The sequence below is a fragment of the Carettochelys insculpta genome, chromosome 31 (genome assembly GCF_033958435.1).
Source record: "Carettochelys insculpta isolate YL-2023 chromosome 31, ASM3395843v1, whole genome shotgun sequence".
Classification (NCBI taxonomy): domain Eukaryota; kingdom Metazoa; phylum Chordata; order Testudines; family Carettochelyidae; genus Carettochelys; species Carettochelys insculpta.
The window spans coordinates 8,205,052-8,347,366 of NC_134167.1; the positions used below are offsets into that span (position 1 = coordinate 8,205,052).

At 52.6% G+C, this 142,315-nt stretch overlaps 1 protein-coding gene across 2 annotated transcripts; it reads right to left on the reverse strand.

Moving 5' to 3' along the window:
- Positions 1-13,153: 13,153 nt before the first annotated feature.
- FGFR1 (fibroblast growth factor receptor 1) lies at positions 13,154-83,207 on the reverse strand. Of its 2 annotated transcripts, XM_074981697.1 has the most exons (18): positions 83,075-83,207; positions 69,428-69,642; positions 48,285-48,548; positions 44,876-44,959; positions 43,163-43,338; positions 37,647-37,770; positions 32,706-32,896; positions 30,376-30,520; positions 27,019-27,215; positions 24,444-24,589; positions 22,653-22,774; positions 21,276-21,386; positions 20,231-20,421; positions 20,015-20,137; positions 19,381-19,451; positions 17,963-18,100; positions 15,958-16,063; positions 13,154-15,622 (listed from the first exon to the last, which is right to left on the reverse strand). In XM_074981697.1, the coding sequence occupies exons 2-18, from the start codon at positions 69,516-69,518 to the stop codon at positions 15,446-15,448; spliced, it is 2,457 nt and encodes an 818-aa protein (XP_074837798.1). In that variant the 5' UTR covers positions 69,519-69,642; positions 83,075-83,207; the 3' UTR covers positions 13,154-15,445. The 2 variants fall into 2 exon arrangements, with proteins under 2 accessions (XP_074837798.1, XP_074837799.1); XM_074981698.1 differs by lacking the exon at positions 48,285-48,548.
- Between the last annotated feature and the right edge of the window lie 59,108 nt (positions 83,208-142,315).

Here is a 142,315-nt window from a genome sequence, read left to right on the forward strand (position 1 = left end):
CAGCACAACTTTCCTTTCCTGCCAGACAGGGAGAGTTCTAATGCTCCATGACCGTGTGTCAAGGCCCCACCCCAGCAGCAGAGTCCCCCTGGCCAACACAGAGCACTTCTCCCCACCTCACACAGACTCTGCATTCCCCGGCCGCACCATGCCGCCCATGGGAGCTGCGGGTCAGGGACAAAATGGGAGGGGCGTCCCTATCGCTTTGTGAAGGATATAGGAGGAAGAAGCCTGACAAGAGAGACAGTGGGAGGTGTCTGAGACAGACTCACCTAATGGTCAGAGCACAGGCCTGGGGGCAGTGTCATTCTAGGAGAGGCAGGGCCTGGGGTAACCCTCCTCAGCAGTCCAGCACAGGCTCCAAGTCAAACCATGCAGTGGATCAGGAGGGTGGCATGGCAGGGCACAGCAGGGCGGAGCAGGCTGCCGCTCCCCTGGCCTGCCCGATGAGTGGTGGTGGAGGGGAAGTGACCCCTGCTGCCTTCACAGACTGACCCTCGACCCCAGGTAACTCCCACTTCCCTCCCATCCATAGGACAGTTGGGGCAGCTGCTGCAGGACCCCCAAATGCATGGGGCCTGGGGTGGCCACTCCAGTTCATCCTATTGGTGGGATGGTTCTGCCTGGCAGCCCTGGGCTCAGTCAGTCCCGGACAGTCACTTCTGGGATGTGGACACCTGTCGCTATGGGCACGAGCCAGCCCCTGCTTGGCAGCCTGAGTGCAGAGGCTAAGGACTGCATCGACCATGGAGACAACTCCCCTCTGCCATTCCAGAGAGCCGCCAGCACTTGGACCCAGACCTCTGTGTGAGCAGCAGGGCCCTGCTTGGCATCATTTAACTTGCCAGGGCTGGGTCAGCCTTTGGCAGATACGGTCTCACCTGTGCAGGCCTCAGGACTGTGTGTGATGGAGCTGCCCACCTGCGGAGTGCCAGGCTCTGTTCGGGTCTGCCTGGGGAGCAGCCAGGCTCTGGAATTACCTGCAGCTGTCACGTGAAGGGTGACCAACCGTCCTGTATTGGGTGGGATGCCAAAAAGTGTCCAGATTTATTTTTTAAAAGGGATGAATTGTCCCATATTTAGGCATTCGGGGGCGGGGGGGTGGGGGCGGGAGCGCCCCAGGCTGCTGCTTTCCTGGGGCTCTGCACCCACAATGCCCGTGGGCTGCTGCTGCCCTGGGGCTCCAGGGCCGGAGTGCCCACAGCTGCTGCTCCACTGGGGCTGGTGGGGAGGGGAGCACCGGCTCCCTGGGGCTTGGTGTAGCCAGGAAGTGCCGCCCCTGCGCCCCATCTCCCTGTCCCGTATTTGGGACAGGGGGACATGGGCGCCCTCACCATGTTTCCGGACGAAAGCGAGCTGGCAGCTTGCAGCTGATGGGGTCTGGTGCTTGAGCGGTCAGGCTGAGTGACGTGCAGCAGGAGAGCCTCCTGAATAACAATCCCAGCCCCCTCTCTGCTGCGCTCCTGTTTGAAAGGCCTTGATTGTTCTTTGCCTTTGGTGGAGAATCAGAGTCCCACAGCTGGTCACCCAGGGCAGGGTTCTCACCGCAGCTGGGCAGGAGTCTTTGGTGCTGCTGTCCTGGCGTGGCAGCATAGCTGTGAAAAGTCCACAGCGAAGGGCAGAGACAAGGCCCTGCATGCACAGGCACCGCTTCAGCCAGAGGTACAAATGCATTGCCCACGCGCACCGCCCCCAGGCACACCCACGCTTTTCCCAGAGCCAGGTGCAGAAGGGGAAGGCCGTATGAAAGGGCTTTCACCTCTCAAGCCGACTCTAAGCTCTCCCCTGGCATTAGGCACCAGCCCGGGGTCAGTCTCACCTTGCAGGCTCTCAGCTCCTGTGGGCTGCTTGCTGCCCATTAGCACTGGGCTGGAGCCACAGGTTCACTTCTGCCACTTCCTGCATTAGCTGTATCAGCAGCAGCCCCGCGGCTCTCCAGGAGCACAACGATTTCCTCTGAGGAAGTAATTTGTGGCTGGAACGCGGCCCTGAGCTCACGCCAGACTGGAGTGCAGGAGCCCCGGAGCGTTTTCCACAGCGTTGCCAGGAGGGCTACGAGGCAGAGGTGAGGACCCAAAGCCGGGGGTTGTCACGAGGGCTCTGCAAGCAGAGCGCAGAGGAGAGAGACGGCAGTCGCACACACGTTTCACTGACACAGAACCCACGCCTGTGCTGTGGTCACAACTGGCCAAGGGCAGCAATTCCCCCCAGGGAATTCCTGAGGCCTCTAATGTGGTGCAGACGCGGCATTTGCTGTCCATTAACACTTAGTACACAGTAGCGCCCCAACTGGAGATCGGCCCTAACCCAATTTGCATCTTGTAGCATCACCTCTGACCTGGGCCAAGGCTCCCCACCCCACACCTCCACACCCTCCCACCCCACAGTGCAGATTCTTTTAGTCAAACATAGCTGCCAAATTATTTGGTTTCACCCCCCTCCAACCTGCTGTCAGAGGAGCAACCCCTTGTATTACAGTGCCTGGCCCCTTGCAGGATATCAGCCTCCCTCCATGTGTCCTCACACCCCTCCTGGCAGTTGCTGCGTACAGCTAACGGGATGGGCAGGGGGCACAGGGTAGTTGGCATGCACCACCATGGACTGAGCCAAGCCTTTGGCCACGTAGAAGCAACCACAGGCTGTTTGGAAGGGGACCTCCCCAGCTGGAGTGGCCAATGACAAGAGTAGCCATCTTGGAATAGCAACCCTAGGCTACAACTCAGATGGCAAATGCTCCACTGGAAAAAAACTGAAGTGTTTTACCCCAACCCCTGCCCATCACTTCTCCGAGGCCCTGCCCACACTCACAACATACGCTACTCCCATCGTTGGCTCTCATTCACTCACTCATTTTCAACAGGCCAGTGCAGGGGGCCATGGTACAGAAGGGGTGAGGGCTCTGGCTGGGGGTGCATGCTCCGGGGTGAGGTCAGGGCTGAGGGGTTTGGGGTGCAGGAGGGGGCTCTGAGCTAGGAGTGCATAACAGGGTGGACTAATGGCTGCAGCACCTCCTGCAGGTCACACTGGGAATTTGCTCTGTTCCTCAGCAAGTCGTTCCCTCCTGGCTGGTGTCTTGTTCATCCTGACTCTCCCACGTCCTGGCCGTCTCAACCCACGCCTCTCCCTCGCCTGCAGCCCTCCGGCAGTGCCCACCACTCCATTCTCCCCGCTTCTGGGGGTCTCAGCAAGCCTCAGTCTTGGCACCTGCCTGAGCAGCCCCCTGTCATGCCAAAGCCTAGCCCCTTGCCTCAGGGCCCATCACAGCCTGTAAAGACCAGCCTCTACCGTGGCCAGGTGCAGGGCTGGGGGGACCCAAGCCCACCCACTTCCCTGGGGCACCATCTTGGCCCTTGTAATGAGGCCACAGCCTGGGAGGGATCAACCCAGAGCCTCTCAGCACTGCTCCCCCTAAGGCACGCCTCCCAGGCAACCAGTCCGGCACCTCTCTGCTCAGCACCCAGGGCTCTGCTGAGCTGCTCCTTATGAACAGGGCTGCCCCAGCCAGCTGCCCGCCAGTTGGCTACCTGATTGCTGCCCCACTACAGACAAAGACAAGGTGTTGGCCTATGGGAGGGGGCTCTGGGCTGGGGCAGGGGTTGGGTGTGGAGGTGAAATACTCAGAGCCCTCTCTGTGCACAGGGGCAGCAGGAACAGGCCGCTCCTGCATTGCCAAGGATAGGAGCTGTGGGTACCCACCGACTGTGTGCCCAGGTGGTGAGGGAGTGGGAGGCTGTGTCCAGGGGCTACTCCAGCCCCTCTCTCTAAACCCTGGTGTAGGCCCCTTGGTTTCAATGGCAGTGCATGCACAGACCTGGTCTTAATCCAGCATAGGGCCTTTGCGAGGTAACAGTTACCGAACAATTTCTGGTGAATTACACGCTCCCAGCAGCGAGCCATTCTCCCGCCTCCCTGCTCTGCCACCAGAACAGCTGCTAGGTACCAGTGCTATATTTGTTTGGGTTACTGCAAACCCTCCAGTTAACTAAACATACCGGAGTGTGGGTGGCCTGGGTCCAATGGAGATGGATAGCTGTCTGGGCCAGCTCCCTCGCTCTGATCTCGTTAGGCTGACCTAGCTCAGATGGCTGAGACGGGAAGCTTAAATGACTTAGCCGGCTTTAACAGCATCACACAGAAGGCAGAGCGACAAGACTTCAGCTCTCTATTGGGCCGAGGGGGCTCAGAGGGATGAAAAGGCCCAAGGGATGAATAGCCTGGACTTTGTTCCTGTCTTGCCAGTTAAATTGTTCTTGTAGAATTAGATTTTGGATCCTGAGTGTCAAGGTAAAATTACAAGTAAGTGTTGCTAACATAATTGGCAGCGAGACAATGTGCAATTCAGGGCTGAGAAAATCAGCCAGACCCTGGGCTAGGGCCAAGAGTTTGTCTGGGCTCAGTGCAGATAGAGGGCTTTAAAAAGAGAGAGAATTGGTGTGAGAATGAAATGCTAGATGCTAGGAGGAAAGAAGAACGTACAGTCGTGGGCAAAGTAACCTCTCCCCCCAGACCCGCAGTGACAAGCCTGTCCTGCCACCTACTTGCGTTAATCCACCCAGACAGCCACTCCATCTTCTGCTGCAGTCATTTTTCAAGGCAATTATGTATGCGCAGTCAGACTCCTAAATTAATTTGCAACGATAAAGGCAAGTCAGCCACACTGGCTTCCCATTACAGCACTGAGGGGAGAGGATGGGCTGCTGTTACCCCACCTGAAACTCAGGGGAGGCAGAAGTTAAGTATCCCAGTCTCTCTTGATGGTCACTCAATAACTAGTAGGACGTCTTCATGTTACCTTCCTGTTTGTGAGTCTGTTGATGGCTGACCAGCCCAGTTCTGGAGCTGCCAGAAGGGGTAGGTGTTGGTAGCTGTTGGAAGGGCGTGGGGCAGTTTTTGTCGCTTTTTTCTCTTTCTCCGCCTCTCCTGGTCTGCACTGTGGCGGGACCTCTCAAAATTGTGCCACCCCCTCAAGGATTACTGCTCTCCACTGGGAACGGTCCTGGGCAAGGTCCTCCCAAGCGTCAACACCGATGCTGCAACTTTTCGTGTGTGCCTTCAGCATGTCCTGATATTGCTTCCTTTGGCCCCCAGCGCTCCTCCGTCCTTCCTCCAACTCGGAAAACAGAAGCTCGTTTGGTTGGTGCTGATCAAACATCCAGACTATATGACCAGTCCAATGAAGTTGTTGGTGAATGATAATGGCTTCAGTGCTGGTCATGTTCGACCCCTCCAGGATGCTAGTGTTCATGCGCCTGCCCTCCCAAGAGATACTTACGATTGTTCTGAGAGTGTGGATGATATTGTTTAAGTGCCTTCACGGACTGTGAACAATGTTGGGCTCTTCTGCCCCATGGGGGAAGACTCCGCTTACTTTGGTAGCATCTTGGGCTGTCATGGTGACAGGCCGGTGAGGCACCTGAGTTCTGCTTCCTCACGCCCCACTTGTGCCCTTGCCTCGAAAAAACTAGCCGGCAAGCACTGGGTTGGTCATGGGGCAGCTAGGGAGAGCTGGTTATTATAAAAGTAGAATACATGTAAAAATTACATTGAGTTGGTTGCGTTCATCTTCCCCCAACTTGTCACATATCTCCTCTCATTCACAATGCAGAGCAGACAAGGGATTTTTTAACAGGGAGGGTAATGAACTATTTCAACAACTTACCAACAGAGCAAAGCAGAGTCTTCATCATTCTGGAGCCTTTAAATTAAGACCGGATGTCTTTCAACAAATCCTTCTCTCGATCAACCACCAGCAATGGGTTGAATGCAGAAGGAATGTGGTGATGTTCTCTGCCCTGCGTGCTCCAGAAGCCCACCCAAGATGGCTGTCGTGTTCTTCTTCTGGCCTTAAAATCCCTGATTCTTGGGTACGGAACAGGAGCTGGAGCTGTGAATTCCAGCTGGAGAAGACCTCCTGGCACTGATCTGATTGAGCTAGTGCACTAAAAATACTGCAGCCAAGGCAGTGTGAGTAGTGGGAGCAGTGTGCCATCCCCAGTACGTTCCTTGTATCTCTGAAGGGACTGGATTCAGATAGCTATCCTAGCTCACAGCACTGTGGCTATCCACTGCTTTTAACATGTTAGCGTCATCTGAGCTAGCATGGGTATGTCTCCTATTGCTCCAGCTCCATACACTACAAAAATACACCCCTAAAAACCAAACTACAGGTGCCAAGGGCCTGCCAGACAAAGGGCAAGATCTGGGCCACTGTCCCTTTGTATTTGCACGTCTTAAGGCTCAGTTAATAGTGAAAACAGCATTTTTCAGTCTTGAGAAATAGCCAGCCCTCTCAGATTGATGGGGCAGGGATCAAAGCAGCTATTCAGTGCCTGCAAATCAGGTAGATATTCCCCCAGTGAGCTGTTAGCGCAAGCGAGTGGCGCTGCTGAAGTTGGGCCTGTATTAACATATTTAATCACCCTCATGGTAACCTCTGGTGGCTGGTGTGGTGATAGTGATAGCAGCAGGTTCTGATGATGTAAACACGATTCACATCTCCAAATGGCCCTGCCGAGCAACTCCCATGGAGAATGATGATTTACGCACATTTCCTGCCCCTCCGTTCCTGTCCCCCTGCCGCTCGGAGAGCGGTCAGGTTTCATCTAGCCCCGGGAGCCAGACATAAATCACTTGATTAAAAGCTCTACCTAATGTAAAGAGGAGGGGAGCAGAGCTTATCAATTTAATTTATGCAAGGAAATAGCAACAAACTGATGCTTTTAAAGGGGCGAGCGACTCCCCCAGAAAACAGAATGGGTTTAAAAAGCAGGCGAGAGAGAGAGAACATGGAGCAGATGCCACCAGGCAGGCCAGGAGACATTCAATGAGAGCAGCTCAGATGCCCTGTGGGGTGGGCACCTGACAAAGGGGATCACCCCCAGAATTGACGACTCAAGCTGATAAGTGGAGTCCTTGGCTAGAAGGTGAAACCATCAGCTGGGAGCAGCACCAGAGTTCAGGATTTGTTTTCAATGTACACATCCCAAGATGTGCAAGGCACGCAGACCTTGCGCCAGTGCAGTTAGAGTATGCACAGCCTTCAGCTTGGGCATGGTTTCTTAGGGTACGTCTAGACTCCACAGAAGATCAGCCTGGTCATAGCTGATCTTCCGGGCTTCAGTTTCATGCACATGGTAGAGATGTGAGAAATCGAACTACCTGGGGTTGGCAGTCGACCCCTATACTCCTCAGTACCACGAGAAATAAGGGAGATCAATGGGAGAGTTCCTACTGTCAATCTCCCTCTGTGAAAACAGCCAAGTACGTTGATTCTAGCTACACAATTGTCAAAGCTAGAATTGCATATCTACGATCAACTTACCTGCCTAGTGTAGAGCTGCCTTCTGCCTAGAGCTGTGGCACACAACCAGTTCTGAAGCAGTAGCCACCATGAACTAGCTGCGTTATGCTGCAAATATATTTATTGTTCAAGCCAACAACCCACACTCAACTGGCCAAATAGCCCCATGGGGCTAGTGTCTAGCATGTTGGACACAAGCGGTCTAGAGCCAGGGCTGGATCCCATGTTTGAAGGTTCTGCAGAAATGTTTGCTAGACCAGGCAGCCAGCTCCATCAGTCTCTTCCAGGAGCCTGAAGCTGTGACAGCCTCCATCTTGGGCAACACGTCGGGGATTGAACCAGAACCCTTCAGCATAAACACAAGGTGCTCCTGCTAGAATGAAACAACCAAGTCTCTACAATGGTGCTGTTAACAGCTTCTATCGTCTGTGGACAGCTGGGCCAGGGAGTCTATAACACGCTCACAACAGGGAGTGAATGCATGTGCCGAAAACTCCTGTGGCAGCCCCACCTTGGGCATATGCTATTGAAGGGGTCTCTCCATGCTCAGCAGGCCATAGTGGGGCACTCACTGGGAGAGACTCTTAACATCTGCACCAAGGCAGCTAGCTGGACAAGGACAGGGGAGCCTCCATCAGCTCCTGTTTGCTGGGGGAGGAGTTGGGGCTGAATTTGATAGCCAACAATTTTAAAAATCAAACTGTGATTTATGCAACAGTTTGAGGCTGAAGTTGCTAAACACACACTTCGTGCTCTCCTGAGTCCCTGTGTCCTGCACATTGTTAGGCAAGACGGAGACACCTTGTTTGCACAGCAGCACTGGTTTGCTAGGTGATTAATGCGCAAGTAGTGGCAAGACGGTCCCCACCAGGGTTCCCTGGAAGCTGAGAGCTTGGACAGCAGCCCAGGGGAGAGTCAAGTGCCACCCAGCTGATTAGCAGAGCTTCCGCAGCCGGCAGCCTGTGTTTCTAGTGGTGGTGCACATCCACATATGCCTCGGTGCACATAAAATTTACTCTGCCCATAGATGGCAAAAATTAGAGGGAACTCTGTCCCCACCCAAGGTGCTTACAGTGGTGGCCACGTGGGGAGCTCAGCCTCTGCTGAGCCAGGGTCTTGCCACCCAGAATGCCAGGCCTGCCTTTTCTAATGGTGTTGGGCTCACCCCGTCGCCAGCTCTTGGCCCACACCCACACGGGGGTTACTGAGCAGCGCTTGCCCCAAAGCGCATTCTTCCGCGGAGCCCAGCTGTCTTATTCTTTCCCCCGCGCCCCTGTGCCCTGTCCTGGGCTCTGTGTGCAAGTGGCTTATCGCCTTTCAAAGCCAAAGACAGAGGAGGGTGAGCTCAGCTTTTGAGCTGGAGAAAGGGCTCTGCATTTTCCAGCTCTGCACTTTCACCCGCCTGCTTCCAGCTGATGCACAGAGTGACTCATGACTCAGCAATGCTGCACTGAGCCTGATGACACCAGTTTCGCAGGCAGCAGCCAGATGTGAACGGCAGGCGCTCAGGCCCTGCAGGGACAGGCCCATCTGAAGCGCAGGCCCCGTTTTCAGGCAGTTTGGTAGGTTTTATCACCTCAAGGCTCTCAACAGCTGACATGCATTTCTCCGGCGTCAAACGATTTCTCAAGGCAGCGGGGTCAACTTTAAATCCAAGCCGGCTGTGGTAATGCTGAGCAAAGCAGGGTTGGTGCAGTATTCAGCGTCTCAAGAGAAGGGAAATCATGAGCGAAATGAAAGCTCGAGAACAGTATCAACCTGATGATTGAAACAGCTGCAATTAAACCAGCATCACTGGAGAGCTTCAGGCCCCCTCAGACTGGAATCTGGGTTTGGGGTGTCTGCCAGCAGCTCTGCAGGCTGGGGACACACCCTAGCCCCAGTTCCTCCATCCTGTCCCTGTGGCTTCAGGAACGGCAGCTACGGAGCTCGACGGCAGGGAGCCTGGAACACAATCTCCAGTCAAAGGACAGCCTCGCGTGGCAGAAGGCCACTGTGGATTTCTGCAGCTCACCGTGTACCCCCAAACCTGCCAAAGCACCTTCTGCTCCGAGAGAACTCAGTGGGTGACTGTGCTGGTTCACCCCACAAATACTGTGGCTGTGTCACACTCACCGCAGTTTGCAGCCCAGCAGACAAGGCTAGGAACAGCTACAGCAGCAATGCAACAGCTGTTTCCCACGGCTGGGACAAAATGGAAGAGGGTGACAAGAGCTCCCTTGGGCGAGCAAAATGGGGGTCAGACCCTCTCAGTGGGGACTGAAATTTCCTAAGGGGGGTGCAGCATGATCAGCTGTGGGGTCTCAGGCTTATCCATCTCATTTAAAATGTTGAAATCTGTGTCTGGTTTTACATACGTGCATTCACATTTATCTACCGATTCATAAAGTTTTTACATTCTCCAGACTTATTTTCTTACACAAGCGTTTTTTTGTTTTTCCATATGAATATCACTGAAATTTCCAGCGGTTTGGGTTACTTTAGATGGCTGGGGAGACCGTGCTAATGGCTGGGACAAAAATTAGGGTTTGAAGTAAAAAGTTTGCTCACCCCTAGCCTAGTTAACTCTGGTCTGCTGTAATCCCAACACCCCAGAACCTCTCTCTACCATGCTGCCCTTTCCTTGTTGTCCTTGGGTGAGCTCCTCCCTCCCTTTGCCTCCATCACTGAGGATCACTTGGCTCATTTTGCTCCTCTTCCAACTTGGTGCACCAGCCTCCTTAACAATCATTTTCTTGTTGGCTGGCTCATGGGGCAGGGTTGTTGTTTGGAGGTGGGAGAGAATGAGGCCATTGGGATAGGAATAGGAGGAGGTGAGATCCTTCAACCCAGCCAGGATTTACATTTACCCAAGATGACACAAAAAGATTCCTTCTTGCTGAACGTCGCTGCCAAGCTGTGGTTTACTTGGGGGATTTGAGCATGCAGCACCATTAATGGATGTTATCGCCCCAACAGATCCCATGACTCCTTGTTCCTAGGGGAGCAAGAATGGTCTGGGGCCACGCCAGCAGGCTAGGATTTGAGAACATGGAGGTTGGTTGCTGGCTTGAAGAGACAACATCTTCCAATCAGCTGTAGTCCTCTCCACCATTCATGGCCACGAGACGGTCAGCTCTTAGTGCTGGGGCCATGGGAGAAGCAAGGTAGAAGGCAGGCTGGGTTAGAACAAGACCTGATTTCCTGGTCTAGAGACGCGCAGAACAGGAAGGTCAGAGCAGATCACCCTATGCAAAAGTTAGCAAGGCTTTGAAGGGGGTGGTGGAGGTTGGCAAACGCATGCTGGCATTCATGCCGCCGTGTGGGGCTGGGAAGTTGGTGAAATAGCATTGTTTGGGCAGGAATCTCACAGAGCAAACTGGGGGGCAAAGGGGTCATTCTACATTGTTGTGTGTTAATCTTCTGCTTTTAGAGTCCACACAATAGAAAAACCGGGCAGGTAAAAAGGAGCTGATTTGAGCCACTAGCTAAGGCTGCTCGGAGCCCAGGAGATCAGAGTTCAGAGCAGTCAGAAGCTTATGCCCAAGGTTCCGGCAGGGATGTAGTTAACATTCCACGCTCAATTGGTCACATTTTAGTATTTAAACTTAAGCCCAGCTGTTCTGGGGATGAAGTTATTTCATGAGAAGAAGGCAGCACACATGGCTGTTGCCAAAACATCTGGTTACAGCCCATGGCTAATTCCTCCATTTGCTGCAGCAAGCCTAGCATCACACTCTCTGATGGAGGGAAAACAAAAGGAAATAAAAATAATCCTGTATGCAGAGCTTGGAGGGCCTCGGATGAAAGGCCTGGGATGAGTGAGAACGTGGACAAAACCTCCCACAGCTCTTGGGTAGAAAGGCTGTGGTAGTCCTGTTTTACAAAGGGTACACTGAGGAAGAGAAAATAAGGAGGCCTGACAACCAAGAAATGGAACCCAGGTGCTCTCAGGTCAAAAAGGCAAGTCCTACCCAAATTCCCATCCTCAGTCAACGTGACCCATGCCCCTTCCAAGTTCTCTTTGGTGTAGGTTTGCCACTTCACAGAGATTTTGCTCTGCGCTGGTGAGGTGGGAGGCGGGGCTTTATAGCTAGACCATGTTTGTTAATAATGCAGGTCCCCTCCCTGCCTGGTCCGATCCCATCAGGAACTCAAAGGCAGGGAGAGGTTCACCAGAAAAACGGGGAATTCTGTCTCCTCTCTGGTGCGCCAGATGAGCACTGATTTCATCTCCTCGTAAAACCAGCTCCCTTTCGCCTGCATGTTTTCTGCGTTACATGGACATTGGAAGCAGGAAATAAGACAATCATCTTGGACGACCTCCCACAGCACTACCCGCTCACGTTGATGCTCATGCAGTGCTCAATCCAGGGCACAGGCTGTGAGAGGCCAGGGCAGATGGCAATGGAATTGGGCCTTTTCTGCTGTCCCAGGGAACGCCAATCCAGGAGGAACTGGCATAGCGATGAACAATGTGTTTCCATCAAACCACGTTGTTTGATTAAGTGCATTTGTCCGATCATGAGAAACAAGGGCCAACGTTTTATGGCCTTTTTTGACTAAAGAGTGGAAAAGATTCTGGGGAAATTCTGACAAACCGTATTTTATATTCTAATAACTGGGGTAATTTTTGACCCCGCGCAAGAATTTTTCCTACTAAAACCAGCACACAATATATAAACCAGAGCATAAAATCACAAGACTGTTTCCAATGACTTGGGGACTGGTTAAGGGTGAAGACACCATCAGCCAGTGCCTACCAAGTCATCTGCATGCAGGCTGGAAGAACCAGGGTCACCATCCTCCGCCCTGGATTTTCTGAGTTTGTTCAAAAGTAGATTAAAACTTTCTGCACCTTGGCCCAACGGAATATTGCCTTCTGCAGAGCTGGCCCGTGACCCCATAGCACAGGCACTGCCGGTCAGGAACACAGAGAAGAAAGCATGCTGAAATTCCAAATGCACCATGAAGAGCCAAGCTACGGGATTCACCGATGATCCAGCAAGGGGAAATGCTAGCGAGACATTTGTATAGATAATCCCCGTGCGAACTCAGCCCCAGGCTGGGCTGGAGTATCTTGGGGTGTTGCCTCACCTTGTCTCCTGCTCTGTGGTCCGTGCCTCCTGGGAGTAACCTGGATATCTCCAGACAGAGGTTTTGTGTACAGCACTGAGTGACGTGTGCATGTTACCAGGAACGTGTTGATGCCACTCTCATGGCAGAGCAAGGGGCCGTTCCCAGCCTGCTGTAGAAATCCGTTAGCATCAATTAGTTATGCTCCAGCCCATGGGCCCGGTCAGGCTCATACACTCCTTGCCCCAAAACACTAATTTTAAAGCATTCCTTTGAGCTTGAATGCTGTTCACTAATGTCAGAGCAGCCTCTCTGTTGACCCCCAGCCAAACCTGAAGTAGGGGGCAGCAGCTACCACGTCCTTGGCTGAGCTCTTATGTCACCCAGCAGCAGAACCCAGGTGTCCCGCAGTCTAGCCATAAAGCACACTCCATTAAGGCCTTCTGGAGCCCGGAAGTCTTTGTCCCCCTCTCTCCTGGCTGTCCAAGAACCAAGGAATGCTAGGAAGGCCCCATACCAGGCTGAAGTGCTCACGGATCCCCCTCCTCCATCCCTCTCCCAATGTAATTCATTCCAAATACAGGGAAAGGAGGTGGCCACAGGTACTCAAGAGTAATCAAAATCCAAAAGGAGCTGCCACCCCTTCATTTGATAGCAGCTTGTGCAGCGCTCACTGCAAATGTGTCTGTACCCATCCCCTCCGTTCTGCCCCATCCTCCCTATCTGCAAGGAGTTCGAGGTGCCCAAGAGACACCCCCACCGGAGCTGGTATCAAAATTGCAAGGAGGTACCCCAAACTCTTGGTTAAAGTTTTTAATAATTACAAGAATTCCAGATTCATTACAGAAGAGCTTAGAACAATCATATTTCTCCATACAAAGGCAAAATAAACTTTTCAAGTAACAGCGTCCTGGCTCTGGGGTTTGACACGCCGGGGTCTGGGAGGGAAGGGCTCTTGCCATAGCACAAAGGTACCTTCCCTCCCAGAGGAATGGCTCCAAGCACGAGGGTGGGGACCTGGACTGTGCCTTCAGTGCCCGCCACTAAGGTGGAGTTCAATGTGCAGGGTCTGGCACAAGGAGAAGCCGAATGAGGAGGTGGCTTCCTTAAAAACAAATGCTTTATCCCCTTCTGCAGCCCGAGCTAAGCAGCTCAGGTTGACCTCCCTGTTTACCACGGCTGGTGTTTCCAATTAAAGGGAAGGCTGGGGTTTCTAAGAACTGAAAGTGCCACTGGCTGGACTGTCCTCGCCGAGCCCCTACAAGAGGCTTCCCTTGGAACAAAGGCACCTCTTGTTCTGCTTGGGATGGAAGCTTCCTTTGGCCTTCCCACTGGGAGGTGAGAATCTACAGACCACCAGCCTGCCGGGCCCCGTCGCGGCTGTACCAGGTGCAGTTAAGGCACTCAGGGAGTTCATTCAAGGATGCGCAGCACCTTGCCAAGGCGGAGGAGAGACTGGGGCCCAGCAGGCCATCCTCTAGAGCAAGGGCTGCAATCGGAGTGCACGGCAGACGCCAAGGAGCAGAGCCGATGCGGAGACAAGGATGCAAAGAGATTGAAGCAGGCTTGGCGTGTGGATGGAATGTACATTGCAAAGCAGGAGCCAAGGTGGCTTACAGACCATTAATGCTGGCTCAGGATTCCCTGCTCTCTCCAGGGTGCCCTGCACAAGGCACCAGCAGGGAACCCCTCAGCTCTGGCAAAGGCCTCCCCGACTCAGCAATGGGCTATTCACAATTCCTATGAAGAGCAAACGCCTATGTCTATTGGTGGGAAAGGCGCTTCCCACGGGGCAGAGTCCCAGCTCTGTCTGTCCTAAATCCTTTGTTTAAAAATCAAAGCACAGCAGTTCTCTGGCATGTCCCTACCACACGCTCACGCACCAGTATGGTGATCCGAGTGCTCCAAAAGCTGTGCCCAAGTCCAAAGACTGCAGAAGGGCCCCTCCGATCCAGAACCCAGCACCAGATGCCAACAGAGCGGGGCTGGGGAGCAAGAAGGGAGAAAAGGCCATTTGTACAATGACAACGTAGTCCCAAAAGGTAGCAACGTTGTCATTGGCATGTACTCTATTACAATACAGCCCCGTATAAAACTGAAGCGGCAGCAGCGATTTTTATTGAGGGACCGAAACTGAAATAGGTTTAAAACATAATTTAAAAAAATAAAAACAGCAAAAGTAGCAAAATATATGAACTTTTTTTTTTGTATAGCAACTGATCTCTACCAGCCTCTAGTAACTTACTACCAAACTGGTATATCTCTGGTAACAACCCTTTTAAAAAGACATGTAAATATATATTCATATTTATACATATTTTTAGCTATGTACACAAGATTTCTTTTTAGCACTGGTATATTCATCCGCTCCCTCCACTACCAGTGCTGAGCCGGTGTATATGTTGTGTCTGGCCATTTCCAAAGTACCTTGTGTTTGGTCAGCAAAGCAAATTGGTATTGGAATTAATAAGCCATTGGCCAGTCTTAAAACCATCTCTCCTAGCAAATAGCCACTCAGGTAGGGTTCTTACGCCATCCAAGACAGAGATGCTTTGGATGCGTTACGATTTCCCAGCCTGCACCTCTTCACTGGAAGTTGAGCTGCACTCGGCGCTGGCATTAGCTTATCAAGCTGTCGAAGTTTAGATCACATGAGCTGGCGAGTAGAAAGGAACACAGGGATAGCCCAGGTTTCCATGTCCGCCATGGGAATGTCAGTCTGTCAATCCCTTGCAGAGACGGGAATGCACATTATCGCCTGGTTCCAGGGGGCAGACTGCAGCTGGGTCTCTGATTGGGCACTGGCCAAAGAGTGAGGCTCAGGTTTAGGCCACTGGGATTCTTCAAGCATAGATTTCATGGAAGGGAATTAAAAAAAATACCCAAACCGTAGAGATGCAGGCAGCTCACAGCTCAGGTGATTGGTGAAGCTGACATGGGACACCAGTGGGGCTGGTTATGGGAGATGCTCTGGTTGCAATAGCTAATGGTGACGGATGGCTGCACAGACAGTTTCCTGGCAGCAGAGACGCATGCAAACTCACACGCACACACACAGAGTTGCCAGCCTGTTGCACGGTTGTACTGGCCTCAGCGTCGTTTGAGTCCACCGTTGGCGTGCGGGGGAGGGTACTTGGGAAGACAAGGTTCGTCTGGAAGAGGGTCATGGGAAAAAACGGAGTCCTCCCCCGAGGAGCACGTGGAGCTGCGAGTGTCTGGGAAACTGGGAGAATACTGATCCAGCGGCATGGAAAGATCCAGGTATTCCTGGAGGGGACAAAATCCCAGGGACATGGTTCAGCTGAAGAATCCAGAAGCCAGGTTAGAACAGGCCAGGCAGGGAGCAGTACGCTGAAGAAACAAGCCAAACCGCAAGAAGAAGCTCGCTTCCCCCACAGGCTAGGGAACCTTCACTCGTGTGGACGGGGGTGAGCGTGGACAGAGATCACAGCACTCTCAGCGAGCATGCTGCAAAAAGCCAATGAGGCCAGCTTGCTCACTCCCGGACCGAGGCTGCCAAGGGGTCGCGAGCGATGCAGTGATTCGGAGAGACCCACAGAGAGGGTCAGGGAGAGTTTGCTTGTGGAACAGGCACGTCTTACCTGGTTGGATGTCATGGCTACAGTCCTATCCAAGTCTTCTACCAGCTGCTTAAAGGTGGGTCTCTGGGATGGGACAGCATGCCAGCAATCTCGCATCATCATGTACCTGGAAACAGAGCAGGAGGAGGAGGAGGCTGAACGAGTGTCTTGGAGTCAACTTCTAGCTTGCTAGAGCCCAGGGCACAGCACCAGGCCAGAAATAGCCCCAATCCTGAGTGAAATGGAGCCGGGTGCAACCGGCCCACCACAAAGCGGCAGCCCTCAGGGCTTCTGGGTCCTTACACAGGTCATAATGGAGGGGAGCTGCTGTCTCCCTGGGGTGCAACGTGGTGGGAAGGACTCCATAGGCCACCCAGGATGCAGTGGGTCAGCAGGCTGCACCTCGGGCCAGGACAGAATCACTCAGAGAAAATGTTATTTCTCTAGGTTAACATAAAGCTTTTGCATTAAAAGATGATGACTTCACCCTGCTCCTCCCCCCACACACCCCGGACACCCCAGGCAGGACGCTGGGTTGTCCTAAGAGGAGGATATAACTAAAGGCTAAAAAGTTAGTCCCTGCTCTGGGGTCAAGCTGGGATTCTCCCTTGCTGAGAAAACAAAGGAAGAGGATGATTATTGCAAACAGATCTGGCTGAGCTTTCTGAGGGGCTGAGAACTGCTGAGAAAATAACTCCGAACATCTGCCATTCCTCACAATGTGCACCTGCCACTAAGCTCTCGGCAACAAGACTGACTTTTCGTATGGTTTCTGGCGATTTCTTGCCATAAAATGTTTTGCTGAGCTCTGGCTTTGCTGCAGCCCCCAGATCCTTGGGTTGGAGGAGGGGACAGAAAACAAACAGGGGAAGGTCCAGCAAGCAGCAGTATGGAGAGGATGCTGGTCAGGACAAGGAGCTGGAACCAGCCGGGCAGAGGCAGGGCCGAGGAGCGCCCGGTCTCCAGATCCACCCACACACACCACACAGTGGCCAGCACCTGCCTCTCTCCTGCATCTGGAGCAGGATGGAAAAAGTAGAAGTTTAAATTGTACAGGAGGAAGAAATGCAATAAGCCATCTGCAAACAGGCCAGGAATGGGCACAGGCTGGCAGAAGAGAGGAAGGAAGGGCCATCACTAGTGATACTCAAAGCAGAAATGAGAAGTCAGGGAGGGGACTTCTGCCATCAGCACAGTCCTGGGGGTGAATCTTCCGACTTCTGCAAAAGATCCCTCTCCTCTCCTCCTTGTTCTCCCAAGGATGTTTATTTTAAGGACGTGTCCAGCTGACTAACCAAGTGCCAGTATGAATAAGGATGCTGGGTGAAAGCTGCTTCCACACTGGGGCAGCCAGGGGAACAAAGTTCATCTAACTCAAAGCCCTGCAGTAGCCATGAGCATTTCCTTCCTCACACTCAGCAGCTCAGGGTGCTGGTCTGAATCTAGAACCCAAGACTCGGCTCTAATGGCTTGTGTACACAAGGGGGAGTTAGTCCCAATTAACTCCATGCAGAAAGACCCTGGTCTGGAATAAGAGGGTTTTATTCTGAATTATCTTCATTCACTTGCCCAGTGGATTGTGCTAATTCCTAATGAGGCCTTCTAATTCCTGAACAAGTATGTCTACATAGGGAGTGAATCTGGGAACAACTCATCTGCTTTAAATTCACATGCCTACTATATTCTGGATTAACTGTCATGTACTGACCAGCAGGGTTCCCTGTAAGATCTGTGCACTTGTGCAGCCACCCAGCAGACATTTCAATGCCTCCCCACTGATCAGCAGGGCACCCACAGCCAGGCTTTTCCTCCCCTCCTGGTGGTGCACATTCACACATGCCTTGGTGCACATAAAACTTATTCTGCACTCAGATGGGAAAAGATTAGTGGGAACATTGCTGAGAAGCCCTAAATCAAGTGCCCCTTTAACACTCATCTGCTAGTGAGGGTCCTGGCCCAAAGGGAGGGAGGGGAGGAGCCAGGGCTCTGCCCCTCCTTCACCTTCTGGGCAGAGCGCTGCACTTACAGCTCATTGGTGCAGTTGCTGGGCTTGTCCATTCGGTGGCCTTCCTTCAACAACTTGAAGAGCTCCTCAACTGGCACCCCGGGGTAGGGTGAGCCACCCAGTGTGAAGATCTCCCACAGCAGCACGCCGAAGGACCACCTGCTCCAGACACAAACACAGCATCGAACCAGCACAGCTCCCGCCACAACCCCGCCTTGCAGTGCACTGCGGCAGACGTGCAGGAGGGAGGCTGCCCTGCCACCCGGGCACATCATTAGCTGCTGACGGGGGTGGGCAAAGGAGGCACTTTCCCCAAGGTCTGGCCATATAACACGGCCTGGAGCTCCCAGCTACCGCTACCGTAGCCTTGGTAGGAGCCCAGAGCCCTTTAACTCACTGCTGGAGTGCCACGCAGGAGGCAGCACTGAGTGAGGCACAGCAGCCTGTTGGTGATGCTAAGGGCTGCCTGCCACCAGCCCCACCTCTTCTGGGGGCATGGAGCGTGAAGCCAACGGGGCCCTCTGTCGCAGTGCAAGTCACTGCCCTAGTGCCCCACGCCTTGCCTCATGCTTGCACACCAAGCCAAGGGTTGCATTAGTGACTGTGTGCGTCCCCCACCTGCCTTCCCTTAAAAGGGGCCTGTTCTTTGGAGGGGGCCTGCTGTGAAAATCAGGCCCCCTTAAGGTGTCTCAGGCTGGGCAGCTAAAAATCACAGGGCATGTGGAAAAAGCCTTAGCCAAGTGCGAAAGTCAGCTTCCAGTTACATGAGCACAGGTGTGCCGGCTTCAACCGCCCCACCGTGGCGCTGCGTGAGAAGGGGCATGTAACCTCCAAATGCTCAGCATCAGAAGACGCGTAGGACAGAGGCGAAAAGCTTTACAGGACTTAAAGGATCTTAGCAGGAAAGCGAGGGCTTGGGCTTGGCCACTCCAACTCAGTGGCATTCGGAAGACAAACAACCCCGGCTGCCAGATACCTTCAACTCAGAATACTATGTCTGCTCACGACCATTATTGTTCAATAGATTAAGATGAATCACATCTGGAGCTTCCACCTTTGGGAATGTACCCAGCACCCGAGAGGCTTACTACGGAGCAGCTGCCTGCTCACACTCTGGCAGGACAATGGCCAGAGAGGAAGGAGACACATGCAGAGTCCCACCAAGACGGGATGCTGCAGCTACGTTGGGGGAACAGTGCAGAGGGTCAATGACAAGCCCAGCTGCACATCTGCGTTCGCAGTGGAGAATGCAGCGCATGGGAGAGAGGCGGGTGTTACCGTGAGAGACGGGAGAGGGAGAATGTTCCCTTGGAACAGGGATTTCGGCACGGCTCCTCCCACAGCCCAGCTGGGGCCTAACTGAGCCTGTCATTTGAGCTGTGCCTAGGCACGCACAGCCGTGCAAGGACCATGCTGAGACACAGGGACCCATTACTCACACGTCACTCTGGTGGGTGTATATTCGGTCGAACAAGGCCTCCGGCGCCATCCACTTCACTGGCAAGCGACCCTGGAATGCAGAAAAGCCACCCCCCGCAACTGATTTCAGCCTCCAGGAGAGATGCACGCCTGATGTGTTGCCGGGGGAGGCTAATGTACTGTACGGACACCCAGCCTCGGTGCATGGTGCCCTGCCAACACCGGAGCCACAACACCGGGTTTCTTTGGCAAAGTGGGACTGTGGTTCTGGGGAGACACAATGCGTCGCGCTCCATCCCCACGGGCTTCACAGACAATCACCCTCCACCAAAAAGCCGCCTCCCCGGGGGCAAAGTGGCAGGTGTCTAACCCTTTTTCCTACTAGCTAGTGCTGCCACTCTTGTGAGAAAGGCCGGGGAGTGCTCACCCCAACACTTCACCAGCCTGCATCCTGTTCACTGCACAGCAGGCAGAGGGCAGGCTGCCCACTGGGCAGGCAACACCTTGCCTTTACAGGAATAAGGAGACTGTCTGTACATGGCAGCCTGCGCTCAGAGAGCTCGGGAGGCCGCTCCGGACAGCGCCCTAGAAAGGCTCCAGCCGAGCTAGGAACACGGGCAGAGGCCTAAGGAACAACCCTGCCACACCACTCACATTAGTCGTCTTCTTGTAGTAATCTATGTGGTGGATGTCCCGGGCCAGGCCGAAGTCTGCGATCTTCATCACGTTGTCTTCCGTCACGAGGACGTTCCTGGCTGCCAGGTCTCTGTGGATGCACTGAGGAGAAAGGAGAGCCGTGAGGGCGGGGGGCACTGCTGCTGCACTGGCAGGCGCGTTAGGAGATATACTGCCTTGCCACAGTCCGCTCACCTTTTTGGATGCCAGGTATTCCATCCCCCTGGCCACCTGGTAGGCACAGGACACCAGGTCCTTGAAGGAGAGCTGCTCCTCAGGGATGCGGGCAGGGTTGTAGCAGTACTCCATGCCAGGGGGCCGCCGGGCCTGCAGGTACTCCCGCAGGTTGCCTTTGGACGCGTACTCCACGATCACGTAGAGAGGACCTGGAGCAGGGGAGGAAGCGGAGCACCTCAGGCCTGGGGGTTGGAGGCACGGACACGTGTGGCTGCAGGGCAGCTGCGCACTGTGCAAGCGCATAAGCCCTCACAGAGCCCCATGACTGCTGAGTGTGTGTCTGAGGGCTCCTGTGCATCGGGAGAGGGGTTTCGTCCAGGGGAGCCGACCCTCAGCAAGGAATCGAGGTCTCTGCTGAGAACAAAGCTCAGGCCTCCTGCCTGCATGCATCCACCCCCCCAGGCACGCTCCCACAAACGGACACATCCCACTTGGCAAGCCAGCAGCTGCTCGTCTGAAGTGTGAGGGGGAAGAACTGGCCCTGCTTCTGCTCTGCCATGAGCCAGCCTCACTCCAAGCCAGAAACAAACCCAGGCCCACATGCGGGCTCAGAGTGACGTGACTCATCTACCCCCAGGGCTCTGTGACCACCTCCAGCTGGGTGGAAACAGGCTCTTTCCACTCTTCCCCGCCATGGGCAGAAAGTCAGCTGTGCACGTATGTGCCTGCACAAACCCCTCACGGAGGCTTTCAGGCATCCGTTCCGCCAGGCTCAGACACAGGGACACTCTACGACTGGCCAGACAACACTGAGCTCATTAGCATCTGCAGGAGAACCACCTCCTCACCAGTCACACGCTCCTCTGGTCTTGGCTGGGCACTGGCCCTTTCAGGCAGCTCACAGATGGCCAACCTTCTTCCAGACTCTTCTGGATGGAAGTCTCTGTATCTTCCCACCTCTACAACCTCAGCCCTGCAGCCCCAGGCTGCCCTGAGCATTCTGGCTGTCCTAGCAGAGAAGCCAGAGACTAGAGGCTCAGCTGCGCGCAGAGAGAGAACTTACCGTCCTGAGTGCAGGCTCCCAGGAGGTTGATGATGTTTTTGTGCTTGCCAATCATTTTCATCATCTCCATCTCAGATATCAGGTCCGACAGATCCTTCTCCGTTGCATCAGCTTTGCCAACACAGAAAGGCGCAGGCCACATTAGTTCAAGCTGGATTAAACTCGAGCGAGGTCTGCAGCAGCCTCTGTTCAGTAGCTTTAGAGTTATAGGCCTGGCTTTCCCTGTCCCGCTCCTCCCCAGAGATGGGAGCACTATAGGCCAACAGGCATCTTGTGCTGTAGCTCCATCAGAACCATCTGGCCCCAGGAAGTGCTGGAGTATTCACAGGCAGACCATGGTTCTCCGGTCACCTCCCTACCCAGGGCTGGGATGCTTTGGGCAGCTGGGTACTCCTCCCCAGCCTCCTAGCAGCTGGCATGGGGGAGACCAAGCTCAAGCGAGACAGGCACTCCGATAACAGTGAGAAATAGATCAGCAACAGGCAACCTGGGCTAGGGAGTGGGCTGCGAGTGGCCTTCCTTCATCGCAATGGCCTGCAAGATTTCTGTAACCAAGACAGTCTCCTGGGGCAGGGACGTTTTGCTGACAGCGCTGGCGTACCTAGAATTTGTGAGATGCCGCAACGGAACCATAGCAGCGCTTTGATTGGCTGCAGAGGGAGCACATGGCTTTCACAGTGCTGTATGCAGTCAGTATATACCTCACTTCCCACGCTCTTGCTTTATGTGCATGTTGCTTTAGTAACAACAAGAGATCATCCTTTCCATACAGGCCTTTCCTGCGTGAGGGGACAACCCCACAGCACCCCCCAAATACAGTGTGTAACTCTTAACCCTCTTGACTAGCAGGCCCGCTCCTCAAAACAACAGTTTTTAGGGCTTGTTTTGGCACTCATTGCTCTTAGATTGTGCAGGACGACTCCATTAGCACAGCTGGTGGGAAGTGCCCAGCCATCTCTGGGCAGCAGTTACTGCTGCTCACCTGAGCAAGTGAATGCTAGCTCAAGGGAGGAGCCAGCGACGCATGGAAGGCTGTTTCCTGGCTGTACACGGAAGGGGCTTTGCAGCCTTTGGCCATGGTTATATCCTGGGCTGCAAGCTACTGCTCTGCTGCCGGATTCCAGCATTGACAAGCAGCGGACAGTCAGCAGGAGCATCCCAGCCAACTCTGCTGAGGACAAGCTTGCTCGATTAGGGCCTGATCCAGTAGCTCCCATGGGTTTCAGTGGGAGAGGAAGGCTCGGCTGCACAGGGCAAGGCCTCTCCTGCTGCCCCTCCCCAAGGTGCATTTCCCACAGCCCTCAGGAGCTGGGACCGATTCAGAGAGGCAGCTGCAAAGCTGGGACATGCCCAGCAAGGCCTCTGGCCACTACTTACACTTCAGCATCTTGACGGCCACTTTAGTCACTCGGTTTGGCTTGTCCTTGTCCAGGCCAATGGCTTCAGCAAGAACCACCTGCCCGAAGCAGCCCTCGCCCAGAGGCTTGCCCAGGATGAGCCTAGAAGGAGGTAAAACGGAGGAGGAAGGCTGCAAGGCTGTCGGGCAGCTCTGAAGCATCGTGCTCTGCTAACAGGACCCTGGTGAACTCCAGCCATTGGGCCAACTTGGCTCCCTAAGCTAACGTTGACCTGGCAAAGCTCAAAGCCCCAGTCTGCCACCCCAGAGCAGACATTAGACAGCCCTGGCCAAATGTTCTCTTTCTGTTCAAAGTGCCAAAAATCCAGAGACAATCCTGCTCCCAACCGGGGTTCCTGCTATTTTTTAATCATCTACAGGCGGAATAAATGTTGTGCACCAAAGCATGGCAGATGTGCACCACCATAGAAACACAGGCTGCTGGCTGTGGGCGCTCTGCTAATCAGCCAGGCGGTACATGACTCTCGTGTGGGTGGCCGCCCATGTGCTCAGCTTACAAGGAACACTCTCTTAACTGTAGATTTCCTGCCCAAGACATCATCTCAGGAGGGCCAGCAATGAGTGACTGTCAGCTTCCAATGGGAAGTGGTTAGACAACAAACTCCAGATCCACTCCACAGCCCCCAGCAACCTCCCCGTACCCCTGGCTGAACTGCAGGAACAAGACAGGGATTGTCTTTGGAAAACCACGGCTGCACTGGGCCAAAGAAGATAGGAGGCAGGTTCCTACTGGGAATGTGTGCTCCGCTGGGACATGCGGGGCAAAGCCCACAGTGTGCATGGGAACTGGAGAGGCTGTTGAGCGGGTGATGCTGCCCTAGTGACTTTAGAACAGGCTGCAAGCAGCAATGCACCTCATGCCTGGTGCAGGCGGGGGAGTCTATCTGCAGGCTGAAGCCCCCGCCTGGCCCAGGGTGCATGGATTGTTTTGTGCCCATTGGGATGCAGCCTAATGGAGAGTTATACAATCAGAGAACAGCCACTTCAGAAGCTTGTAATGAATGCAGCAAAGCTGCAGCTGGGCCTGAGCTAGCTCAAGGTGCCAGAGACAGATTGATTCCTGCTCCACGAACGTCTCGCCTTCTATAGATTTTCATGTGGGTCTGAGCTCTGCAGGGCTGGGAATATTCCAAGCAGCTGCAGCGGCCTGGGAAGCAAGTATCATAGAACACTAGAACAGGAAGGGGCCCAGAGTCCAGACTCTGCCCTCACAGCAGGGCCAAGCACCATCGAGATCACCATGTTAGACATTTACCCAACCTGTTCTACAACTGCCCTACACAAGTTATCCCAGTGCTTAACCATCCTGAGCGTTAGGAACTAGAGGCCGCAGTGGCACGGAGGGGGCTATCGCACAGGAAGGTGCAAATCCAGCAGTCATTTCTCTTGGCTGTTTGAAAACCGATTGAGAGGTGACACAGACGTGCAATGCTCCCTGCTGCTGGCCTGGAAGCCGCAAGGGTTGGAGGGAGACGCACGTAGGTCCCTGAGAACAAGTGCTCCTCCCAAGCTGGCAGAAGCGGCACGTACTGAGGGGAATGCTTCCAAACGGCTGCTCCTGGGGGAACCCGTCAGCCAGGAGTCCTCCTCCCCATCAGCATAAGGAAGGGACATGAAGCACTAAGGGCTGCACCCTAGCAGGAGTCTTTCCCTTGACTGCAGTTGCACTGGGATCAGGCTGTGGAGGCACAGTGACCAAGTGCTGGAGACCACTAGCTCCAGGCTGACTCGGGGTGGCGAAAGGGCCTCACCTGTCCCTGGGGAGCTCCCACCGAGGGTCTTCGGGAAGCTCATATTCCGAGACACCTGCTAGCATTGGGGTCCCGCTGGAGGAGAGCCGCGAGGGCCTGACGAGCATCACCCCGGAATTCATGGAGGAGCTGGAGTCTGCGGACACCTGCCATGGAGAGAGCCAAGGCACAGTGGGTTACCTTCAGGAAGCACCTGGGGCGGGGCCAGTCTCGGTTCCTCTGAGGAGAGGCACCACCAACAGAGGTGCTTTCGTCACCTGATGGAGGCCCAGGGAGCCCTCTGTGAGGGCACCCTCTGCTGCAGCAGGCAGCAGCCTGGCCCTGCTCTAGCCCCTTCCTGGGCACTTCAGAGGGCTTTCAAGACACCAGTAACGTCTCACAACTACCCGGGAGGTGGCTGGAGTCATTATCCCCAAGTTACAGGGGCGGTGGCTTGTCTCAGGAGGCAGAGCCAGGAGTCCTGGCTCCCACCTCCCTGCTCTGTGCAACTGCAGACCCAGACACCGACCCTAACCCCAGAAGGGGTGAGAACGTCAGCTCCCAGACCAACACAGTCGCATTGTACCTTGTGCCCTGTACTGCACCATCCGACCTGGCCTAAAGGCTGGCTCATTCCCTGGTGCTGGTGAAGCAGCTGTGGGGGAAGGGTGACGGGTGGGAAGCAAACAGGCTCTCCTTGCTCTGGAGCAAACCCTTCCAGCTGATCTAGGAGCAGTGCTGTGAGGGCTCAGCAGGGAGCTTCAGATGGGATTAGAAGTCGTTTGCCTGACACTCATACTTGCGAAAAGCTGCCCCAGATTGGAACACCCACAGATGGCACAAGAGAGGCAGAACAAGGCGTTACCCTTACTGACCTGCAGTAAAAGTCAGGAGAGGGAAAGGCTCACAGAAGCAAGAGGCCTTTTAAAGGGCAGCTGCCCACACCTCTGCGGTTGGGAGAGCAGAAGGCCCCAGGTGGGAAGCCTCACGTCACTGTTTCTAACAGGACAGGGATTATTCTTACGTGGAGCTGTGCTAAGGGGCCAGGCCTGTTAACACTAGCTAGAGAGGCAAGGGCTGGTTCCAGGATTAAGCCCCACAGGTTAGCCAGCTCCAGAGGCACGTTACGCATGCTGTAGTGAACAGGAAACAGTTCTGACGCAGCATGTCTAGACAGCCGGCCCACAACAAGAGGGCTGCAGCCTTTCCAGCCACAGATCTTCATGTGCATTTTGACACAGAAGAAGCCTCGTGAGCCTCATTTTGCAGGTGGGAAAACTGCAGGAGGGGGCAGGGACTTTCCCAAGGTCACAGAGCAGGTTAATGGCCAGCCCAGAATAAAACCCCTGGCCCTTCCTATGCCTTTTCTACTAGACCACGCTGTGATGTCATACAAAGGAAGAACTGAAATGTTTGGGCCAGGGGACCCTTTCTTAAAACCCCGATTACCATCTCTCTGCTTGCCCCCACTCCTGCGCCCAGTTCATCCCTCCCATGCCCACACTAGCTGTGCTGACTCATTCTTTTTCTCTCTCTGGCCTAAGACCGCCATGCTGCTGCTTCAGCTCACTTCCCCAGGGACCACCCGCTGCCAGACCTGTGAGCATGATCAGGTGCAGCACTGGGAACTGCAGCTCTTTGGCTCGCAGGAGTTTAGCTGACCAAGGGGAAGATATGTCACCTGGCCACACCAGGAAGAGAGAACTGGGCCCCACCCCAGGCATGGCTGGGAGATTATGACATGGGGCATGAAAAGAAATTACATGGCCTCCTGATCGAGAGGCATGGGATATACAAGCGTCTCTTTCATTCACCAAAGCGGGGCCAATAAAAGATACAGGTTGAATCTCTCATCTGGCACCCTCAGGACCTAACTGGTGCTGAACAAGAGAATGTGCTGGACCACAGGAGGTCAATATTGTCTAGTACATTACCAACAATTCCACCACTCACTGGGCTCTTGGAAGACATTTAGGGGTAAATTACAGCTAACTAACATCACAGAACACTGAGAGCCAGGACTCGTGGCTGCAAACAAACTTTATGGTATTGCAGAAAACTTGGCTGCACCTGATAAGTGGGCATTCGGCTACCTAAATCATGCCAGACCACAGATGTTGCTGGACCAGAAAGCGTTGGACTAGACAGGTACAACCTGTGTCACCTTGCTCTCCTTGTCTCTCTAGTGAGAGCTGGAAGGTACGCGTGTGAATGCATACACAGGGCATTGTTTGCTGACTCAGAGAACTGAGGGGGCTAAAGAGCTTTTGTATAGCACCCGATGGGCACGAAATAAAGAGCTTAGAAACCTGGAAAGAGATGAGCTTGGTGTTTTGCCCAGTCCACCTGCACCTCTCTGAACAAGCCTCCCCACCCTGCTCTGCTTTGCAATCTGAACTGCCCTTCAGTCCCTGCCCAGCTCAAATGACACGTTCTGATCTCTTCCTCCCCATGGCCCTTTGGAGAATGGGGACCTCCCCTTTGCCTGTGCTGGCTCAGGCAGGCCAGGTGGACAGGGCAGCCTTGCTGCGCAGGCAGCAGGGGCTCTGCAGAAAGGCAGTAGGTACAAACAAACCCCCTATCTACTTTCTGTTACCTGTCTGCGCAGTGGGATGCTCTTGGCCAGCTTGTGCACTGCCAGCTGGCTGTTGAAGTCTGTCTTCTTGGTGGTGCTCTTCATCTTGTAGATGATGACAGATACCACCATGCAGGAGATGAGGAAGGCTCCCGTGCAGTAAATGATGATCTCCAGGTACAGAGGCGAAGTCATCATGGCCGGCCTGTCTTCAATGGCTGGGTCGGCGTGAACAAGGCGTTAGTACCGCAAATCCTTCACAAGGCAGCGTGTTAGGATGGGGGGAGTGACACCTGCTCTCAGAGGTTGGGACAGGGCACATGAACACGCCCTCCTCACTGGCCCTTTGGCTCAGGGACACTACCAGCACAACCGAGACCAAGTCAGGCAGAGCTCCAGCTACCGCCTGGTCTCAGCCCTGTCTAAACAAAACAGCGAGAAGTCCTGTGGCACCTCATAGACTAACATATATTGGAGCATAGGCTTTCATGGGCAAAGACCCGCTTCGTCAGATGCCACGTGGGTCTTTGCCCACTTAAGCTTATGCTGCAATGTCCCTGTTAGTCTATAAGGTGCCATAGGACTTCTCGCTGTTTTTGCAGATCCAGACTAACACGGCAACCCCTCTGATACTTGTAAACAGCACAGGACACTCAACCCACTTCTCTTCTGCCTCAGCATCCCTGTGACCACATGGTGTTCTCAACCCCCCTTGCCATGCTGCTCCACAGCCAGCCACAGCTGGGAGAGACACAAAGAACTAGACACAAAGCTTTAGGTATCCACACAACCCCACCCACCGGCAGCAGATGCTGGCTGGAGAGTGGGTGGGGAGAAGCAACTGAAGGAACCTGAGGCCAAATTGCACCCAGAGAGGATGCAAACCTGTGTCTAGGAGCAGAGTAGGGAGAGGGGTTGGATCCCCTTTGATGAGCAGGGCTTAAACGAGAACGGCAAACACACAGAGAACTGAGTAGATAGTCGGCTGAAAACTTCTGGAACTTCCCAGAGCTCCTTGGCTGGTGTCAGGAGACTGGATCGGGGCAGACAGCCCAGAAGTCAGCCTGTGAATGCCAGAGCCAGGGGTGGAGGCAGTGTCAGGAATCAGAGCCCATGCTCCAGCTCAGCTTCTCTGGGATGAGGGAAGGCGGGGGCAGGGCTGGCTCCAAGGCCAGTGCGAGGATGGGATAGGGCTGGAACTCACTGGCACGGCACTATCCAAGCTGAAGCTGAGCAAGCACAGGGTGGCAAGAATCTAGCTGCGTGTGCTCTGAGTGGCCAGCCAGCTGCTGGGCTCAGAAACAGGCCTGCTAGCTCCCTCAGGCAGTCTGTCAGGCCATCGCAAGACTGAGCAGGCGCAGCTGCCGCTGGGAGAGCAGAGAAGGCTGCGCTGGGCTCCAGTGGAGCCTTCCGGGAGGGCGGTGATGGTGTTTGAACCCACATCGATGGAGAGGGACAGCCCCTCCCTGTTGCATGGCCTAGGCCTGGCTTGGAGACACTCCCTGCCTGTTCCTGGCAGGGAAGAGCGGGAATATGCACCTTGGAGGAGATGTGTCCCAGTCTGAACCGGAGCTGTAGCTTTCTAGGGGAAAGCTGCCAGGCACTAAGGGGCCAGGCCCAAATAAAACAGCTTCTTTGTGAGGCTGGGAATGGCTTGATGGAGATGGCCTGCGTCAGCATTACATTACCACCGGGGCTTGGGGCTTTCCCCCCGCCCTCAATACAGTCACTCGCAGCACGTTAAAGGGAGTTTCATTTCATCAGGAGGCAAAACCTCTTCCCCACTCCCCCCATCTGAAGTGCAGTAGGAACCCCTTGTGACGGGCACACCTGCCCTGATCTGCAGGGAGGGCTGTGGCAGTGCAGGAACTACTGCAGAGCAATGGTAGCCAGGTGGCACGATGCACTACACGTGGCACCGCAGACAGGGTGGTGAGGACGCTGGAGTTGCAGTTTATTAAGATACAAGTCCCCCCAGCCCAGCCCAGCCCTCCCATCCCAGAAAAGCAGAGCACATCAGAGAAGGCATTAGAAGGAGTCCAAGTCGTTCGTGTGAAAGAAGCAGCCACCTGCTACCATTCTGGTCCCACAGCGCAGAACGGGGCAGGTCTGACAAGGCAGGAGAGGCTGATAACAGAGAAAGTTTCTGTATGAAAAGCACCACCAGGCACACCCAAAACTTTCTACAGCGGCTGGTTATCAGGCCTTGTCAGGGAAAAGGAGGCAGCATGGACGAGCATGGCTGAGCCTGACTCAGGCCAGAGCAGGAGAACGACCTGCTCGCAGAGGGCACATGCAGAGGAAAGAACTATCACTGCAACCCCAGCACCCAGGGGCCCGGTTCCATTCCACCTCAGGGCCAGGCCAGAGCCAGGAGTGCTCAAAACCCCATAGGAAGGGGCCTGGGGGAGGGGAGACAGCAGTGTGCAGAACAGAGGCTGGAATGACCCATCATTTTCCTGAACTGATATTCCAACTTAGCTCTATTCTGGGGAGATGCTGGGGGCGAAAAGGAACAGCAACTCCTCCCTGAGCCTCTTCTTCTCACCCCTTATCAACAGCCCAGCGACAGCCTGAACGGCCTTTCCACGCACAACGGCTTCAGGAGCAGTCTGTGCTGCTTCTGGGCTGGCGAGACGGGCCTGAGAGCCCTTCTGCCTCCCTGGGCTGCACTCGCTGCCTCCCTGCCAGCCCTGGTCCATGGCTCAGTGACAACATCACCCAGAATGTCCTCTGGGTTCCCTCTCCCGCACCCCTCCCCCGAACAAAGGGGCAGCCCAAGGCCTTACACTGAGATTTCCAGGGGAGCCAGAGGTCTGGGGGAGTCCCTAGAGCTGCACCTAAAATTATGGCCCTCGCATGGGGCTAATGCGTCGGTGCTTTGCTCAGCTGGCCTGGGGCACTGGCATTGCCTGAGAGGATGGAACCGGCCTGTCTAGTCGGACACGTAAGTCACAGTGATGCATCGCCTCGGCCAGGGAGAGAGCGGGTGGGCACAGCCTCCAATTCTGAGCTGTCCGCAAAGGCGGGAGAGAGGAATGACCTGGCACCAAGTGAGGAGGGCACCTGCTCCTGCCTGCTCTAGCATGGCAGACAGGTCCCCATGCAGCAATGAACTAGCCCCCTGCCTTGGAATCTCACTGGCAGGAGCTGTGCAGCATGAGACACCCTGCAAATGGCTCCTAACTTCTCATCCACACAGAGAGCTGAGAGCCTGGCCCTTGCTGGAGAAGCTGGAGGGGATGAATTGGCCAGCGGGCTCTGTGCTTTCCCAGGGTGGAGGAAAGGGATCAGAAAAAAAGCCCAGGCTCTCTCCCAGGCTGCAATGCATCCTTCATCAGGAGGTGGGGAAAGGACAGCAGAAAGAGGAGTATGTACCTTCAAGAACTGTCAACCATGCAGAGTGATGGGAGATCCCAATAGAATTACCCGCCAAACATGTATACTCCCCAGCATCCTCAAATGAGACATTTCTTAAGTGAAGAACTTCCATTTCTTTGTCTGTTGTGTTAACTCCAGCCGTCTAGAAGAAAACAAATGGAAGCAAAAAACGGACAAGCAAACGACATAAGATCTTCTAGGAGCCAAGGAAGAGAAGGGGGGAGGAATGTGCCTTGGTGTCTCATTTGCCAGACCCCCGGGTAGCAGAGAGAGACCACTGTAGACCTGTTAAAGAGACCCTTAGGACGACCTTTGATCCAGGCTGACCTAAGGAGATGTTTGTTAAAACCCTTCACCAAATGGAATTTCCTGCCCATCTGAACATGCTGGTGATGGGCTGCATGGAAAAATGCACCTCCGGAAGAAGGGGCCGGCTTAGTTTCATGCAACATGAATGCACAAGGGGAGGCAATGGGATTGGTTGTGGGGAAACACAATGGAAGACGACACAGCTACAGGAGTGGGGCTCAGGTTGGGAGATGACAGACCGTGAGACAGAGGGGAGGACACAGCACTGTATTGTCACCGCCAGATCTGGTGCATGGACTGTGGTTTGCGAGACTGGAGCAAAATGAAGCTGACTCGCTGCTTTGTTTTGGGGGGATCTAACTCAGCAAAGACCCCACCAGCCCAGATGCGCTTAAAAAGACACAGCTGGGGCGCCATGTGACAACTTGTGCTTTATTGGTAAGACGACGGTTTAAATGCACCTATGCAATGTGCCTGGCTAATACAGTGAGAGAGCGCAGGGGAGGAACATCCAGGACGGGGAAGGCGGGTGAACGACACAGAGCACAAAACTAAAGTGGCCACTGCGTGTATTTTTCCATGGCTGGTGGCACCAGAAATACAGCAGAAACAAGAGAGCCCAGAGCTTTGTTGTCTACCGCTAGGGACTGACTGTCCAAGTAAGAGCCCAGTCAGGGTTCTTCTGTTTACCTTTTGCCATGGGTCTGGTGACAGTGAGCCACGCAGACTGGTTAGCCTCGCCAATATAATTGGAAACCTTACAAATATACTCCCCGCTCTCGGCCTCTGTCACATTATACAGGGTCAGCACCTCCGCATCAGAGCTATTAATCCCCGAGTGCTAGAACAAACCAACAACACAGGAGTCATATTGACACAGTCGGGCATCGCAGTCCCGAGATCAACAACAATCATATCACCAGTGCCTGGCCTGGATGCTGAATCAAGGGGCAACCAGTCCTCAAGGACAGACCTAGGCCTATCCCAGACCTCTCCCACCCCTCATATCAAGCAGGGCATTGTCTGTTTGCAGGAGCGCAAGGGTCTGAGAATGAGCCAGACACACATCTCCAAAGGCCCTACAGCTCTGGTGGAGGAAGGCTTGTGCACTGAAGTCGGCAGCTGACCCACGCAGTGGGGCCATGATGTTGCGGTGACCAGCCAGCAACAGCGCTACCTCTCTCATGTGCTTGCGAGTTAATACTTGGGAACCTCCAGAGCTCCCCAGGTGAACACAGCTGCCCTCGTCAGCAAGGAACAGATTCAGTGCGAGGTACTGGGTTGAAACCACTGGCTAAGGGGCACGGTGGGCTACTTTTAGTGGCCCATATTGGTGTTAACCACAACATAGTACCAGAGAGGCATATGCAAGCCAGCGGCTGCACCGACTGCTTCCACTCCCTGCTGTGCAGTAGCTTTGTTCACTCCAAGCGGGATTCCAGCCTGGGACAGGGAGGGTGGAAGGGGAGAGAGACTAACGGAGCCAGGCTCACCTGAGCTATTTTTACTTTCCTTTCTACAGGAGCTATATTTAAAAAAAAAATTCGTGGCGTAGGTGTGGCCCTCATCCAGCCTGCCACATCTCTGTGCATGCAGATCCATTGAATGCTGCACTGCTGGTGTGTTCCTGGCCAGGTAACAGCCCCACTCCCTGCTCTCCGCTTCGCTCTACACCAGCATGTTTAGTCCGGTGCTTCGGGGAGAGCGTCTCAGATCGACATTTGTCTGAGAAGACCAGCTCTTTCCCTGTCCTAAACACCCCCTAATTCTTGCTTCATGCAAGGCAGAGAGGAGATGACCGGAGAAGTCTCTGCCTGTCCCATTGTCTTGGCTCTGCTGGTCAGAGACTGGTACCTGAACCAGTCTGAATGGTACCAAACATCATCCCCCTGCTCTGCTCCAGATATGCCAGTTCCTTCTCGAATGGGTTCCCTCCAACTCATTCCCACCTCAAGAGCTCCATTCCCGGTTCATCCTGCAGAGGAAACCAAACCAGCCCACCCAGCAGGGGATGTTACCTTCAGGATCTGGACGTAGGGTAAGTTATCAGGTCCGATCTTGCTGCCGTTGACCTCAATGTGCTTCAGCCACTGGATATGTGGCTGTGGGTCACTGTAAACTTTGCACACAAACTCCACGTTGCTGCCCAGGGCCACGGTCTTGTTAGCGGGGAGCCCAGCTTGGAGGATGGGCCGGTGAGGTGATCTCTCTGCAAGGCACACCAAGGGGGGGTTGGGCTCACACAACAGCTGAGGGAGGCCAGGCACAGCTCTCAAGCTAACGCACACTGGCTCACCAACAGGGGAGATAAAGGTGGCAGTAGCTCCGGCTACTTGGCTACTGAATTTACACAGAAGGTGCTCAGGTGATGGGTGGCAGTATAAACCCTCAAGACAGACAGAGCGACCAACCACAGCAGCAGGACAAGAGGCCAGCCCAGAGTGCTGGGAATGACACGACCTTACTCTATAGGCCAACAATACATGTGAGGCAACATGAAGCTGCTGCAAACACACACCTGTTTCTAGCCTCAAGATCAAACCCCATACGCTTGGCCAGAGCACAAGTTAGGCCCTGGCCCAAGTCCAGGTGCGCACGGGGACGCAGCCCCAGTCCCTGGCTCTGTCTCATGCTGCTCAAGGTCGTTCTGAGCAAGCACACATGACCAAGGCAGATGTGGATTAGATCTTCCTGGACACAAAGAGAGCCAGACCCATGGCAGCAGCAGGGACAGGCACTGCAGCCAACTCCTCCCTTCACTCCCTCAGGTGGGAGCGACCCAGCAGGGATTCAGGGGTTACTTTCTCACAGTGACTGGCCAGAGTCAACATCTTTTTCATCCCAGTCAGTCGCTTACTAAAACAATGAGGGAAAGCTTCCCTGCCAGCCCTTCCTCTAATCCCGCTCACCAAGGCCCCTGCATCCATTTCCCAAAACCAGTCTCAGCAGGCCCAGCCAAGGTCTCCCCTCTGCCTGTGTTCACATTACACAGCATCCTTTCTGCACTGCCTCACCACACCCCATCTCTGATGCTGACTGGGGGCCTCAGCGCACCTCCTGTCCCCAGAGCCGCTAGAGGCCTAGCTAGAGGGCTGCAGCCAAGCGGCTCACCGAAGAGAATCAGGAGGAGGCCAAAGGACGGCTGGCTTCTCTGACAAGAGGGGAAGGAAAGGACAAAGCTGAAAACTGGGAGCCCTGACAGGAGCTGCCAAGGACAAGCTTGTGCCCCCAACCAATGTGGCAGCTGCCCCAGAAGGTGCCTAGGGATGCGGCAGGTAGCACGAAGATGCCTGGAAGCCAGCAGGGTCCCCTGTGGCTCCTGTCACACTTGAATTTCCACCTGGAGGAGGGTGGCAGGGGGTGTGGATTTTAATTCATAGGTGCCTCATCCTGCCCTCTGATTCTCGGGCAGTTGCCACACTGCCTGAGGCCAGACAGCAAGGCAGGCAGGCCTGGCTTCCCAAGAGCCAGAGAGCTGGGCTGGCGGGGAATACAGGCGCATCTCAGAAGGAGATACCAGCCATGGCTGGATACTGTACCATGCAGTGAAGCTTCTTGGAGGAAAGGGGAGGAAGAAGCCTCCGGGCTAGGGAAGTAAAATGCCGTTTAATTAGTTACCCAGCTAAAGGCTAGGTCTAACCGATTAACTGATTAACGGGTGGGGGTGGCAGCTGGGGAGGGGCTGCTCCCGCTGGGCTGGAATGCCCCTGCTTGCAGCATACCGGGGACCAGGGCTCCCTGCCCACAGTGCTGCCACGGGGGTGGGCACTCTGACGGAGCCGTAGCAACATCTGTCCACAGCAGCCAGGCCCAGGAGCAACCCAGGCAGGGATGCTCCAGCCGGGCCAGAGCAGTGCCTGTTTGCAATGGCCCCAGCTTGGGGGTGGCAGCGGGGGTGGAGGAGGGGTGGATGGGAAGGCCACTCAGCTCTGCTGGGGTGCCCACAATCTGGGACACAGGACTGGAACGGCCCCTGGCCCATCCATTTAGGGGGAGGCTAAATGGTTAACCTCAAAGACACTTACTCTGGGCCTGATTCCAGTGGGATATAAGGTACATGCTGGTATGCCAGAGTGTGAGTGAGGACATAGGACTTATCTGAGGCTTGCTCTCTTCATATGCTGGCCACCTGCTTCCATCACCCCCCTTCTCGTGTGCAAATCACACTCACCGACACTCAGCATCTCCCACCACAGCTATTCCCTCCACCTCTGGCCCCTCGCCTGCAAACCAAGACCACAGTGCCTCTCCTCCAGCAAGGGAAAGGTGGCGCAGAGATGAAACACATCAAGCACTAGCAGCTCTAGCTCTGGAGCCAATGAGAGTGAGAAGATGACAGAATCTGGGTGGCGTCTGGCTGGCTCTATTCCAGCTGAGATCTCATGGTCCAGGATTTCCTGGCACTTAGCCACCGTGGCTGGAATCTGGTCTCTTTTCCCAGAGGTAAAAAGGATGAGATGGAAGAGCTACTATGCTGCATTGTAGGTGTCAGGGCAGGAGGATGGGGCTGGCTACCTACCCTGCATCTACCCTACAGCCCTATTTCCAAATAAGATATTTCAGAATGTCTATTTCTTATATTTTATTCCAAAATAACACAACCACCCACAACATACATTTCAAAATAGCACTTGCAGTCCATGGTGCTATTTCAAAGTAATTCCACTGGAGCCCATGATGGCCTATTTCGAAATCCAAAAGTACTACTATGGCACTTTAAAGACTAACAAAATAATTTATTAGGTGATGAGCTTTTGTGGGACAGACCCACTTCTTCAGATCTATAGCCCTACCAGAACAGCCTACAGATCTGAAGAAGTGGGTCTGTCCCAGGAAAGCTCATCACCTAATAAATTATTTTGTTAGTCTTTAAAGTGCTACAGGACTGCTTTTTTGTCTTGATAGAATACACACTAATGTGGCTACCTCTCTGTTACTATTTTGAAGGAGGCATTACTCCTCTGGAAATGAGGTTTACAGGAATCGAAATGACGCACCTGCTATTTCAAATCCATTTCCAAATAGCAGGTGCGTCATTTAGACACTGCCGAAGTTATTTCGAAATAACTGCTGTTATTTGGAGATAACTTGGCCGTGGAGACATAGCCCGTGTGACCAGGCCTTCCTGAGCTGGGGCCTTACTCAGAAAGATTCACGGGGGCCGCTAACGTCCAGCCACACGTGCCTCAAAAGCCCTTCAGAAACCCAAATAAGAAACCCATCCAACCGGTTGTGATTAGTGACTCTTGCCGCAGAAGGCAGTTCCGTTCCACCAGTCAGACAACAAAAGGGAGCTGCAGGGGACAAAAGGAAACTGGGCATTGCAATCAAGCAGGGCTGAGACTTTTCCCTCCTCAGGACAGACAAGAGGGCAACGTGACCCCACGCAGATGACTCTCCCGCTGTGGCCCTCCTGGGCCTGAAGCCAACCAACAGATCAGGCAAAAAGCTGAACTGAGAGCTCCTTGGGTTTGCTTTCAGGGCCAGGAGAAATTGGTGGAAATGCTGCTGCTCCAAAGAGGGGGGTGGTTACCGGTTAGAACAAACACTGGTGAACTGTGGTACAAATGGAGCTGGTCCCCTCCCTGGCACACACAGGAACAGGCTGTTTGCAAAGTCAGGAGGGGGCTGGACAGGTGAAATTCTTGTCAGGGAACTGAAGGGGAGGGGGGTAAACATGGCTACCTATTCATCGTAGGTCAAAGGTCAACCCAACCTAACGAGGGCCGAGGCGATTAACAAAGAGCCTGCCACTGCGGTGAGTGAGCATTAAGAAACCCCATTGTTCACACCACTGACTATTCCCTTCAGTTTGCTCAGTGTAATCAAATTAAATCACATTTTTAATGGCTCATTTACTGGCATTTAGAGCAGCTCCACATGGGCAAATGCACAGACCAGCCTTCCCAGCTGGGAATTACGGCTAATAAGGCGATTAAAAAAAAAAAGTTCTGTCTGTCTCCAAAATTATTTTAACTAATATTTAAAAAACCACAACCAGAAACCAAGCCAAGCTCGGAGGCCAGGCCACCCTCCCACCCCCCAGGGAAGAGAAGCAGATGTCTCAGGAGACAAAGGAGACGAGTTTGGTTACAGTAGGGGCAAGTGACAATTAAAGGAAGAAGCAGAGACCATCCGGCTATCTGGGTGCTCCTGGTAGCATGGTATTCAAGTGCCGTCCAAGGGACGATTCCACAAATGAGCTAAACTTTTGTCCTGCGGCAGGCGTAGAAACCCGGGGGGGGAAGGGTGGCAGGTTTAATTGCAATGCGAGGGAGCGGGTGTGGATGTACACACATGCACGCCAGCAAAGAGCTCATGCAGGAAAGTGGAGCTGGCAGAAAGGGCTTTGCATTGGGCTCAGAGCACTGGCAGGTCAGTCAGCTCAAGTCCTGAGATGGGAGCTCACCCACCACCTTTGGAGTCAAGGAAGAGACAGCAACCCGCTGACCCCTCAGAGAAGAGATGGGCTGAAATCTGACCACACTCACCAACTCCAGACGTCACAGTGGGGTAACAAGAGCCAGTTATACAGCTTGGAGCAGTTCCTTCCCAGGGGTTTGCGGCAGGGAGGCACTGAGATCTTTCTGGTCCTGGACCTGGCACACCTTTCTCCCACTGCGGCACCTCAGACCCAGAGCTCAGATGCCTGGCATCACTACGATTTCTCCAGCCTTCGAGCTAGCCTGGGTAACCCCCACCCGGAGCCCTACGCACACCATACAATGTGGAGCGCACAGTTCAGGCAGAAGTGGAGCAGAATCATACTGATGGCCACCAAGCTGTTGAGAACACAGTCAGTCTGCTGGCCAGAGAGGCTCTGTTGAACAAAACGGGGCCTCTGGGGACCCCCCTCCTCTCCCCAGCTGTGACCTTCCCCCCTCCACATCTCTGGTTTCCTAGGGACATACGTCCCCAATTGCCTCTCCTAACGCTCTGCCCGGCTCAGCCTTCCTCACCCACTACGTCGAGCTGGTAGGTGTGGTTGATGCTTCCGTATTTATTCTCCACGATGCAGGTGTAGTTGCCTTTATCGGAGGGCACCACGGAGTCCATGATGATGCTCCAGGTTGCGTAGCGGACCTATGGAGAGACAGCAAAGTCTGGTCAGCGTGGCTATCAGCAAAGCTTAATATCTGCGTGTTCCGAACTGTGGCGAGGAATGAGTGGCCCCAGGCCAGGCCAGGGCTGTCCTCGGTAGAACACGTTCCCTCATTCCAGAGCACGCCGAAGCCATCTCTGACCCCTGGGCCTCATGTTCTAGGCAGGCCATAAATCTCAGCTCGAGGTCACCTTTGCCCGTTGCTGCAGGGAGACGGTAATCACGCCCAGCTGTCCCAGGACAGCCTGGCCACAGAGCCGTCGGCGTCTGGAAATACGCTGTCAGTGGAGTTGGATGGGCTTGAGCTGACAGCCCCAGCCTGCTCTCCCACCCGCAGGAGTGGAATCTATCCCCTCCAATCCAGCGTTCCCACTAAGCTGAGCGCTTGGGCCTCCACCTGGAGAGAGTCAGGTGCCACCCAGCTCATTAGCAGAGCACTGACAGCCACCCACAGCTACCAATGGTGCACATCCACACATGCCTCGCTGTACATAACAAAATTTATTCTGCCCAGAAATGGAAACAAATTTGATGGCTCCCTGCTCCGAACTGCCAGGTGTCTCTTAGAAAGGACTGCCCCTGCAGGCACTACTGCCCGGGGCCCATGCGATTCCCACAGGGAAGCCACAATGCAGATCAGTGCTCTTCCCTAGCTGAACCCCACTCCCACAGAGAAAGACACAACTCCAGTGTAGCACGCAGGACAGAGGCAGACTCTTTTACATGCGCCAGGCTGGATCTTCGGGCACATCTCCACCACCCGCCTCACAAGCTTCAGAGCCATCCTCTTCCCAGGGCCCTCCACACCTGTCACGTGAGCCCCTGAGCAGAGACAGGTGAGCCATGGTCCTCCCGGTGACCTTCCCAAGGAACTTCATGAGCATGTAGGCCAGCCTCCACCCCGTACCACTCACAACCCCGCAGCAAGCTCCACAGCAGGTTCTTGGCTGGGGAGCTGAGACACTTGAAACCAACAGCAGCATCCAGGAGCAGCAAGGCTGCATCCTGACCTCCTACCCCCAAAGCCTCCCAGAACCCAACTGCTCGGCCTGGAGAGGGTAAAGGGTGACAAGAAGTTTTACCGTGGACGGCCCATGTTGAGCTAGCGCCTCCACTATGATTTCCTGGGCCTGGGAAGCTGCAAGGCAAGCACCTTCCAATCAACTCGGGCATTTTCACTTCTGATTCAAGCCCCCTTTGTCACTGTGGGATGAAAGCAGGGTCCCAGGAAGCAGCTTCTCCTGTCGAGGGGAACGTCTCTGATACCAGACTCATGCTGGTGCGGCTGCACTCCTGACTCCCCACCAGTGTTCCTTCAATTTCTTCCCCATCCTTGGGCACAATAAATTTTGTTATACGCACCAATGCATGTGTGGATGGGCGCCACCAATAGAAACACATGGTGGCACCTGAATCTTTCCTGTGCGGGCACCCAAGCGCTCAGCTTAGAGGAAACACAGCTCCCCATGGGCATGTGGGTGGTTTGCCCCATTCTCCCACCTCCACCACTGGGCATTGGATTGTGTGTCCAGGCCTTCCCCTACTAATTACAGCCACGGTGCTGTTGCCAGCCAGCTGATTAGAACACACATTAACTGAAAAACACCTGTGGAGCATCCAGGCGGAGCCAGGCCTTCACCCTCCATGACAGGAGAACCATGCCTATCAGCTCACTTGATTTGGGCTCCACATCCCACCAAGGGATTACCCACCTGAACGCACGCCCTGCAGCTGTACAGTGCTGTGAGAGAATGTTTACTTCTCAGACAGAAGAGGCCAGGAGCACCCCACCACACAAGGCCTCGATGCAGAACATCTGGGTTTCCACGCACTGAGCCCTATGAGCCAGCATAGCCTCTCCAGGGTTGGAGGTGCCCTCACGGCAGAAACGCCATGTGGCAGGAGAGTGAAGGAAGAAGCAGTTACTGCCCGGGCTTACTGAGAAGTGTGGGAAAACAGGCTGCCCTGGGGAAAGGTGCTGGCCAGCCTCAGTTCTGTCCCGGAGCCATTCTGCTCACAACTGGTGCGACTCACAACTGACACACCTGGGGCTTTTGCTCTCAGGCATCACACAGACTTTATGGGACCAGCACAGCCGACAGGCAGCCAGCACTAGCGTAGGAGGGCAGGGCCCAGGGAGACCGCAAGGAGATGAAACCTCACCCACCTGCTATGGAAAGCACCCAGGTATTTACTGTGTCCATGCAGAGCAGACAGGATGTTCCCTTACTAGAGATGTTTTCCTCCCCTGCACCATGAACACTCCTGGGGACAAACGTGCCTGGCGCGATGGGATTCCCTCCAAAAGGCGCAAGGCTGAGATGGCCTGGCCTGGTTTTGAACACAAGAGCCCAGTTGTTTCAAAAGGCTGCCGTTGGGTTAAAGACTGTGGTGGGGAGCTGAGAAAACTGGGAATCAATGGGTGATCTTGGGTGACCGAATGCCCCAGTTTTCCACCTGTAAAATGAGCACTTAGTGCTTCCTGTCTCCCACCCTATACCTTGTCAATGTATATTGTAAGGAAGGGCCGGAGCACTCTCTCACTGGGCTGCATGGAGCTCTTGCTATGGGCAGGTGGGGGCAGCACCTGGCATCCGGGGCCCTGATGCTGATAAACAGAAGCCTGGAACAGCAGGGAGGGTAGGAGGGATGTCAGCGGTGAGGGTTATTTCTTGGGGCTGCATGTGCACCAGGAGGGTGGGAATGAGAGCGCAGAGGGTGTTAGAGGGATGAAATATCATGCACGAAGCCCAAGGACACACTCCTGCAGGTCCTGTCCCCTGCCTGAACAGCCAGTCTGACTCTTCTCATCTTTCATGCCTTCAGGGTACATGGGAGACAATGAGCCCGTAGCTCTGCCCCGAGAGGTCATAAAATGCACCTAGCTAAGTCAGGAAGTGGTGGAATTCCTGGTGCTTGTGTCAGCCTCTCGCTGGACCAGACCAGGACATAGGCCAAGAGCTGGATTAAAGTTGCACAAGGAGCATGAGTCAGCAGCTAGTGACTCATCAATCTGCTAGCTGGAAGGGGCCGGGAGCAGAGGGCTGACTCAGAGGGGGCCGTTAGGAGAGGCCCAGGTCTCCTGGCAAAGCTGTGGCTCTGACCCACAAGCACATGGAAACACACTATCTGGGGTGGCAGCCTCTTCTGTCAGGTCACCAGATTGGCCGGAAAACATCCCTAGCTTGGGTCTCTGTGGCTGAGGCCAAGGCCTACTCAGCACCTCCCGAAAGAGATGAACAGTTGATGGGTCCCCTTCCCCAGAGCCTTGAACTGGGAGCTCCTACTATGCTTGGGACCTGGTGGGCCAGCTTCTACTCTACCCTGCTCCGGAGGCCGGCTGGGGTACCACTTGGGGGCTCCTTCACAGAGCCGTGAGTGCGGGTATGTACGTGGTGTGGCTCACCCCCATCCCCTGACGCCTGCCCCTTCCATGGCAAGAGTGAGCACCTGGCGCATGCCTACCTTGAGTGAGCCAGGCTGCATACTCTGTTCCGGCACCTCCAGAGCCTCCTGAGGTCTGGCTGCACTTCTCCTCCCCCCATCTGTTTAATTACACACACCTCGGCCACGGCCCCATGATGTCCTGGGACCGCCTCGTCCTCGTGCTCCTGTGACTGTGGGGCTTACGTCCACTCCTCCCTTGTGTACATCCAGATAAAGTTCCTCTGGGCGATGTCCATGGGCTCCTCAGATGACTTTGAGGAGCTGTCTGGGGGTTCTCTGCCCGGTGCCCCCCTCATTTTAAACCTGTGACCTGCGCCCCCGCCCCTGGTTTCTCATTTGTTGTCCCAAGCAATCAGGTGATTCCTGGGTCCAGTAGCCCCTCCCACTAGCCTCAGGTTTGCCTACTTCCCAGCACCCCAATAGGATGCTTGGGAGGAGCTGACAGGTGGGACTCCACAGAGATCAAAACCAGCTATTGCTTGCAACTCCTCTTCCCCCAGCCCTGCCACAAAGCAGCTGTGCTGCAGCAAGATCTGCTCTGCCAGCCCTGATTCCCCACTCAGCCCTCTTCACCTGCTGCAAGCAACTGTAAGAAAGACAAAATGCACCGATGGGCCTCAATTTCCGTTTCAGGGGAAAGAGTCGTCACCATCTGAAAATGGCACGGAGCCTTCTTCAAATGTGTTTCATTCAGGAGAAATGAGGGCAAATGTTTGATGCATGAATCACAGGCCGTGTCTCATTAAAACCACTATTGATTCCTCCTGAGAGGCCTTGACTGAGACTTGAGTTTTAAAGAAGAGAAGGGAAAAAGGACCATTCTTCCCTCCGGCTGCCAGGGGCTGGGGAGTTTTATGGATGCAGGCGTCCATGCAATGGAGCTGTGATGGCAGCACCGCAGTTCTGGCTCACTCGGCAGTGAGCAACCTGTTCTCCGGACAGCCACAGGAGGGGTGTGAGCCCAGCTGGCAGGATGCCCGTACCCACGGCCAGAACACCTTTCACCTTCTCTGCAGAGGCACAAGGCTGCGATACAGGCTGCAGGGCAATACTCCCCCAGAATCACAGGGTAAGCTGAGCCCTCAGCCAATATCGTACAATAGCGACTGCCAGGCACAATCTGAGCAGCGAGTGCTCTCTCTCTTTTGGCTGTGCAGGGAGGCTGCCAAGTGCTTCCAGGTCCTCTCCCAGCTATGATCTGAACTGAGTCTGGACATATACACATACCCTCTCTCTGCAGTGACAGCCCAGTGCGCACACTTTCTGCCCAACGCTCATTCACAAGCAACCCCACAATAATAAACCTACGCACACAAACCCAATGAGGATAGAATCAAACCTATTTGCAAGAAGGAGGTGGTTCCCAAAGGATTATTATGCACAGCAAAGGGGAGACAAATGACTTCAAAAGTCAGAGGAATGCGCTGGGCCACTGTCCCCTCTTTCTGACCCTGTCAGCTGTTTAACAGAGGGGAACTGGCCTGGAGTGAACATCCCCGCCCACCTACTGGGACACACCGCTGCTTTCTCTCGTACAGGATTTTTGGGCCCGATCCTCAGTGGGTGTAGGCTGGCAAAGCACCAGTGCAGGGAAGGAGGCCCGTTTACCCAGCTGAGAAGCCGTCCCTCAAGAGAAATACTGGCCCGAGAACAACAAGAGCTCTCTCACCCCGAGGAGGTGGGATTCAGATCTGTCTACTCTGTGCCTCTCTTTGTACAACAGCAGAAGCCCGTGACTGGAACTTACTCACTGTGGCACAGGGTGAGCACAGAGCACCTAAGACCGAAGTGCTCCTGGACGTTGCCTTAGCAGAGCCCATTAGCTCCAACCAGAGGAAATCCCACAGCCGCCATGCTCTCGACTGCTCCACCTCCCCAGCCCTGGTCTGCACAGCACCCCTGTTCCTGCTCACTGAGCTCCAGCACCTTGTATCCGCCGATGCGATGGTCGGGCTTGAACTCCTTGCCGTTCTTCAGCCAGCGCAGCGTGGGGCTAGGCGTCCCACTCGACGGGCACTTGAACTTCACTGTTTTGGCCGCTGGGACGGCGTGGAGCTTCTTCTCCATCTTCTCGGGGTACGTCCAGTAGGGAGCCACAGCCACTGAGCAGGGACATGAGTCAGCATGGGGCAGGTGCCAGGGTTCCCTCTCATTTTTTTCCACCCACCCATGCAATCGGGACACTCTAAGAAGGACGAGGGGAAGAGCAGAGCCTCAGCGGCTGCGAGGCAATTTGCTGTAGAAATGGTTGTGGAGGAGAGGGAAGGACAGAGCTAAAGGGAGAGCCCAGAGACCAACCAGGGATGTACAAGAGTTGCTGCCTGCACTAGTACTGGTTCTTTTTAGAGCCCCTCTAAGCACCCAAGCCCTGTTACCAGGCCAACACCAGCTGTGTGCCATGCACACCAGGGCACCAGCAAGCAGCCTGTCGCAGGGCGAGATGGTGACCGCCGTCCCTACAAAGCCGTCGATCATTTGTCTCACACTGTCACCGGAGACACCCATCCTGCACTCGGGACATGCTCCCCTCCTGCCCCACTTGTGCTATTCAGACAGGACCAAGACTCTGCGGCTGGATACGCCTTGTGAGCTTGGAGGAAGAACCTGCCACTCTAATGTGAGTGACACTGCGGCAGGACGGCTTGGGGCACAGCTTTGGAAAACACTGAACAGTGACCTCACTGACGGAACCCTGCAGCAGGTGGGCCAGGAACCTGGAGTTATGGTGGATGGTAGACAAGTCATCCTACCCCGTCAACCACATCACGAACTCAGTTCAGACCAGGGGAGGAGGCACACAGTATTTCTGCATCACCCCATCGAGACTATGGGTGTGTCTATCTGGGGAAATTTACTGGCATAATTATACTGGAATAGTCAGACCATTAGAGAGCTCAGACACTGTAAGTCCAAACTGGGACAGCCTCATTCTAGAAAATCATACTGATGATCACACCAGAATAACTCACACAAGGTTATGCTGCTAAATTTCCCCAGATAGCCACGCCCCAAACTGGGACGTTAGGAACACCAGGAAAGCAGATGTTTAGGCACTCTGCCCGTTGCTAGGCGCTCTGCCTTCCTCCCGCCCTTGCCATCTCCAGGTGGGACAGGCTGGAGCAGGAGTCACTTCCCAGAGCTGCTTGCTCTCTGTCTTTGAGCGTAATGCAGATGTACGTGCATGGCTCCCAGCCCAGCTATGCAGTGCACACGGCTAGCCCCTTCTGAGCCATTCACACGCTGACACCCATTCATCTCAGGCAACTCCAGCCGCCTGGGTGACCTTGGCATTCCCAAAGCACATAATTGTCTGGGTGAATGAATGACAGCTCACGCCTGGAGGCAGGAGCCTTTTCCCCCAGCGAAGGGCAGCGAGGGTGTGTGGGGAAATTTGCTGGGAGAGTAAGGGACTGCAGTGTGCAGCTCACGGCTCTTCACTATTGCTACTGGCAGCACGGGCCATCACCACCCGCAGCCTGCTAGGCCCTGGCAGTGCTGGGCTGGGTCCCAGCAACAGGCGAAGGCAGGTTGAAAATGAGACCACCACCCCATGAAATGCAGCACCCGAGTTTTGGGGAGCCAAAACCCATCCCCACTCAGGAGTGTGGCAGCGTTAGGTATACAATCCTGCATACTTACAGTTAGGTTTGGTGTTATCTGCCTCCTTCTCCTCTGAGGAGGAATCATCGTCATCGTCATCATCCTCCGAGGACGGAAGAGCGTCTGCAAGAGAAGAGAAGGCCGGGTTGGAATTCTGCTTCCAGCTGCCTCACTTGCCCTCCTGCAGGAAGAGGAACCGAGCAGAGCTGCACAAAGCCACATCCCAGCGCGGGCCTTCTGCCCTTCCTCCTCGTTTCAGCTCAGCAGGGAGAGAACATCCCCTCCCGCAGGATGGCAGCTGGTCCCATCTCTCTGCTCACCTGGTGTCTTCTACGGGTTTGAACAGCTGATGGCTCCTGTGGATTACCAGGTGGGGGGAAGTGAACTCCACAGACTTGTGCAAGGATGTAGCTCCCCTTACCGCATCGCCCGCACCCTGAGTCTAGTCTATGCATGCGTCAGTGGTGGGTGCTGTGGAGTGCCTGGACTAGGGTCCTGTACACCCCTGGCCAGTAAAAGGGGCACAACTAACATAGCCAAGCCCCAGAGCAGATTAGCTCTGATGGGCAGAATTAAAAGGCAGTTTAAGAAGTGGCTGTGACAGCTCCAGTTCTCCACCTCCTCCTGGCACGCCCGTCCCAGAGAGATGCCCACTGGGACATCCCCCTCGCTGGGGACCAGCGAGGCACAGCAAAGCGATTTGCTGTCTGGCCCTCTGCACGCTGCCACCACATGAAGGGGGCCGAGCGCGCAAGCACCAGCACTTAGGCAAGGAGAGATCTGCAGCTACTGGGATGGAAGGGAAGGGTCAGACGTGCCTGGTGGATACTCGGCTGCACTAAAGGAGCCACCTTGGTTTCTCGCTGGGCCGTGCCAGTTTGCAGGGTTTCATGTAACAGTGCAGGATCCCAGACACCAAGCACTGGGACACTCGGAGGGGGAACACTCATGGTGGACGAGGTGGGGCGGGGTGTATGTGCGTGCGAACAAGTCGTCCTTCCAGCCCAGGGAGGGCTCGGCTCTATCGGTTGTGGGGCAAGGGAAGAGGAACCAGAGAACTCTGCGGAGTTGCTTAGTCAGCAGGAATCTGCATCATCCTTCGGGCTCTGCTCCTTTGGCACTCAGGGAGAAATGGAAGAAGCCTGGCCCCCAACTCGCCTCGCCCCTCCCTGTCGCTCCTTGGCCTCACAACCACAGCCTGGAACAGCCTGGCCAGGGCCACCCCCCAGCCAACACAACCAAAGGGCCCAAGGACTCCACGGCAAACCCAGCCGAACTCTAGGGCAGGCCCCAGAGGCTGTTGTGAGCACCCCCAGGTGGGAAGCCAGCCTCACTTCAATCAGAACAGGGGGATTTTCAATAACCAGAGGGCAGGAAGTGTCACAATCAGTCCCAGGAGCCCAGCCCTACCGATTTTCATACTGAATTGGGCGTCCTTTGCACAGGCTTGCTTTTAACTGGCAGTACCGCCCTGCATCGGCCCCAACGGAGCTGGGGGGCGAAACAGGAGTGTCAGAGGTTCCAGCCCCCAGGAAGGTTGGACGTAAGCACTAGCTCCGTGGTGTCCAACCAGTTCGGAAGCACTAACCACAACTGTGGCTCCTGCTCTTGCGAACCACCTCCATTATTTTTAAAATATAAATTCATGCCAGCTAGCCACCCTCAACTGGCCAAATAGCCACATGCGGCTAGTGTGTTGGACACCACAGCCCTAGCTGGATGTTTTTGCAATGAGGATCAGCAGGGCAAGGGTTAGTGGTATTAACATTTAAACTGTCCTTTGATTTCAGCGCAGACAGCCGTTGAGCTGCCTGGCAGTTCACCCCCACCGGAGCTATCTGTGCAGTCTATCTGCAGGTTCAGGCAGACCATGTTGCAGCAGTCAAACTCCGGTCATGCTTCCAAGCATTTCTCTTACCATAATGACTAGAGACACAAGGCACCGGAGGGTGATAGCGGAGGCCCTATGGACTGCACGGGGCCCTCAGCGCTGTAACCACCCCGAGATGTGCTAGTTCTAACCACCCTGCCGCCGGTTCTTCTTCTCCAGCTCTTGTGTTTCCCTGGCCTGGTGGTAACTCGACACAGCCCAGCCAGTCTAGTAATTAGAGCAGAGCCTGGCTAATGCTTGTAAGCATCTCTGCAGCCCCTTTCCAAACAGGCCTACGGCCAGGCAGGGCTGTGACACTGCATCTACACCCAGCACATGACAGGCTAAGTAAGCACCACACAGATTCACCAGAGCTAGTGAACCATCCGCCTCCCCCACCAGCCATGACCTCTGCCTGAAGCGGGGCTCGCTACACCCGCTAGACCATGGCATTAGCTGGCATGGCTGCATGCCAAGGGTGGATATGCCAGACAGTTCAGAGAGCTTCAACAACAGGCTCAGGTCACCCACACCCAGTACTGTGAGCGGTGAAAGGGCTGAGCCCTAGGTACCTCCCCAACAGGATATGCCAACAATTCTGCCTCCCTTTGCACTGGGTACACCATCCAGCAGGGAGCAGGATGCTCCCAGCAGTGCTGCGAAGCCCTCACTGACCCACTGGCCGAATAGCCACAGTTTCCTTCTCTCCCACACCACCCCTGCTCTGCTTACTGCCTGCTCAGGAACAGCTGCCAACACTCCCAGCCTTCTCAGCCCTGACACCCAATGCCTCTTGGTCTCCTGGAAGACAGCCGCCATTTGCTGCACTGGCAGTGTGCAACACCTTTGTGCCAAATCATTCCACGAGCAGCTTCCTGCAGCCAGCATTGAAAACAGTCCTGGAGCGGGTGCAGTTCACTTCCGCTGCCCGAGTGCTGGCGTCCGCCATCCTACCACTCCTGGACCAGCCCCAGGGAACAGCTGCTGCAGCATGAATGTGCAAGTCATGGGGAAAGAAGCTGCCACATTCCACATCTGCTCGTCTCCAACGAGGGAGCCAGCAAAAACAGTGAAGGGCGGGGGGTGAGAAGACCAGCCTGCTGCTGTTGTGCACCCAGGATCTATGGAAGTGCACACAGTCCATCAGCTTACTCCTAGAACTGCCCCGGGATACATGGGAAGGAGGGCACAGGGGGATGCTCTGGTCCTGGCTGCACATCAAATCTTTGGGCTTCCCTGACCAGTGCCCCAGAAACCACAGCAGCCCACCAAGGACAAGAAGACAAGCCAATCTGCAGGTGTGTGCATGTAAGACTGACACCCCATCCCTAGCAGTGTTCCCTGCAAGCGGAGCGCTTGGGCAGCCACCCAGGAGAGATTCAGGTGCTGCCCAGCTGCTTAGCAGAGAGCCCACACCATGTGTTTTGACGGTGGTGCACGTGCCTTGCTGCACACAATGAAATGTATTATGCCCACAGATGGAAAAAATGAGAAGGAACCCTGATTCCTACCCAGGTAATCTGCTTCCTGCCCTACAGCCTGGCAGCTGGGCCCTCTTCCCTTTGTGCTGCTACGAACCTGAGACGTTAACGGAGAAGTAGGTGGTCTCGCTCCCTGAGGGGCTGTTGGTCATGCAGGCATAGAGCCCTGAGTCCTCAGGCACAGCGTCCCTGACCTCGACCTCCTCCCCAGTGATGCGCGTCCGGTTGTTCTCTGACAGCTGGACCCCGTCGCGCACCCAGTTGATGCTCTGCACATCGTCCCGTAGCTGGCAGCGCAATTGGAGGAGGTCGCCAGGGTGAGCCGAATGCGACTCCACTTCCATTTTGGCTTTGGGTGGAACTGGAAGAGTTGGGAGAGAGAGAAAGAAAACAGAGACAAAGGGAAACCTCACTGTGAACTGCGTTTATTAGGGTCCATGCAGCTGGCAGGGAGTCTCCTGCGCCCCACTCCTGCAGCCACTCCGGGAGGAGGTCTCAGTTTTCTTCATGTGGCTGTTTGGAGCAGCAGCATCAGGGAGGTGTTGTCTTTGAATCCGCAGCGATGATGGATAAGGGAAGCAGCTATGGCCAGCTGCAACCAGGAGGATGTGCCAGGCCTCACTTGAAGACAGCATGTGGTGAGGGCCAATCCCAGCTCACCTACCTGTTAGTCTGAGAAGCGCGGCAGCTGGCAGGCCCATTACACAGCCCACAGAGCAGGGGGAGAAGGGAAGAAGAGGCAGAGGTTAAAAGCAAATGCAGCAGGATTAAGCATTTCACCCTCGTTTCATACCCCAGACATTTGCAAAGGAGTTGAGGCTGTTCATGAGCCCTTTCACCTTTTACCAAGGGTCACTCAGCCCAGCCCCTTAGGGTCTGAAATCCTTTGGCCACATTTTTCAGAAGTGACTTTGGGGGCTCCACTTAAGACATCCGAAAGGGGCCTGGTTTTCAGAGGGTGGGTGTGGGGCACGTTCTGAAAACTAGGCCCCTTTAAGGGGGTTGTCAGCAGAGGTGGGAAAAGTACCCCAAAAGCACAGGTGCTTTGGGAGCAATTTACTTAAGTACTAGTCACCAGTGTCCTGGAAAACTGCTTAAGTAAAACTACATGCGCCCCACTTCTTTGTTGTATTCAAGTACCTAGAAATGAAAGCAGCTGTGCTTTAACTCAAGTAACTTTTTGAGTACTTTTCCCGCCTCTCGTCTTCAGTTGGGCCCTCAAAATTGCAACTCCCTGTCCCCTTCGCCTTTCCAGCAGCTGATCACTGCCTCCTAGCGCCTCCCCCGCCCCCCGCATGCAGAGAGAGGGCCACCCCTGGCGAGCACTACACCATGCCCAGCCCAACTTCTCCATTCCTGCAAAGCTCAGAGAAGGCAGCCAGCAAAGCAGGCTGGGTTTCATGCTGGCTGATTATCGGTTTGCTTAAAGCAGTTTGAGGCAAGGGAAGGGGGAGGACCGATTAAGGGAACAGTGTTAAGGCAGAGCCTTTATTGGCTGGGCTGGGTCAACTTAGGTGATCCTCCAGTTGAACAGGTGCTGGCTGGAGTCTTCCAAGTTTCCAACTCCATTAAGATGGGAGAATTGCAGCTGCCATCCAATGCAACATTTGGTTTAGCAGCACAAAGGTCCTTTCTCTGCTCTCGGAGACTCTCTGACTCTTGTTTGTTCTGTTGTCTCCCAACTACAGTAGAGCCTGTCTGAGCACTGTCTGAGCGGCTGGGCCTCAGGCACTGCCATTTCAGCCGCTCTGTCTTGCAGGGCCAGGATTTCTCTCCAGTTCTTGCTTTAGAGAGCACAGCGACACAGCTGAAGAGCGAGGCTGCAACCTCTCAGTGCATGACAGCCAAAAGTCCTCCAGAGGCTCCACATGTAAACTAACCACTCTGTTCCTTCTGGTTCCAAGGAGGTCTTTAAATGTCACCTCGCCTCGCAGCCCTGCTGGCTCCAAAGCCAGTGAGATAAGTCCAGCCTGGAAGCAGCTCCTATGAGGCTCCCTAAATTTCACCTGCCTGTCATTGTAGAGCAGTGTCAGCTGAAACCCACAGAGAGCCACTCATGCCCTCCCCCATTCTCCCACCTTGGGGAGCGGAACACCAAGAGCGGACGCTGCTTCTAAAGACGCTGTTCCCCTATACGGAGAAATGTCACCATGCCCTCCTGCAAGAGGTCCCATCTCCACCTCTCCCCACGTCTGCTCACGGCATCACAGCTGGAAGGGCCTGGTAGCTCTAGGGCCAGGAACAAAGCAGGTGGGGAGGCAGGGTGTCACAGGAGATACCCATCCTCTGATGCCCAACAAACCATAGCTTTAGGTTGGTGCAATACCTGACAGTACCAAGGAGAGTAGGTCGCTTTGTGAAAGTCAGGAGGTCTCTCTGAAGGTTTCTTTCAGCTCACACACAAGTTTGGAGAGGACAAGAGCATGCCCCCTTCCACCTGCTCCCATCCTCAGCAGCCCTGTTTGGGTTCCAATTTTTCCACCAGCATGATATTGAATTGGATTTCCTACCAGTGCCAGGCTTCCCCTAGCCTCCCCAGTGCCTGAGCAGCATTGCCTATCCCCAGACTCAGCACTAAGCTCCTTTCTCAGGGCACTTGTCTATCAGACAAGAGCTTTCCGGTGGCTGCTGCTAAAACACACTCAGCAGTGGCCCAGCCCTTCTCCCAGAGAGGAACTCATAAAGACACACCAGCAGGGGAGCTATCCCAGCACCTTGCTCAGAAAGCCACCTCCCCTGCGCTCAGTCCTGTACAGAGCTGCAAGATGACACCTACAGGCAGGGCTCTGCCTGCTCCACAGGAAGTTGTTTATATCCGATGACGCACACACACAAAACCTGGGCAAACAACTCCAGCAGTAGTGTAGACGCAAAACAGCGTTAAGAAAAGTGTGCCCATTGCTAAGTGCAATTTTATTCCTGGGTTGCTCTGGGGTGTTACCCTGAATTGCAGCAACACTGGTTTAATTTAAATAGAGTTTTAAACAGTGAAGCTGGTGGCACTCCTCCTGTGGACACTTATTTCAGTTTTGCTTAAAGGAATTCCTAAATGACTTCACCTAAACCAACCAACCAAATAATGGCTTGCACTGGTTCAAAAAACACACAGTTCATTAAACCAGTGCAATGCCATGGCACAGACTGCTGTTCCATTGATGTACAGCACCTTGCACAACAAGGATGTAATCTCTTAAGCACACCTGTAACACAAATAACATTTTAGTACTAAAAACTAAAAGATCCATTCAGAGGAACTTCACTTTTCTCTTCTATGGATCCTGTCTTGGGTTTTATCTGGCATTTTTTGCAGCTAGGAAATGCTTCAGGGGAAAATGTTTAAGAGCAAACAGCCAAAGTGAATACTGTGGGCAGATGTGGTTGCCTCATCTGAAAAAAGATACCACGAACATGGAAAGGGTTCAGAAAAGGGCAACAAAATGAACCGGGGTGTGGAACAGCTGCCATATGAGGGGAGATTAATTAGACTGGGACTTTTCAGCTTGGAAAAGAGACTCAGGGGACATATAATAGAGGTCTATAAAATCATGACTGCTGTGGAGAAAGTGAACAAAGGAGAGTTATTTTCTCCTTCCCATGACAGAAGAATTAGGAGTCACCAAATGAAATTAATAGTTGGAAGGTTTAAAATATACAAAAGGAAGCTCTTCTTCACGCAGTGCACAGTCAACTCGTGGAACTCCTTGCCAGAGGAAGCTGGGAAGGCCATGACTTTTAACAGGGTTCAAAAAAGGGTTAGATAAATGCATGGAAGATAAGTCCATCAATGGCAGTATGCCCAGTAATTGTGTCCCATGCCTCTGTGTGTCAGGGCTGGGAATGGGGAGGGATCACCTGATGATTATCTGTTCTTCACACTCCCTCTGGGGCACCTGGCATTGGCCATTGCTGGGAGACAGGACTCTGGGCTAGATGGACCATGGGTCTGATCCAGGGTGGCTGGTCTTATCCTTTTTCAAGTGTTTTTTGTGATTTTTTAAAATAAAACTTACAACAGTCAGTTGGGAAGAAAATTCACTGCCCTCCAGCAGTACTGTCTAGCCAAACTAGCTGGAGCAGCATCCCAGTTGCCTCAGAAGTTTATCGATAACGTAAAACGTTCTAATATAGAACTGTTAGTCAGACACCAACTCTTTAAGTAATCAGGGACAGCTGTTATGCTCACCTTGATCCTATTCAACCTGAGGAAATGTGCATTTCCAGCAGCCCTGGCATTCTGTGCATTTCAAATGATTAATCCTAGGCACGTTACAGCAGATACAATATGTTGGTATTTCTAACCCATCTTTGTATTCAGACACCAAAGGACTCTTCTGTAATGTTGTGCCATTCCCTCTTTCCCCCAGCAACAGACAGAAGGCACAAAAGAAATCACCTCAGAAAACAACACCATCTCACAAAAGACCTCACTTCTCTATCGTACCAGACATAAGCGGCTTGGCAATTACAGTCTGCCCCACTCACTGTGCTTTCACCTGCTACTGAGATCTTGAATCTTGCCCCTGATCAGCCCATCACCCACGTGCTGAACTTTCAAACGAGTTTCGGTCCGTGTCAGTGACCATCTCCCCTGTCAGTCCACATCACTTGTGATCTCCTCTGGCTGTCTATGTCATTGGCCATCTCCCCTGTTGGTCCATGTCACTGGCCATCTGCCGTATTGGTCCATGTCATTGTCTTAGACTGTAAGATCTTTGGGGCAGGGACTGTCATTTTGTTCTGTGTTTGCACAGCTCCCAGGTGTGACAGAAACACTAACAATATTGACACTTTCCCCTCTTACCTTTTTGCCCTTTAGCATCTATTCCCCAAGGAGGGTAAGCAGGGTGAAGTTTACATCTTATCATCTCATGCAAATATTTCTTATAGAAAAGAATCACTCCATGGCCTGTCTTTTATGTCTCCCACTGAGGTCAGGTAATAGCTGAGAGCACATGTCCCCCTTCCAAGCCAGGCCACCTGGTTTTGTACCTCGCGTGTTGCTGATATTACAGAGAGCATGAGGTTTGCCTGTGAAAAGTCCTGCTAGCATTTCAGCCTCCATCCAGCTCATGTCCCATGGATCCAGGGATGGAAGGGAGTCAAGACCTTAGATTTGAATCAGAATATGATGTTTGATGTCACACCCAGAAGTGCCATGCACTGTTCCAACATTGTGAGTTGCAGTTACTGTCCAATGATCTGATTGCTGCATGAACTGGGAGATTCTGATCAGAGATTTTTAGGCCCTTCCAATTCCCACATCAGGCTGAAGGAGTTATTTTCTATTAAACAAATGCTAAGCCAGGAAACAGCTACCTCTAGCCAGAAAGAAAACACTCCAGTCCATGAGACCACAGCTAGTACAAACCCGCAGCACTCACTGTCTTTGTGCTGGGGAGCAGGACAAAGCATTGCCTGTAGAACTAGGCTGGAAACAACAACAAGAAAGCTTTCCAGCACTTCTACGATAGCCTCCAAAGGCTTAGCCATATCTCACCTGGACCGACAGAACTGGTGAGAAGATTGCTGGAGAGGGGAGGGGGAAATTTGCGGGAGGGGAGAACAAAACTTTGGGACAATTTACAGCCAATCAGCTTTGCATGCAGAACCCCGGCCATGCTAATTTTCACTTGGCTGTTCTATGCATGAACCTGGCAGATGACGACTCGTTTCTTTCCATGCAGGGATCTCTATGGTGGGTTCAACACTTCACATTCTTAAGGGGCAGAGGCTGCTGTTTTATGTTCAGGTTCTTGTTTTTCTTTTTCTCTGGGAGGGGCTAGAACCAGGGGAGGTTAGCCAGCGGCATGGGAGTGTGAGCTAGATCTTATTTCTAAGTCAATAAAGCCCCTCCCCCATCCCCTTAATGTCAAAGGCTGTTTTACATTAACTGCATGACCACGGCAGGCTCAAAGTGCAGAGGGGCTGGACGTGACAGTCAGGGGTATTCTCCGAGTCGGAGCTGCTGAGCGAGCGGACTCAGAAGGCAAAGCAGGGGCTGGCCTTTGGTAACCCACAGCACATCTCGACACTGAGGAGCAGAGCTGAAAGCCAGGGATGGTGGGAATGCTCAGGAAATGAATTCACAGGCTCATGAGCATCTCCAAGGTAGCTAACCCTAATGGAAGGAGAGGAGGTGGGTTAGAGACCCAGAAGCCAGATAATCCCACAAAGTCATGTGTTTCTATTGGAGGCAGGAGAGGGAAGAGAGAAAGAGAGAGAGAGAGAGAGATGGAGCAAGCACTGCAGCTCAGGACAGCTTGATTTGGATGACAGCTTATTTATGCTTGCTCCGTTCACTGGTTCTGAAAGCACAGTAAAGGTGCAGCAAATCCAAGAGGAGGCACGACCACTTTGGAGACATCTGTGGCATCCCAGCCGATTGTGAGCCATGCATGATGACCCTTCAGGAGCAGGTGGGCTGGAGTGCCTTTAAGACAAGATGGGCACACGTTGCTTAGGGAGCTCCTCTAGAGTATGTGTTCTACAGGAGGGACCCAGCCGCCTCCAGGCCAGAACAGAGGAGAATTCTGAGTACAGGTGAGTCATCCTCTTGATCTGGGACTAAAGGGAGTATGGGCCACAGGTATATCTGGCTGCTCCATGCTCAAAACCATGAAGGAACCCCAGGACGGCGGCAGACCAGGGTCTGACTCAGGGGACAGACAGATGCTGTAGGAATTGGGGACGGGAAGCTGGAAACCCATTTGATTGGGCTTGTTTTCCGTCCCCTCTCTGATGCATGCTGGGCAAAACCCAACCCCTGAAAGCTTTCCTTGACTAGGGACCATTCCTGTAAACAGCTGGGGATGCTCTCAGCTCACCAGGTTGGGCCCTGAGCAAAAAGCAATCAGAAGCAGCTGAATTACAGGCATAGGCAGCCCATGAGAACATCTGGCTCACAATTCCCACAGAAGTATCTGAGCCCACAGCTCTCTGCTCCCTCCCCTTGGGAGAGGCCAGCCTGGTCTGTGAGCTGGGATGCAGGTTTGTCCTTGGTGCATGTTAATTAAGGTGAGCCCGTTTGATCGCTGGGCTCTGTCAGCCTGAAATGTCTCTTTCATCCACACCACTACTTTGTAACTTAAAACAAGCCAACAGGTGCAGCTCCTCCAGAGGGGACAAAGCCCTGCCGGCTGCTCAAATGCACTGTGCCCTGTTCAACTTCTCCCCCGGCGCACGAACAATCCCAGAACAGGCAGCTCACTCTAGCAAGGGTTTAATAAGCCAGATACACTCCCCGCTATTCTCCCCAGACCATTGTCTTTCTTCTTTTGTGCAGTGGGGCACTGAAAAGGCAACTTGGGCAGCTCCCGGCATCAGAGAAGTGTCCCCTGCAATGGACCCAGTGGTAGTTACTCACTCCAGGCGAGAAGCAAGACTCCCCGCCAGAAAATGGTACAACATGTGTGTTCGGGGTACTGTATGAGCCTCGGCTCTCAAGCACTGGCTGTTTGCCACAGTCACTTGGTGCTTCCTGGGCCAAGGTCTGGGAGTCCAGGGATCTATCAGGACACTTTCTGAAGGCCAGCACCCCTTCAGGCAAGAAACACTTTGCTCCAGGGGCGCCCCAGAAGACCGGCAGCCTGCAACAACCCAACCAGGAGTGCACGGTGAATGGGCTAATGTGCAGCCAGTCACATCCACATTAGCTCGCCCGGAAGCTAAGCAGGGGCTGGCCTAGTCACAGACCTTCGGAGGGGAGATGGACTCGGAACAGCAGGAAGGGATGTTGGCAGTGTGGCAGGTCAGAACAACGCCCCTCCATGGCATCAGGAAGCAGCTGCCAAGCCAGAGTCCTCCTGGCTGATGGCATTTTCTGTAGTGTGGATGCTACCCCCAGTGTCCTAGCCAAACTCCATGGGGCAACTCCCATTTACCTCGTTGCGTTTTTCCCAGTCGGGTCAGTCAGGGGCAGGGATTTGCAGCTCTGGTCCTAAATTCTCCACATCATGTTGTTGTGCACTGTGAGGCTGCCTGATGCCCTAGAGGGAAGTGGAGCAGGTCGTTCTCCACCTCACAGGCCCAGTTAATGCCTCTAGAAGTGCTTGGAGACCGCTGCCTACCCAAACGACCGCCTGATGCACTCAGCCAGGGACTGCACCCCCTGGATTCCAGACCCAGAAGGGACCACTGTGATCAACTTCTCCCAGGGTGTGCATTGGGTGGGGGTCCCCTCAGGGGAGAGGTGTGAAATTTCACAAGCAGGGGGCACAGTACGATCGGCCGCTGGGTCTTAGGCTCAGCCCTCTCATTAAAACTGCTGAAATCTGTTACAATTTTTATGGCTGTGTACTCACATTTCTATCCTGATCAATAAAGCATTTACATGCTACATTCTTATTTTCTTACATGTACTGAAAGTACGGGGGGTTTTTTTATATGAAGATCACCAAAATTTCTGTCCGTTTGGATGACATTAGACAGGTGGAGGAAGGGGTCCCTGCTAATTGCAGGGACAAAAACTGGGGCCCAATTTAAAAAGTTTGCTCACCCCTGAACAGCTCTGACTTCCTGCAGGAGCCAGGCTAGAGAATGTGCCTAGAATAATTCTTAGAACGGGGCTTTCAGGAAAACTCCCAACTAGTCTTAAAAATTGCCAGTGACAGACAACCTACCCCAGTCCTTGGTGTCTCCATCGCTGGAGATATTAAAGAGCAGGCTAGCTAGACATCTATTGGCGATGATCTGGACGGTGCTTGGTCCTGCAGGGGACTGGAGTCGATGACCTCTTGAGGTCCCTTCCAGGTCTATGATTAAACTGTTTCACTGGTTCACTGCGCTCCCATTATGAATCTTATTTCTCTAAGTATCAGTGCGTTCCCCGTTATGAACCTTATTTCTTTAAGTATCAGATAGGTAGCTGAGTCAGTCTGACTGAGATTCCCTCTTTATACCCTCCTCTCAAACCACCCCCCACTCATGCCTCTGACGAAGTGGGTCTCTGCCAACGAAAGCTTATGCTCCAAAGTATCTGTTAGTCGATAAGGTGCCACAGGACTTCTTGTTGTTTTTGAAGATACAGACTAACTTGGCTAACTCTCTGACATTTGTACTCTACATACTATCACACAGTAATACAAGGTGAGTTGGTAGATACAGATAGAGATACACTCCCTCTCAGAACAAAAAGCAGTCAAGTAGCACTTTAAAGACTAGCAAAATAGTTTATTAGGTGAGCTTTCGTGGGACAGACCCACTTCTTCAGACCATAGCCAGACCAGAACAGACTCGATATTTAAGACACAGAGAACCAAAACCAGTAAGCAAGGAGGACAAATCAGAAAAAGATAATCAAGGTGAGCAAATCAGAGTGGAGGGGTGGCGGGGGAAGATCAAGAATTGTTGATCTTCTTGATTAATTCTTGATCTTCCCCCCCACCCCTCCACTCTCTGATTTGCTCACCTTGATTATCTTTTTCTGATTTGTCCTCCTTGCTTACTGGTTTTGGTTCTCTGTGTCTTAAATATCGAGTCTGTTCTGGTCTGGCTATGGTCTGAAGAAGTGGGTCTGTCCCACGAAAGCTCACCTAATAAACTATTTTGCTAGTCTTTAAAGTGCTACTTGACTGCTTTTTGTTTTGATAGTGTATAAACTAGCACGGCTTACTCTCTGTTACTATTCAACATGCAAGACACTCCCTCTCAGGGGTGTCTTCTTTTTGGAAAGGTCAAATATGGTAGCCCTAGTTAAATAAAAACAACTTTTCATTGCAAATATACAGTATTTCAGCTGCATTATGGGTTAAATAGGCTTTGGCAGGCTAGCCTGGGAACTTTACTACCATTGATAACATTGTTTCTGTGGGAAAATGTGTTCTGAGTTGCAAACAACCAACTACAAGCAAACTTTGGGAACACACCCCAGTCATTAGTTGGGTATCTCCTGTACAGAGGTAAAATTTAAAATCATGTTACTGACTATAACTCTGCAAATGCAGCCACCTCGCAGCCCTTCAGTGGGCTAAACCAATAGCTCCCAACCTGGGGTCCATGAGGGTATGGCAGGGGGCCCATGAAAAAAAACAAAAAATTAAAATGATAATAGAAAATGAGTTTTAAATAAATAGCAAAAGTTACACTCTATTATTATCTTTAAATTAAATATCTTCCAGGAATGTTATTAATCGCTGCCTGAAAATCTATGGTGTGGCTTCCTTTTTCAGTAAATGAAGTGTACATAGTGGTTCGAACTGGCTGTGATGGGGGTTGGCAAACCATTTTGGGGGTAAGTGAGGGTCCACGAACAGTTTGGGAGTGGTTGGAGGGGGGGGGTCCACATACAGTGTGTGCGTAGGGGTCCACACTAGTGAAAAAGTTGGGAACCACTGGGCTAAACCAAAACAGAGGAGAATGCCAAATCCCTTCCTTTTTGGAATCCCAAGTCTGGGGATGTAACCTGAGCTTCTGGAGGGAGGGTGCTTCATTCCTGGGCCAGGGGCTGCTAGGAAGGGAGTGACAGCCAGAGGGGAAACCTAACATCCCTGGCTAGATGAGAGGCAACTCTAGTAGAGGAGGAACGTGCAATTGCTTTGAAAGCAGTCTGAAGAGTAGATGCATGATGTAACGTCCCCAGCGCGCCGCAGGTTTTATTACTTTGAAACCGAACGAAGCACTGAGTTTAGTCTGGCAAGTTCAGGCCAGATGGTTCACGTCACAAAGTTCATAGAGCTGTTGTTAGTCTTCCAAAGAGTTGGCCCCTTTCACCGGGAGGGGAAGGGGAGACAAATAATTTCATCGCAAGTAAAATGTTCATTGCCCCCCATTTTAACGGGAGGGAGAGGAGAAAACTGTTGGCAGCAGGTTAAAGAGGCCAGAGCCGTGGGAGAGACACAGGGTAAGAGAGTTGACGGAAGGGAGCCGCGCAGATTAACCTTTAGCCTTCAGTATTCAGCCAGACTCTCAATAGAGCTCTTTTTTACAAAGGATTTTGCATGCAAATGGCCCTGGGCCAGACTAGGCCATCGGAAAGCAGAAATTCTGCATTCAGCCCTCACCAGCCCCGCAAACTGCTGTGTTTGCCAGAGTGATTGCAATAAAGCAGCCAACAAAGAGATGCAGGGAACAATAAAGAGCTGAATGGCTTAGATCAGCAGGTCCTCTCGCCGGTTGCCATGGCGACCCCACCAGGGCTTACTAAAGGTATTTCCTGAAGAGAGCCCAACAGCTCTGCTAATCCCAACAGGAAGCACTTACCAGGGGACCTGGGGATTGGCTTCTTTCTCATTTCAAAAGTTTCTCTCCCTGTATTTTGGGGTAATTTTTTTGGCCTTTCCTTGGGCGGCCTGGGGGTGTGCTGGGGAGGGGGTCCAGTGCAGCGCACAAGACGCTGCCCAAACAACCACCCCCCCGTCCCCAAGTTTCTGTGGTTAGAACTGCTAGGGTCATAAATGCCAATGCACCACTGCAGCTGGGGGAGGGGGCTGTTGTTCTCCGGTCCCCTTCCATGCACAAGCCTCTTTCAGTCCCAAACTCTCTGGCCATCGTCGAAGCTGCACTGCACAGCTCCAGCCCCTGGCGAACTTCGCAGAGGAGCAACCGCTTACGCGGTGCGGAGCGCAAGCACAGAAGCTACTGACACCCCCTCCCCCGTGAAAGGGACCACTTGAAATCTAGGGTCTTTTCTCACGGGGGGCAAGGGAAGGAAGACATGGACCCCACAGGCAGCAGCCCCACTCTGGGCAAAGCAACAGCAGCTCGGTGTGGGACGCACGTCTGGCTCACATGTAATACTGATGTGGAGGAGCAAGTACCCCTAAGTCTCTGCTCCGTGGTGCTGTGTCGTGCTGTCCAGGCTGCTGCAAGGCGGCTGATGTTCTGACTCGGGGGGGTGGAGAGAGGCGGTGGGGAAAGCTGTGAGGTGGAAGCGAAGCCCGTCGTGCATGGCGGCACGCAGGGGGAGCTGCCCTTAGACAAAAAACAAGCAGTCCTGCAGCACCTCAAAGACTAACGAATTTATTTCTTAGGTAATGAGCTTTCGTGGGTAAGAAGTAGGTCTTAACCATGAAATTCACTACCTAATAAACAGATTTGTTAAGTCTTTAAGGTGCTACAGTTTTTGTGAAACTACAGACTAACACAGCCAACCCTCTGAGACTTTAGAGTTAGCTACGCTGATCCCCCTCCCCTGCCCCAGGGCTTTACTACAGCTCAGGCCCCTCCCAGGGCTCCCTCTCAGGTCCATAGGCTTTTCCACCCTGGCAAGCCTGGCGGTGCCTCCCCAGCTCCTCTTTGGCCAAAAGCAAAGTCAGGCGAGAGCCAGGGGCCACCTGAACCAGTGGAGAGGCTGGCCCTGATCCCACAGCAGAATCTGTGTGAACCCCAGCAGGCTGAGGGCTCTGGCCCAAAACTCATTTCCAGTGGGGACTCTGGTCCCACAGACTGGTACGTCATGGTGACATGGCAAGGAATGCACAAACTGTGCGTTCAGGACACCTCAGGGCTCTTCCGCTGCCTCGGATGGGAGCTGCTCTTCCGCACTTTCTCAGCCCTGCTCCAGGGCCAGTCCCTTTGCTTGAGATTCCCCAGCATGAACAGAACCCACCTATGGAGCCCCAGACAAGACAATCAAGTCCCCACCTTCTCCTGTTGCAGCATTTTCCCCACCCAGGGCCTCACCGCAATTCAAGGATGCTCATTCACTCAGCTGCGTGATGTCCCAAGTGGGGACCTGATGCTGAAATGCTGCTGCCTCTGGGCAGGAACGTGGCAGCTGTTAGTACATTAGACCCAGAAGATGGTATATGATTGGAAGTTAAAAAATCTTCATAAAATCACTGCGCCTTGTCACAGTGATCTGTGGCAGCTCCCTATTTCTGCTCTGGGAGGGACTGTCAACACATTTCCCAGGGGACAGGAAGGTAATATACTTGTCCTCCTGGGATTCCTACATTTTGCATGAGACGAAGCAGCATTTAATTAACGGGCACCTTTGCATCTTTGCAAAGCCAGCTGGACTCAACCTGTGCTGTTCTCCTGGGAGGCAAGCATCATCCTTCCACCCAGTGCACATCTCTCCATCTGCTGCAACCTTCAACATCCACGACTCTCACTTTCACAGCAAACCCTGGCTGGGCTGTTTGTTCCTCTCCCTTTGTGCGCTTGCTCTAGTCCTGACCAGCAGGAGCCATCTGAGAGATCCTGGAGATGGATACTTCTTAGTGCATTTTATTCATGGCATTCTGTGTTCTCCTGATGTTTATATTGGACAGTGGCAAAGAGCTGCATCAAGGTGTCCTCCCACACTGCTGCACATCATGGTAGGTGGGATCCTGCGACAGGAATGTTGCTTAAGGAGGGAGGGAGGCCAGCACTCACTCCTAACATAGGGCACAAACCTTGAAGATCTGCCTGTTCCCAGCAGCACAGTCTCCAACCCTCCTCCTCATTTGGGTGTGAATGAAAAAGCCACCCAGCCTGCTCACACCGGAGGGGCATTTCGGAAGGGAAGGAACCACGCAGCTGGTACTTGCAAATGGCGGAACTTTACATAACAAACAGACCGGAGCAAGTTCCCAATGCACCTGGACAGGCGTAAAAAGGAAGCAATTCAAAGCTGATCATTAAGCCAAGAGGCCTGTGAAAGGGAGATGGGGCAGCAGAGGAAATTTCAGTCAGGGGAGACCATGCAACCAAGGCAGAGATGGGATTCCATCCAAGCTTCAGAATCTAGCGAACCCAGCCCTCAACCCTGGGTCCCATCGCCAGCTGAACAATGAAATTAGCCCAAAGGAAAAAGCCAAGTAGTAACCAAGGCAGGGTAGGGGAGGATCAGTGATAAAAAAAAACCTTGAGGCAACTCCAATCCATTTCCAAAAGCAAAGCACCCCCTGTCCTGGGGCTGGGCTCTGACTGCAGCCCCACAGAAAGCAGGGCCCTGGGACTTCTTTCTGGGCATTTCTGGAGTCGGGGAGGACACTCTGCTATTTGCTGTTGCAATTTATAAGGGTTTAAAATTAATTGCTTGTAGCAGGTGCTCTCCGGTCCATGCACGCGCCATCAATCCCCTTTGCATCTCTGACTCATTGCCCCCAGAGGGCAGAGAGGCGCTGGGGCACTGATTCACAGCCGCAGGCACTCTGTTGCAAACACCAAGAGTCTGGGAGGAGGAGACAAGTGAAATCCCTGGAAACTCTCCAGCCCAACGCAGTTTCGGTCTCGTGTTCTCCCTTCCTTGGAAGCACAAGAGAAGCCAGTTGCAGTAGGTCCAGCTTGCCCAGGTTTCCTCGCTTGCCAGCCCTGGCTAGACCAGGCTATCCTGGGACAAGGGCAGGAAAAGGAAGAGTGCCTTCAGTGGTGCTGCTCTGGGATCTGGGTGGGTCTGCACACAGAGCTGGACCCTTCACCTTTTTCTCACAACTCTCCTTTCCTGCTTCCTCAGTGAAGGGCCGGTTTGTCAGAGAGGGTGGGATGCAAGCTGCAGGCACCCCGCTCACGCCAGACAGGCGGAGGGAAGCGAAGCACAGGTGAAAGCTATTTCCCAGGATCCGTCTCCTGGGTGCACATTATCCTGGTATTTCTCAAACGTGGGGAGCAGAGGGGTGAGATGCAGCCCAGCTACTAACTGGATTTCACTGCATCCTGAATGCTTTGATTTCATTAACATCCCACAAACCCCAGCTGTCCCCCAGCTAATGTCAGAGAGGCGGCCCGGTGTGACTGCACAGCAGTGAGCTCGGTGCCCTGGAGGTAGCAGGCTCTCTCTGGAATGCTGGTAATGGTTCAGCTAGCTGGCAGCATCCCTTTCTGATACAGCCTCTCCTATTCATTTCCAGGGCACTGAAGTGCCTCCTGTCCCCTGCAGCCTGCTGCATGGGCAGTGGGGGTGCCCCAGCCACTCTGAGGGCTCTGTCTCCAGAGCCTGGCTTGCCATTGTCTTCCCTCCCAGCACAGGAGGCTCTGCTGCAGGGCAGAGGAACTTTTGCCGTTGTTTGTAAGACTCCAGTGAGGAGCTGCTAGGATAAACCTGATCCCTCTGCCCGCCCCCCGGGGGAACTGCACGTTGTAAAAACAGTGCCCCAGCTGCTAAATATGATCTCTGACCTCTGGCCATGCACTGCGCGATAATGGCTCCCCCCACTCATCTACCCCTGAGCTCAGCAATTAATCACAGCACCAGACACAAACCATCATTCACTACATCCTGCTTGGACTGGCCTGAAATAGCTGGTAGAGTTCTGCTGGGCTCAGAAACACCTCCCAGCCCAGACACTGGGGCAAAGGGAAACCCAACCAGCTACCCCAGCCAGCCAGGAGAGCTAACACTGGGAGTCACTCTTCTCTGTCGCAGGGCATACCCGGGACAACTCCACAATGCCCCTGTGCTCTCTGCAATTTGCACCAGTGTGAGAAGGGTGAGCATGACCCACACGAAGAGCAGCGCATGCCGGCCCAAAGCAACAGAAAAATCCCCCAACTACTTAGCCACGGAAGGGAGCCAGCTGTGGACAGGCCCGTAAGTGCCCGGCACTCAACTCCAGCGGATCTGTGCCAGACTCTGCCTGTGAGCATCCACTCTCCTGTGAATTCCTTCCAGCCTATTGCCTTTGGGGGTCTGGCTGGCAGGGTGGGAATGAAACTAATGGGAAAGAGATGTCAGGAGAGGACAACAGAGAGCCAAAAACCCACCTAGAAGGCACAGCAGGCAGACAGTTCACATGAGCACCATGGGCACCATCCCAGAACATGTGATGCCACAGCCCTCCCCTGGGGAGGGCCAGAGGGTGGGGCAGGTGTAGTGTTTCCTGTAAGCCAAGTACTTGGGCAGCCGCTCAGGAGCAATTTCAAGCTGTCCAGCCGATGAGCAGAGCACCCACAGCCAGGTTTTGTGTTTCTGTTGGTGGTGCACATTCCCACATGCCTCGGTGAATGGAAATTTATTCCACACATGGATGGAAAAAATTAGAAGTAAGATGGGGTGGTGGAGGTGGGGATGCAGGGGGAAGCTGCCTGGTATTGCTTACAGTTCCCGCTGCATGAGGTAAGGGCTGCCCTATCGCACAGCGGACAACCAGACAACTTCGGTTCCCATGGGTGCTGTCTGGCCCTAGAGCAATCCTTCACCTAAGCCCCAATAGACCGGCCATCCCGCTGCTCTGTGTCACCCATCACCGGAGGCTGGAACTGCAGAGTTAAGGAACAGAGCTTATGGGAAATGTATCTATGGAGGCTCCACCACCTCCCAGCAGGAGCTTCACCGTGGCCTTTCCTGGTGGAGATTATCTACAGCTTCTGCGCTGTGAGCTGCGGGTTCGAGGATGATCTCACTGCCAGGAAAGAAACCTCCTGGCAGGGTAAGAGAGGAGGTGACGAATCTCTGTGCTCAGGCAGCTTCCCAGGGCAGAGAGAGGCAGCAAGGCTGCAAGACTGGCTTCCTCTACCACTGCCCATTGGCAGTCACCAGTGACCAGCCAGCTGAACACTAAGCAGCAATGCTGCCGCAAGCCAGAAGCACCCAGCACACTGCACAGTCAGCTCTCTCAGCAGCCAGCGGCACAGGTACCCAGTGCTTACAGGAGTGGGGAGCTGAGGCCCATCACTAAACTCCTCTCCCTGGCCAGACACGGAGAGGGCAGCACGATTCTTTACAAAGCTCAGCTCCCTTGTTCCTTGAGGAATTGCCTCCCTTGGAACAAATATGAGCCGTGAGGAACACAGAAACCGGAGAGGGGAGGGCGGCCTTTAGGCCCACCTCGGACACAGGGAGCAGACGACCTCAGACCAGGAGCGAAAATGGTGGGTGAGGACAGTGGCATGTCAGGGAAAATAATTCAACCTCTGTGAGCTTCTGCAGGTTTTCACTGAACCTGAAGACAAAGACTGGCTTTGTGAGGGAGAACAAGTCCGCTCGTGGCAGTTCCTGGGTTTTCCCCCATAACTAGGTGCTTAACCAACTCCAAATTTAGGGCACTATAAAAGGCAGTAAGTGCCCATTAAGATTTTATTTTCCTCACATTTTTCAATAAGTGGCAGGAGCCCCGACGAAGGCAGAATTTCATCAGCCTCCAGGAGGAGGGGGGTCAGAGACTTAAAACCCTTTCTCTCCCTCTAAAGCAGAGGCTTCTCTCCCTTGCCTGAGCCCTGGGGACTATTACGTCTCCGTGAAGGGAGTGCCGATGCCTCTAAAGCAGATGTAAACTGAAACCCTAGAAATATAAAAACTGGACTGCAGAAAAGCTGCTTCCCTGGCAGTGAACGGGACCCAAGTGCCGTCACTCGCGGCTCCCCATAAAACACTGCACCAGTTAAAAAGAGCCAGTTCCGTTGCCTGCCTGCTGCCCTGTCATTCACCAATAACACTCACCATTTGCCAGGTACATCCTGCCCTGCCTGGCGGCTTCCTGCAGGGTGAGAGGGCAATGGCTGTGGAGCGCACGGCCGGTGGGCACAGCAAACATGCCTTCCATGGCAGAACAGAGAGGGAAAAATCTCATCCCGGTGAAGGCCCAGCCCAGCTCCACTCACCAGCCCTCACAGCAACTGCTTCACAAAACACAAAACGAGGAGGGAAACGACTGGCCCCTTTCTCCTTCCTGGCCTGTTAACTAAGAACGGGGCAGCTGCCACCAAGGCCTCACACAGAACAGCAGCTCCGCTGCACCCAAAGCCTTCCACAGACTTACTGAGCTGAGCCTCAGTTCTGCCGGGTGGTCACCAGGGATCCTGGTGCCCAGCTTCCAGACACACGCGGGGAACAGCGTGCCCTGCACTAAGCACCAACCCAGCGAGGGAGCTGAGGACAGAACTCAAGGACCTGCTGCCAATGTGCCCTCTAATTTTAATATCCATGTGTGGGATAAACTTTGTTATCTGCACCAAGACACATTCAGATGTACACCACCAATAGAAACACAGGCTGCTGGCTGTGGGACACTCTGCTAAACAAGTGGGCAGCACCCAAATTTCTTCTGGGCGGCCGCCCCAGCACTCAGTTTATAGGGAACCCTGCCTGCTGTTATTTTTTGGACAAATGGGCACCTAAAGTTGGGCTTCAAATCCTCCTGAGGCACCCAAATTACAGGCCTGGTTCTCCAACGCACGCCACAGCTCCCACTTCAGCCAGCAGTTGTTCATCTGTGCCTTTAGCACAGGACACTCTCTCCGCCCAACAGCCACCCTCCTCTGCCCAAAGGGACTGGTGTGGAGGACAGCAAACCTGGCTGTGGCTTCAACCTGGGGGGATAGTGAGCTTGGAGGTGGCTCAGGCTGCTCAAACACCCTCCTGGCAGAGAGTGGCACAAAAGGCCGATAAAACGTATATGCGTGCAGCTCTTCCAGACCCCCTCCTGCCAGCTCTTTCACGGTCTGTTTGCAGTGGGAGCAGGACCCAGCTAGGTACAACCAGCGCCCAGCATGGCACTCACACGGGCAGGGAGAGGGGTTCTCTGTGAACAGCCTCTTAGGGCGTGCCAAAGGACAGCCTCTGCCCCACCACAGGGCTCCTCGCCAAGGTGACTACAACGCAGCTGGCACCTGGAAAGGCTAAAGCCCATTTTTAACTGCTTGCTCTCACTAATGAGTATCTCAAGACAAAAGACCAGACTGGGGCAGGGAGTGGGGAAGAGGAGTCTTCCCTGGAACCCTCACTAAGCTCTGGCCTGACACTGTACTACAACAGCCTGTCTGATTCCTGTCTTCCCAAACCTAGCAAGCTGTCCCAGATGCACCATCAGGGCCTCCCAGCCCCGGGGTGTCAGAACACAGATCATCTCTGGGATGAAGAGCTGCCCAGCACCACCCCTCACACGCCCCTGGAGAGCCCTCTGGGACCTGTCTCCTGGGACAGGCAGCTTTCTAAGCAAAACCCTGTGACTACCAGACAGGAGAGCTCAAGGTCTGCCTGCTTTGGGGTACGTCTGGACTCTGTGCTGAATCAACAGTGGTGGTCTCTGGCTCTAGGGCCAGTCACTACTGTCTGGAAGGTGGTACGTGGATAGGAGGAGCTGTTCAACACCAGGACGCTGGCTCCTTGGAGAGCATCACCCCAAAGAGAAAAGTAAGACCATGACAGCGCACGAGGGTTGGGAGAATCTCTCTTGGCAGCATTCTAGAGCTCAGTGGGACACTTTGGGGCCAGAATCAGTATGCTGGCCAGTGTCCTGTGGCTGGCTCATGTTTTCGGCTGGGATTTGTAAAGCAGCCAAAGGTAGTTAGGCACCCAATTCCTACTGCAATTTGGTGAACAAATCCCAGTCTTTTTTCACCAACACATGGCTCTCTTGAGAGTCCCACACGTTTGAGTCACCCTGACCAGTCCAGTAGTGCTGTATCCCCCTAGGGAGCGATGTGTCTGGACACTCTCCTGCAAACAGGGGCTCTCTTCCCCAGCTCCCAGCTGTGGGCTGCAGGAATTCTGCACTTTATCCCAGGGCATGAGCAGAGCAACCAGCCCCCATGGTAAGCTCGTGAAATGGATGCCAGGTGCACAATACCTTGGGGTTTGGGAGAGAGGGAGGGGAAGAATGAGCCTAAAACACAAGACTGCCCCCACAGAACATTCTCGGGTAATTCAAACCCAGACGCAGTAAGTCAGAGAGCCTGCAAGTTGGTGATCGCTCTGTTTATTCTCTGCCTCGCTGTGGGGAAAACGGCGGCTTTGAAATCCCATAGCGTTACTCGATGTTTGGGGGCTGCCTTCAGCGCCCCGGCTGGCACTGTTCCAAGGCCATTAAGACGTGGCCATTACACCTCAACATGCCACCAGGTTACAGAAAATGACAGGGGTAGAAATGAAACAAAAGCCTCCCAGCCTCACCGGGGAGAGGCATGTTCCCAAGGGGCTCGTTCACAGCTCCTGGCAAGGAGCAGGGGAGGAGCTGCGACCGGTAACAGCAGGGCTGCCTGCAAGCCAAACCCATGAGACGCCCAACAGTAACAAATGCTGATTAGAGACAAGTGGGAAGCTCTAGTTTGGGGAAAACACGCTCTCGTCCCAGGAAAATGCCGCATAGCTGGTGGGAAGAAAGGGCTGTAGCAACAGGCTGAGTTGGCACCAGAATTCCCTCTAATTTGTTCCATCCAAGCATGGAATAAACTTTGTTACGTGCACTGAGGCATGTGCAGATGTGCACACCAATAGAAACACTCACGGACAGCGGTGGGAGCAGTGGGCACACTGCTAATCAGCCAGGCAGCACCTGAATCTCTCCTGGGAGGCCACCCAAGTGTACACTTTACAGAGAACACGGGTTGGCACTCACTCTGATATCACCCAGTGAGTGCTGGCAATGCTTTGGAGTCACTGAATAACCACCAGAGCCTGGGCCTTAGGCTGCACCTGGGGCTTTTGCAAAAGCCAGGAAGTCATCCAACCCTGCTGACACACAAGCAACAGGCAACCTTCACCAGTTCCCCCAACACATGCTGTGTCTTGGAATGCTGCTTTCACCACGTACACTAATGGCCAGCAGAGATCAGACCAAGCACCCACCATTCATGGCACGTAGGGCTTCGGCCAGAGCTTTAGTGGAGCTCTCAGGTGACGAAAGTCTAGTGTGTTCCCCTGCAGGATCCTGCGTCCACGTCCTCCCCATGATGCTACGACCACAAGTCAGTAAGTCACTTCCCACAAGCGATTCCAACATCTCAACACAGACTCCCTGGCATTCAACCTGGACTCCCCAACATCCTTACAGACCTAGTACCTGTCTTGTTGGAAGTCACCACACTGATCTCCAACTTCAGCTCTTCAAAATGAGGACAAAGACTGCCGTGAAACAGAATCAGCTCTCCCGCAGACAAGGTGGAACCCCTATCAGCTTTGAAACAACCCCAGCAACATTTTTCATTGCACACTTCTTGTCCCCCTCTGATGAGACACGGCTTTTTCCAAAAAGTTTCTTCTGAACTGCAAAGTTCCTTGGGCATTACCTACCACTTGCTAGCCAGCACTCGCCGGCAGCTGCTCAGATATTTCGGCAGCTTCTCTGCCAAGGTAAGCTCGTACACCTGAGCACAAGTGCAAACCGTTCACTGCAACGGCCAGCTCACTTGCTCAGCTTGTTCCTACTGCAGGACCTCAAAACAGGCTGTGCTTGTTTCATGGGAGACACCCAATATCTCACAACCATTCAGGAGCAGCCACTCGAAGAAAGGGGGCTGAGAACAGAGGTGCCTCTTATTCCAGTAGCCTGTCCTGAAAAGGGCTCTTTCTGTCACATTTCTATTCATTGGCAGGAGGAGCTCTTGACTCCAGCCAGAACGACTCTAGATGTGAGAGGAGCAGAAGGGTGTGGTACTTACCTTGGTCTGGCAGGGTGGGTGCTGGCCTTGCAGTGCAGAGCGTGGCTGTGACCAGCACAGCCCAAAAGAGGAGGCACCTCCAGGTAAACATCCCAGTTCTACTGCTACTGGTTGGCAACTGGGCTCCAGATCTCCATGGGGACTCAGGTTTAGACTGCCGGCCGGCTGGCTGGGGCTCCCTTAATCTTCTCTTCCAAACTTCCAGTTCCTCCAAACTGTCAACCAGGAAACAAGAGGAGTTAGATCAGGAGTAACTCAGGCCCATGCACAGCCACAACCAGCAAACATGGCACATCCTCTAACAGAAAAGCACTAGACATGGATTTTTTTTTTTAAATTGCTCACAGTGTTAAAACCTATTGGGTAAGTCACTGTTCTCAACCAGTACATTTCCCACTGGTTGCGCGAGGCTGCGGGGGCTCTGCACCAAAGTGCCTTGGGCTCTTTGTAATAAAAAACATCAGACTGCCAGAACCACAACGGTTTGCTGAAAGGGTGGGTTTGGACAATTCATTTCAAAGAAATACCGAGGAAAGCTCCAAAAACCCTGTCAAAATGTCAAGTTTCTGCATTTGCTACATGGAAAGTTCTGATGTTTCCTTCGGAAGCACCCAAGTTTAAAAAGTCCTGCCTTTTACCGTCTCCCAGGATCCTTTTCTTCTACAGCATCTGTCATCCCAAAGCAACTGAGGCCCTTCAGAAGTTTACCCAAATATATCTGCACCCAGCACTTGGTGCAACACAAGGGACCACAGGAATGCTATCCAGCATGAAACACAATGAATCCCACTGCATCCCAGTGGCTACTACAGAACAGTGCCACCCATCAATAGCAGGGGTGGCCAACCCATTAGGGACTAAGAGCCTCAGAGAGAGCACAAAGAGCCACGTATTATATATTTATCAATAGATGAATAAAAATAAATATATAATACATGGCTCAATGCCCTCCCACTTCCCCAGAGCCAGGCACCCCCAGCCCCCCACTCAAACTTGATGCTGGCCACTCACTTCTGCCACCAAGCGCTGGGGCGTGTGTGCAGAACAGCGGTTGGCACTCCCAGGGCGCAGCTCTGAGGAGCAGCCGCGTCTAATGGCTCAAAGAGCCGCATACAGCTTGACAGCCACAGGTTGGCCAGCCCTGCTCAACAGTCTCACGCTCTCATCAGGTACATGGTGGGTGGGGGGAGATATGTGTGCACACGTACACCTATTTAAATAACAATCAAATTTATCCAAACTCCTCTTATGAATTAGCCCAAACCACACAAACTATACTCCCGCTTCTGCGCGGCTGAAGGAGAGTCTGCCGCATTCAGCTCTGTGAACAAAGGTTTTGCAGTACAACCCATCAAGGCCCTTCCCAATTTGCCCAGACACACGTGCGCTCTCCCAGCAAATGACATTTTATCCCACTGAGAGACTGCCTGGCTTGTCGTAAAGAAACGGAGAACTTCGGGGTCTGACGTCCATGCTTTAGTCTCCAGCTCACTTGAATTGGCAAGCCCAGACTTCTGGAAACGGAGAGTTCATTTGCATTCATTAGCATTTTTCCTCCTAACCTAAGGTTAACATGTGCAGAAGACGTCTCATCTCGCAGCACAGAGGTGGGAAGCACGGTTTAGAGAGACCAGGACTAAGAATCCTTTACCCATTTTGATTCCAAAATGAAACACACACCTAAAGTAACCACATTAAAGCCAACAGCTAGAGCCAAGCCAAATGATGCCAAGGGAAGTGGAAATCTGCCTAGACAAAGCTGTGTGCAGTGCATCTGGGCCGCTGTGCGGCTCAATGCAGGTTCAGTCACTGTATTCAGACTAAACCCCGTTCAGAACTGCTGTGAATGAGCGCAGCTCCCGGGAAACCATCAGCTTCACACATACAGAATGGGAAGCGACTGTCTAGGAAGGAGTACTGCAGAAAGGGATCTAGGGGTCAGAGTGGACCACAAGATAAATGAGTCAACAGCGTGATGCTGTTGCAAAAAAGCCAGCATGTTTCTGGGATGCATTAGCAGGAGTGTGGTGAGCAAGACATGAGAAGTCATTCTTCCGCTCTACTTTGTGCTGATTAGGAGCTTGGGCATTTCAAGAAAGATGCAGAGAACTTGGAGAAAGTCCAGAGAAGAGCAACAAAAACGATTAAAGGACTAGAGAACATGAGCTATGAGGGAAGACTGAAAGAACTGGGATTGTTTAGTTTAGAAAAGAGATGGCAAAGCCCTGCCTCATAAGCGCTATCCTTGACTTTGCATGGCATAAAAAACAAGGGCCTCCCTTGCATTCTCACCCCAATTCAAGAAAGATGTGGAGAAATTAGAGAAGGTCCAGAGAAGAGCAACTAGAACGATAAAAGGTCTGGAGAACATGACTTATGAAGAAAGGCTGAAAGAATTGGGCTTGTTTAGCTTGGAAAAAAGAAGATTGAGGGGGGACATGATAGCGGTTTTCAGATATCTTAAAGGGTGTCATAAGGGGGAGGGAGAAAACTTGTTCTTCTTGGCCTCTGAGGAGAGAACAAGAGGCAATGGACTTAAGGTGCAGCAAGGGAAGTTTAGGTTGGACATTAGGAAAAAGTTCCTAACTGTCAGGGTGGTCAAGTACTGGAATAAGTTGCCAAGGGAGGCTGTGGAGTCTCCCTCGCTGGAGATATTTAAGAACAGATTAGATAGATGTCTATCAGGGATGGTGTAGATAGTGGTCGGTCCTGCCGTCGGGGCAGGGGACTGGACTCGATGGCCTCTCGAGGCCCCTTCCGGTCCTAGTGTTCTATGATTCTATGATAACTGCTCCCCAACATTGTAGTTGGCTGTAAGAGTCTCCATCTCCTGTCCTAAAACATCAGGTCATTCTAAACAGCTCCTGGTTCTGGCCCCTGATGTGGCTGCCATTCAGTCCAGAGTACAGTCACGTCTCCGTATCTTACCCACCACTCTGGTGGGTGGGAGTGGCAGACTTCATTAACGATTGCAAAGGAGCTTGAGATCAGGGGCTGGAATGCGCTGTAGCTGTAGAACTCTTATTAGGGTGATGGTATTGATACTTTTCTGAAGATTAAAATGATTAACGGTCTTGAAAACGTGAGGGAAGCCTGAAAGAACTGCTTCTGTTTCATTTGGAAAAGAGAAGGCTGAAAGGGGACATAAGAGCAGCTGTCAGGTACCTAGAAGGATGTTGCAAGGAGGAGGGTGAAAAATTATTCTCCTTGGCCTCTGAAAATGGGACAAGAAGCCATGGGCTTAAACTGCAGCAAGGGAGGCTTAGGGAAAATTTCCTAACTGTCAGGGTGGTTAAGCCCTGGAATAAATTGCGTAGGGATGTTGCAGGATCTCCATCAGCGGAGATGTTTAAGAACAAGTTGGATAAATACCTAACAGGGATGATCAAGATGGTGCTTGGTCCTGCCGTGAGGACACGGGGCTGGACTTGATGACCTCTTGAGGTCCCTTCCAGTTCTAGTGTTCTATGATTCTACGCATCCCACTCACTAGCGTACATTGCCCATCGCTGCTCAAGGCAGTAGAAAATAGCTGGAATGAAAGCTGCCATTTTTCCTAGCTGAACTTTTAAAAAAAAATTCTGTAGCTGGGGCTCTGTGCTTTTGGGCCCACAAAATCCTGAGATTGGCTCCCAAAGGCAGTCCTGCCCTGCAAGGTGGGGGGTATCGATATGGGCACTTGGATGGCAAACACCAGCGCCCGACAGACAAATGCCAGCTTTATCTCTGTGCACCAGCGTGCTCAGGCGCCACACAGCAAGCCTTAAAATAGTTTACTGAATGTTAACAATGTACCCAGGACTGAGGAGAGGGAGGGAATTCTTTGTGGAAAAAAAGAGAAGTCTTTGGTATTTCTGGGCATTATTTTCCATCTCCAAGTGGTTTTGTTTAGCAAGCAAACACGCTGCTCGGAACATGTCCTAATGTGGGATGTCCTTGCAAAAGCCTCTCCTGCGTACAGAGCTTTGCCAAGGCCTTTGCAGTGAGAAGGTAGCAGAGCTATTAGCAACTCCTCCTTCAAAGTGAGTCAGTGCTGGCACAGGGCCCCACAAAATTCCCCTCCTCGTACACCTCAGAGATGGCTCATTTCAGCTGAGTCAAGGAGACCTGCTTCCTACTGAGCTCACTGGGACCCTATTTCCATGGAGAATGTCCAGAATCAGTCACTAGCAGTGATCTGGCCCCTGACTGATGCTGAGAGAAGCCACAGAAAACAATTAACAACTCTGCTCAGCGAACGGGAAAGGAAGTGCCCTGTTGGAGTAGGAGGAAAGCACTGGAAAGCAGAAGTAGCCTCAGGCAAACAGAGGTAGATGCACAAAGGGACAGGAGAAGGCCCCTTCTATGGGGGCTTAACCAAACATCCCACCTAGCGCAATCAAACTCAGCTCTGAAAAGCAACTGCATGGCCAGAGTCAAGGACTTTATAGGGAGGGGCAAGACTGGGACTTAACCGTCTTGCACTTGCCTTTGTAAAGCCCTTTCCAAAGGACTTGTGCTGAGCTGCCACACCCCACCCCCAGCAGGAACAGAGCTTTGCTGCAGAAGTGTCTACCTTCCACAGACACATCCCCTCTCTTACCACCTCCCACGTCCATTCTGTGCTGAAGCCTAGGGCACACAAGGTGAGAAAGCCGGGTGAGCCTGTGTACCTGTACCACCAAAGATGTGACTCTTCTTGGTGTTTGCACAGCTTTACTATAAATCTGACCAGCAAATGGTTCATTCCCAAGGGCTGGGGCGCAAACAGGACTGCCCTTCAGCTCCTTCTAGCGTGTGGGACTCAGTGCAGTCCCAGTTCTATCCTTCCTGGTGCACACTGCAGCGCTTTTCTTTTTCAGGAGAAGATTTTGACCATTAAAATGGAAATGCTATGAGAGAAGCCATCCCTAAGAGCCCCTGAAATACGGGGCTGCACAGGCTACAATTATAACTGGCCAATTACACCTACTCTTCTATTTAAAACTGCTGACGGATCGCGTGTGTGTCCATGTGCCCTCCCACACCAGGATGCCCTCACTACAGCAGAATCACTGTGCATGCAAACCCAGTGACCTGTGCACAGCCGCCCTGGCAGAATCACACACATTGCACATTCACACACACACACACCCATTCACTCACCGTCACACCTTCTCACTTCTTGAAGGCCTCGGAGGGCCACCACCTCCTCCCACGTACAGACAATGGATGGGCGAACTTCAAAAGGTTCCCTGCTTAGACCTACAGATCTAGTTTCATATAATGCCCCCCTAACCACTGTGTCTGTTAAATCATCCAACTCCCCGCCAAATTTTATCTAATCACCTTGAATCCTCCAAACTGAGCTGGAAATTTCAAGGGAGCGGGCTCAGCACACAAAGGGCACTCCCATCTTGGTGGTGCTAAACACAGAGCTAATGTACATTTTTCTGCATGTTTCAGGGCGGGAAGTGTGAACGCTACAAAGCATTCTAACTTCACCAAATCTTGTTGGCTCCCTGTTAGCATGCGCACCCTTGGTTCTAAAGGAAAGGACCAGAGGGTATCAAATCAACACCCATACTCTGCTCACAGCCACCCTCAAGCTACACACAGTTGCTTTAAAGGACTCAAATGGTATTTTACCTACACACACATTAACAGTCACCCTGTCCCGCTGTTCCCCAAACACGCTTGTTTCCTTGCCTTTTCAGCCATTCCATCCCTAAGGAATGCAGGTACTGTTGTTTTAGTGACAGAAATCAAATGCCGCAGATAAAACCCAAGGCTGCTTCTGGACTCAATGGGGATGTAAGTTTGGATGCTTGGCCCAGAGGGGCTGTGTTTGCTATACACCAGTCAGGGGCAACCTGCGGCGTAAGGGCTGCATGCAGCCCACTGGGGTTCTGTGTGGGCCCACAAGGCATTTTGTTCACTGATGCCGATGAGTCTGACGGTTTCCCTGCGCGCAGGCTATTTTTCCTGCTGGTATTATGAAAATGGCATGCACAAGAAGCAAAGGCACGGAAAGGGAGATGCGTGCCGACTGCACACTGACTGTGAGAGCCGTGTGCTCCCTCTGCAGCCAATCACAGGGCTGCCGTGGTTCCACCTGCACGCCCCACAGACTGCAGCTACACTGCACAGTTAGCAAAACTATGGTACCGTGGGAAACTGCCTTGGTTACAACCATCTTGCAGCCCACTGAGATGAAGGGGGGCTGCTCACATAGCCCACACACTAGCCTAGGTTGCCCACGGCTGCTCCACGCAAACCTGGAACATGCCCACTGGAGGCCTCAAAAGGACAGGTGAATTGTCACAGGAAGAGGCGAGTCCAAGAGGCATCGAGAACCACAGAGGGGCATTAGCATGGGCCTGCTGCAGGTCAGCACAGGTAGGGTGGGAGGATCCTCTCCGAAGGGCTGCAGTCCACTCCCTTCTCTGCTCCCTACGGTTTTCCACTCACTGCTCCTGCCAGTGGCTTTAGAGCCACATGCTCTTTGTAAAGCAGCATGGAAGGGCTGTGGGGAGAGCAACTTAGGGCAGGAAAGCGTAATCACAAAGCCAAATACTGCTCCTTGCCCAAAGGCCCCACCCACTCTCCGTTGCTTGCTCTCCCCCAGCCTTCACTCACTCACTCGCTCACCTGACCAGAGGGCTGGGATACAGGAGCAGGAGAGGGCTCCGGCTGCGGGTACAGGCTCTGGCACTGGGCAAGGCCTGAGGGACTTGGGATGCAGGAAGGAGCTCCAGGGCTGGGCCTGAAGCGTTTGGTATGTGGGAAGGGGTGCCAGGCTGGGACAGGGGGTTGGGGCACAGGTGGAGGTGAAGGCTCTAGGAGGTACTTACCTCTGGTGGCTCCTGAGAAATGGCCAACATGTCCAGTTCTTGGACGCAAGAACGGCCAAGTGGCTCTGCACGTCACTCTCGTCCGCAGGCACCACCCATGGGACCTGCAGCCAGTCGATGCTGCAGAGCTGGCAGTTGGGGTGAGGCACTGCTCGGAGCCCCATAGCTGACCCCAGGGTCATGCCAGCCACGTCTCAGGAGCCACACAGAGCCAGGTAGGGAGGCTGTCAGTCCCATGCCAGCTGGACTTCAATGGCACCATCATCAGTGCTGACCAGAACCACGAGGGTTGTGTTTTGATCATGTGTTCTGTTCGAAAACTGGCCACCCTAGGGAGCCTGGGGGTAATCTTGGGCTGCTGGACATTTCAATATCTCACAGGCACAACTGAGGTTCCCTAGTGCACCAGTACCTGAGACAGGAGTCTGCAGGGGAAAGGAAGCACTCAGCAGTGGAAAAGGAAGGCCAGACACATGGGTGTGTGCCAGCTCTGCTCTCACTGCAGTTTTCCAGTGCCACATGCTCTGGCTTTAACAGAGCCTGTCCCCAGTACAGGTCACATTATGCTGCTGCCATAAAGAGAAAACCATGGGCTGCCCATACACCATTAACAACCAAGACCCGTGGCAACTGATTCACTAACTTTCTGCCGCAGAAGAAATCAGGAAGGGAAGAGGGCAATGGACTGGACAGTTTCACAAAACCAACCACCAACATCCAGCCTTAAGTTGGAATCCAGAAGGGAAAAGGGAAAGAGGGTGTGCAGGAAACACCTGGTGAAGAGACCTGAAGGCAGAGGCTAAAAGACGGGAAACACCTGGTCAGAATGGGAAAAGATCGCCCAGGACAGGGGATGGTGGCGAATAGTTATCAATGGTCTATGCTACCTTTGAGGGAAACTGGGATTCCTCTTTTCTAAGCAGGAACCATGGGAGCTGCTGGGTGCTAAAAGCTGGGCCCACAACAGGAACCTGTATGAAAACGAGAAACTTCCCTCAAAAAGCTCAGCACCGAGCACCACAATGGCAGCCATTCTGGTTAGAGTCCTGGCTCCCGAATGGCCATCCACAGTCCAGCAGGAACCGGCAGGAGTGTAAAGGACTCGGGACAATATTTTCATTCACTGCACAATGACCACTTCGTCCAGCTGCAGACCAAGGGCCAAAACGAATCTCCTCCCACCTCCACCTGCAAGGATGACAGCTACATAGGGATTACTTGGCAATGGGAGACAGAAGGCATGGACCAGAGGGGCTGTGATGGGGAAGCAGGGTTTCCCCTCCCCAACAGAGCATGATGGCAGGAACATGGCTGAGGTACCAGGTGCAAAGTTCGCCTCCCCCAACACTCATAAGGCAAGCAGGTGATTGGGTAATGACTCACCAAACACTGGATGTAACCATCTAACCCCGCTTGAAAATATGCATGGCCTGAGGCGAAACTGCATATTTTTCACTTGAGTCTGACGATAAATAAAGCCTCCACCTCACTGCGAACTAAGAAAACACCACAAAGTGCGGGGGCAGAATTAACCTGAATGACCCCCCTCATGCTTCCCTGCCCTGGACTGCACTCCAGCAAGGAACAGAGTATTTGCTGAAATAAAGAGCAAAAAATGCTAACAGCATCTGGGGGGGGAAATCAGTAATGTTTAAAGCAGACACAGATTTGGAAAAATACATGTTCAAATGTGCAGCATACAGCACTTAACCCTTCATGCAGGAAACCTCTCCTAAATCACATGCACTTTTCTCGCAGTACACTACAATGCAAGGGGCTCTCAACTGCAGGGCTTTGGGGACATGGCAGGGATGATCATGTCGGAGGCAGCCCTCTAGAGAGCTCTGAAGACCTTTTAATATTTTTGAAGCAGCCCCAAACAGGGAGTGCGGTCTAAGACAGGAAAGGAGACAGAGTCAGAATTCACGCCCAGATGACCCCTCATTTCCATTCCCAGCACTGCTACCAACTAGCCCACAGTAAAATCTGAAGCCAACCTCTTCAGAAGCAGCCTCCGTTTTGGGAGCTCCGTGATGGATTGCAGAGCTATTGTGCTCCATGACCTCAGCTGGGTATTGCATCTGAAGAGAATCAGGCCCAGAGGGTCTCAAGCTGGGTAGCCAAAAATCAGAAGGCACTTTCAGAAAATATTGGCTGTAATCTCTCCAGGCTGCACTTGGGGCAAGAGGTACCACTGTGCTGACAAGAGCGTTGAAGGATTGCAATATGCATTCAGCTCCCCGGACAAGGTTGCTGGAGATGGGGAAAGGATAAACTCACTCAATTCCAGCAACTATTTTCCTCCAAGAGATAAAGACAAACACCCGCAAACGAGAAGAAAGAAGGCCTCTAAGGCCAGAACAGAAGGAGACGAGGTTGGCTTACCAAGAATTAGAGCTTCTGCAAGCTGCTCAAAACCCATCTAACCTTTTCAGCAGGTTGGAAGCTACACTGTGATGAGAACGTGAATCAGGGATGCATCAAGCTGGGACTGCAAGCAAAACCGGTTCTACTTCACATTACATTTTTAAACAGATAAATAAGCAGGGGGCTGGAGGGAACAATAAAGTCACCAGCTCTCCTGAAAGCAGGAAGAACTCCCTTCCCAGCTAGGTCAAAAGCAGCCTGGTGCAATATTCTAAAGCAGACTTAACGGTGGAGTAAAACCACAGATTTGTAGTGCCGGTGGTGCAGAGCATGGGAAGAACCTTGCTCTGTCCTTTACCATTCGAGGGCAGAGACAATCTTGGTTTGTTTTAATCCTCTGCAAGCAAGACAATGGGAAGGCATCAGTGCATGCCAGCCACCCCTGAGATTAAGGGAGAAAGTGTTCATGTGGAGGGAAAACAGCCACTAGCCAAAGAAAAACATGAAGACCCATTCTCCTGATCCCTCACCAAAGCCAAGACTTGGCAGAACACCTGTCTCCCTCTTCTCCCCCAGCCTCACCTCTCCAACACTGTCACTTGCACAGAGAACTTTTTAGAGGGGAGAGAATAGTGAGGAAGAAAGAAACTGTATCTGCCCATGAAAATGAATTTTCACTGGTCTGTATATTCAGGACCCTAGAAAACAAATCCCTTCCATGCACACAAGCGTTATTAAAGCAAACAGTCCAATCAAGTCCCTTTTAAGGTTCAATTCACCATAAGGAAACCATATACTCAACTGTAACAATTGCAGTTTAAGGGTACCAATTTATGGCATGCGAGTTACCTCGCTCACCCAATCAGAGAACAGAAACCATGCTCCGTAATTTCAGTAACTAACAACGAAAAAGCTGCCCACCCATTTACAATTGAATATAAAATTCAAATTTTGGGTAGATACATAAGTCATGTAGTTTTGTTTGCATTCCTTGATTGGATGAGCTCTACAACTAACTGATACAGTTACAAAAGTCACAATTGGCTATGAGGTTCAAATCTTTCATGGTGTTGGTTAATTACATCCATCCTCCAATCAGAGAACACAAACACTGTCAAAGAAGCAAACCAACCACCACTATGCAAATTGCTACTAATGAACAGGGATTATTTTCTGGGGGAAAAAAGTGTGAATAATTTGGGAGAAAGAAGAATTGTAGAATCTGATCAGCTACTCATGATGAATTTGTGAATAAAAACTAAAAAAAAATGTGTTGAATATATTATGTGCAGTACTCCTAGCCCTGAGCATTCAAAAATTATGAATCAGTGCGCTCCAAAATCGCAAGATTTTTAAAAATAAACCTTGGGATCTTCAGATTTTCCTTTTTTTTTTTTTGGTGAACTTTCAGGGCTTGTGTTTGTAAGATATTCCAGGTAGCCATTAAGACATTAAGACTAGGAACTTATTTTAAAAACCCCGAAAGCAATTCCATATGTACTATAGCAGGGCTGGAAGTTATACACCAACTATCGTGAACCCAGCTGATTTGGCAAGAATTGGCAGCATTGCTTTCATTTGTTAAGAATTATTCACACAGCTCCAGATATGTTCAATCGTCTACAAAGGTGCATTTCAAAAATACCAAACGGTTTGTTCATGCCCTCACAGCAAAGGCACTTGAAAAGACTTCACAGGGACTGAATTCTCAGTATGATGGGGCTATCTACATCAGGGATTTTTACACTAATGTAGCTACTCAGGGGTGGCACATCTCACCGCGGGGCTCACACCTCACTTTACACCTGCACCTCTTCACTGTAGTTTGCACCAGCATAACAATACTTTCTACACCTATAAAGACAAACAAAGCTCTTGTCAGAACAAAACTCTGGTAAGAAGCTAGGGGAAAGGCCCCTAACATTGAGTGGTGCTGGAATAATGTTTATAGTGTTGGTTTTCAGAGTAATTGAACCAAACTGTAAACTGTACATAAGGAAAACCATTTCAAGAGGGGTGGAGGGGTGGGGGGGAAGCAGCTAGTTCCAGCAGTGCATTTTAAAATGAAACATTGCCCATTTGCAGTGGGCAGCGGTCAAGCATCAGCATCATCAAGGGAACACGCAGGAACCCCTTCTCGCTTTGTTTCTGAAAGAGAGACTGACTGTGTTGGTAGTGGAGGGGTGGAAACTGCAGCTTCAGTGTCCCAAACTGAGGAACTTATGATCCATTAAGTAAGCCAAGCCTCAGGAAAGCAAACTCACACAAGATCAGCCCCCAGATTCAGTTGTAGGCAGAGTTTGGGCAGTCTCAGCTAAAACTGGGTTTACTTCTAGCCACTTCTCACTCCTCTTGAGCAGGGCTAAAGAGAAGGCCAAATTATGCTCAGTGGTGTTACAGGAGTGAGGACAGAGCACTGCTGACATACTTTCGACTCACTAACAAACCTCCTAGAATACAGGGCAATATCTACAGCAGGACCACTTTAATGAGACCCTCCAGCCAGTGCTTCCCCATAGGAGCAATACAGGCTGCAACAAACTTCCGCTTTAGCAAGGGGAAGTATGTAAATAAGACCCAGGCAGGCATCTGCTACACAGGGCATTAGCACCCTGAAAGACTGAGAATCATTCAGATAAGCCAGCTATATCTGGGGTTTCAAATGATTAACGAGACTGCAAAACTATGCTTCACGAGGCTGCTTTTATATCAGCCCCAAATATGGAATAGTCAAGCAAGGAAGGAAAAGCTTTCAGCTACCCTGCCTGAGGTGCGCTGAGTGTTTAAAAAAAACCCACATTCCTAAGACATCCAACTATGCAGCATATCCAGCTCTGAAGTGGGTCCAAGACTGCTGTTTTGTTTTGTGACCATACAGATTAATCCAGTCAACTCTCCGAAACTACGCAGAGGAAATCTGCTAAGGAGGAGAATAAGGAAAGGTTTTGCTTAATGACCATGTCTAGGGAAAGGGCTATTCCATTACACAGACAAAATCAACAGGCTGGAAACCAGAGGAATGTTTTCAAGGCAAAAGAGATTTTCCTCCTCCACTAAACTTTGGACCTCGACAAGCTTTTTTGGCTCAGAAAACCCTGGGCTGTTAAAATGCTGGCCTTATTTTATGTGTTAAGGCAGAGCTCTTTAAGTCCCGTGTGTTGGGTTTCAGTGAGGAAATCCCAGGAATCTTGCCGCTAGCCGAACCCCTAAAACCGGCCTCACTCACACGCCTCAGATCCCAATGTTTTAATGGGAGAATGGAAAAAGGCCATGCATGGCTGGAGGGAAGCAATACAAGGCAGACTCCTTAGGGTAGCATGTGGGGAGCTATCCCTCCAAGGAAGGCCTAGGGAAACTGGCTGCATTGCTCTGAATTGGTCCACACCAGCCCAGGAAGCTGCTGTGGGGTTTGCTGAATTCAGAGAGGAATTTCTCAGTCTCTGGCCTGGCTGTGCAGGCCTGCCAGTAAGCTCACAATAATCAATATGATAAACATTGACCAGGTGTGAACTACCCAGAAAGTTCACGCTAGGCCAAGAAACAAGCGCCCCTGCCCCCTTCTGGGTACTTTTCCATTCAGAGGGTCTCAAGGGCTCCTCATGAAACCAGCCAGTAAGTAGCCTGACTCTCGGGGCTTCTGCCCCCCAACAGCCTTTCCCCATATCCCTCCCTGAAAACTCCATTGCAGGGGCCAGTTTCTAAAGCCCGGCTGCAGAAATGGAGACTCCAGCTCCATGCCGTGGGGTGTCCCTACATCTGGGATGGCCAGAAGCTGGGACTGAGCCCAGGATAAATCCCCCTGTTCATTCCCTCTTGGCTCCAGACACTGGGCTAGATGGAGCCTGGCCTGACCAGTGGCTCCCCTCTCCCCGGTCCCGAGTGCGGAGGCTCTCCTCCGGCTCCGGAAGGGGAGAGTGAGCCCCCAGGGGACTAGCAGCAGCTGGCTCGCCTTTGGGGAAGTCAGGCGCCGCTCCCAGAAGTGTCCCCCCGCACCTCCCAGCGGACGGCAGTAACGGAGGGTCCTGCCAACCCCCGTCCGCGCTTGGGCATTGCTGCGGGTGGGTGGGGGGCAGAGGAGCAGGCGCGAGGCCCGACCTGCAGGCGCCGGCGCGCACCCCTAACCTCGCTCGGGTGGGGCTGGGCTGCTCCCAGCATCGGGCCCGGCCGAGGGGCTCCGAGCAGCCCAGTTCCATGCCCGGAGGCTGCTGCAGCGTCCCCGGCCACCCGGCTCCAGCCACTGCCGAGGAAGGTCCGGCTGCTTTCCCCGCCCCGGGCGCTGTGCGCAGCGGTTCACCGCCAAGCCCCCCGCTGGCGCGCCCCCTCTGACCCACCGCGGTCTCACTCCGCTGCCCCGCCCCCGGCACCAAGTCCCAAAGTTTTCGGAAAGTTTTCCCGCAGCTGCGATGGCGCCTCCCGGGCGGGGCGGGGCGGTAGGCATCGCTTGGCGTCCACTCCCCGGGCTACTCACCGCGCCGGCCGGGCACAGTCCGCGGGGGCCAGTGGGGGAGCGGCCGCCCCAGGCGGGGCCGGTCGCGCTCGGTGCCCCCGGAGCTGCCGCAGAGGTACAATCCCGCTGCTGGGAACAATAGGCGCGGAGCCAGAGCCCGGGCCGGGGCCGGAGGCGCGCAGCCCTCCCGAGCCGCCCCGGCTCACAGCCCCGGCTCCATCTCGCCGAGGGGGCTCCGAGCGCTGTAGATCCGGGCAGGGGCTCGGCCCCCGGGCAGGACACGAGTGGCCCCGGCGCCCCCCGGACGCTGCCGATCCCGGGGGCTGGAAGCCAAGGGGCCCGGGCGAGCTGCGGTGGAGGCGGCGCGCTGCCCGGCTCCGCTCCGTGCGCTCCCTCCTCTCCGGCTGCTGCCCGGTGCCCAGTCCCCAGTGAGCGCGCAGAGCAGCGCTGAGTCCCTCCCCCGCTCCCTGCCAGCCCCTCCTCCGGCCGCCGCACACCCCCCTCCGCTCTCCCCTCCTCCCAGCTCCTCCTCCTCCTCGCCCCGGCCCTCCTTCGCTGCCCCGTCGGCCACCTGCCGGGGCGCGCAGGGCCTGCGGGCGCTTTATCCCTGCCGCCCCAGGCCCGGCTTCTCGGGCTAGCCAGCAGCTGGCAGGGCCTGGCCCGGCCTGGGAGGCTCTCCCCAGTGCGTGGCGAGCCGCCGCTCGGCCGAGTCATGTCCATCGTGCAGGGAGTTCTGAGCCCCCGAACGCGGCTCCTCTTTCCGCAGGCAGTACCGGGCCCCGGCTAGGTGGCTTGCCCCTCCCAGCGGAGCTGTGCCTTTGGCCGGCTGACTGCTTTACAGTGTAGTTCAGCCTTCCTCTCAAAACAAGCCCCCTTGGGTTCAAAGGCTGGTTCCACACAACGCAGTTTACTGTGTAGAGTGTGTTTGGTATCCTGATTATTTATGCATATTATGGTAACTCTCAGGGATCCCAACAACAGCATGGGGGCCCCATTTTACCATCAGGTAGGTACTAACCCGTCAATCTTTGCCCTGAAGAGTTCACGGTCTAAGAATGGACTTCAAGGAGGCAGCCAAGGCTCAGCCAACCTGGGCTGCCAGACACACAGTCATGGACATGCAACAAATAAAATAACCAAGCAACAGACATGCAGTATGTCAGAACAGCACAGGGTTGCCAGCTCTTGCTGCATGATAATCTCCTGATAACTTGATGTGATTGTTAAAGCCCCAGCTGCCAGGCTCCAGAGATCAAGTGAGAATCTCAGATTTCTTTCTTCCTTTCTATTTTAGGTAAGTTTCTAGCCCTCATGGTTGCAGGATAAAGCTTGAAAACCTGACCTGAGTGGGAGATAAAGGCTCAGAGGAACCAGCAGGAAAACTTAAGTGCCCAGCATTGCTCATTTGACTTTTGAAATCTCAGGATTTTTGAGGCAGTTCATGATTATTTAAGGCTTCTTGACACCCTTTTTGAGCCCTTGGTGTTGATCACAGTGGCTCTCCTCCACCTCTAAACACACAGATTCCTTACCCCGCTGTTTGTTAATTCATACAAACTGCCTAAAGCTTCGTGGAATGAAATAACAAAAGGAGAGAGAGTTTGAAGGCAAAGGCTCCAGGAAAACCTGATCTTATTGTGAATAGTTTGTTTTTCAGTGGAAAGATCCTTTGCATTAAAATCACGCTCCTGTCTCTTCTGGGCTAGCAAAGTTCCCCTTTCCTATGTGTGACATTTCCAGCTCACAAATATCTTAGTATGGTTTTATTACGTACTACCTAAGAGCAGGATCCTGTCATTGTGTGCTTGTGTAGGACAAACCCTTATGCCCTGAGGATTCTGCATGGATCTGATCAATGTCCCCATAAGATGAGCATTTGGGTGCCCGACCAGGAGAGATTTGGGTGCCACCCAGCTGATTAGCAGAGCACCCACAGCTGGCAGCCTGTGTGTCTACTAGTTGTGCACATCTGCACATCTTTTGGTGCACATCACAAACTTTATTCTGCGCAGGGATGGAAAAATAAGAGGGAACCCTAGATCTGTCCACAGGATCCTGAACCCTCATGTTTCAGAGTTTGTTCTGATGTGCAGAAGCTGTCTGTTGTTTTTCAGTCATTGTTTTCTTTTGTACCTGATAGGCAAACATATACCAAACTCACGGCTATTATCTTGGGGCTGTGGTGACTTGACGAATCTAAATGAGGTTTGTTCTCTTGGCATATTTGTTTCCACTAAAAGCTATGGGCAAACACCTGTCTTGCTTATTGCACAAATAGACAACATGTATTCCCCTTCTGCACATGCAGCCTGGCTTGTGGACGTGATGAGCACCTACAGTGTTGTCTGAAAATCAAGCCAGTATCTTCCACTCTGATGGGCTTAGAAAGGGTTGTCAGACCCACATCGTCTTTTCCCACAAATCGCTGAACAGTCCAAAAACAGTGGAGGGCTGATATCATTCACCCCACCTGTTGCAGGTCAACACTTCAGCCAGGGCTAGAGGAGAAATACAGTGAAAATTCTAAGCTGGGAAGCACTCACATGTAGCAGTCCAACCTTTGGATTTTCTGAAGGCCTCAGGCATCATCTCTGTTAGGAGGTAGCTGGAGACCAAGTAGCATGCTCTGGTCCATTGTCATGCAAATTAATCTGCAAAAAACCCCACTTGGCTTCCAAATTCTTAGGCTCAGTAATCCCCCACTAAGCAGCTTCTAAAGCGAGCGAGCTGTCGTCCCTAGGCTAGGTTCACCTACCAGACAGCACCACAAGGTTTGATTTAGATTTAGGGAGCCTAAGCAGGGAGGTAGTCCTGGGTGAGACTCCACTGTAATATAGTCTGGAATGAAGACGTCTCCTGGCTCACGGTGGAAGAGCTGGAAGAGACAATGTGTAAATGATTAAGTTATAAAGTGGAACAAGACAGGCTGAATTAGATCCATCAATCACCACAACTATATCTGAACCAAATGCAACGTGTCCATCTTTAGAACAAGAGCAGCCCATTGTCAGCTCAGGCAACTGCTTAGATTTCCATGCCAGTGGCTGTTAAAAACATTTTTCCATGTTTGGATGTATAAATACTGCTTGAGGCCTGGTGTGGAGGGAAGCTCCGTATCTTCCTCCATAGACTTTCCTATCCATGTGGAGCGTTGCAACTGGTCACTTTCATTACAGAGGAGAGGCCATAGTTGACAAAAGTATGCTCAAGCTCAGTCACAAGATAGTGGGCTGGAGGCAGGAATCACTGGGTAAAGTTCTGTGCTCAGTGTTCTGCACAAAGGTCTCTTCTGGATTTAAATTCTGTGACTCCACGACTAGGCTGTGGCGGGTGGAGTTGTGACACTATAGTTGCGATTCTGTCTCTCCGGCTTCCTGCCTTTAGGAGAGCCCCATATTACGTCTCAGCTCACGGCTGCTCTCTGATCTCAGTGAAATACACACGCAAGCAGTAAGCTCGCTTATAAACAGGCTGGTGAGCAGGAGGGACTTGTTTGTTTTGGTTTCGAAGCTGCAGTTTTTTTATCCTGATTTTGTCTGTTTCTGTTTGGCGGCAGATGTGCTCTTTTAAGGGAGATAATTGTGAAGAATGCAGTCCAGGTTAGCCGCCAAAGCAGCAGCACAGAAGAAAGAAAATAGACCAGTGCAGGGAGGCTGCTAGCCAGGCAGAGAAGACAAGAGATCTTCACAGAAAAGAAGGGAGGAGAGTGAAGGCCCAGGGGCCTGCTGCAGCGTGGTTCTGCTGCACAGGACTGCTAGCTTCTAACAGCTGAAAGAGCTGGAGTCAAGTTCGGGTACGTCCCCACTGCAATGAAACCCCCTGGCACGGAGTCACAGAACCCAGGGCAGCTGGCTGGGGCTGCAAGGCTAAGAACAGCAGTACTGTGCAAAGCAGCAGAAATGGAGCACTTTAAAGACTAACAAAATGATTTATTCGGTGACAAGCTTTCTTGGGACAGAATAAATCGTTTTGTTAGTCTTTAAAGTGCTCCGTTTCTGTTGCTTTGTTTTGTTGGAGTACAGCCTAACACGGCCACCTCTCTGCTACTAAGAACAGCAGCGTTAACATTTGGGCTTGGGCTGGAGACCAGGTCCTGAGACCCTTCCCCTCACACGGTTGCAGAACAGCTACAAGCAGACCCCTTGCAATTTGAGCCCCACTGTGTCAGCAGACACAGGCCAGCCATGAGTGTTTTCTTGCTGCACAGACATACCCTGACAGTCCCTGCCCCATTAAATACCCCCTCAGTTCTGGCATGGCAGCTGTCTTAAAGCTAGCTACGTGGGCGACAAGGACCAAGATGAAGCTGCAGAGCAGAGAGCGCTCCTCTGGATCTCCAAGGTTTGACTACCAGCAGCCTGCTCTGGAGAGCGGGTGGGCAGGACTCCGGTGGGTCAAGAAGCCACGGGAGCCCATTGTGCCAGGCAGGGTGCTCTGACTTGGATTTTACTGTTGTCTTTTTGCAGCAGCAGCAGCAGCCTCAGCGGCCTGTCAAGCCACGGGTCCTGCAGGGCTTTTGTCCCCTCTTTAATGTCAGCCCTGCCGTGGCTGGGCCTGTGTTTCAGCCTTAACACCTCTCTGTGATGAGAGAGTGGGGGAGAGCTCACACCTCTGGAGAGAGGGGTTTCTGCCTGGCTGGGTTCACAAGGCAGAAGCCTGAGGAGAAGGATGGAGAAATTTGGGGGCGGTGGTTCAGTTAAAAACTTTTGGAACTTACCAACAATGAGAACAAGCATCCGAGTCTCCTGGGCAGCTCCAGGCCTGGGGTTTGCCCCACAGCTGGCATCAGGTAGAATGGGAGTCCTCCTCCAGAACCATCAACTCAACTGGGAGTTATAGAGCACTCTTACCATCTGGTGGCCTGGGGGTGAAGTGAGCTGGCCTCCCGGGGGACAGGGGACCAGCTGTCCTGAGTTTATAGGAACAATCCTGATATTTGGGACTTTGTCTTATACAGGATCATCACTGCCACCTCCATCCCTCTTTCCACTCTCACATCAATGGAATAAGGGAAGGGAAGAAATCAGATAGATACTCCGCAGCTCCCCGATGGCAGAAGAGAACGAGGAACCCTTACTTCAGCACTGTCACCTAAAGGGTGTCCAGGGACAGTTGGTCACCCTATCCATTTCACACCCCTCTAGCTTCATTACAGCTTAACTTGAGCAACTCAGGCTACAGCCTGAGCGGGAAATTGACCCATTCAGGGTCAATCTTCCAGGGCTTCGTTTCTCATCTGCACAAAATGATGCTGCAACGTCGACCCCTATACTCCTCCCGAGAGGCGAGGAACAAGGAAGATCGAAGGGAGAAAAACTCCCATGGACTTTCCACTGTGTGGACAGACATTAAAGTCGACCACAAATAAATCAATTTTAGCTACACAGTTGGCGTAGCTAAAATTGCGTATCGGCCATCGACTTCTATGTCTAGTGTAATCATAGCCTCAGGAGCAGATTTAAACTGAAATAAGTCGCTCTTAGCTGACGTCTGAACAGTCACACAAAGGTCTGCACTGCTTTAGCAAAGCAAGGTTAAAATTACACCTTCAGTTAACTGCTGCAGCTGGCTCTGTCCTCACTGGTTACAAAATGCCACTGTGCTCCCATGCAAGTTACTGATCCCCAGCAGATGGCTGAGGCCCCATACTAATAGCCTGCACCTTGCTTCCTTACCTGTCTCTTGGTCTAGCACCACTATCAATCACCTGGATCTCAAAGCACATTGCAAAGGGATCTCTCGGTGCCATATAACACCACCAAACAGATGTGGACACGTGGGCTTCAGTGAGGCTTTGCTGATTTACTCCAGCTGACAGTCTGACCTGTGATTTTCACATTTTCTGGGCAAATATAATTTTCTACAATCTCTGCATGAACCAGCCTCCCTGGTCTGTCCCCCTGCCTCCCACTCCTGCAGCCTCAGGCCTGGCAGAGATTTGGAGGCGGGAGTATGCAAATCTTCTTACACCCTCCGCCAATAACATAAGCAAAAGAAAAAGTTCAGTATGTTTCCACCTGTGTTTCCCATTGAAATGGGTGTGAGCTGGGCAACCAGGTGTTTTTGAAAATCTGATATGGCACCTCTCTGCTTTCTGAAGTGCCTTTATCAGTTTGGCCCTTGGTGTCTAAGTCAGTTTTGAAAATGGGACTTAGGCTCCTAAATCAGATGGATGCTTTGAAGACTGGAACTCTTTGCCTCTATATAAATCCGTGGTATAACCACATCTTGAATGCTGCACACAGATCTGGTCTCCTTATCTCAAAAACGATACATTGGCATTGGGAAAGGTTCAGAAAAAGGCAACAAAAACAATTAGGCATTCAGAATGGGTGTCATATGGAGAGAGATTAAAAAGACTGAGACTTCTATAAAATCGTGACTCGTGTGGGAAAAGTGAATATGGAACAGTTATTTATTTGTTCCCATAACATAAGAACTAGGGGTCACCCAATGAAATTAATGGGTAGCAGATTTAAAACTAACAAAAGGAAGCATTTGTTCACGTAGCACACAGGAGGCCTGTGGAACTCCTTGCCAGAAGAGGTTGTGAAGACCAGGATTTTAACAGGGTTCAAAAAAGAACTAGACAAATTCATGGAGGTTTGGTCCACCAATGGCTGTTAGCCAGCATGGGTAGGACTGGTGTCCCTTGTCTCTGTTTGTCAGAGGCTGGAAATGGATGTCAGGAGAGGGATGGCCTTCGTGATTACCTGGTCTGTTCACTCCCTCTGGGGCATCTGGCATTGGTCTCTGTCAGAAGACAGGAGACTAGGTTAGATGGACCTTTGGTCTGCCCAGTGTGGCCATTCTTATGTTCTTATGTTCTGATCCAAAGTCAGGCAGGGTCTGCCAGAGTCTTTCCATTGGCTGTTAAGTCCTGCTCCAGGTATGACGCAGGATTGGCTCAGGTGCAGACGTCCAGATAAGAAAGGAGGGTGGTTGTCTTCGGTAGCTACCACGCAAGAGGGACTGCTGTCCTGAACCAAGATAGCACTTCCTGTGCCCCTGCAGTCATTCCTCAAGAGAGTTGCACAGACCTCAAGAGACATGGTGAAACAGGTGAACTCAGCTTTTGGGAGGCTAAAGATGAACCAGTTCCATTTTTCAGGCCCCCTAGAGAAACCTGTTAGATCAGTGATGGGCAACTGCGAACAGTGAAAACAAAAGAGCAGTCAAGTAGCACTTTAAAGACTAACAAAATATTTATTCGGTGAGCTTTCTCTATGCCTTAAATATCGAGTCTGTTCTGGTCTGGCTATGGTCTGAACAAGTGGGTCTGTCCCATGGTAGCTCACCTAATAAATTATTTTGTTAGTCTTTAAAGTGCTACTGGACTGCTTTTTTGTTTTGATAATATATAGACTAGCACGGCTTTCTGTCTGTTACCTGCAAACAGTGAGCGCGGCATGTGAGTGGCCATCCGTCATCTCGATGGGGTTCCACCGGCAACCCCGTAGGCCCCACTCCACCCCACCATGTGCCTCTTGTGCACTGGAGCACCACGTTTCCTTGCTCCTTCCCCTCCCCCCCAGCACTTTTGGAGCACTGTAAATCACCTGATTCACGTCCTGTCCCCACTCCCCCTACTCTCTTCTAGAGCTGGAACAGCCCCAAACAGCTGATTCATGGCATTCCAGTTCTGGGAGGGCAGGGGTGGGAGGGAGCAAGCAAGTGCATGGCTCTGGTGTCCTGGTGCACACGAGAGGCGTATAGGATCCAGCTGGAGGTCCGTGGGCCGGGAGCCCCAGTGGTCTGTGTACGGCATAGGTTGCCCGTCACTGAATTAGATTGTCCAGGAGCCATTCATTGCAGCAGGGTGGGAATTTCTGCAGTGATGGAAGGAGGCTTTGTACGGGAGAGTCCCAGTCAAAGGGGTCCTGCCTCTTCCATGCAGCGCAACGCTTTTGTACTCAGGGGGTTGCAGCCTCCCTCCTATGTGCACACAGGTGAGGAGGAGGCACCTTCAATCCCAGTGGAAATCTCCAAAATGCTGCTGCTGCTGAATCCCTTGACTCCTGGAGCAGGCCTGGCTGTGCGGGGCTGCGGCCAGCAGGGACTGTGGTGCTGGGTTAGCAGGAGCTCACTGGCTAATGGGCCTGTTTAGGAAAGTGGCAGGGAGGTGCCTGAAGAGACATTTCTTTGGCTTGCCAGGAGGAGGGAGGGGCACTATGGAGCTGCCTTGAAAGGAGAAAAGAGGCAGAGAAAGAGAGAGGCTGGTGTTTGCAGGGTTTTGTTTTGTCAGCAGAAGGAACAATGGTGTTTAGGAGCCCATCTGGGAATGGGCTTTGCAGACAATGGCCTGCCTCCCTTCCCCAGTCCTGAATCTTTGCCGCTGTGCAGCCATTTCTGCCTTGTGCTGTGTGAAAGCGGAGGGCTGGGATGCTGCTAAATTTCAACCAGTATCATATGCCTGGGAAAACACTCTCACACATGCCAGCACAAACATGCACACTCACACAAGCGCTCACAGCCAGTGTATTTTATCATTTGTCACGTCGTGTAAAACTGGCTCTAGGAAACGTTATTCACATTTCACAATTAGTATCTCTCTCTCTCCCTTCAAATTGTTCCCCAGGCTCTCGGAAACAAACCATTTAGCAGACCACTCTGCCACCCACCCACTCCTCTGTCTGTCCTCCATTGCACGGGGGCATACTAGCTTGCTATTGTAGGGTTGCTTACAGTGTTCCCTGCAAGCTGAGCACTTGGGTGGCCACCCAAGAGAGATTCAGGTGCCACCCAGCTGATTTGCAGAGTGCCCACAGTGGGCAGCCTGAGTTTTTACTGGTGCTGCACACGTCTGCCCTTCACTTGGTGCACATAACAAAATTTATTCTGCCCATGGAAAAATTAGAGGGCGTCTCATGAGCGCAACGAATGATCAGTGAGGAAGGAGGGGACTGATAGGCTGGGGGGCAGATGATCTGTATGTTTGCTGGCATTTTAGCCAGTGTAGAGATTGTAGCAAGGAAATCCTGAGGGTGAGGGGTTTCCACATCTACCTGTGAACTTGAAGTCTGCTCAGGACTATGCTGGAATCAAAATCCCCATCAGCAGAACTCTCCATGCCTCTAGCAAAGCACACCGCATTTTGTTAAAGCACTGGCTCTTGAAGTGATGATATGAGCAACACAGCTTTCTTTTCTTTTTCAAAGTAACTTTCTGGCTCTCCTGATTGCAGAGAAAAACCTGAGCATGTGAAGGTAAATAGAAAGAACACAACAGGATTATTCTGCACAGCTCTCATAATGTTAGTCACTGAAGTATTGGGGCCCAGCTCATTATTTTTGGACTGTTGTGGGATGGGTTGGCAACACAGTGCTCTCTGCTGGTGGACGATGCTGATTGGTATATTTTGAGCTAGATCCTTGTCTGACTCCAGCCTCTGTAAAGCATCCAGCATATTCTGGAGTACTCACAAAATAATAACAGTAACTAATTATGCCCATCTGGGTCCTTTCCAGGTGTAACAGCATGCACCATGACTACTCCCATCCATGGCTCTGGGGCAACATGCGGTGTGTGATGTTTCAGCAAGTCTCTAGGGATACATCTACACTCACCTGGAGAACGACCCAGTCAGGGTCGATCTTCCAGCGTTCAATTTTGCACACCTAGCGGGGACATGCAAAATAAAGTTGTCAGGGCAATTGGCCCCTGTACTCCTCATTCTTGGCAGGGTTTCTCCCGTCGACTTCCCTGTGTGAAGATGGCCAGAAAAGTCCACCTTAGTCACAGCTGAAACTGCGTATCTAGGATCAACTTTCAGGTCTAGTGTAGAGCTGCCTCATGTACGTCTTTGCAGGGCTGAGGTCTGGTATTGCATGTGCCTCAGGGCAGGGACTGTTTTCTATACTGTGTGAGTGTGTATAGCATCTAGCAATAATTATTGAATGAATTAATTGCATAAACTTTATTACTCATGTAATTTATTAACTGAATCAGCATAATTGACTTGTTATCTCACCAATCTGCTTAGCGCTGTGGGACACACACAGTGAGATATTTCCGGGCTAGAAGATTGCATACCCTAAGCCAACACTGCACAGCTCAGTACAGCTCCTCCTAGTGCACCAATACCAGGCACCCACAGCTCTGAAAGTGAAGAACCATAAAGGAGTCAGTTTGCAGCTGGGTGAGGATAAGAACTGCAAGACAATAGAGCTGTTTTTCTCTGCTCTTAACTTGTCTAAAGATCTGCAGCCCCCTCACAGGGGCTCTCTTCAGGCCCTACTTCGGAACTTCCAAAACAAAAGCCAGTGAAGAAGCTCGCCTAGATTTGGAGAGAGGGTGGCTGGGAATAAAAGCTAGAGGACAAAGAGCTGCCTCTGAAAGCTCTGACTGACAAAGATGTCAGCTTCAGCTCTCCCTGAAAAGGTCGGAGCACATCACGTTGCAGAGAGGTTCAGAGACAGCTGGCCTGCTGGGGGGATTGCAGACTCCTTGCAACCGGGAAAAAGCAAGGATGCTCTGCAGCCCTCCAGGGGAGTAGTGTAAGAAAGTCCATGTGCAAGACATGTTTGTCTGCTTGTGTGCAGCTTTTGGCATGTGGCCATGCAAGTGGACGTATGTGTCTGTCCATGCATACTCAGGGACAGATACAAATGTCCATTTATGAGTGTCCAAATGCATATGTGGTGCTCTCTCTGGGTATATCCAGCTAAGAAACACATGTAGGGAAATGGGGACACAAACTACTTGACATCTCAACAGTATGGGGTAGAATCTGGTTTTGTACTGAGAGTAGGAGACTAGCCATTAGAATTCCTCAGCTTCAGCTCTGATTCCTCGCTGACTCACTCCGACCAAGGCAGAGAAACCGCTCTGTGCCTCAGTTTCCCCATCTGTCAAACGGGACTCGTATACCTCTCCATCACCAGCTTTGCCAACAGGCATTTGTAACATGCTCAGAGGCCAACCCTACCCACCCCCCAGCCCGAGTGTACTGTATGCTTCTAACTGGGTGCTTTGCTGTGTCTCCTTGAGCTAGAACATCTGAGTCACTAGCATGTGACGGAGTGAAGCTGTCCCAAGGTTAAAGGATTTCGGAGCCAAGTTCCCTGGCAGAGCTGGGAGTTTAGAGCAAGACAGCGTTTTGTATATGCCAACAGCAGGTCAAACACATTTTGAAAGAAGAATGCTGGGTTCCTAAGCCAGCAAGGAATGAGACCAGAACCATAACCGCTCATCCCAGGGGAATCAGAGAGGCAGCAGAGACTGACAAGGAGTCATACAAGCCACTGGCCTCCCTTGGGAGATGTGGTGACATCTGATAGTCAGCCACACAAAGAATCAAACATTAGCTGCTGCTGGGCATGATTTAGACTCTAACAGCCCCGGTTTCCAGAAAGAGCCCTCTGCTGCCTCTCTGCGCTAACCCAATAAAGATATCTGACTGGGTCTGGAGAGCAGAGCTCCATGCCCCATGCCCCTTCCTGCACTCATATGCTTTTCAGCCGCTGCTGGGAGCCCACTAGCTAACTGGCCTCTTGTGGGATCTCGGAGACCCAAAGCCATGTGCTGAATGTGAGGCTTCAATATGGTAACCCCTAAGAAGGCCACTTGGCAGAAAGTGAGACCAGGTCGCATTCAAATATGCAATTGCAGCTATGTTAATCTCATAGCTAAAGTCAATGTACCTTAATTTGGGCTTCTGTGTCTCCACTAAAGGGATCCTGCACCCCCATCGACTTCCCTTACTTCTAATGGTGGGGGGCAGGAGTACCGTGGTTGAAAAGGGTGTCCTGTCTGCAGCAGCCGAGGGTACTGCCTGCTGGGAGCTGTCTCTTGGAATTGATGGTGGTGGTACTTTGCTTCTTTCGGGGACCATGGCCCTGGACAGGGGGCGTAGGGCATGGCTGCGTTTGGAAGCGTGCTCCACTTACTTTTCCTTCTCAATCTGCCAAGCTTCACAGGTAGAGTAGCAAGTGTCTGAGGCAGCAGCATGTCTGCATTTTACATCATGCCCCTGGTAGGTTACGCAGCAGGAGGGACTGGCAGCCTGGATGTGCCAGGGCTAACCCTTTGTGTCAGCAAAACTTCAGCTCTGGATTCCTGATTCATGCTGCTGCTCTGCTGCTCTCAAATCTACCATCTCACACTGACATTTGCTTTGTATTGAGCATCGACCAAAACCCATTTTTTCCTCTTGGCTGCATCTCAAAAGCACAACAACCTCTCCCAGCTGCTGCCACTTAGTTGCTTATCTGCCCAGTAATTAAGGGAAACTGATCTGTCAGATGCCATCTCCGTTGAGCAGCCGGGGCATCGTTTTGGCTGTCCATGAGAGACAAGAGGGGGAAGCCCCAGCTGGGGAATCCACATCATTCACTGCAGGTTAACCCTCAGGTCCAGCAGTGAGAGGAGTTACCATTTGGTCCCCTGGAAAACTAGGGACCCATCAATGATACAAAATACTGGAAGCCAAAACAGAGGGGATAGGAGGTGAAACTACTCAAAGGACAGGACATACTCTGAGCTCCAAGGGCTGTGATTTGGTCATAACAGTATCTAAGGGACAAGCAATGAACCAAATATCTTTGCTCCCATGTTAAGCATAAACACCCAAAACCAGACAGAGGCAGTATATGTACCAGCAACAGCTGTGGATTCAAATTCACACCTGCAGCCAGCACGAAGGCCTTGCTAGAACCTCAGATCTGTTCTGTCACACTGCTGTGAGGGAGTGTGTAACAGCAGGACTGACTGTCTATGAGTCTCCCTGCACCTCCACCAGTGTAACCCAGAGAAGGGTGTACTGGGAGTGCAGAGCGATTCACGTGTCTGGACAGATCCACAACCAGCAGCTCAAACACTTTGTGATGCCTCTCGAGACACATCTGGCTCACACAAGGCCAAGAGAAGCTACCAACATGAGGAGATACTGGCTTCTAGGCTGCTGATGCAGAGCAGGAGCTTGGCTGGCTTAGGGCCTTGAATCCCCTGATCACTGAGTGGAAACAGCAACCAGGGCATCACTCCATTTGGAGGAGATCATCCTACTTCTACCCAATCTCTCTCACCCCTTGTTCTGGGGAGGAAAACCTTCCCCCTAAAACACCCTCAGAACTAGGGCCTCTGGGCTGTGCTGGGGACACAGCAGCCATCTTTAAGCACTGTGCTCCGATGGACGCTGGGGGTAAGGATGGGAGAGATGCTTCTGGAAAACTTAAGCCTCCCCTCCCCTTGGCAACCTGAACCGGCACATGGATTCAATAAGCCACCTCAGTCCCAAAGGCTTTACTCAGAGCTCACTCTGCCCAGAAAGAGAGAGCTGGTTGGAGCAGTGGAGCAGTTTCCCATCGAAAAATGCCGCGTTAACAAAATCGAAACTTTTCGCAGGCCTGTCACTATTTCACTGACATTTTCATGGGAAATTATGGAAATGCTCCATTTCATTTTGACTATATATATCACATAGATGTCAAAATGAGAAAGCCCAAGGAAATGCTCCCTCCTTATCCTTTTGATCAGGCTGAAATGAAATACTTTGCTATCGGGTTTTTTTTCCATGAAAAATTCCAAGAGATCAACTTTGCATCCCAGCTTGAGATGAGCCTGAATTCTGAACTCTCCGAATGTCCTCCAGTACAGAAAGTTCTCTCCTTCATTCCCCGCTGTTTCCTTCTTAGCTTCTCTGTCTCTTTGCTACTGTTCTTTAAGGGTAGGAAAGATGTGGTTTCCACAGCATCTGCCAGATCAAGCTGAATGAGGCTGTTTAAGGTGGTGGGGAACAAGGCTGAGGCAGGAATGACAAGTAACTTGGCCAGTGAGGTGCAGGCAGCCCATTGTATACTCCAGATCCTTCGCAAAGGACGTCTGTTAAGGAGACATGGGGGGAACTGTAGGCAGTGGAGGTTCACATGCCCCTGCCCTAGGACAGAAGCCGGCTACTCTGCAATTGTCTCATACCAAGGAGCTCATTAAGACATCACATGATATTTTATTGTCTGCAGAAAACAATTGGGCCAGACAGTTATGCTGTGGTGTTTGCAGCCAGACCAGCAGTTAATGCATTTCTCCCAGACTTGAAGGATCTGGAGGGAAGCCACTCATTACCCTGTGGTTTTCTCCTCCTGAGCAGTGCTTGGTGTGCTCCAGCCATAAAGCCAGTGACTAGGTTTGGAGGGACTAATCTAGCACAGGCAGAGCGGGTTTGGCAGCCACCCTGCGAGCCACCCTCTCCAATGGCCATTGCAGCAGGCAGACCCGCCACCCCCCTTTTATTCTTGAGACGTCTCTGCACCTCAGTTCCAGTCGTGTATAACGTGTTCTGACAAGGTGGCCCCAAACTCAGATCTACACGGGGAACTCTCAGAGAGAAGGAGGGGGATAAACCTGCCTGCCCCAAGGAGTTGTTGGGTATTTTCAGACATGGATCAGTCCCCAGTGGGACTTTACCACAGCATTCACAAAGAGAATGCATGCCTCCAAAAGGCAGGGCCAGTCTCAGCGGAGGAAACAGAGTCTGGCAGAAGGCCGCTGTGGTTCAGGATGTTGCTTTGAACTATCCCAGCATCTCCAGTCTGATGAGCTAAGTGGAAATCTTTCTAGTGAGCTCCCTGAAAATGCCACTTTCACGTCTATCCTGATCTGCCTCTCTCATTGCATGGGAGGACTGCCCAGCAACTGCCCCAAGCAGACACCAGGAGATAAAGCATTCCCTCGGACCTTTCACAGCTGCACAGAAGCCCCAAGGGAAGTTTTGGTTAATCACTCTGTGTTTGCAACTGGAAATCTACCCCAGACCATCATGGGTGGTGGGTGAAGGCCCAGCTGGGAAAGGCAAGCTCTGGCCCCACCCCTTCCACAACCTGTCCCCCATGGAGCCCATCCCCAGCTGTGAACATCCCCAGGCCCCTTAGTGTCCCCCGCTGCCAGCAGATGACACAGCCCCACACTTCCCGAGCCAGCCAGAGCACCAGGCAGCTGGAGACCCAGGGAAGACGTGCTGCAGCCCCAGCCCTCTTGACCAGTCAGAGAGTACAAGCAGTTTTGGGAAGGCACTGCCCATGTGGACTGTACATAATTACCCATAGCCTCTGCTGCTGCCTTAAAGCTACCTAGCAGGGAAGATCCAGATGGCAGCACACCCCTTGTGACGATGAGGGAATTCAGGTACCAGTGATCAGAGCAGCCCTTTGACCTTAGCAGTCACGCTTAATTGGCCTCCAAATTCTCAGCTGAAATCCCTCCACTGCGCCATGTTACCTGAGTGATGGCAGACGCGATGGGTCTCTTAGGAAGGGGAAGGTGGCCATGTTGGAGGCAGACGGAAATGGCTGCTTGTTGAAGCCATCACATGAAAACAAGGACTGCTTGAGAATAAGCTTCAATGGGAGTCTCCCCCCAAATATACAGCTCCTCTGAGCAGAGCTCCAGAGCTCCACCTTTGGCTTCTTTAGCGACTGTCATACCAGTGAAAAGCACCAGCCACTCTCATACACAACTGCCCTGCTCAGCAAGAGACTGGCAACCAGGGAGCGGGGTGGAGAGCGGCTGTGTCCGGAAGAGAGATATTAGCTTTACACAAGTGCTCTGCTGTGGCTACCTGAGGCTGTCAGCTGGCACATGGAGCAGATTTTCAAAGGTGCCTGGCTCCCATTTAGACACTGAAGTAGGGCCGGATTTCCAGAAGCTCCCATCAGCTCCGTTGTGGGGCTGAGGGCCAGATTTCCAGAAGCATCCCACAGCCGCTGTTCACCCATCACATGGAGCACTCCCAAAAATCTGGTTATTAGTGGCAATGCCTAAAAAGTCCTCGTCTTTTCTGCACACCTGCCCCTGGGGGGTTTACGGGCCACAGGCCGATGGCTGGTATTTTGTGGCGCAGCCACATGAGGGGGTGGCCACTCCTGTGCCTGATTGTCCTGCCTCCAGATGATGCTCCCAGGATTCTGAGGTAAAGTCCCTCAGATCTCACAGTGCGATGCATGAAAACCAAGGAGTGCAGCGTCCAGCACCACCTTTCTCAGCATCTCAGTGACTTCCTGCCCTTGGCACTAGAGCTGGCACTGCAGGCTGGGCAGCTCGCCCACAAATCACCATCTCACTGTAATTTACGTCTTGGAGAATCTGCTTGGAGGGGCCAAGCATTTGTCTCCACTCCCCAGCCCTCGGGCTGCAGCGAGGGGCTCTTTAATCTGCACTGAGGTTGCCAGAGCGCCCTTAGAAAGACACTCTGTGTAGCTCTTCCTGGGGGACAATTATTCACTGCAGTATATTTTCTGCATGAGCCGGGTTTGACTTCTGGCCTCTGACTGATTTGCAGACAGGAATTAATTCTATTTGTTTGACGTCCCCTTCTCTCTCTCCTCTGGAAGCTGAGCCTGATGCACGCGTGCCATGCCCTTCCCCTTGCTCCTGTCTCTAGGAGGGGCTGCTTTGTTTACTAAGCGCTGGGCAGAGAGGCCCAATTCATCTCGTTAGCTGCACAAACATGCCACTCGTCCAGACACGGCACAGGCCTCTGGAAGCACCTCGCTCATGCCCGACGTGCCCACAGGCTTACAAAGAGGGCAGAGTCACAGCACTTGTTTGCAGGGAGGGGCCTCAAGCTCTGTGTTCAGCTCCATCCAGGTCAGCCTGGGAGGAGGGCACTGCTCAAGAGGAATCTGAATAGCAGAATCTGGACAGGTGCCTCCCCTCCGCCTTTCTCTGATAAATCCAGGGTTGGGAGGTGTTACCCCTGCAGGACCCAGCCGCCAGCCCTGGGAGCTGGCTTCTCTCACCTCTCCCAGCCTTTCTGCTCCTGGGGCTCTAACCTCTCCAGGTTCAATAGTAACCTCCAGCGCCACCGACGGCTCTGGCTTTTGTCCCAGCCCTGATGTGGTGAGTGCCACACAAGAAGAGACTGTCACCTCTCACTGCTAGTGAGGAGTAAGCACCTGCTTCCTTCACCAGAGAGCCTGCCCGGCCCCCACCCCGAACACTGACCGGTCTGTGCACCTGCAGGGGCCAGCCGCAGTCACAAGGGCCCAGGCGAGCTTCAGCATTTACACTGGGGCAGGGCAGACAGATGCCTCCTGGGCTGTCCCTGGCAGCAAGTCAGGCTGGTGGGTTTCTGGCTAGCTCCTCGCAGGACCCCCACCCCCATATTACCTCAACAGCTCACTATCACTCACACATCTCACAGCATCCCTGTGAGCAAGCAAAGGATCAGCCTCTCCCCGTCCCCATCGTGACAGATGTGGAGCTGGCATAGGGGAGACTGAGTGATTTACCCCCGGTCCCAGAGGGCGTCTGAATCAGCAACTGGACCCAGGGCTCCTGAGCACCACTCCCCACTACCTCAGCCTGCAGCCTGGTGAACGTGGAGCTTCTTGGTGAGTCTCCAATGCTCTCCACACATTTCTGAGCTGGCCTGGTCCCCCCACCTGACAACGCAGGTCAGCTCAGTTAGTGGAGGATTGCAGGCTCTCCATGGATGAATGATGGTGGTATAACGGACCAAGTCTCCAGCTGATGCAGCTCTGCTGACTTCAGTAGAACTATTTACATCACTTGAGGATCTGGCCCTCAGTTTCAACAGCCTGTCAATCCAGTGGCTCCCAAGGCCCTTTGCAACCGATGGAGCAAGCTCTGCACTGACTCTTAAGTCACATCGACAGAGCTGGAGGGCCCACAGCTGAGCACGGAAGTCACCTCTGTGTCCAGAGGGATCCCTTTGCTCACAATGAAACCACAGCCAGCTATGGGGCTGGGCACAGCTGCCCTGTCAGACAGGACAGGAAGCTGCAGGTGGGGACACTCTGGGAGGCAGATTGTAGTCACCTTGCCTGGCTTTTGTCCAGGACACCAGCTGTGACACACCTGGTCATATGAGATGACAGTGATTGAGACATTGGGTTCACATCCCATCCCAGGCACCACGTTGCAGAACTGGCTCAGGGCTGACCAGGGGTCCTGCCAATTTTCTTCCGTCCATGGGCAGAACAAATTTTGTTCTGTGCCCCGAGGCATGTGCAGACGTGCACCACCAGGAGAAACACAGGCTGCCCTGCACCCACTGTGGGGGGCTGTGGGCGCTCTGCTAATCAGCTGGGCAACATCTGAACCTCTCCTGGGTAGCCACCCAGGTGCTTATAGGAAGACCTGGAGAAGAATGCTATCTACCGACTCAGCGCTTCCAAAAGTATATTCCTTAGAGGACCCCATCCAGACACAACCACAGCCTGACCACTTCTCTTGTGAGAGCAGAGATGGCCCCTGCACCCATGTGACCAGGCTGCCAGTGAACCATGGCCAGCACTAGGTTCTGCACTATGAATGCGCTTTGTCGCGAAGGAGGTAGCTACAGCAGGAATACGCACCACACTGGCTCCTGTCACTTGCCGTGGGGCACATTAGAGATTCATCTGGGGAGGAGCAGGCGCCGGTAACCCAGTGGTGTCTCTGTGAGTCGCTTTCTCCCATCAGTGATCCAAGACCCTGTCTGCCTCGGAAAGACACTCCACAGAAAACAACAAGAAGTCCTCTGGCACCTTACAGACTAACAGATATTTTGGAGCATCAGCTTTTGTGGGTGAAGACCTGCTTGCTTAGGCTCCAGAATATCTGTTAGTCTAGAAGGTGCCACAGGACTTCTTGTTGTTCTCAAAGCTACAGACTAGCATGGCGACCTCTCTGATACTCTTCACAGAAAGACTCCCACCCACGTCAGTGGGCTTTGCATCAGGCCCTTGCACAGAGCAAGGAAATCTCTGGGATGGATAAAGTACGAGGGTGGAACAATCACCTGATGACAGTGCCTGGGATTTAAAGCTGCTGCATCAGGCAGAGGGTGGTAGCCAGGGTGCTGAGGTGCCACCCCTCCCTGTTACCCTTGGCACTTCTGTGGCTCCCTCAGTGGACCACTGTGTTTGGGCCAGCCTCATGCAGTGGCGTGTGCTGTGACAGAGGCATGAGGACTGGTCACCACTGCCCTTGTGGTTGTGAGACCTGGTCGGAGGGGAGGCACAGATGTGCCGGGCTCTTCCAGGGGTCCTGCTCAGAGAGTGCAAAGGATATGGTGGGAGATGGGCTTCGGCACAAACTGCTCAGCTGCGGCTGTGGAGCTAGTGGCCTTGTGGCAGGGTGCGGGTCACCTCTTCTCAGGAGCACCAGCAAAATGGTCTTTTGTTATCAGGGCCATGCTCTGCCTGCTCAACTCCTGCTATCTGCTGCCCTGGGAAGCCTGCTGGGGAAATAGAGGCCTCCCAGAGCCACGTCACAGGCAGGAGAAATGTTTCAGTGTCAGGGAGAAGCGGGGGACAGATTAGCCCAGACCTGGGGGGGTTCTCACACCTTCCTTTGGGGCAGCTAGGTCTAGACTCTGTCTCGGGCCAAAAGGGACGTTGGCTCTGATCCAGTTCGGCAACTTCCCTGCTCTGAGGGACAAAGAAGAGGTCTTTTGGGCCAGCCAGGTCTGCATCCTCTGACTCCCACACCCTGTGCTTTACTGCCTTCCCTGATCCTCTCCTCACACCCCCTGCCTACCTTGCCCTTCCTACCAAGATCTGGCCTATACCCTCACTACGTCTCACCCTGGCTAGAGAGGCAATCGAGCTCTGGTGTAGGGTGTAGGTCAATAGTAGTGTTCTTCTATCACTCCAGCTCTCACTGCTCCAGGGGGTGGGTTAATCACAGCAAGGGAAACCCCTCTTGTGTCGCTCTGGTAAGTGTTTGCAGTGGCACAGCCATGCTGCTATAGCATCTGTTGCACAGACATCTCCCTCCTGCCCATCTCAGGGAAGGCGCCCTGACCTCCACCTTTGAGGCATCTTATCTGTGGCTTAGTGGCTCTAAAAGCCATGGTCAGAGCTGCCTTTTGCAGACTGTGCTTTGCAATGCACAGACAAGAGTAACTGCAGGTCGAGCATCTCTAATTCAGCACCCTCATGACCGGACCAGTGCCAGACCAGAGAATTTGCTGGACCACAGGTGGTCAATATTGTCTTGCACATTACCAACCCTTTCTCTGCTTCCTGGGCTTTTAGAAGGCATCTAGGGGTAAATTACACCTACATAACAGCCCATGACTCTGGAAGCCAGGACTGATGGCTGTAAACAAACTTTATGGGACTTCAGGAAACTTGGCCACACCCCTGATAAGTGGTCATCCAGCTAACTAAATCATGCCAGATTATGGATGTTGCTGGATGAGAGAGTTCTGGATTAGAGAGAGGTTCAACCTGTACAGAGTTTCAAACAGCAAGAGCCTTTCATCTGGGGCAGAATGGGATATTTGTTGTGTGGGAAGGACTGCATAGGAAGAAGGGCTGTAAACTATGCTCGAAAAGGGTCATTCTGGCCCAGAACCTTAAAGGGAGTGCCCAGCTGTTCTGGTGACTCCTCCCCAGGAGAAGCCCATCTAGCTGCAGGAGAACTAACTGGTTAACTGGCTTCTACCGTGCCGTGCTCAATGCAGACTCACCAGTGAAGCACAGACTCTGTGATCATTTTTCACTTTGCGTAGTGGTAGAAGGAGCAAAAAGACCTGGGATGTTTTCCCTGGCCTTGGATGTAGCTCTCTCTCGGCCACAGTTATTAAAAGGGTTCATTTGTTGTTGTGTAAATAGGGTGTGTTTGCTCTGGAAATGAGCAGAGCATAAACACCGGCTCCCACGTGGATTAACTCAGAGCTTTTATGCAAAGCTACCTTCTCCCACATCCTGCAGCAGCATGACTTGCTAATACACCCCCGCCATTAATAAAAGCAGAGCCGGAAAGGAGCTGCTCCAAGGGAGCCCATTGAATAAGCTGAAGAAGCTAACCCAAGTCATTTCCACCAAACACCCACTGAATTTTCCAGGTTGGACAGACTAGCTGTGGCTCTGAACTCCCTTTGCTTCTCCAGCCTGGGATTTTCAAGCTGTGGGACATTTCCCTCTTCTTGTATTACTAAAGGAGCAGATGTACCCGGCACTGCTCAGGTAGTGAAGTAAGTTTTGGTGAACATATGAAAAATGTACCTTTTTTTCCCAGTGATTTTATTTTTTCAGAAATGAAGGAAAATGAAGGCTGGAGTGAAGACTCAGGGGCAAGGAGGGGCAGGGGTGTGTGGCTTAGGGCACAGGGTTGGGAGGTGTGAGGGGACTGAAGGCAGGGAGGGCTGAAGGCAAGGGGGGTGCAGAAGTCTGGGCAGATGGGAAGTCAGAAGTGAGTGCAGGGAGCTCAGGACAGGGGGTGGGAGGTGGTCACTAGGGCCACCCATGGCTGCTCTGCTAGTGGCTCCTCCCAGAGTGTTCCCTGGCCAGTGACTCCTTGTGGGGCTGCATGCTTCTCAGGTGGGGCCTGAGGCTCAGCAGGCTAGTCCCAGCCTTCAGCTGGGCCCCCGGGGTGCAGCCTGCCTGGGGAAGGCAGCGCTCTGGCGGAAGGGACTGGCCTGCTGCTGCGCCCCTGGCTCCAGGGCGGCTTTGCTTGGCGCAGTGGCTCCCATATCCTGCAGCTTGCTGAGGGGGGTGGATGCTCTGTGGGCAGACTCGAGCCTCCAGCTGCCCCGTCCATCCTGCAGCTTGTTTGGCGGGAGCTCCAGGGGCCGGCTAGACTGTGGGGCTGGCCCCTGCCTCCAGTGCCCCCCATGACCCAGAGGCTGGCTGGGGGCAGGCTCTGGGTGCTGTCTCTCCCTCCACAAACCCTTCCACTGTGGCCTGTAGGCTGTTTAGGTGCGGGCTGGCTCTGGATTTGGGGCAAGGCAGCTATTTACATTGTCTTTGGGGCAACTGCCCCCATTGGCCACATTCAGTATCTCCTCTCTGTGCTCCATGTCCTGGAAAACAGCCCAGTTACCAGCACTTCCAGACACAACCACCAAGGGAAGGGCTGGTAGACAGCATTCCCTGTAAGCTGAGCACTGGGGCAGCCACCTAGGAGAACTTCAGGTGCTGCCCAGCTAATTAGCAGAGCCTGTGTTTCCCTTGGCGGTGCACATCCACACATGCCTCAGTGCACATAATAAAATTTATTCTGCACAGCAAAAATTAGAGGGAACCCTGGTGGTCTGACCTACTGCTGCATTTTCAGATCCACACCAGTCACCCGCTGCTGCTCAGCTCAGCCCTGCACTGCACTAGAGGGTTACAGGCACTCTCCTGTCACCCCCTCACTTTTCCTTCCTCCCAGCAAAACCTTGTTCCATCCCCCTTCCCCAAAGCCCTGGGCTTTCCCTGCCCCGTGGTCTGCAGCAGGCTGCACACAGCCTTGTGGCACTCAACTCAACCCCTCACACTGTCAGGGTCCCTTTAAGAGGGACCGGAGCAGGCACATCTGTGAGTATTTTGTTGCTGATTTTCTCTGGGTTACCAGCCCTGGCTGCCTGGCCCGTTTGAGAAGGGGAGTTTTCTCTCGGTCACAGCCTCCCTTCCTGTCTAGACAGCGCTGCAGAGCCCACTGTATTTAGACAGGAGAGAAGAGAGTTTGCCCGGTTGTTTTGCCAAACCCACATGACCCTGCTGAGGCCGGAATGAAGATGCCTCCCACATGCTGGAAAGGGGAAGCAAACCACAGCTGGCGAGTAAGTCTCCTCCCCATGACTGGGATCTGCTTTGATGTGTCACCTGTGCCTGCTACCCCCCCTCAGCCTGCTGTGTCCCCCACCCAGCCCCACTTAAGGGCTGGATCCCGAGGGCTGGTGAGCCCCTACTGAACGCCTGCTCCTGCCAGCACAGCGGGTGATTAGAAAGCTGCAGATTGTTGTTAAGGCTGTAGGTCAGCTTCCAAAATCTAAGTGCTCAGCACCGCACAGGATTGGATCCTGGAACTGATGGTCGTGTTTCTTTCTTTCCAAAAATGGCATGGCCACTTGCCTCCTCTAGGGCAGAACCTCCCCACGCTCCGCAGGATCCCGGACAGCTGCCGTGTGCCGCCTCTCCTCGCTGCTTTCAGGCTCTGTCCGGCCCCCTTGGACTTCGTGGGAGCGCTGCCATCCATCAGCGTTGAGCCCTGGATGCGTGCACAGTTGGCATGTGTTTGAACAATCCCCCTGGCTCTGGGCAGCCCAGTTAGAGTCCCGATTCTATGGCTGGATTTGGGTGACAGAGAGACACAGGCATTGGGGGAGGACGCAACCAGAACCAGCCCCGTCCTGAGCTGGCTGTCCCCAGAGCAGTGTTGCAGAGCCAATTGGCTGGGAAGAGACGGGAGAGGAGCTAGGCCAGGCTGCACGATGTTGGGGGTTTTGCAAATCGCTCTCTCTGGTTTGTGGGGGTTGCAGAAAAAACAAGGGTGAGTGAAACTTTGGCTAATTTGTCCTCCTAAGGAGAATGCCAGGAGAACTCCTCACCTTGGCGTCCCTGCTCTGAAGGCAGCCTGCCCGGTGTGCGATGGGCCTGGAGAGATAGGAAGGCCCTCATTATAGGGTGGCTGCTCATTTAAATTAAGCAGGCCCCGCGACCCACTTTCAGAAGAGGCTGGTTACGGGAGTGGACCATCGCCTGCAGCCCCGACGGACAATGGGGAGTCGGCGAGGGAGGAGGCCCCTGAAGAAAGCTGGAGAAGGTAGGTGGTGGAAGTCTGAGAACAGCACTGGGTTTCGCTGGCTGACCTCTCTGAGACGAGGCTGAAGGCAAAGGAGCAGCAGAGGCGCTCATCTTCTCATGTCTCTGTGTTGGAGCCAGAGGGGCTGGAGAGGGCTGGGAGCCAGGGGAGCAGTGGTGAGGCCCATTCGCGGGCCAACTGAGATGGCAGCGGGGCTGTGAGGGTTGCTCCCCTGGGGAGGATGAACTGCCAGTGGCAGTGCTGGTGCTGTTCCTGTGGTGGGGGACTGGCTTGGCCGGCTGGCAGAAGGCCAGGAGAGGCCTGAGGACGAGCTGCTGGATCATGGGTTGTATTAGGATGAGGGCTGGGCGCCGTGCAAGCGGAAGGGGCTACGCTTCACACGGGACAAATGGACCATGCCTGGGGGCTGCGTTATGGGTTATTTGTGTAACTCGCACACCTAAGGGTGTGGTTCACTGGCCCCTCTCATGGCACTTAGCCTGAGGCCCCTCTATAGCCCTAGCTGAGAGGCAGCTGGCTTTGCTCTCACACGGTAGAGCCTCCTGCACAGAGCTCCCAGGTTCAGCTCTGTCTCTGGGCAGCAGTTCCATCTGCACTGGTGGTTTTGTTGCGCAAGAAGCGGGCCCCAAGGAGGGATGTGACTGAGGTGAGAGAACCTATTGTGGAGTGCTCTGGGGCCAAGTGGGGAGGGGCAGCGCCGGCGAAGCAGGGGCTCAGGGCTGGGGCTTGTTCAGTGACTCAAAAGCGAGGCTGGCAGGGCCATGCGCTGGCTCCCGCCAAGGAGGTTTTGCCATTAGCGTATTTCTTCCTGTCTTCATCTGCCCTCTTTGCAAGTCCCTCTTTACTTTTCTCCTTCTCCCTCCCTGCTGCTCATGGCTTCCCCTGAGCAGCAACCCAGGAGCGGCACGGGTTAGCCTGCCCCGTATGCCAGCCAAGCCCTCGGAGGTCTGCCGGTTGCTGGGAAGAGCCCCTCCTTCCCAGCCACTCTAGAAACAAGGGGTCCCTCTCAGGCCAGCTGGCTGACACTGCTGTGATATGTGGCATCTCACGGTTAACAGCTGAGAGGCTCAGCCATGGCAGATGCTGCCGGGGGAACTCGTTGATTTATTTCCAATGAGCAGGGGAAGAATGTCTCGCTCACAGCCTCCCCGTCGCCTCCCCTGGCCGTGCCAGGCAGGCAGACGAGTTTGCATCCTGTGCCCACTCCTGCCTATTCCCTGCTCTCCAAAGCCATCCTCCGCTGAACGGGACCCGCCACGTCATTGGGCGCTGTCTTTCCTGCCTTACAGCCTGCTGCTGGGTGCCCTGCTGCCATCTGGCTTCCTCCCAGCTGCTGGAGTCAGCGTGTTTCTGGTGCCAAGGTCTGGGACCCTGCACTCCCTTGTGCAGTGTAACAGGAACAGGCCCTGCAACAAGCTCCCAGGCCGGGCTGCACCTGGGCATGACAGAGGAGCTGCTGCCTGTCACTTGATAGCTGGGCCAGCCAGCACAGGAATGCTGAATGGTGACCATAGCCTGGCCTTGTCATCAGGGCTGACTTTCCTGAGAGGCTGGCAGGCCCCAGCATAATGAGGCCCATGTTTCAGGGATCACATTTCCCTTTGACACAGGAATGCAAAGTCGGGGGGAGCAGGCATAACCTGCTGGTGGTGACGGTAATGCAGGGAGCCAAGCTGGGAAACAGTCTCCATCCTGCCAGGTGGCAGAGCCTGTTTGGACCTGGTCTGAGAGGGACAAGGGACAGTTCCTGCTGCCTCTGGCCCTCAGAGTACCCCAGGGTGCCCCCTCGAAGGGGGTGTGGCATCGGGGCTCAGAGCGCTGCTGGCCAGCCCTGCCTGGTGAGCTCTCTGGGGCAGAGACTGTGTCCATGGCACCCCACACAATGGGGACCTGATCTCAATTGCCTGAGCACTCCCAGAGTGTCACTGGAGATGGGGTGGACCATATCAGCCCAGGGTCTTCCGCTTTCCAGGCTTTAGCTTCCCTTTCAACCCAATTGCTCATGCAGAGCCAGGTCAGCCGGAAATCAGAGCAGTCACGGGTCAGGATTCATCCCGCCCTGGGTCTCCCTGGTCCCGCACCAGGACACAGAGCCAGGCTGACTCTCATCAGAGGGAGGCTGCCTCCGTCATCTGTCTGCTCGTCTCGCCTTGCTGTGGAGATGCCGCTTACCACAACTTCTCTCAGCTGTGACTTATTCACAGCTAGTTTCTTATTTGTGAGGCAGCAAGTACCAGGGGCGCTGGCCTGTTGAGCCTCTTTGATCAGAGGGAGACAGCAAGGCCAGACACCTTGAAATAGGCATTGGGTTTCACAACCTCTGCATCTGAACAGTCCCAGGGCAGAGCTATTTGGGAGACCAATACGATGACCTGCCTTAGCCTGGTCCCCTTCCCAGTGCTCCAGATTTCTTGTTTCCTGCCCAGCGTGCACTGTTCCCCCCCAGTGAAAAGTAGCAAATTATCCACACGAGGAAATTAGAATCAGGCATGTCAAGGCGCTGGGTGAGGCTGCAGTTAGGGTCACTCACTGCCTCCCATCAATGAGCAGCTGTGGCTCTCTGGGATGAAGCACAGTGGGAAAGGCTTAGGGGAGAAAGGTGTGTTAAGAAGACAGGGAGACGGATGTGCAGGGGAGTCCAGGGACAGCCAGTGAAGGTACATCTATGTTTTGAGCTGGGTTGAGATTCCCACTCGCTTGCTAAAAACAGGGCAGCTGCCCTCCCTTGTAACATGGAAGTGCTGCAGCTCCCAGCATGCAATTGGCTCAACCCGTCTGGCCCACTGATGGCACCAGGACTGCTGTGCTCCGCTGCCCTATGAGCAGCCCAGGGGCAAGGCTCAGGCTATGTACCAAATTACCCCTGCTCTCCCTCGACTTCCAAATCAGGAGCCATAGTGAGGCAGAGGGGGATTTGCAGGAAGCTCCGTCCATCAGCGATCCCTCTTGTGCAGAAGGAAGATGCGTGTCTCAGAGCTGCCTGGCACTGAGCGCCAAGAGATACCTGGGCAGGCCAAACAAGGGGGAGGGATTGAAGGGACTGCCTCAGGAGATGATGTGGCTGGGATGTCGTATGACATAGATAAGGTGGCGAGTATCTCTCCCAGACTACCTAGTGGCCCAGAGATGTTACTGTGGCTGGTGTTCTGTGTTTATGCTTCAAATTAATAGGTGTTTCACAGCAGTGTTTCTCAACCTTTTTTATAAAGTACCCTTTCAAAAAAAAATTGTAAGTATCCCCAGATTTCTCTCATGAACCCCTATGGGTACACACACTACTGGTTGAGAAACGTGGTCCTAAAGTAATCTGAGGCCTTGAAACAAGGGCCATTCAACCTTTCCAGATTACTGAACCCTTTGCAGGAGTCAGATGTATTTTGCATACCACTATGTTACACCTCACTTACAAAAACCTGCGCAAATATCCTAGGCAGTTACTACTGAAAACTTGCTGACTTTCTACCATCTTATTATCAAATAAATGAATTGGAATAGAAATCTTACTTACAGTTCAGCGTAACTCATATGAAGCAGTGGAAACAAGTCATTGTCTGAATGAACGTTTAAACTGTACTGACTTGAGGAGTGTTTTTATGAAGCCTGTTGTAAAACTAGGCCAATATCTAGCTGAGTTGATGTACCTGTTGGAAGACTTAGGTGTACCCCCAAGGGTACATGTACCCCTGGTTGAGAAACCCTGTTTTACAGTCGCTGGGTCAGGCACTATATGAACAACAAGGCTGGTTAGATTAGAGCTCCTGGCACTGATGCCTGTTGATTGCTTCTTTTGCACGTAGTATGCAAAGCCGGGCGATACCAGAGCTGGCTTCACTTTTCAATATCTGCTTTGAAGTATTTATCATTGCTTGTGCTGCTGGGGTGGGGGTTCCACTTTAACCATTGGGTGCAGACGGAGTGGCATGGTCTGGCTGGCAAAAATGCAATTGACACGCAGCTGTACTTTGGCAGTTTTCCCCCAGCCAAGGGTAGGAAAACAGGCCTCAAAGAAGGAGCCTTGTTCCCCCAGCCTCACTCCAGATGCTTTTACTGGCCCCAGGAGCAATGGGAGCCAATGTGACGTGCCCGCAGATCAGCAGCCAGCAGTTTGGGAAGGTACTGCCCATGCTGATCTAAGCCTGACACACTGAACTGGTGGCCGATAGGGAGCAACGCTCCCTCTCATTTTTTAACATCCGGGTGTGGAATAAATTTAATGATGTGCACCCAGGCATATGCAGATGTGCACCCCACACTGCCGGCTGTGGGCACTCTGCTAACAGCTGGGTGGCACCTGAAACTCTCCTAGGTACCTGCCCAAGTGCTCAGCTTGCAGGGAGCACTGGTAGGGAGAGGGGAATCTTTTGGCTGAATGACGTCGGAGAGGGGAGCTACAGAGTTAGAAGAAAGGAGCCACTGGCTTCTGCAGTGGCAGGGGTCCGGGCAAGAGACGTGAGAGGAGCCAAGCTGAGCGACCAGGAAGCTTCCTGCTCCAGAGAGATTTATAAGAACGATGCCCCTATACAGGAGTTCACACTGAAAATGATCTGCACATGCTCTCCTCAGGGTCTCCTGCAATGAGCCCAGATTCACGGCTGCTGTCTAGTGCAGGAATAATGACCCCTGTATAGCTGCTGCCCTGACAGGGCAGGAGGTGGACAGCTCAGGGCACATTTTCCCATTCCCCCAGAGCTACATAACTGGAAACAAGTTCCTCAGCCAAATCCTCCCCTCTCACATGTGCTGCAAGCCCACTGGACTCAGGCACAATGGGCCTGTGGGGCTGACACCCACGGAAGTGAGGTGGGAGCTGCTCCGCTCTGCTTATTAGCAGCGCAGTCAGGCATGGGAGAGGCACAGTGAACTGATGTGACTGAAATGTGACCATCTCCAAGCGCCCCCTTTCTCCTGGCTGGAGGGCAGCATAATATCACCTGTGCAAAGCACGGCCTTGCTCCTGTGTTCCACACCAGAGCACTTCCCTGTTGTTCCTAAGGGCTGGTGGCAGGAGAATGGAGTAGAGATCTGTGTGGCAGGTGTGTAGAACGCCTTTGCCTGCCCTTTAAGGGCCAATCCCAGCATAAAGAAGCGTGGCTTGCCCTTTAGGAATCTGGGGTGCCCTGCTGCACACTGAAAGCCCCTGGGTTGGCTGCAGAACTGAGCCCCCCAGGAGAAGAACAGTGGCACTGGAGGGGTTTATTTTCGAAAGAGCCCTGTCTACTCTTTGGAATGTTTTTTAGTTTTCGAAGGACTCTCTTTGAAAAAGAGACTATGCAAATGAAGCATGAGATATGTAAATCAGCACCTCATTTGCAGTTTTGATTTCCTTCATTTGCATTCCTCTTTTGAAAGAGGCATTTTGGAAGATGCTAATGAGACGCTGACATGAATATGCAGCGCCTCGTTAGCATTATGTGGGCCATGTGTGATTGAAAAGTGCGGCTTTCGGAACGCATGCCGCCCAGGTAGATGGGGTCTTTCAAAAGGATGCCCCAACTTCGAAAGCCCCTTCTTCCTAAAACCAAATAGCTTCCACGACAGCCCATTTGTCCACTTGGTACCAGGTGAAGACAATGGTCACTTATCAGCTAGCCCCAGACTTCAGGAAATGAGCTGGAGTGACTGTAAAAACCAGACGTTTAGCAGGAGTAATTACAGGGGCTGGGGTGGTGGTGGGGAGTGGCCCTTAGCATAAACACCCACCTGAAATCATGGGTGAAGGCAAGGTAATGCTGAGCACACACGTGTGCAATGCAGGCGTGGGAGGTGGTGCTGGGAGACAAGTCAGCAATCTGGCTGAGCAACCAAAACCAGAGGCCCCAGTGACCTACAGCACTTTAGCGGCAGAGCCCTTCATGCAGCCAGAGTGCGAGGTGGCACCAGGGCAGTGCTGCTAGCAGTGCAACTCTAGCCAGGGCTAATAGCTCCTCTGGGCAGCGGACACAATGCGGAGCAGTCCCTCCTTCCTTGCAGTCTGTGGGTATTGCGGGGGAAATGATGAGATGTGATTTCAAGAAACGGAAAGTCATGCTGTGCAATTCACTTGCTTTCTAAACTGTCCCCTGAAGTTATTTATTTCATGGGGTTGCCGGGGTGCACAGGTGTGACATGGGTGCAGTTTGCCTCCGGACAGGACACTGATCGAGCAAAGGGAGGTGTCTTTTTCTTTTTGCTGAATTCCAGTGGGAGAGGAGCACTTAACTTTCCAAAGGCCATGTCCACACTGAGAAAATGACCGGGGTGGCTACTGCAAATGACTCTTCCTCAGTAGCTGCGCCGTACTAGCTCCCAGGGATGCGCTAGTCTGTAATGAAAGTGACTTTGTTCCCGAACAGTTGTCCCCTTCACCAAGCGCAGTAATTAGGCTGGAATGCAGACCACATTTATTCCAGACCAGGCTATCCACACAGGGGCATTAGTCCAGAAAGGCTAAATTGCACCACAATCATTATTTCAGCAGAGCTCTGCCAGTCAATTCCCCTGTGCAAACAAGCCCTGGGGGCCTTTGAAGTTCCCAGACTAAGAACTTTTATCTGTACACTTGCAACAGAATGACCAAGCAGAGCTGAGGGGGTCGGCTCGGCACCCCCCCCCCACCGCCCTTGTTAGCCAAGTCTCCTGAGACAAAGAGCGGTTGCTCTCCAGGACACACAGTTATCTAAAGGTGAAGGGTATGCAAGGACAACAGCTGCAGGAGCTCCCAGTTCAAGGCTCCTTGCCACCCACTGCAGTTATTTGCAGGGAGCTCTGCTTCCCCAAGTATATCTGTTTTATTCCTAACGTCTCGCCTCCACCCAACCGGCTTAACATCCAGTCGTGTGGCTTCCACAGCTGTTGATGCACCAAGCCCTCCTGGCAGGGCTTCAAAGGAACCGAGACAGGGAACAGATGCTCCGAGCAGCAGCAGAAGCCCCATCCCTGAGCTTCTGTGGTCACATGGCCATTGAAGGTGCGGTGTTGACAGAAAGCAATGGCTTCAGGGCTGGAATATGCTGGGTTTATTTTTAGTGGCTAGTGAAGAAACACAAGAGTCCTTGGCTTTCTGAAGCAGGAGCTGCTCTGTGTTTCACTGGGTGAGGAATATGACCCTATTCACTCAGTTGGCCCTCCTGGCCAGGAAGTATCCTGTCACTCCCACCTGCCAGGGTGCACAGGAAGTACTCATTTACATGCTAGAATGCTCTACATCCCAGAATGCTCTACTCCAGGCTAGCAGAGCAGTGAGGCTGGCCAGGGCAGCATGATGCTCTCTCTCTAGCAGCTAGGCGAGGTGGCACCTTGTGGCCAGCCTCCAAGGTGGCATCATTCCCCACTCACACTGGCTGCAATGAAGAAGCTGCACGGAGCAGTAATCCTTTCCTTGGCCTGTGCAGAAGGCCTGCTGCTGAACCCAGGTTTCCGAATCTTCTGAGCACTGCCTTGCACCAGGCCCCCATGCGGCCGTTCACCTGGCTGGGCCTGCCTGACTTTGCCCTTGGCCTTGTTTCTGGAGCTGCTGCTCCAGGTGAGGATCAGAGATGGTTTTTGGCAAGACTGGCGGTGCTGGGACGCACAGGGGCCAATGTGGGGATCGCCAGCTAGCAGGCCATGCTGCGTATGGGAGTCCCATATGCCCTGTCTTGGGGATGCAAGCCAGCACCCCCGGGGTCACCAGTGTGCCCACCCACTTGCCACTCAAAGTCTACAGGTGTGTGCAATGGCTTCACACGGCTGAGGGGGAGCCCAGCTCCAACAAGGGGCAAACATGTTTCTCTGGCCCCTGCAGATGGTTTGTGCAGGTGGGTTTGGAGTTCCTGGCACTGCTTTTAAATGGAGCCCAGCTAGTCTGTGGCTTTTGCCTGAAATGCCAAGTTACGCACCTTCATCCCAGAAGCCTGCTTAGCCCCTGTGGGCTTCCCCTCCAGCCTCTATGCTTTCTTCTCCAATAAAAGGTCATGCTAGGAGCTGACCTGCTGAGAAGGCACAAAGGGAAGGAAGAAGCCGCCAGTGATTCTTACAGCTGAGTGGAGCTTTGGGGACAGTCTCTGGGCTGCCAAGTGTTTGGGAAGAGATGGCTAGCTTTTCCCACCCTCAGCTGAGCCCAGGATTTGCTCCCAGAGCAGTGTGATGCTCTCAGGTGTTGCTGAGCACTCAAAGCACAGGCGTGGCCCTCTCTGCACAGGGCCAGGCCAGGCTTAGTGTGCCGGTTGACAGATCAGCATGGGGAAAGCTGGAAGCTTGGCATGCTTCTCCCAAGCCATCTGGCTTGGAGTGCTAATGCAGCAGGGCTCAGGCAAAGTTCCCGGGATATCTCAGAGGGATCAGCTTCCATTGCTAGCTCAGAGGAACAGAGCAATACACCGGGGTGGGGAAAACCATGCTGATCTCTCTGTTAACAAACCCTCTCTCAGTAGGGCTGGGATGAAGCTTTGGGCTAGTGCTTGACGGAAGCCAAAGTAGCTCAGCTCACTCTGCTAACTACTCCGGAGGTGCAGCTGTGGCCCAGGGCACATTCTGGTCTGTAGGGGTAGGCAGGGCTGGCCAGGAGCTGCGTCAGCTGAGGAGGTCAGTACTCGGATTGACATGGGCATGGACAACTAGTCCTGTTTTGAACACTACAGCTGCTTTTCTCTGCTGTGCTTGGAGACCACGGAAGTAGCTCCACACTCTAATCCCTTTGCCAGATTCTTCTCGTTAGTCCTAAGGTAATGAATGGGAAGAAGCTGAGCTGCAAAGCTGTTTGTGCTCCAGGGTCACATATGAGTATACCAGCGCACTAATGGACGGGCAGGCGGGTGGGCAGGCCAGCCAGCAAAAGAATGTAGGGGGTATTTTACACACAGGCTTGTCTGCATGGGTTTTTTGTGGAAAAACCCCTTTTACTGGAAAAGAACCCTTGTGTCCACACTTAAATGCCCAGTTATTCCAGAATAACAAGCTTTGAACTCGACGTAGTAACTCCACCGAAGTGAACAACTTTTGCCGACCCCTCCCTTTTCCGTTTCAAAATTGACTCCGTGTGTACTTTGCAGAGGTAATTATGACTTAATTGACCTCCGGGGAGGCCTCCCATCACTGCTCTTCTCTCAAAACTGGGTTCGCTAGGGTGGACACTCCATTTCGAAATGCACTTGCCGTGTGAACGCCGAAGTAACTGATTTCCATGTTAGAATGTCAAAATAAGTTATTTCTGAAAAACTCTGCAGTGCAAGCATAGCCCTGCAGTGTAGAGAAACTCTGTAGTGTAGACAGAGGAGTTGCTACGTGCACAGGCAATGCACTTCTGAGGGAAGCCATGGCAGCAGCTAGGGTGAAGAACAACAGGAGCTAAAGAAACATCAAGACACTGGTGTAATTCAGAAGGGTGCATGGGGCCCAGGCAAGTCAGGTTTTCCTGCCTCAAGTGCAAGGAAAAGCCATAGAGAAGGCTGAAGTGGCTCGTAAATGGCTCCTCACACAGCTGGGCAGACATCAGGACAACTGCAGGACATTCCCTGCCTGGCCAAGCGGTGCTCTCCTGGCTCCCAGCATATACTTAGCAGTGGTGGACTGGGCCTGAGGCTGCACGTTGTTACTGTAGAGCACGGGCAGACCTGATTCTCATCTCTGCTACGCCAGATGTAAATCCAGATTAATGCCTTTGACATCAGCTTTGCTCCAGGTGCAAGAATTGTCTCCCTCTTGCTGGAGAGAGTTTCCCCAGGGCTGACGTGCAGCTTCTGCTAAGACAGCGCTGTACTGAATGGAGTGGCATGTACAGGGGGATGTCTCACAATGAGGCCTGATGCACCATTGTGCTTCCAATAATCAACATAAGTGGCTTTTACTAGAAGACAGAGGCTGCGTCCTGGGTATCAATAGGTATATAAATGTACTGCTGAACACGGGCCACAGCGTTTGGTCCTCCTTGATGTATTTATAGTTACAGAGCCAAGGACTGCTGCACTCCTTCCTCTCCTGTGTGAAATCTCTCTTGCCTTCGTCCCTGGAAGAGAAGGGCCTTTTGATATACAGCTGGCACGTGATCCCGGCTGGACAAACAACGGCCGCCTGAGCTGCGCAAGGTGCCCCCTGGCACTGCCAGGAGGTCAGGCTGGGGGCAGATTTGTGTGCATGGGAGGGATTCTGCATGCACACGGCTCTGCTGAAAACACGTTCAGACTCCACCCGCTGGAGGTGGGAGACCATGGCGCAGAGATAATCACTCAGCAAACGGCATCAGGAGAAACCACCCAGTTAAGCAGTGATTCTGTGGCACAGGCTGGGAAAAGCCTGGGATTCACATAAGGGCTCTTTGCCCTCACACAGGGGCACCCAACCTGCCCGGACTACAGTGCCCCCTTTCCAGAGTTGGGTTTGTCTTGAGCCCCCACTAATTGTACCTCATTTAAAAGCTACTTGCTTACAAAATCAGACATAACCGTGCGAGTGTGTCACAGTGCGCCGCTCCTGACCAATTGCTTATGTTCTTGGTTTTGCCAAATAATTACGCAGTACGTTGATTGGACTATAAATAGTGCACTTGCGTTTCAGTGTAAACTGTACAGAGCAATATCACCAAGTCCTCGTCTAGGGAATTGTAGTTTCCGCTGCTACTGAGAACAGTGTTTACCCTGTCCATTGTAAAACTAGGTAAATATCTAGAAGAGTAGCTGTACCCCTCTGGAAGGCCTCTGTGTATCCAGGGGTGCATGTACCCATGTTTCTCCTAACTTTTTTGACCTGTGGGTGGAATAAATTTTAAGTGCACTAAGGCATGTGAGGGTGTGCACCACCAACAGAGGCTGTCCGCTGTGGGTGCTCTGCTAATCAGCTGGGCGGCACCTGAATCTCTCCTGGGTAGCCACCCAAGTGCTCGGCTCACAGGGAATACTAACGTGCACCCCTGGTTGAGAACCACTTACCCAAAGATGTCACCCTTGCAAGTGCAATGTGTAAGGTCTGTAACAACCAGCATTTCTGATGCTCTGCTGTGTTTGACTGCTCTCTGCATGGTTGCTAGCCAGGGATGAGACAGTGGGGCAGGAGTGGAAAGCGCTCCCACCCTCGGGATATGGTCAGTCAAGGAGGGTTTGTTCTGACAATGCAATGCCAGGTGCTTGTGCTCGCTGTGTTACAGGCTGGGAAGGTGGGAACTGAGGGTGGCCTCCCCAGCTGGAGCTTTTCAGGCCACTGCAAATAGCAAAGAAAACCCTCAGCACCACCCCACCCCCCCGCCCAGGAAGTGGGTCAGCATGTTACCTCCACTGCAGAGAGAGGGAAACAGGCGCAGAGAAAGTGATGCCTCCACCGTCACAAAATGAATGTGTGAATAAAACTGAATCCTGATCTCCCCTACTGCCCCCAGCCAGCAGTGCTGCCCCCTAGGCTGCTCTGTGCCTGCAGCCAGCTGTCTACTTTGCCCTCCTCCCCAGGCTACTCTGTTCCTTTGCACTCTGCCCCCCCCAACCCACCCATTCACTCTTTAGTCCCTGTCAGAACAAAAGGGCTATTTATTTACAGCTTGCTAAATACGTCTGAGTGGCCTCAAGGGCCTCCCGACAGAACCCCACTGCCTCCCCCTCAGGGCTTCCAAGCACAGGCCATGAGAGCCGCTCAAGGGGGGCGGCTCAGACTTTTATGGCCAGTAAAGGGGTCCATGGCTAATTTATGCCCCACCTATAATTTACAGCCTCTTTACAGCTGTTGTAAAATCACCCATAAATCAGGGGCAACATCACAGACAGGGACAAAGCCCAGCGTCATCACCCACCAGGCTGAGCCCAGGGAGTAGCAGTGGCTGATGGACAGCACTCAGGTGGCCAAGTCCCACCAGGGCAGCGGGCTGATCCCATCCTACCGGCCCAGTCGAATCTCGACTTAACCCCTTGTGGTCCGGGTGGAGCATAAGTCATCTACAAGTCTCCTCCACTTCACTCTGCCTCTCTAGGGGAGGGATGGGAACTGCCCCGCACATACGGCAAGCGGTGGGCAGGGAAGGAGCAGGCATGGGGGGGGAGCGGGGCATGGGGAGTGGCATCAATGGGGAAGGGGCACGGGAGGAACAGTAGTGGGGTGGGGGCCAGTCAGGGGAACATGGCCGATGCCCCCCTGCGGTCCTCATGCCAGTTGCCTCAGCATAGGACAGTTGTGGCAGCCGCATGGGCCCTCTCAAAGCTCAGTCCTGGGGTAGCTGCCCTGAATCATCTCTGGCTGGGCCCACCTTGACCTCAGCGCTCACGAGGGAGGTAGACTGGATGTGCTGGCAGACACTCAGGCCAGGGACTTAGGCTGCCACTCTATCGCACTTCCGGGCCCCTTGCTCCCGTGGGGGCTCTTGCGCCACATGTCTCAGCCGCGTCTGCTGGAAGAGGCCCTCCTCTGTCCGCTGCACTGCGGGATTTGGGTGGTGCTTAGCCGACAGGCTGGCCATGCACTGTACCGCCTCCAAGGTTTATTTAAACTTCCTCCAGCCCCTATTTATGGTCCTGTTTTTGCCAGCCCAGACACAGGGCTGTACCTTGGCTTGCCCCTTCCCATACGGTGGACTTTGTGCTAAGGGCCCCGGTTTCATGTGCTTTATATAGCTGTGCTCAGCTGCCATAAATACATGCACCTAAATTACAAACCACATCAGCACACAGGAAAACACAGGCAGTATTTTTAGGTGACTACCGAGACGAAAGGGAATAATGGTCCAAATATATGCCTAGCGTAACAACCCTGATGTCAGCTAGCATTATGCCAGGGGCGCCTTCGGTCCAATATAGGTATGAGGCCCAGTGGACAGTTCTCAGATGTACAGACACCTAATGCCGGCATGAAAGGGAACTGAGGGCTGTTGCTGTCTGTGTTGCAGCTGCACCTATAACTCAATCACCAGGCAATTTTGCACGACTAAGCCCTGGTGATTGTGCCGTAAGCAGCCGGTGAAGCCATAGAGGAGGCAGCTCTGAGAGGCTGTTCACTCTGCATCCAGGGCTGGGTGAGCAAGCCTCTCCCTTTCACATGATAAATCTGCAGACAGCAGCAAGCAAAGCAAAGATCTCAGCCTAATTACACGGGGCTAGTTAAAGAACTGTAATTTCCCGGCTGGTAGGCCCTGCTGTAGCAGGTCGCTGGGTTCATTCCAGTGGGTCATTTTAGCAGGGCATGGTCTCTGGCCCAAGCTATTGGCTTTTGCATAAATAAAAAAACCACAGACACACACGCACACACAAGTGTGTCTCATCTCATCTCCCGGAGATTTATCAAGCTTCCTGCCTGGCTTTAATGTAATTACAAATGATGCTCCCAGGGAGCAAAGCTTTTACCCCGCTCTCACTCCCATGGTTTGCTGACTTTGGGAACTAGCAATTAGGCCAGGAATAGCACATTGTGCAGGGTCTGCACTCTTGGCGGGCTGGAGGGGGCAAGGAGTGGCCATGCTGGCAGCAGTTTGTAGAATGAACAGTAAACAAGGGGAAGGGCATTAAAAAGGAGCTTGAATGTATCTCATCCCCATCCCACCATGGGTGAAAGTCCAGGCTTGCTCCTCACCCAAAAGCCATGTCTCTAAAGTTTGTGCGTTGTGTTGGGCACACGGCACTGCTGGCAGAGACCTGATGTTCCTGTTTCCCATACAGCCCCAGCCTCTCCTGTAGTCAGGGATGTCCCGGGCCAGGGAGGTTTGAGGGAAGAGAGTGGCTCTCAGCAGTGGCCAGGAGAGGAGCAGCAGAGACTGGTAGCAGGTGTGTTTGACGTAATAATGTCGCTGGAGGGAAATTACGGAGACTCTGTTATGGTAGCTGCCCCTCCCCAAAACTGAAGCTTGGGGCAAGGAGGGGCTTACTCAGGGGGTTAGAGGTGGGATGTTAAACCTAGGTCAGCCGTTCGAATCTGCCTCAGGTGCTAGGGCTGGCTTTGCAGTGCATTGTGTGAAGCGACTTTTGGGTCCCAGGCAGTCCTAAGCAGAAGAGGTGTCATCCCAAAACCAGTGACGATAAGGAGCACTAGCCTGGGTGAGGGGCTGCCTTGTACCAGGAGCTGCCATCACACAGAGCAAGAGCAGTGTCATGCCTTCACCATGTTTTATGAAAATTGGCTTATGCATATGCATAACTTGAAGACGCGTTAGGCAAGATGCATTGCGTGACATATCATTTTTAAAGCTACAGACTGCTGAATGTGTACATGCTACTTCTGTGCATATAACATACTTGTATATGAAGTTAGAAGTATGAAGTGCAAAGCTGTTTTATTAATCTAAGTTGTCTAGTGAAAGCCATTAGTGGTACTTAAGGAAACTTAATGTCTTGGTGCTCAAGGCAATGATCTGTCAGTAGGTTTGTTTTTCCTGTAAGCCCAAACTGTGGTTGGTCCTAGAAAGACAAGTGATGCTGGAATCCATCTTTAGTCTGGTATTTTTCCATGGGGATGGGGAGATAAAACAAAAGGTTCTCACCCTATGGAAAGTCTATTTAATGAATAGGAAGCAATAAGTCTTTTATCTTCAGTTGACTTTGGAAATTACCTCCCTCTCTTCAAAAAGGATGCTCCTGAAAACAAAGAACTCTAAAAAGCTGTTGATTCAGGCCCCAGTGAAAGATCAACTCTGTCTTCAAGCGTTTTACCTGGAATAAGGACAAAGGTCAGGAATATACTTTGAAACAATTTCTCACAGTGTATTTGGATTAGCTGGTGTGTTTTGTTTATTTTCGCTAGTAACTGACTTTGATCTGTGTGTTCTTATTTGCAATCGCTTAAATCCTAGCTTTTATACTTAATAAAAACAATTTTGTTTATGATCAGGCCTTGTGTAAATAATTGTTACGTGGGGGAAGCAACCACTGTGCATATCTTTCTTTCACTGACAAAGAGCGAGATCCTTATGAGTTTTTGCTGTGTAAAACTTCTATACGGAATAAGATGGATTTATCTGGTGTTCAGTCCCTTTTCAGGGCTGGGCTCCTGAGTGCCATCAACAGCCTTGTAGCTGAGTCCTCCCTGAGCTGAGCGGGTTCAGTGTCTGTGTTGCTCTGCTGGGGGCGGTAACACCAACTTTGCCTTGGCTAGAGCAGACCAGAGCTTCTGGCCCAGCAGAGCAGCATGGTGGGGCGCCCCAGAAAGCAGGTGGTTGGGCTCAGTGGCATGATCAGCACATTGAGCAGCAGGGGACTGCTGTGTTCGAGCCTGTCACAGACAGTACCTGCCCCAGAGACCTTGCATCCAGAAAGACAATGCAGGCAGAGGGTGGGAGGCAAACAGCAGCTGAAAGAGGGGACAGAACTTGCCCTATCACCCAGGAATTTGAGTATTGCAGTTCCTCATTCCTGCCCAGCCTTCAAGGCCTTGTCCTTCTCCTTGTTGGCCAGGACACAGATACAAGGAGACTTTGTACAGCCACAGAAGAGCTCATGAAGTGCCTGTGAGCCTGGTGCTCACTACCAGAGAGACTGGGGCCTGACATCTGCTGATTCCACCCGACTGCCCACCTGGTTAGCAAATCCTGCTGCGAATGCTCTGCTTTGGCTGCCCTGGGCTCTCACAGGAGGCCAGATGAGGAAGGCCTTAGATACAGTGCTGAGTCGGAGGCGACAGTCTGAGCAAACCAGGAAAACATCCCATTAAGGCAATGGGCAAGATATGGCAGACACAGCCTCCTGCAAACAGCATGCACAGGGCAGGGCACCCATGAAGCAACCCTTTGCACCTGTCACGGGGTGCACAGTCCCTTCAGGAGCAGAGCAGGACCAGACCCAGTGGCTGGGGAATGGTTCAGGCAGCCAGCTTAGCCTGGGGGCGGGGGGGGGGGGCGCCTCTGGCTGGTTAATGAGGGGTCACTCTCAGGTGGGGACAGAGGCAGGTCATATAAAAAAGGCAGGGCTGGCAGGGAGGGAAGCTTAGTGAATTCTCTTTGGAAGTAGCGAGCCAGAAGGAGTACGTGGAGCAAGGGACTTGGGCTGGGCTTTGGGTATTCAGCATCGGCCAACAAGGACTGGATGTAAAAAACTAAGAGATCGGGCTACAAAAAGGCAAACGAATTTTAGTGTACCCAAGGTAAAGCAACGCACCTTGGAAAAAATACTCCCAACTCCACATACAAAGCAGTGGGGACTAGCTGAGCGATAGGCACTCGAGAGAGATCTTGGGGTCATTGTGGACAGTTCTCTGAAAACACCCACTCATTGAGCTGCAGTGGTAAAAAAGCACACGCAATGTTGGGAATCATTAAAAAAGGGATAAAGAATAAGACAGGGAATAGCTCATTGCCTCTATATAAATCCGTGGTACGCCCACAGCTTGAATACTGTGTACAGATGTGGTCGCCTCATCTCAAAAAAAGATATATTAGCACTGGAAAAGGTTCAGGAAAGTGCAGCAAGAATGAAGAGGGGTTTGGAACGGGTACCATATGAAGAGAGATTAAAAGGACTGGGACTTTTCAGCTTAGAAAAGAGGAGGCTGAGGGGAGATATGACTGAGCTCTGTAAAGTCATGACTGGTGTGGAAAAAATGGATGAGGAAAAGTTATTTGTGTCCATAACATAAAATCCAGGAGTCACTAAATTAAATGAAGGGGCAGCAGGTTTAAAACTATGACAAAAGGAAGTGTTCCTTCACACAGTGCATGGTGGGCCTGTGGAACTCCTTGCCAGAAGAGGTTGTGAAGAGCAGGACTGTAATAGGGTTCAAAGAAGAGCTAGATAAATTCATGGAGGTTCGGTCCATCAGTGGCCGTCAGCCAGGATGGGTAGTTTGTCAGAGGCTGGAAATGGATGACAGGAGAGGGGTCATGATGACTATCTGTTCTGTTCACTCCCTCTGGGGCATCTGGCTTTGGCCACTGTTGGCAGACAGGATACTGGGCTAGATGGACCTTTGGTCTGACCCAGTGTAGCAGTTCTTATGTACTGTAATTAGGTAAGCAGAAATCAGGGACTGAAGAGGGGGTCTCCCTCAGGGTCAGAGGAACACAAGTCTGTGGCAAGACCAGGACGAAGTGGGGCAGAGAAGACGTAGGGTTTCACGTTATGCTTTTGGGCTGTCAGCTGGACCGTGTGTGGCTGAGAAGATAACCCCACGAGCTGGTCCAGAAGCCCTGGATGGGCTGCTATTTGAGTTGAAAGAACAGCAATGTGAGGACCGGTGGGACCTGCAGGGGTATGCTAGAGCATGAGCTGAGGGAGCCTGCCCCGGCGAGAGAGAACTTGTGGCTTGACAGCCACATCTGAATACTAAAGTTGTATGGAGGTGAGGGTCATGGAAGAGGATGTGGCTGACGTGGGGGAGGAGGATTTATGGGGTGTTGCATGGGGCGAGTCTACAGGGGCAGTCCTCAGGAAGCAGCTGAGCAGAGAGGTTACGCCTGGGTATGGCTTACCCGGCAAGTCCCCGAAGAGCTCCCTGTCCACTGACCAATGTGCCCTCTAATTTTTAACATCCATGTGTGGAATAAATTTTGTGACATGCTCCCAAGCACATGTGGATGTGCACCACCCATAGAAACAAGGCTGCCGGCTGCGAATGGCTGTGAGCACTCTGCTAATCAGTGGGGCAGCGTCTGAATCTCTCCTGGGCGGCTGCCCAAGAGCTTAGTTGAAAGGGAGCGCTGCTCCTGACTGCGCTGCCCAGCCCAGGCAGCACAACGACCATGCTGCCCACATGGCAGGGGAGCTGAAGATGTGGAGAAGGGAAGGGGCTGGGGACGAGCTGCCTCAGCCCAGGGGATAGATCATCTCCTCCCAGCAAGCTTGGTGGGAGCTTGAGGGCTGGACTGAAGGGTCTGATGGGGCAGATGTGGCCCAAGGGCTGAAGGCTGCCCCCGTCTGAGCTAGACAGCCAAACGACCTGTTCTTCTGGACACAGCAGCAAGGCCAACGGTGGCAGCAGGACCTGGAGGGGTCCTGACTCTATGCCCTGGAATGGGTGGGCTCAAGAACAGAAGGGGAAGGGGCAGGGCCAAGGGCAATTAGCTTTCAGTGCTGCCTGTACCACGGTGCAGGACCCTGCCACTCCTTCCCAGCCACCTGCAGCTGGAGCAGGGCTGCTGTGGCACTTCAAAGAGGCCTGGGGGCAACTGCTCACTCGCCCCCCACACCTGTTGGTGGGCCGGTCCAGGCATGCCGAAATGCTTGACAAATATGACTTAACGGTGCCTCATAATGCCCTGCTCAGGTGGGAGACAAATACCAGGTCTACAGAGACCACTCTCCCTGCCACTGCGTGCAGTGTGTCCCCCCACACTCATGGCCCTGGGCGGGAAGGCTGCACACACCAATTCTGGCTGCGTCTACACTTTCAACTGACTGACAAAGCTTTTGTCATTCACCGATGCTTATAACCCCCACCCCCACCCCCGGCCCCCAAGAAACAAAAGTTTTGTTATGGCAAAACCCACCTGTTGGGGGTCAAAGTATTTTATCTAGCTAGAGGCATAAGTGGTAACAAGAAAATGTTCTCAAAATATGTTAGAAGAAAAGGGAAGATGAAGAACAGGGCAGGGCAGTTACTCAATAAAGAGGGAAAAACAATAACCGAAAATGTGGAAATGGAAGAGGTGCTTAATAACTTTGTTTTGCTTTTCATCAAGAAGGTTGATGGCAAATGGATGCCTAACATTGAATTCCAGTGAAACTAACTAGCTAAAAACTTACTTAACCAAGTTAGGAGACTTGAAAGTGGGTCTTTGCCCATGAAAGCTGATGCTCCAAAATATCTGTTAGTCTATAAGGTGCCGCAAGACTTTGGTTGTTCTCAAAGCTACAGACTAACATGGCTACCTCTCTGATATTAGGCAAGTCAGATGTCTTCAAATCACCAGGGCCTGTGAAATGCATCCTAGAATACTCAAGGAGCTAACTGAGGAGGTATCCAAGTCATCAACTATTATCTTTGAAAAGTCAGGGATTTCGTGAGAGATTTCAGAAGACTGGCAAAGGGCAAACAGAGTGCCCATCTATAAAAAGGGAAATAAAGACAACCCAGGGAATTGTAGACCAATCATCTTAATTTCTGAACCAGGGAACTGGACTTGATGACTTCTTGAGATCCTTTCCAGTCCAAAGATTCTATGAAGCCCTGATTTGTCTATGCAGCCAGCAATATCTTCAACATCTGTCTAGGTCAGAGATGGGTGGGCAGGTGTGGTTGTGAGGAAGGTATACAGCCCCAGTGATGGAGCTGCTTGCCTGCAATCTAGACACATACTATGTTTTGTTTAACTACTTCTTTGTGTGGAAAAAAAATTGTTTTTTTTCGAAAATGACTTCTTTGCAGCGAAAATGTTTTTGATTTCCTGAAAGTCTGGTTTTTCATGGAAAAAATTCTTTCAGGTTATGGGGAAATAAAATGATTTAAGGTTCTTCGGGAAAAGCTCAGCATGGATTTAAATGGAAACTCTTCAATGTGAATGGATAAAAATGATTTTTACCAAATTTTCCAGAGTTAAAAAGAAAAACAGTCATTTTCAAAGATGCTCTGGATGTGGGATGTTCAGAGCCCAGTGATATCTGGCAGATCAATCTCTATTAGATTGATTCATCTGTGGAGTGGACAAAACATGGGTTGTGGTACAGCAGATTCTGGCCTGCAGGGACAGATGGAAGGAAGAAGGGTCTCTCTTGCTTTGCTGTAGCCATTGTGGCTTGTTCTTTCCGCACGCAGCTGGTGCTGGCTGAATCTCTTAGCCGGGGTCATTATTCCCTCTGCACAGCAAACAATTATCTCTTGGTTGCTGTGGCTTTGAGCAAACAGTTGCCCTGAAAGGAATAATGACTCTGAAGTGGCCACAGGCAGCTATGCTGGCTAAAATAACCCCCCCAGGCCTGCCCAATGGATCTGGGGAGGCTGTGTCAGGCCCTCATAAGTGAAGTGGGTCGATGATTCATGGAGAGGAACTGGCAACTTTCCGCTGCATCTGGAGTTTCAAAGAAAGGAGCCTGGTGTGAAGTGAGTGCTTTGGGAACAAGGGTGTCTGTTTGTTGCTGGTGAGTGGAGCTGTGAGGGCCGGGACTCGGCTGTTTGCTTATGGGAGGGCAGGAAGCTTGCTTCTCCTACCCTGTCAGAGTGGCTGGGGTGTAACATTGGGGCATTTCCCCTCTGCACAAAAGACTGTGGCAGGGCCCTCTCTCGGGGGTGTATCCAATGAGAAGATGTGGCTGGTTCCCTGGCCATGAGCTCACCTCTCCCCTCCCACAAAGATGGGCCTGATTTATACTTCTCACCAGGCTGAAACTCCTGCCCCAGCTGATGCTACCCAGCATGGGCCAGGCTACCACAGAAGCACAGGATCTCTCTTTAAGGCTTGGATACAGTCCTGCCCATCTCCTCCTGGCTGGCCATCACCTCACTGCCCCTGGAGCCCATATGGGAATGACTTGACTTAAACCCTTGTACTCCACGTGGAGCGTAGGTCACCTACAAGTCTCCTTCACTTCACTCTGCCTCTGGACGAAACTTCTAGCTGATCCCAGGAACACCCCAGTCGTTGTCCTTCAGTCTCAGTAGATCTTCTCCACTGCACATGGGAGTGCCCAGTGTATAATATAATCTGTCTCTGAGTTGCATGAACACTCAGCTGCCTCTTCTCAATCAGTCCCCATTGCCTTGTTTCCAGCCTGCTCTGCCTTCTCTATTCCCCCAAAATCCCATTGGTGCTCACTGCTCAGAGGGACCTGAGCTGCTGTCTGGTAGCTATCTGTCACTGGTAGACATGAGCACCTCCAATCTCAGGGATGTCCTTTCCCCAACAGAAAGCCCAAAAGAAACAAGAGTAGCTGTCAACACCAAAGCAACAGACATGGAAGATCTGGTCCCAGTGCCAATCCCAAGACAAGAACCTAACGAGCTGGATCCCTGAAGCTTGATCGCTGGGCAGGAGGCCTTCCATAAGGACAGGCCCACCATGTACTCGTGGCATCCCCACCCGGATGGTGGCGTCAATCTCCAGGCCCTTCTGCAAGCAACCGCTGTGGCCAAGAGCAGTCCTCAAATATACTTGCCTGTCTCTCTGGAGCTCTGCTCTTCTGAGCATGCAGCTGGAAATGGGTTTCACAGGGGACCCATCAGGGGGATGTATAGAAAGTCATGGTGTTCCAGTGAGAGTCTCTGGGGGACCACCGCTCTGAGATGGAGGCTCCAGGCTGTGGCCATGGAGACAAGGCCAGCTCTGGAGACTGCAGGCACAAAAGGGGGTGACTGATGGTGAAGATAACTTGAAAGTTTCTTATATTTCATTCTGCTGGGTCACCCGCTGCTGAGTTCACTTTCCCAGATGGTGCTAAACTGCTGCCCTATGGCCTCACCCATGGGCTAGAACAAGAGTGCTAAAGGCCTCAGCCTGTTCCTTTAAAGAGCCAGTGCTTGTCATATTTCTGCTTTGCCTTTGCCCTCAAGCAGTAGAACGGAGTGAGATGGCGTGCACCTCTCCAAAGCCAGCCGCGAGCTCCACATGGAGTTCCTCGTGCTGCAGGGGCTGTTGCTGCCCTTGGGCACCTAGGAAGCTACTGCCTGGCTTTGGCTCTTTACAGGGGTAGGAAACAAGGGGCAAATGCACACCTGGTGTGACTGCAAACTGCTCAGCCAGGGAAGCCGGTGCCAAAGAACTGGCACCAAGTTAATCTCGACAGTGCACAGAGGGACAGAACCCACCTGTGGAGCACTAGATGTGCCCAGAGAACTGAGCGTAGTGCCGGCAATGGTATCTCGGGTGCAGTGGGGCACAAATGAAGGAATTACCTGCTGGGACTGCTCTGCACAGCAGAAAGTATACCCTGTTCTCAGCTGAGCAGGCAGGTATCCCAACACTGCGAAACCAGCTCTGCTGCTCTATGTCCCAGCGCCAGGGAGTCTGGGTTTGGCGACTATCCCCAAACGGTCCGAGGCAGGTTGCCTGCGTGGGGAGGAGTTGCCCTTCAAATTGGGAAAATGCTGTGATCAGAAGCCAAATGTGGGCTTCTCTGGACCATCTAACGGAAGCAACAGATACTTGACTCATGCAGGAATTGCATTCGGTAGCTGGACACCGAGTGTTGTCCTGCCCAGCTGGGAGTCGCCCTTTGCCTCAGGGGGCTCTGCACATGACCTCACCAGGCTGTGCTGGAGAGGCACGCAGCAGGAGGTGGACTGCAAGGGGTTTACAAAGAGGTTTAAATCCTTTAGCAGACGGGGGGGAAGGGGAGCACCGGTTGCTCAGAGCCAAGGTGACGGAAAAGATCTTCTGCATCTTTGGTGCCAGTTCAAACCCATCCATGATCAGAGCTTGCTGATGGCTCTGACAAAGTGGAGGTGCGTGCGGATTTAATTCCCCTGGAGAGACGGCGTGTTTTTCCTACTGACCTGTAGTAACCTGAGGCGAGTGCCTCCGTTTCCCGAGGCACAGCAGCAGTGCACAGTTGGTGACGGGAACTTCAGTGTGATGACTTCTTGTACATACGCAATGGCCGTCCATGGCCCTCTGTAACCTGGGTAACCAGGTGACACGTTTCATCCCCAGGAAAGTGAACAAAGGAGGGCGGAGGGGGCTGGCTGCTTTGAATGGGGAGTTGGGCAGTCTCAGCTGACCTGAGAGGAGGAAGGAGGTCCATGGTCCTCCTGGCCTTTTAACTCACCACTGGAGCCCTGCATGGCGCGCTGCAGAGCCCCGAGTAGCACACACCGGACGGCACTGGGCTGGCCCTAGCCCTTCTGCTCAAGGGTCTGCATATGCTGGGAGTGCAGAATCTCCTCCCGGCAACCCCCAGGCCCTCTCCACACCTCCTCTTCTGTAGGGGTCCAGCAAGTTTGTCAGCTCGCTTGGGTGTCTGCGTCAGGAGGAAGCAGCTGTTTCAGCAGGGGCATGAGGCGTGGATAGCCTGGGAAAAGAACTCCCCTCTTGTCCTGCTAGCCTTGCCTGCAGGAGTGGGGACAGCTCCAGAGCTCCCAGTGCTTAGCAGTGCTACCTCCTTTGGCTTTCCTGCTCCGTATCTTAATGACCTGCCCCACAGCCCAAGGATGTTGCCTTTCCCTGCAGCTTGCCCTTTGAGGGTTGGCCATGGTTTATTGCGAGTAGATACATACCTGTGTTATCAGCAAGGGGAGGATAAATCAGAGAGAGGGTAACGTTCCAGAGGACAGGAATAAGACAGCAGGGAGGGGAGGGCTACAATTTTGTCTTATTGAGCAGGAGGGAGTAGGTGCAGTCCCTGACTCCGGGCACAAATGCACCACTGCTATGTCTGATTTCTCTTCCTTCCTCCCTGCTGCGCTGTGCAGGTGGTGGAGCCTGCAGAGCATGATGGAGGAACCCAAGGCACCTGGTAGTTCTTTGGCCAGCTTCCTGCCTCAAGAGCTGGCCCTGGAGCGGGAAAGGGACTCTATTTCCCAGCATGCTCTTTGGCCACTAGATACCAGAAAGGGAGAGGGATGTGGGAATAGTGGTGAGACCTGTGCTCAGCACTTGCTGTGCCTAGAGAAGGCTGCCGCAAGGGTGTGGCACTGTGTTAATTGCCTATCTGCAGAGAGGTAGCTGTGTTAGTCTGTAGTCTAACGAAACAAACCAGCAGTCCTGTAGCACTTTACAGACTGATGACATGATTTATTAGACAATGAGATGCCTTTTACCCATCACTGTTTCCACTCAAACTTTTCATTAACCTCTCTTCTGCACGCACATTGCATGACTCTTTTGAACTCCTTTATATCTAAAAAATGGCAGCTCACATTTACAAAAAAAGCACCCCTCCTCCACAGAAATTCCCAGGTGTGGGCCCCACTTTGCTCCACCATGCCTTTGGAAATAGAGCTTTCCATTCCAGTTGGTGTTCAGCTCTGGGGGGTGGCGTGGTTTTGTGATGGGAGGAGATATCAGCTCTGCCGTTGCCTCGCTGCGTGACCAATCTATGTTGTGGCTTTGTTAGTATTTTCTCCTACATTCCAATGTCAGTATTCCTCTGTGTCTGAGAACCTGTGCCAAGGCGTCTGAACTCTACGAGGGCTTCTTTACAGGGGATCGCACCACTGCTAAACTAGTGCTAGGGGGGACATGCAGGACCTTGTGCTACGTGGCTTCATGCCACCACTGACATGAAGCCGAGTCCAAGAGCTTAGAAAGCCCCCAAGAGGGGCTGGGCATCCTGTGGATCATGGGAATATCCAGAGTTGCTATGGTTAAAGCTCATAGAAACTTTGGAAGAGTTATTAAACCTCATGCTTCAGACTCTGGGCCAGTCGGACTATAAGGACTAGGAGGAGACTTAACATGCAGGGCTGATTATCCTACTTCTTGCCCCCTGAGAGAGTTCCTGCATCTTTCCCTGAACCAGCTGCTGCTGGCCACCACTGGAGAGAGAACCCTGAGTTAGGTGGGCCACTATTCTGTTCCAGTCTTGCTGCTCTGCTCCTGCAGTACAAAAGTGGGTGTAAAATGCTAATTCTCCCTCATTTGCACTGGTGGGAGCGTTTTGCATCCATGCCACATAGATAAAAGCCAAAACAATAGCCTCAGGCCTTGGCATGTTGGTGATACAGATGTCACAGATCTATGCTTGCCTGCTAAGCAAATGCATTCATCTCCAGCCTCCTACAGATCAGGTCTGCTCTGTCTGCAGGTGCACTGGGGCTTATGGTAACTCCTCCGAGTGGTTTCCTGGGCAGGGCATGTAGGGCGGGGGGACACACGGTTTAATTTATTCCAAAGAGAAAGATGCGTGTGCTGTGAGTCTTTTTTTCCCCCTGGAAGATACACTTTCAGAACAAGACACCTAATTATATGGACTGCTCTGCACTATAATTTAAGCTGAACTCACCAGGCACATTTAACTTGTGGTCGAAGCCCGATTTAACCCGACAAAAGAGCACCGGGAACCTGCTAGCCAAGTTCCTCTTGTCATGAGCAGTCAGGTTCACTTGGGCGCAGAGATGCATCACTTACAGAGTTACATGAGTTGGCTTATGCAGACAGCGGGAGAGGGAGCTATGTAAGCTGACCGCCATCAGTCGCGACAGCGGGACAGGCAGCCCAAAAGGCTGGTTTTGAAAACTGGCACCAGATGGGCATTAGCAGAGGCTAAATTCCATGCCTGGGATGACTGAGCTTCTAACAGCAGTATCTGGGGCCATGAATCGGATGCATAACTGAATGTGCTGTGGTGGGCGCAGAGCAGTAAATATCAGCTGCTCCCTTGTGCATTTTTCCCAGCACGGAACAAATTGGCAGTAAGCAAACAGTTCACAGATAATGGGCTGTTAGTCACCCCACATAACCCCTGCTGTGAACAAACCCAGCCAAAGCTGTCTGGCCTGATGAAGTCCCTGTTCCAGGCCACTTGCAAACACAGGCTGCTGTTTGGAAACCACAGGCCCCGGGAATCGAGGGAAGTGAGCTCCCTTGAAGTGTAGGTGTCTATAGGAGTCTGCAGCTGGCTGGCTGCTGAGGAGTTAGATTAGTTGCTCTGGTTTATGAGCTGAGAAAGTGGGGGGCAGGGGTGTGGTTGGGGGTCTGGGGTGAAGCTCTGGCCAATAAATAACTAAAAGGCCGTTGTTACTGGGTAGCAGGTTTTCAGAGACTGCCCTGCTCTTTGTTTTGCTTTAGCAAACTTCCTCCTAGTCTTGCTCCTTTCTCTGCGGGTCACTAGCAAGAGGCGTTGATGTCTTATTGATAGTGTGCTCTGGGGGCTTTGCTCATTTACCTGGTTGGCAGGTATGGGTCATGCTTCATTTTCGGGCCCGGAGGGGGAGAGGGTGAGCCAGGCTGCATTCCGTTTTGCTGGGAGGAGGCACTCTGACTTCTGTACCTGGGACACAGATCTGTGTGTTGTGTGATCCCAAGAGGTCTCCACAAACTTGCCTCCTATCTACTTCTCAGAAAGAGAGTAAATATGACCACAGCCTTGGGACCTATGGCTTCTCTGGGCCGACCCTCAGGAAAGACCAGAGACAGGATGGGCAGGAGAGCCTGGGCTGTAGCCCTCCCAGGTGGACAGAGAATCACTAACAGCCTGTACTAGCTTCAGACAGAGCAAGAGCTTCCAGGGGCTGGATTTCCCTGGGACAGGCTGGGGAGAACTGCACCTCTGTCTCACCTAGTCAGGCAGAAGGAGGGAGGCCGGGATCCAGGAGCTCTGTGGAATAATTTGCTAGTGAGCACGTTGCAAACTCACGGGAAGGAAAACTGCTTGCTCCCTGGTAGCAACGGCACCTTCCCCTTATCCTTCCCCCTGGGCGTAGAACAAGCCCTGAGGGGACTGAGCTGTCCTGACAGGCTGTCTCTGCAAGGCAGGGCCAGCTGGTGCTGGAAGTGACACCTGGACAAAGAGAAGCCCACAGCGGATGAAATGTGACTGCCAAGGATTCCAGAGGCGGGAGGAAGACTCTCTCCCACTTAGCAAGCTGCACTGACGGCTTCTGCCCGCCATTTGGTCCAGAGAGCAAGTCAGAAGGGCCTCTGCCTGCACCACGGTAGCGCTTTCCTGAGCCTGGGTTCCAAAGCTGGAGCTGGTCCTGGAAGCAGGGTTCCCTGTTAGCAGTTCACGTGGCTGCCCACCCAGCAGAGAGTTGAATGTTGCCCATTTGATTAGCAGGGGGCCCACAGTGTGTTTCTATTGGTGGTGCACCTGCCCAGTTACCTTAGTGCATGTAACGTCATTTATTCCGCTCCTGGGTGGGAAAAATGAGAGGGAACATTGCCTGGAAGGGCTATGATGTGAGCAGGATTTGCTCATCTTGGTAAAGGTGTGAAGAAGATGACTTGCATGACAGACTTGGAGTCAGGGTCACCAGGGTCCATCCAGTCAAGGTCATCACTGACCACAAGTGGTGACTGGCTGATGATGGCTGGGTGGGCTACGTGGAAGAGCCAGATGCGTCTGCCTGGTGCCAGATGGTTAGGGGAGTACCCAGCAGGCATGTCTCTCCGTCTGGAAGGTTCAGCACAGATTAGGGACGTGATCCCAGTCTGTAGCAAAGAATAGATGCCTGTTGAGTGAAGCTGGGTTTGGTACAGACCTGGGGGTGGCCGGGGGGTGGCATTTCACCTCTTCTGTGTAAGGCAGCTGCCTCTCCAAGGCAGGCTTGAGAACACAGGTCATGCCCGTGGGAGGAGCGGGCGGGAGTGGGCATGCCCACAGAGGAACCAAGCTGTGGCCGGGGGACTGCAGCTTGGATCACTGTTTTTCCTTCTGCAGGGCTTGGGTCTCTCACTAGAACCAGAACCAGAACCAAGGAGGAGGGTGAGTGATAAAGGAAAGCGAAGTCACAAGAGAAGCTGGAAGGAGGGAGGGCAAAAGCAGTGGATACGTTATTGCAAATGAGAGCCAGCTTGGAAACCTTCCAGACGGTGCCTGGCCTTTGCCTGCAGAGCCATCTCTGCAAAGTGGGCGCTGATTCCTGCTCTCTGTCTGTCTGGTTTGACTCAGTCGGAGTCTGTACTTTCATGTGCTTTTGTTTGGATTCTCTCAGTGAATTATTTAGAATTATCATATCTGTCGTGCTGACACCTCCAGTACAAGTGGCACTGTTGGCAGATGGGCAGGTGACAGGAGAGTATGACAAGACCCCTGGGGCTGAAAAAGTTAGACTTGCCAAGAACCAGCTCTGTTTATTCTTGGTGGTTTGTTATTTAGCAATGCAATGGCTTTGCAGGCTGACGGTGGTGGTGGTGGTCGTCGGCGGGGGGGTAGTTTTCTTAGCTTCAGCCCTTGGCTCTGGGAATTTTTGCATCTCCCCTTGGGAGATGTTGCTGATTTTTGCAACAGTTTTCATCAGTGACTAAACCTCCTCTTGCTGTTTGAAATGTGCCTTAGACAGGCACATCCCAGAGCAGGCGCTGCTCACACGGCTCCACTTGAGAGATGTCCAGGGGGACGTTGCTTGGTGCTTCCTGGCACGGGGAGACTCCAGACATAGCAGAGATCACTCAGAAGCAGGGCCATCGGGGCGGGGGACGGGGGGTAGGGAACAAAGGGGGCAGTTGCCCCAGGGCCCGGCCTTTCAAAGGGGTCTGGAGCACCGGCTTTGCTGCTGCTGTTGTGGCAGCTGGAGCTCCAGGCCCCTTTGAAGTGCCACAGTAGGGCTGCTCTAGGTGGCTCTAAGGGAGGAGAGAGCCCAGTGGCACTAAGAGTTGATTGTGCTTGGCCACACCCCTTTTGCCCTTGGCCACGCCCCTTCTGGGATTGCAGAGCTGAGCCCCACTCCCACTCTGCCCCGGGGCCCAGGGTGGCTGTTGGCCCTGCTGTTTGGAAGAAAAGGCTGCAGGGCTGGACTGGGAGCCAAAGTGCTTGCTCTCGGGTCCAAGCTCAGATCAAGCTGTGATGGGCTTGGTCTGGATGTCGTTGCCATCTGCTGGCGAGCTGCGAATGGGTGGGGTGGTCTGGGCCCGGTGTCTCACACACCCTCTCCACTGCCCTTGGGGCCCAGTGACTCTTCAGCACAAGACCCAGAGCAGGGATTCCCCACTTGCCAGAACACCTGTCGGGATGCAGCCGCACCTGCAGGTGAGCTCCCAGCTGCAGAGGGAGACTTCTGGCGGGAGGGCTCACCGCCCAAGCAGCCACCCACAAGGACAGTCTGAGGCGCCGGCAGCAAAGCGGTGCTGACAGCACCCTTGCAGGACTGACACCTGTGTATACTATACAGCCAGTGACAGCAGAGCCTAGCAGAGTGCATGGGCCTGGAATGCAGCTCTTGGTTTCTAATGCACTAATGGCTCATGAACGCTCAGCAGTGGGCTTTCCCCTTTCCAGCCTGAGTGCTCTCAGCAGGGAGGAGGTTGCAGGACACCCTGGAAATGAGGTCGGTGGAGGTGCACCTGTTTACACTCACTGTAGGAGTCTGGCCCATAGACAACAGAGCTTGTGAAGGGGATCCTGATGGAGCCATGTAGTTGGTCAGACCACCTGCCCTCTGCACCTAGGTTCACTCCAAATTTTCCCATTCATGGTCAGAATAAATTTTATGTGCACCAAGGCATGAGTGGATCTGCACCATCAATAGAAGCACAGGCTGCCGGCTGCGGGCACTCGGCTAATCAGCTGGACAGCACTTGAATCTCTCCTGGGCAGCTGCCCAAGAGCTCAGCTTACAAAGAACACTGCTCTGCACCATCACTGCTTGGCCCTTGAACCTCTCGCATGATGACAGCCTGTCCAGTTCCCATAGGTAAGCCCAGCATGCTGCCCCGTTGCTCTGGTGGCTAAAAATGAAGAAGAACTCTCTGTAGGCTCAAACTAAACTCCACAGTTGGTCTCGCTATTAGCAAGGGGTAGGGTGTGGTGCCTTTTGTCGAAGGCGGGAGATGGACGGCAGGAGGCAAATCGCTTGATCATTGTCTTCGGCTCACCTCCCCTGGGCACCTGACATTGGCTACTGTCGGCAGACAGCATACTGGGCTGGATGGACCTTTGATCTGACCCAGTATGGCCGTTCTTATGTTCTTATATTCACCCACCTTAGCTCTGTCTCCTTGGCATTGCTGTGATCTACACGTGCACACTGAGACAGGGACCATCCCCAATGCTTAGTCGTGCATTAGTGTGATCTGTGTGTACACACACAGACAGGGACCATCCCCAATGGTTAGTTGTGCATTAGTGTGATCTGCGTGTACACACGGAGACAGGGACCATCCCCAATGGTTAGTTGTGCATTAAGAAAAAAAGAAAAAAGCTAGACCAGTGAAGGAAATCAAGCCTAACCATCATGAAAAGAAAAGATCATTTCAGTGCAGGAGGAGGATGTTGCCATTCTGTCTCCTGGAAATAGCAGCTAACTGAGCAACAGTGAATTCAGTGAGCCTGTTAGTAACATGAACTAGTTTGCAGTATTTTCAGACACTTCTGAGCACAAACTAATGCATTATTCACAAGATACAAGTAACTCCCCCCACCACCACTTCGTTGCCAAGGAAACGGCTTTGATTCTGTGGTTTCTTCCCGTGTTTTTGCAAGGGATGCTAGGCTGTTGTTAAAAAAGCGGTCGTCAGCCAGCCTGCCTGGAGGGAGAAGGTGTGTGAAGGTGCCTTGGAGTGGTGCACTTTGGAAGCAAATAACCAGGAGAATCAGCTTGCTCAAGATGGCTAAAATGAGCGAAGATGCAAAATACTGCCACTGTCTGGCCTGGTGTTAATGACACAACACTCCCCGTCCCTAAGCAGGTGAGCCCTCAAATACAAACAAGACTTTTGCCTTCTTAAAAATATAATATGTTGTCCAACCCATAGCATACATCCAGTTTATCAAGTAGGCAGCAGGTGTAGAACAAATAAAAGGAAGCCCTTCTTCACATGGCCCACGGTTAACCTGTGGAACTCTCTGCCTGGGGATGTTGTGAAGGCCAACCTTATAACTGGCTTTAATAAGAAATTAGTTTAGTTCCTGGAGGATAGGTCCCTTAAGGGCTAGTAGCCAAAATACTTCAGGTGCTCCATAACCTCAGACTTCCAGAAGCTGGACACAGATAATAGGGGAGGGATCACTTGATGATTACCTGTCCCTTTCATTACTTCTGAAGCATCTGGCATTGGCCTCTTTTGGAGGACAGCATGTACGGTGAGATGGGCCATTAGTGACCTAGTATGGGCGTTGTTATATGCACGTATAAATGGTAGGCACTCAAAATTTATTCCGTAATTCAGAAGGCCACCCAGGGCATGTGCCTCCTAGTGCCCCCCTCCCATGTGTCACCCCTGGGAGGATCCTCCCAGCTGCAGTGATTCATGAATGCCAACACCTGGCTGTGCCCAGCATCACAGTCATGATTTACTGGTGAGTCTTTAGCCACATGAGCTGCATTTATGAGACTTCTCCACCCCCAACTTGAATAATATTGCTGTGAAATCAACAGGACTCATACAGAACCATAGAACTGGAAGGTGTTTGTCTCACCTGCTCTTAATCTCCAGTCATGGAGATTCCACAACCTCCCTGAGCAGTTTATTCCAGTGTTTAACCACCCAACAGCTGGGAAGTTTTTCCCAATGTCCAGCCCAAACCTCCCTTGCTGCAGTTTAAGCCTATTGCTTCTTGTCCTATCCTCAGAGATTAAGGAGAACAACTTTTCACCCTCCTCCTTTAAAACAATCTTTTAGATGCCTGAAAACAGTTATGTCCCCTCGCAGTCTTCTCTTTTCCAGGTTTTTGCTTGCCAACCTGTGTGGCTTCATGTCATAAAACAGGGGATAGGAATCTATCGCAGAGAAGAATTGGCCCAACCTCAAACCTCAGCACTTTGGGAAGTTGTCAGTTAACTTTTGGGTCTTGGTAAGCGATGTGAATTCCCACTTTTCTTTGCGCTCTCTGGTTGAGGCAGGAACAAGAGGTGGAAGTTCAACTTTATCTGCAAACGTGCTAGCCAAATACTACATTGCAGACTAGCTTTTCGCATGGAAAGAAACCATTTTCAAAGATAGTCCCCATTTTAAAAAGGGGTGTGAGAGTCTCTCCTCATTTTTAATTACAGCAAGAAGTCCTGTGGCAACTTACAGACTAACAGATATTTTGGAGCATAAGCTTTCTTGGGCAAAGACCCACTTCATCAGATGCATGAGTGTGGGGGTTTGAGAAAGATTTAAAGACGAAGTCTCAATCAGTGGGAGGGCCAGAGTTGACAAGGTTTATTCAGTCAGGGGGGATGTGGCCCATTTATCGGTAGCTAATGTGGAGATGTGAACATCAAGAGCAGAGAAACTGCTTTTGTAATGGGCCAGCCACTCCCAGTCTCTGTTCAATCTTTGGTTGATGGAGTCAAATTTGCAAATGAATTGCAGCTCTGAAATTTCCCTTTGCAGTTTATTTTTGAATTTTTGTTGTTGTTGTAGGACTGCTACTTTTAAATCTGTTACCAAGTGTCCAGGGAGATTGAAGTGTTCTCCTGCAGGTTTTTGTATGTCTCTATTCCTGATGTCTGATTTATGTCCATTTATTCTTTTATGCAGAGACTGTCCAGTTTGGTCAATGTAAATTGCAGTGGGGCATTGCTGGCACATGATGGCATATATTATGTTAGTAGATGTGCAGGTAGAAGAGCCCCTGATGGTATGTAAGCTTTCATATCTGTTAGTCTATAAGGTACCACAAGACTTCTTCTTGTTCTTGAAGCTACAGACTAACACGGCTACTTCTCTGATACCTGATGGTATGGTTGATGTTAGATCCTGTGATGATATCACTGGTGTAGATATGTGAGCAGAGTTGGCAGTGAGGTTTGTTTCAGGGATTGATTCCAGGTTTAGAGTTACTGTGGTGTGATCTATAGTTGGTGAGAATTTGTTTAAAGTTGGCAGGCTGTCTGTAGGCGAGGACAGGCCTGCCTCCCAAAATCTGTGAGAGTGAAGGATCGTTGTCCAGGAGGGGTTGCAGATCACTGATGATGGGCTGGAGAGGCTTTAGCTGGGGTCTGTAGGTGATGGCCAGTGGTATTCTCTTGTTTTCTTTGTTGGGCCTGTCTTGTAGCAGATGGCTTCTGGGTACCCGTTTGGCTCTGTCAATCTGTTTCCTCACTTCCTTAGGTGGGTGCTGTAGTTTCAGTAAAGGTTGGTAAAGGTCTTGTAGATGTTTGAGGGACTGGAGCAAATACAGTTGTACCTTAGTGCTTGGCTGTATACAATGGATCATGTAGGCTACGTCTACACGTGCACCCAACTTCAAAATAGCTTATTTCGATGTTGCGACATCGAAATAGGCTATTTCGATGAATAACGTCTACACGTCCTCCAGGGCTGGCAACGTCGATGTTCAACTTCGACGTTGCTCAGCCCAACATCGAAATAGGCACAGCGAGGGAACGTCTACACGCCAAAGTAGCACACATCGAAATAAGGGAGCCAGGCACAGCTGCAGACAGGGTCACGGGGCGGACTCAACAGCAAGTCGCTCCCTTAAAGGGCCCCTCCCAGACACACTTTCATTAAACAGTGCAAGATACACAGAGCCAACAACTAGTTGCAGACCCTGTATATGCAGCACGGACCCCCAGCTGCAGCAGCAGCAGCCAGAAGCTCTGGGCTAAGGGCTGCTGCCCACGGTGACCACAGAGCCCCGCAAGGGCTGGAGAGAGAGTATCTCTCAACCCCCCAGCTGATGGCCGCCATGGAGGACCCCGCTATTTCGATGTTGCGGGACGCGGATCGTCTACACGTCCCTACTTCGATGTTGAACGTCGAAGTAGGGCGCTATTCCCATCCCCTCATGGGGTTAGCGACTTCGACGTCTCGCCGCCTAACGTCGATTTCAACTTCGAAATAGCGCCCAACACGTGTAGACGTGACGGGCGCTATTTCGAAGTTACTGCCGCTACTTCGAAGTAGCGTGCACGTGTAGACGCAGCTGTAGTGTGCCGTGGATGGAAGCTGGAGGCATGCAGATAAGCATAGTGGTCTGTGGGTTTCTGGTATAGGGTGGTATTTATGTGACCATCACTTATTTGCACAGTAGTGTCCAGGAAGTGGATCTTTTGTGGAACTGGTCCAGGCTGAGGTTAATGGTGGGGTGGAAACTGTTGAAATCACGGTGGAACTCTTCAAGAGCTTCTTTCCCAGGGGTCCAGATGATGTTGAATTGCCTCCTTAACAAGTGTTAAGGAGGCAGTGATTAACCTGCACTGTTAAATGTACAGTTTTAAGCAGGGTTTTTCTGACATCTGGTTCCTATGATACCTGATGAGCACATCTTGCTGAAATTAACTACCCCAAAACAGCTCTTACCACCATGATGGAGGAGACTTGTGACAGCTCTTAGTTTCTGGGAAGAAGGAGCCCTGATGAAAGGGCTGTACTGCCTGGCATGGGTAACTCAAGAAGGACCCCGAACCAGGTGTCTTTTCATTCTATGGGATGGGACGCAGGAGGGTTCTGATTCACAGCTCAAGACCATACTTACGACTCAGACCCATCTTTCTATATAAGTTACCTGCTGGCCCACTAGGTACTGTTATATTCTCTGCTTTGCCTTGTGTTCAGAGGGTCAGAAAAAGCCAGCACCCCACAGAGGAGCCCAGCTCTCAAGAAAGAGGAGCAACCTGTTCCACCCCTGGCAGCTGGCCAGCTCTGCAGCCCAGCGTCTATAGCTCCTGGGACAACCTGGGCTCTTTCCTGCCACCAGCCAACTCTGCTAGAGTCAGGCTGATGGCTCCACCTCCTTCACCTCTATATCCCATCCCCTTTTCAGTGGTTGGAGCCAATAGGACTTCTAATCCTGCCTAGGGTTCAAGCTCCTGAGCAGAAAGGTTCCTATAATAACTGGCATAAACCGGGGCCATGCTTGCAGCCTTGTCTTCTCTCACACACCTGCTCAAGGGCTGGGCACGAGCTGGTCCAACCTGTTTATGGGTTTTCTTGTTTGATACTACCAAAAAGTACCATGGTTCAAGTAAGCTCCCGATTGCCTCTGCTGCACATTGCCCCAGGACCAAGACTTCTCTTCAGTGTGCACTAAAAAGACTCCAAGGGATGATATGCAAACTGCTGTCACATGCTATAATAGTTCCAAATCTGTTTTGGGCACCTGGCTTGCCACGTGCTCATCAGTGAGCTGGAACTGACTTGGGAGCAGAAGGGTGAGGGGAAAAAGCCTGAACTTTTCATACTGGTGAATATGCAGCTGTCAGCCTCAAAGGGAACATGCTGCAGCTGTCAACACTGAAGAGACAGATGCCGGCAGAACTGCATGGCATCCTAATTCTCTGAGGCTGTGTCTACGGCATTGACCAGCGATATTAACACTGTGCCTGCTGGTGGCACCTTTCACCTGCAGATTTCAGCACTTAACTATTCAATAAGTAACTCTAACCACCTCTCATGCTACAGATGGGGAAAGTGAGGCACAGAGGAGTAAAGTGACCCAGCCAAGGTCACCCATGAGATAGTCGTGGAGGTGGGAACAGGCTTCAGAAACTCTTTGTGATAGGCAACCAGAGCTCATCCCTAGATGACATGCCAAGGTGTGCTTGTTAAGGGCTAATAAAATTGCAAATGATGATGCTACGCCTCCATATTTTATGAAAATATGTCTTGAATATGCATAACCTAATATGCTTTATGCAAAACAAGGCATGTAACTGGTCATTCAAGAGCTGTGATTCCCTGAATATGTATAGTCCATTCATGTGCATGCATCATTCTTGTATGTGAAGTTAGGAATATGCGGCATAAACCTGTTCTATTAATTCTAGGTCTTCTAGTGAAAGCCATTAGTGGGACTTAAGGAACTTAATGGCCCGGTGCGCAAGACAGTGATCTCTGCATGGTTTTGTTTTCCTGTAAGCCCATACTGTGTTTGGTCTTGGATGTGACCAGTCCACCTGATGCTGGAATCCATGTTTAATCTGGTATTTTTCCATGAGGGGGAGAGACTGAAGAAAAGTTTCCTGCCTTGGGAATGAGAAGCCATCAATGAAGGTGAGCAGTTGGCTTTTGAAACTGCCTTTCCACCCTCAGGGGATACACAATAACACCAGGCAAAAAAAGAGACCTGTAAGGAGAGGGATGGAGGAGTATTCCAGGGCTTCGGTCAGAGGAAAATGTCAGCTCCAGCCTGAAGAATTTTACCTAACATAGGGACTAGGGTGAGGAACTATGTTTTGCAACAATTTCTCTTCTTGTACTAGACTTAGTTGGCATGTTTTATTTTACTTTTGCTTAGTAATTTACTTTGATCTGTTTTCACTCGCAATCACTTAAATCCTACTTTTTTATATTCAGCAAAGATATGTTTACTTATTATCAAACCCAGTGTAAATAATTGTTACTGGGGGTGGGGCAAGGAATCAAGAGATGTGCATATCCCTCCTTCATTGATAAAGGGGGCAAACTTTATGAGCTTTCTCTGTGTAAAACTTTTATTATACAGCGTAAGATGGATTTATTTGCGATTTTGGTCCTGT

What these genes read in the sequence shown, in the direction of transcription:
- FGFR1 (XM_074981697.1), bottom strand. Translation starts at nt 69,518, where the DNA reads ATGTTTACCTGGAGGTGCCTCCTCTTTTGGGCTGTGCTGGTCACAGCC. An exon ending in CCTACGTCCAGATCCTGAAG is followed by an intron (nt 30,521 to 32,705) that starts GTAACATCCCCT and finishes GTTTTCTTCTAG; the next exon opens with ACGGCTGGAGTTAACACAAC. An exon ending in AATACCTGGCATCCAAAAAG is followed by an intron (nt 20,138 to 20,230) that starts GTGAGCGGACTG and finishes CTTTCTCCTCAG; the next exon opens with TGCATCCACAGAGACCTGGC.